Source organism: Zootoca vivipara, chromosome 1, assembly GCF_965207765.1.
Source record: "Zootoca vivipara chromosome 1, rZooViv2.hap1.1, whole genome shotgun sequence".
In the NCBI taxonomy this organism is placed as follows: Eukaryota; Metazoa; Chordata; class Lepidosauria; order Squamata; family Lacertidae; genus Zootoca; species Zootoca vivipara.
Window position 1 is genome coordinate 71,194,573 of NC_142582.1, and position 144,179 is coordinate 71,338,751.

Genomic DNA, 144,179 nt, shown 5'->3' on the forward strand with positions numbered 1-144,179 from the left:
CCTTCCTAAACTCAGTGCCCTTCAGATGTTTTGTACTTTTACTCCATCGCTTCCAGCTGCCCTACATTGCAGAGCACAGAAATAGTCAGGTTCCTTGTTCCTTGTTTGCACTATGATTTTGTAATGCATCTAAACAACAACAACATCCATCTGAATAAGGCTGCTGTTTGACTGGGGTGGTATCTAACATTAGTCATACTCAGAGGAGACTCATTGAAATCAATGGGCAAGATGTGTGGTGATACCCCAAGCCCTCCCGGAATAAATAAAGACACAGGACACATTGCATAAGGTTAATGGGCATAAAAGGCCACAACTTTATTGATTACGGGTGTAGAGAGGTATTGGCTTAGGCATTGGATCTAACCGTCTATATCCGACTCCAGCCCGCTCTGCTGGCAGTCTGTGAAGGGTTAACCACCGTTGGGTGAGCCCTGCGATGCCGATCAACTAGGAACTCACCTGGGGCCACCGCTAGGGGGCGTGCCTTAGGCCCTCACCTACCACGGCTTCGGACATGGCCACGCCCCCGGACTCCTTAAGGGAGTACCCTTCAGCATTTTGGGGGAGGTGATGGCAGCAACCTCCCCCCCACCTGTAACCTTTCAGAGATAATCTAATGCCTACTGCCAAAAACCAAAGTTGTGACGAGTTGCTACGAGGTAGGCGAAAACCACCAGGCCAGAGCCAATTTGCCAAGTGGGAAAATTCCTACCAGGCCCCTCAATGGCGACCAACCGAGGTCCATAGCAATGTCAGAAGGTGAGCCTTGCCTAAAGGGAGGGTGGGTGGGGAAACGAAGCGGCTGGGGGGTCAAGGAAAGAGAGGCAGACTCCCGGCCGCACTCGCTTAGATCAGTGAGCCACACCCCCATGGAAAATCCGGATTGGACGCACCAAGGGAGTGCCCATCCGGGAGCCAGCCAATGGGCTGGTGGGGATGGCAACCATCCCCCTAGCACGTGAGGGCCTCGTGGCGCCCACAACTTCCCCTCCTTCTACGGAGGAAGGGGCTTTATACTCTTGAGTATGACTAGTGTTGCATTTCACCCATTGTAAGGACCATAAATGAAGAAGGATATTTTATGTCTGTGCCATGTTTAATGCTCAAGTGTTTACTATCGCAAACGGAACTCCTTTTTCATGTTATTATGTCCAAATGCCTGTCTGCTTTTGAAAGTTCAAGACAGAAGGTCCTATTTCAAATGAGAGGCAGACCTTTCCTCAGCAGTTTTTCAATGAAAGGTGGTGTTGGTGGAAGGAGCCAGGAACCTGTTCCTTTCCCCTTGTTGTTGCATTTTCAGATGCTAGGGGGGAAATTAGGAGGACATAGTCACAGCTGTATGTAGGGCGGGATTCATTTTACTAGCCCTGTCAGTGGAAACCCTGCATATGACTTCCGCTTGTGCAAAGGGGATTCCTCCCTCTCCTTCCCCAGTGTGTCCCCACCTCCCTAAATAAGCTCTGGCCAGGGACAGTCAAAGAGGGATCATTTTATCTGGCAAGATGCAATCCTTGCACCGATGGAACTACTGGAAGACCACGTAGTTGAATTCTACCCAAAATAATGAAAGAATGGGAAATAAAAACCTTAGGTAATCTGCAAGTGAGTGTGTGTGTATTGGGGGGGGAGAATGAATTGATTGAATGAATTAAGGAGTATATTCAAGGAAGGAGTTGTGAAATCATATCTTGAAACAGCTGCTAAAATGAACCAACAAATCCTGGCACAAATAATGATAAATTGTAATTAGGAAACATCTAGTGTCCCTATATTAGATGAGAGAATCCAGTGTCTTGTGTGACACTGGTCAGTGGGTGAAATTAGTGTGGCAAACCTTTCAATCCTTGTTTAAATTAAAATAGAACTCAAACAAGGTTGTATGATACGGGCTAGAGAGCAGCACATGTTATACTCTGTAGATTTCATCGCATATTATGCACTCTGGTGGAGTAATTACAAATGATGAATCAAATTCATAATTTACATAAGTGGATGCCCATCTGGATTTTAACTCTAGACTTCTCTAATGGGTGGGGGGTGGACACAGGGAAGTGTTGTTATATATGTCCCCTTTATCACCATCCTCTTATGTCCAAAGACAGAGATTATTTTTACAGGGTTGATTATTCATTGGATTAAAATTCCACCTTTCGACATGAACATCCCTCAGTAACACTATCAATGACAAAGCTTGCTGTAAGGCATGTTTCTTACATAATATGACTCACTGAGGTAGCAAATTCCAATGAATCATGCTAAAATACACAGCAGTTAAATTTCCCCTGGTCCTTATAAATTAGCCTCTCCCCCACTCCTCCATCCAGAAGGAGTATGTCTGTTGACAATCCATGTTTTATGTTGTTCTTTTCTCTTGATTAACTGAAAAGTTTCAAACAGGAACTAGAAATACCGTAAATGGCATCCATAAATGGACATGCAACAGAACACCGCCACAATTTGTGGGAGGGGAGCAGCCAGACAAAACTTTGGGTTTTTTTTAAAAAAATGATATTATTCTGATCATGAAGGAGGGGCTAGGAAGCTGGATGGCATGGGAAATGTTCAGATCAATTGTGCAAATGGAGAAGAAGAAGAAAAAAAAAAGACAGATCATGCACTATGCTTCCTCATTGCATAATTTTATGTCTGGATGCTCCCTGACTCAGGAGCATGAAAATAGATCGTCTCTAGCCTTCTTCTTTCCTTTTAAAGTCAATATAAGAGGAATGCTTGATCTATCCTACCAATAATCCTCTGCAAATCCTCTGCAGCGGTTTTGAATTTGTTTCCCCCAGGGAACTATGCAAACTGGTGGAAAACACAGGAAAGCATCCTTGAGGATCATTTTCAGGGGTGACTAGGTGAACAGGGTAGGGGCTAAGCAACCTCCTTTCCACCTACCTATCATCTCTTGCAAATGACTCCCTGCTCGCACAATCTTGTTACCATGACATATGCAAGATTGTGGCCATGTATTTGCTGAGATTATGTCTGTGCCCCCTGGTTTTCTGACCCATTAAATGTTTTTATAGCATCCATGTCTAGCATTTTAGAAGTGATGAAATCCTGCCTTATGCCTCTACTCACTCTTTAAACATTTCATAACCAAAGATGGTTTTGCTGTTCACTTTGCTTCCAAAAGGCATTTCGTGTATTCTTTGCAGACTGGAGTCAGAGAGAGAGAGAGCGCACGTCTGTTAATCTGTCACAGCAGATTTCATTCCAAATGTGCTAGGCACACTTTCACCCTGGTCTCTGCCTGCCTGCCTATTTCTTTATCTACTGTATTTGTCTGTTGCCTCATGAGAAGCCTCTAGGCTATCTATAATAAAACAGATTTAAAATATCAGAGCATAATCAACACAAACTTTCAGTACGTAACTATTAATGAATAAAACAAGTCAAACCACAATTAGAAAACAACTTCAACCCTGACACAATTGTAGAAGACCAAACCAATCAATTCTTAAGGAAATCAGCCCTGAGGACAGGTCGTGAAGCTGAGGCTCCAATACTTTGGCCACCTCATGAGAAGAGAAGACTCCCTGGAAAAGACCCTGATGTTGGGTAAGATTGAGGGCACTAGGAGAAGGAGACAGCAGAGGACGAGATGCTTGGACAGTGTTCTCGAAGCTACAAACATGAGTTTGACCAAACTGCGGGAGGCAGTGGAAGTCAGGAGTGGCTGGCGTGCTCTGGTCCATGGGGTCAAGAAGAGTCAAACATGACTAAACAACTAAACAACAACAACAACAACAACAAACCTAATCACACCAATACAAGCAATAAGCAATTGCTGCCAGAATTATACAGGGACTACAATAAATATTATTCAAAACATTAAAATGTTAAAGGATGTAAATTAATAATTTCTGAGAAATGGGGAGAGAGAAAGGTTGCCTGGCACTGAAATGACTAGAGTAGAGACTATGTAAGCCTCTTTCCACAAATGGAGAGGGGCCACCAAAAAGACTCTAACTTGTTGCCACTGTCTGTAATTTAGGACAAGGACTTTAGAGGAGAGCCTTTGTGGAGAATGAGAAGAGGGATACCATTAGACCCTGGGTCCTTAGCTGTGCAAGGCTCTATAGAATTAGACCTGGAAATGAATTGGAAGAAAGTGTAGATGGGTAGGGACCGGTGTAATAAATTTTAAATGCCTACTCTCCATTGGCAATCTAGCCTCCAGATTCTGCACTGTCTGAAATACCAGTCTGTCTTCACAGACACCCCTAGGTACATTAGATTAATTCAGATGGGATATTACAAGAGCATAGACCAAGGAAGCCAGGTTATCCACACCCAGATAGGGACATCACTGGACTGCCAGCCTAAGCTGGTCAAATGCACTCCTTACCAAGGGCATTTATGCCTCCAGTGACAGTACTGGATTCCTCCGAGTTACAAACTTGATCCTATACAGAACAGGTTGGACACCATGCATCTGGACAGTGCAACCACCTACTAATAGTCTATGTATTGTCAGGATTGAGCATCATTTAGTAGGCTGTCCTCCAGTCTTTACCATATTCAGACGTTGATTCAGGTCACCCACCTGACTGAAATGAAAAGTAGGAAAAGTAATGTAATTAGCATTTTGATAGCACATTACACAGCCAAATTTCTGGAAACGTCCCATGGATTTCAAAAAGGATTTTCTCAAGTAGTGTGTTGGAGGCTACAATCCTAAGTGCACTTACTTAGAAATGAATCCTGCTGAACTTAGTGAAATTTGGGACTGACACATTTAGATTCAGAACAAAACATCAATGTAAGCTTTAAGGGCCGGATTCAGCTACCTTGTTTTGCTAGCGGAAGTCACTGCAAGGACTCCTGCTAGCACAATGGGGCTCTTCCCCCATGCTTTCTCCCCAAGCCTACCCCAAATCTGCTCTGGAGAATCAGGAGAACCCCCAGTACACCATGGGGGGCATAGGGGCCAACTCCTAGGCTGGGCCCCCATAAAGTTGATGGGCATTTCTATTCAAATAGTGTGTGCGCACTGTGTCATGTGATCGATTATGTGGGGCGGAACTGACCTGGGCTCCCACAATATTTTATGCAAGTTGGCACCGGGCGGGGGGAGGAGAGATCATTCTGTCAGGCAAGCAAAAATGCTTGCACTGTTGGAAAATCTTCTTAGCACTACACTGAAATTTGCCTTAGCCTATGTAACTTAAGCCTGCTCTGTACTTCAAATGTATTGGCAGCTAAGCAACAATGTCATGTTCAAAGTGGGTCTTTTAAAAGCCTATGCCTGAAATACTAAACACATTTATTTGTGAGTAAGCCACAAGAGACACGTTTTAAGTCAATTCAGTGCCACAAATTTCGAACCATATGATTGTAGAGTTGGAAGGGACCCTAGGGGTCATCTAGTCCAACCCCCTGCAATGCACTTTAGTGAGGAAGCTCACTTCAAATAGGCAGCAAGTTCCCCACCCCTATTTAAGCTGGTCCTTGTGCTTTTATTTTCCTTTGCAGTTGTGCGTTAACTTGTAAATCAGTAAATATCCTCCTGTTCAAGGCCTTTAAAAAGCGAGAAACCCTGCCTTACATTAAATAGGAACTTGAGAGCTGCCCACTTGGACAGCTTTGAAAGGGAATTAGACAAATTCATAGGGCTCTCAATAACTGCTGGTCATCCATTACCAGAAAGTATATGCTGTGAAACACAGGAGAGTGCTGTTTTGTGCTCAGGCCTTTTTGTGCTCAGGCATAGCTGCCAAGTTTTCCCTTTTCTCGCGAGGAAGCCTATTCAGCATAAAAGAAAATCCCTTAAAAAAAGGGATAACTTGGCAGCTATGGCTCAGGTCCTGTTTGTGGCGTTCCTGCAGGCATCTGATTGGCCACTGTGAGCACAGAATGCTGGACTAGATGGGCCTTTGGCCTGATCCAGCAGGATTCCCCCTTTGTCTCTGTGTTCTGAGCTCCTTTTCTTTTTTGTGTGGTGTCTCTTCTTCAGTAGCCACAGAGATTAGCATTAAGGTGGTTCTCCTCCTGTAGTGAATACCAATGGGAAGAAATCATTTTCTTTCTCTGCAATCTCTTTATCCTCATCGATTGTCCTGTTTACACCCTGCTGCTTTAACTGTCACACTCGCTCTCCCATGGGCTGCCTTCTACATACTAAAAGGGAGCTGGCTTGTTTCTTTCGATTTGGTTATATTCCTTTCACCTCCTTCCTGCACATCCTTCCTGATGCACTTCTTTAACACTGTAATCTTGATTTTTATTTTTTAGAATACCATATCCTGCCATCCCGCCTTCCAATGTAAAAAAAGCTCCATGATCCTTGTCCAAGATACATAGTGGTCCTCCTTAAAGGCTAGAATTATGGACATACAGCTGTAACCATTTGTGGATAAAAGATCCAAAGTTTTTACAGAAGATCTATGAGATTCCCATCTAGCACATAAGCTATTTCCATTTGCTTCTATGTGAACGACTTCCAACAATTCCTTGAATGGCTTATCTTGCTAAGGAACTGTCTGAGACCTCTTTTAAAGCCTATTGGACTTAGGGATGTTGGAGAATTTGATGGAAATGGGAGTGAAAATTCCTGCAATTTGCATGTTCACACAAGCAAATATGCACACTATTTGCCATCATTGTGTTTTTTAGTCTGCAAATGTTACATAATTATGTTATTTCTTTCCATTGAAATGCACTGGAATGAATTACATAATTAGCTGATTATATATGGTTTTAGCCATAGTGGATTGTGAGGTTTTAGTGGTAGCCGAACTGCAGCGGAACAGAAACAGCACTGGTTGTGATGAACCCATGATAGGGTGGAAATCACTGCCTTCTTACATCCCAGGTTTTTTGCCGGGGGGGGGGGGGAAGCGGGACATTTCCCTGCCCTAATTTTTCTAAGTTTTAAAAAACATAAGAAGAGCCTGCTATACTGGGACAATGGCCCATCTAGTCCAGCATCCTGTTCTCACAGTGGCCAACCTGATGCCTGTGGAAAACCAGCAAGCAGGACCTGAGCACAAGAGCTCTATCCCTTCTTGTGGTTTCCAGCAACTGGTATTCAGAAACATTACTGCTGTGGTGGCAGAGCATAACCACTGTGGCTAGTAGCAATCAACAGCCCTCTCCTGCATGAATTTTTACCTAATCCTATTTTAAAACCATCCAAGTTGGTGGCCACCACTGCCGCCTATGGGAGCAAGTTTCAAAGTTTAACTATGTACACTCTTTGAAGAAGTACTTTCTAAGCTAATGGTGCCCAGGGCTGAACCCAGCCTTATCTAATTTATAGATCTATGAAATCAATGTATTTCATAGATCTATGGGTTAGGGCAGGCATCCCCAACCTGGGTCCCTCCAGATCTTTTGGCCTACAACTCCCATGATCCCTAGCTAAGAGGACCAGTGGTCAGGGATGATGGGAATTGTAGTCCAAAACATCTGGAGGGCCGAAGTTTGGGGATGCCTGGGTTAGGGCATTGCGTTTTGGGTAGCTTAAAACAGCAAATGGCTATTGTGGATGTGAGGTGAGACCACTGCCTGTTGCCGAAAAGCACCGGAGAGGCCGGCGGGAAGGGCAGTGGATGCAGCACAGCTGGCCCAGTGAGAAACTATTCGAAGCACTGGGACTATTGGCCAGTGCCCAGTTTGGCCGACTGCGAGCCCCAGAACTACCCCTAGAAAGGCATTACTACTATACTTCTTTATGGGACTGTTGTGACTCATTTCCACTCTGTTTAGTCAATGACAGCTTTGAGCCTGAATTGGTTCGCAGCATGCTAATTCTCCGGAAGTAGTCAGAGCAAGAAGAGGGCTATCCTTGTACTTCCATTGGTGTGTGTGTGTGTAGAGTGGGGAGAAGAACAAGTTAAGAGACATAGAACATGGGACTAGCAGTCTGTACAACCACCCAAAATCCATTAGTTCTCCTATGTTTCTCCACCAAAAAACGCAGAGGACAAAATCTCAGGCTGGAGAATGGCGCTAAAATACACCTCTCCAAGAAGAGCAATGCCTTAGGAATCTTCAGATGCTGTTCAGCAACATGTGCATGCCCCCATCCAACAACTGAAGCACAGTCTTAAGCAACCCCCTGAGTAGCAAACAGCTCAGTCCATAATCCAGCAGAACACAATGTACTTGGATTTAAGCCAATTTCTTTCCTCCAACTCTGATGGGATTCCGATGTACTTCCACCCATCTTCTTCATCTACCTAACTGGATTGCAGCTCAGGCTGCAGAACCTAGCAATAAGCTCAAATGACTTTAATTCCCTTCTTCATTTTCCCTCCTCTTTCTCTGCTTGCTTCATTTCCCCATCTGCTCACTGTTGCTGTTTATAGAGCCCCATTTGGGTAGCGTGTCGTCCGTCCCCCGTCCCCCCCAGCATTACGAAGGCTGAAAAGTGTTCCTTCTCTCAGAGGTTGCAATCCTAAAACGCTCTAATCCATGGGAGTTGTGCCATGTATTTCAACGAGATGTGAGTTGCCCCCTTAGGATGAGTAAGACAATGAGGAATTATTCTCTGGTGCTATATTGAGGGGGGAGGGGAGGGGGGAGGGGAGAAAGCAGCCAAAACCCAGAAGAAAGACCGGCTGCTCCTAGGAGAGGCCTGTTACATGCCTTGTGAGACTCTGATGCACAGCGGAGGCGCGTCTTGCTATTTGTTCTGTCGCCGAAACCACATCCCTTCAAAATGTGGGATCGCTGTTCTCGCCTTGCTTCCTTGCCAGCCCCTCTTGGCTCGCAATGTTTTCTATCTTTTCTATATTTCAAAGCTCTGTGGTGAATAATCAACTCAAACCAGCACTGAGGCTCCCTTTCTGTAATTCTAAAACCCCATTAAATTATATTGTTGGGGGAAAACAATAGTTGTGCTAATCATGCTCTGTGCATGTGCATCTTAATTTCCCCAGAGGCTGGAATATGAATTTTTACTAACATGTTAATTTTGTGTGTTAATCAGTAGCTGTAGGCCGAATGAATGGATTGACTATGTAAAACTGTTTGATATTGAAACAACTCCTTTTGACCCCCTCAAATTGGCTTCATTCCCCTAAAGACGGTTAAAGTTAATTAAGCACTCAATAGGTTTATGGTGTTTAAATTAAAATATATTACTCCTCATTGTGTACTCATCAAGTGAGAAAGGCATTCTCCTCCTGGTTGCTTGGCTGGCTAATGGGCTTATCAAAATTCATGATGTTATAAGGAGGATTTGTTGGGGGGCTGACAATAGCATTTGTGAAGCCCGCTGTCAGAGAAGGAAAGCAACATGCCTCTGTTGCCCACTAGAGGGCATAAGGTAGCCACAAATAATATATTAAAAACCCTATTGTGGTGGCTTTGAGAGGGGGAGGGTGTTGAGAGAGCGAGAGCTTTAAGGAGGATTACTGTATTGTGACCAAATATAGGCTTGATTTGTTAGATCAGGAGCTGAGGTTCATCTTTCCCTTTTCTCAAAAGAATCTCCAATTGAAAAATACCCTTTGTTAAATAATTCAGATGAACTATTGAGATACTGAAATTAGGGGTGCTTTGGCAGAGGGTGTCATGGTGGCTGGGTGTGGGGACTCATTCATGCACTGTGGTTCACTGTCTTTCCAGATTAATTTCAAATTAGGGTGAGCCAGGAGGCGATAAGGGGCAACCTCCTCACATATGGTGGTACTGTATGTTAGAGGGCAAATAGCCTACTGATAGCTTTGTGGACTGGACCCCATCCATGTACAAAATTTATCTGCCCCCCCCCCCCCGGTGTACCTATCAAGCTTTAATCAAGCATTGTGGTTCAATCTTGATTGATCTTGCAATTTTACTTTATGGTTAAATGTAGGGTGCGAGCAGTTTTCAACACTTTTGTTTACATTTGCATATTTGACTTTGGCTGTAACGTTTCGGCATAATTTTTGGGAAGAGGTCCGTCTGTCTGACAATACTGGTCATTCCTATGCTAGAGAACTCACAATAGTAGTTGCCACTTTGAAATATTGTTTGCTGCCTCCACTGTTTGTCTAATTCAGGGTTGGGGGACCTTAGGCCTGGAAGCGAAATGTGGTCCACCAGACCCCTCCATTGGCCCTTGAAACTGTTTCCAGGCCACACCCCACACTGGTCCTGCTTGACTCCTTCCTTGAGTGTTTTTGCCCTGCTGGAATGTACCCTTGGACCCTGATAACACTTGCTTGCCTGGATGGGAGACAGAGAGGGGTAGCATGAGTATGGGTAGAAATTGGCCAACTGTGCAAAAGTTAAATGTCCCTTCATGGTTCCACTCACCACTGTTGTGCTGAAGAAGGCTGCCCAACCCTGTTCCCATTCTGTACTCAACTCTTTCTGTTTATGTACTGAGGTGGTCCTATAAAGCTTTGTGGCTACTTGGCAGAAGCAGTTCGCCGGGTGTGGCATCGGCACTGTGCTAGCTTCCTGGCAGGTGGGTTGCTGTTGCTTACCTGGAAGGAGAAAAGGGAGGGGCACAGTACATTTAAAGCGGCACCATACCTCTTTGAACAGTTGTGGCTTTCTCCAAAGAGTCCTGGTAAGTCTGTTAAGGGTGCTGAGAGTTGTTAAGAGACTCAGATTCTCCTGACAGAGCTACAGTTTTCAGAGTAGTGTGACAGTATCCAATCCTTCTTCCTAGGGAACTCTGGAAACTGTAGTTTTGTCAGGGGAATAGGGGAGTCTCCTAACAAACTATAACTCCCAGAGTTCTTTGGGGGAAGCCATGACTGTTTAAAGTCTAGTAGCAATCGGGACCTGGTTGCTGCTGCTGTGTGTGCTGGCTGCTTTTCCTGGTGGCACTGACAACAGGCCAGCACTTACCCCAAAAATGGCAGCATAACAAGTGAGCAGAGGAGGAAGGGCACTCGTCCCACTATGCAAGGAGGAGAATGAGGAAGAGGGATCTTTCATCATTTACTTTTGCTTCCCCCCCCCCCCCCGCAACAGTGCTTGCATGCACAGCTCATGCGTGCCTGATCATGATGATTTGAGAATCATCTTGTTACAAAAACTTTTCAGGGTGTGCTGCTAACACACAATGAAAGATGAAAATGGGGCCCCTTGCTGAGGGTGGGATGCGGACCCAGGACTTGAGGCCCCCCAAGTCTGTTGCGGTTGGTGGCTCTGATACCCTTCCCCCACTTTTCATGTAATAAAGTTTGAATGGTTTTTGTTTTTGTTTTAAAAAGAAGTTAGTAATTGAATAACAATAAGGAACTTTTTGACTAGTAGAGTTTCATATGGTGGGCTCACGCACAGAATCTAAAAGGGTGCTGGCTCCCCAGAAGATCCTCCCCTTGTTACCCTCCACTCCTGCCAGGGCTTTTAGGGCAAGTAGATGGTGAATAGCTATGAACTCCACTGCCCTTAGCTGATGCTGCGGAAGGGAAGAGCAGCAGCAGTTTAGAGCAGCCTCTTCCACAGCCTGGCTTCCACACAAGTGCCACAGAAATGAACGGGCATGCATTTTCAGAAAAACAGGGAGAAAAAAAGTGTGGCAAGCTCAAATCTGAATTTGCAATAGGGGTGCAGATATTGAGATATAGATGAAACCGCAGGCTAGGGAATGCTCATGTGCTCAGGTCCCGCTGTGAGAGCAGGATTCTAGACTAGATGGGCCATTGGCCTGATCCAGCAGGCTCTTATGTTTTTAACTTAGTTATAACTTCTGTAAAGAAAACGTCTGCAGTCTCCAGTGTATATTTACTGTTAAATAACTGACAATGTGCATGGGGAAAATATAGAAAATAACGCTTAAAGCTTCGTTTATTAAAAAGGTGCACTGAAAGCTACAGTAATTCATGTGCTGACTTTCCCCTGTGGGTCCTTTTAAAGGGCTTCTGGCTGGGGGTAGAGAAAGCTTCTTTTCAGATGCCATGACAGTTAAGATCCATGAAAAGAATGGTATAATGAAATAGGTAGAGTGCAAAAGAGAGAGAGAGAGAATAGTTATTCTCACAGGGAATACACACTTTAAATTAAAAAGCCACAGTGCTGATGATGTGAGCATTATATTAACACTTATGTGACACAACTCGTAAGTGCTTCCTTCATCCTGTATGTTGTAATTTACCCTTGAAAATGAGGAATCTTGAGTGTCCCTGCAAAAGTGGCATACATAAGGGTTAGACTGATTTGCTTAAAAGAATTGTTACTAAAGTTCCCATTGAGCAAAAGGTGCTTTGACTAAGTACAGCAGCTGATGAATTCTATGTTGTATGAGTATCCTATATGCTTCCATAGTGAAGTATAAAACAGTGCTTGAATTATATGCTAGGAAAGGGCCCTAGTCCCATTTTGTGTTGTCCCTGTTTAAAAGGCTCCAGGGGAGCCTTGCTTTGGCTACCATTTGGAAGAGTCAAGTGATGGGACTTTTGGTTTTCAGTAAATGGACCCTTTGCTCCTTACTCCCACCTCCCAATAAATTGAGCACTGGAGTGAAGTCATTGATTGGACCATCCTTAAACAGTTGCTTGTATGCACATGTTGCTTATGTGTACATGTATATTTCTCAGTCCTCTCTGCTAGTCAATTTCTACAGTCCTGATAAGATAGCAGTCCCTGGGTCCACTACTGTAAGAGAGTCTGCATCCTATTGCCATTCACACCACTGTGAATAACAACATGGTTGCAACAACTGCTCTGGTAGAAGCCGAAGGAACTGAAGAGTTCCCCAGCCAATCACAGCATTTCTCCTGGACAGTTCCTCATGACCTGGACAGTGGTGGATCAATCATGCCACGATAACATAGAAAGTACGTGTCCCATTGTATTTCCTCCAACGATTTCAAGGCAAGGCACACGATTCTTGCCCCTCTGTCCATTTTATCCTCACAACAACCTTGTAAAGTAGTTTAGGCTGAGAAAAGTGACTGGTCCCAGGTCAGCCAGAGAACTTGGGACTCAGCCATACAGCTGCTAATATAAAACTTTAAGTGCATTATACAAATGTGACACTAGATGGTAATGGTGAGCTAATGGCAAATTCAATATATATCTATTTTAAAACTTTTTTAAATAAAAAAGCATTTTCACAGCGTTTTTTTATATGAGCGTAGATTCCACCCTAGTCCAGCATTCTAACTACACTGAAACAGCCAGGAAACAGTAGTTATACTTACATAGCTGGCAAAGCTGCAAAAGAAGGAACAGCAGTTTCTGCTCCCCCTCTAATTTACTTGTCCTTGATGCTCTAGTTTGTGAGCACATGTTTACAACAACCCATATTTTCAATATTTTGCACAAATGCACTTTTGCTCCCAGTTCGTAACCCAGAGTGAAGGTAGTCAACATGGTTAGATGGACCATCAGCCCCAGTCAGCCTGGCCAATGGCCAAGGATGATGGGAGTTGTAGTCCACCAACATCTGAAGGGCACCATGTTGGCTACCCTGACCTAGATATACAGTGATCCCCCACCCCTGAGAGTACAAGAATGTAGGACTTACCATCCTTGCTCTATATTAAGGGCAGACTGCACCAGATATGTCTTCATTTCAGTACAGTTTGTGCAGGATTATTTCCCAGTGGAGTCTACCCCAACCCCAGTTCTTTAATATATATATAGAGAGAGAGAGAGAGAGAGAGAGTAGTTGGTTCTTAAATCTGGGTTATACTGATCTTGTTCTTAGGAGCTTTTAGCAATTCTGCCGTGTCAAGCAGTAACTTGGACTAGGCGGAAAGCTGAGCTGAATAATTCCATTAATTCTACAGTGCTCTCTTTCTCTAATTTACATAACTAATTAACGGCTTTTTAACAGTTCATTAGGAACACAGAACCCCATGTGACAAATAACGAGCTAAGTGTAACACAAGGGGTCTTCCTAGCAATTCCAAATAAAAAGAATCAACAGAATATGCCATTAGAGATGAGGAAATTGTCTGTCTGAGAGGGCATTTATTTCTTTTTAGCAGGATATTTATATACAAGGATCAAGTGAGAGATTTAACTTGTGAATGTGGGGGAACATGCATGCATCATCTGGCCCTGGGCATGATTCCTGTTCTTGGGTTGGGGTGCTTGTTTATGATTCTGCCCAGTGTATCTAAGGCCATTGATTTCAGAGAGTGGAAGCATGCCTAATTCTTTGTTGAATTGTAGTCACTGGGGAATAATCTAGCAACAGTTACTCATGACTACATTCCATTGAAATTAAGGGAACTTCCTACGCCATTCTTTTTAATGAGACTCAGTCGTCACTAAGCTGTGGTTGCATTCATTAATTTTAGCTGAATATTTTTCAAAACCTCTTTAAGAAGCCCAAATGAACCACATTTAGATGATCTGATCTCAAACATTATTTAACATGCTCCGCTCCGTGAGATTTGTCTACATCTTTTTTTTTCCTTCCCCATTGAGGGTTTGTGTGTGTTTTCCAAATGCATAGAACATTTGCTGGATTTTTAAAATTTTATTTTAATGGTGCTAAAATGGCACCAAAATGGTTCTGAATTCTTATGCGTCCTATGACCTCATTTATTTCAGCGGACATGAACTCTGACTGCAATTAAAAAGACATTCATACATCTGAATAAGTGTGCATGCACACGAAAGCTCATACCTATGACAAACTTAGTTGGTCTCTAAGGTGCTACTAGGGACCCAGGTGGCACTGTGGTTAAACCACTGAGCCTAGGGCTTGCTGATCAGAAGGTCGGCGGTTCGAAACCCTGTGACGGGGTGAGCTCCCGTTGCTTGGTCCCAGCTCCTGCCAACCTAGCATTTCAAAAGCACGTCAAAATGCAAGTAGATAAATAGGAACCGCTACAGCGGGAAGGTAAACGGCGTTTCCATGTGCTGCTCTGGTTTGCCAGAAGCGGCTTTGTCATGCTGGCCACATGACCTGGAAGCTGTACGCCGGCTCCCTCGGCCAATAATGCGAGATGAGCGCGCAACCCCAGAGTCGGTCACGACTGGACCTAATGGTCAGGGGTCCCTTTACCTTTACCTTTAAGGTGCTACTGGAAGGATTTTTTTTTAATTTTTTTGTTTCGACAATGTCAGACCAACACAGCTACCTACCTGTAACTGTGTGTGTGTGTGTGTGTGTGTGTGTGTGTGTGTGTGTGTGTGTGTGACTGAGGACAGAAAAGTTACTTTGGTAAAGTGCGGGCATCAGTTTGGAATCTAGATGGAAGGGATCAGAGCAAAGATCTGTCCATTGTGTCTTCAGTTCAATGTATGGCCATAATCAAGCACTTTCATGTCTCAGGTTGGCAGTGTACTTTGGCTAGCATTCAGTGGGGACTTGCTTTGGATACTGCTGCCTTTAAAAGTTGAAAAGTTATTGGCAAAACAGCCACAAGCTCCATCAGCTATCACACACAGCAAGGTTCGTCTGCCTGCATCCCTGCGGCACAATGAGGAAAAGCTTCCAGCGGACATTTGCTGCAGGGATTTCCCATAACTCCTGGGTATTCAGAGGCAAAGGATGTTGCCAGAGAGAATTGTGTTCAGCAAGCGCTTACCCAAATATACAGGTCAAAATGATTGCTCTTGATGTTGTGGAAAGTGAAGGGAGCTCGATGGGTGCAGCAGATCTGGAGCATTCATATCGGTTCTCGTTCTTGTCATTTCACTTGTAAGAAATAAGATAGGGACAAACCAAAAGGCAAGCATTTACCAAGGGGAAGTGCAGGAGGTTGAACTCAAGTGCATGCATTTGCAAAGTAAAGTTGAACACAACGTTTTTGTGTACGCCACAGTGCAAAACAGACTCTCAGCCATACCTGCCTCCTCTCCTCTTGAACAACACTTAACTGACATAAAAATAGAAAGATGGAGGGAGAAGAAGGGATAAAGGTGAGGCAAGTAGTGCTTAGTACACAGCCATGGAGAGATTTGTGATTCAAAGAGCTACAGAAATAAGCCCCCTTGAGTATAATAGGGCTCATTCACAGGTATAGGAATATGCAGGCTTAGATAGTTATGTTCAGGTTTCCTCCAACCCCCAACTGCCAACTTAGGTTTGAAGGATGGAGACAAGCATGGAGACATTCAGGATAAATAACAGAAGTAGTTTCAATCCCTTTATAACACTCTTGCCACTCATGTTATAAATCTCAGTGTCCATTGCCAGAAGTTACAGTAACATTTACCCTGATATGAACATTCACAGCAGGGCAAGGCAAACCCTGTCACTGTAGTTATATTTGGCTTATCTCATTAGTTTTTGCTGCCAAAGCATTCAAGTACCAAAAAAGAAACATCAGAGTCATCCTGATTGACAGGTAAATGGTCAAAAACGCATGGAAGAATTCATATTCGTTTGGTTATCACATATGATTAAAAAGCAGTAATACTGAAATTCATTGAACTATTCAAATTTGCTATAATTCATCAGAATATTGTATCCTAAGCATGTCAGTTTCTTTAATTCAGTAGTTTTCTTCCCCCAGAGGAAGGATCGTTAACTGAGATGTTGATTATGTTCAGCACAAAAGTTATACCAAGTGTGATGTATTCATGTACTTAGCATCATACATTTGCCTGCCCACATAGTAAATTATAGCAATGTAAAATTGCACAGAAGGCTAACTTATGGTATGTTGGACTAATATGAAAAGGAGGTGTTAAACATTGCTATATCATAAGTCTATATTTAAAAAGAATGTGAACTTGCAAGAGTATTGGTTGAGTTGTAATATTTGCTAAAATATGTATGTAAAATATGCTAACCGTGTATCACAAGAAAAGTTGGAGTTGAATCTTCATTCGGAATATAAAAGGGCACACATCTCTTCTCGTATCTAGTCTATTCTGACTGGCAGCAGTTCTGCCAGGTCTCAGGCAAGAAGTATTTCCCATCAGCTGTCACCTGGTACTTTTAACTTAGAGACGTTGTAGATAAGCCTAGGACCTTCTGTGCACAAAGGATGTACTCTACCACTGAGTAACCATATTTACTCCCCCCCCCCCAATCCCGCTTATGCTACAAAATGCCTCTTTGCAGATGTGTGGATGTATTTATGAACATTTTTAAAGTGCATATGAGTTGTTTTGTGCAATCAAAATGTCCAATCAGAATTCCTTTCCTGCCATTCTAAGGCCACAACCCATCACTCACTTCTTCTGGATGAATCACGTTGACTTGACCATTACTGTGGAGTTGCAGCTTTGGGTGAGCTCCTGGGTATATAAGATTCACTCCAATCAATAGGGGTCACCTGCGGTTGTGCAAAGGTGGCAAGCTGCTTGCTGCTTCCAAAGCTGCCCACTCTGTTTGGCAGCAGTGCTTTCACTGTTGCACGGACCCCTTTCCTCATCCTGATCATCATTTTTTAAGAAAATGGTGCACTCTATCTGTAGCACTGCAGCACACTTTCCACAGAGTGAGAAGTGGAGAACCTCATTAAAACTCCATCTACATCCTAACCCATTATGAGGGTTGAGGGAAGACCATATATAGGGGGAGAAATAAGCTTAGATGTGCATTGAAGGTTTATGTGACATATGCACACTCTTATGGAGGGGTAAATCTTTTAAGTAAGAATCCTTTCTACAGCTATGCACATAACAGGCTATTTCACTTCTATTTATTGCCCTGCTTCTTTATTCACACACATAGGCAGAGCATATAACATTAATAATTATACTCATTGTCTTTGGTGGAGATTAGACTGGCATAGACTTAGCATTAGATTGACATTAATAGCCTCAAGTATAGATTATAGGAGAGAGCTATCATGTACAGTGTGTTTCTACAGAGGAGAGGAACAAGAGAGAGGCTCTTAGGATCAACAGATCACTAATGCATGGATGGAGAATGATATATTCCATTTTTCTGCTAGATGTGTTCTGATCAGCTGAAGAGCAAGACAAGAAACAAAAGCTTCCTTTTCTGAAGACACAGGAAGTATGTTGTTCTACTCCCAGAGCAGGCATTGTACAGTTTTACCAAATAAAGGCCAGTTGTTACTTTGCATATAGTTTCTTTTTGCAACTTTTGGACAGCTCCAATGAACCACTGGTTCGAATCTGGCATTCCAGGGCCTGGCATGAAGATCCAAGCGTCAAGATATGACAACGCTGCTGGTACAGACTTGAAGAAGCAAGCAAGCAAGCAAAGAAGGGTCAACATCTCTCCTTATATCCTAGTGTGGTGCAAGCCTCTGAGACGATAGTTAATATAATGGGATTAGAACCAAGGTCTTTAGGATCCAATTTCACAGGACAAAACTGGGTACTGTGCCCCACAACCCTCAACAGACTGTTAATTTGTCTCTCCTGAGACAAAGAAGGCTAAGCTAGCCTATGCACCACTTTCCAGATATTATATTTATTGTAGCCAGGCAAACTATATTGCTTGCATCATGACAGCAAAGGCCCATCCATAGGATCAGACTGTGAATCATTTATCCACTTTTACAGTCAGTGAATATTATTGGAAGGGTGAAATGTTCTTGTTTGTTATTTTTCCTCTGAGAAGCAGTAGGATTATTCCACACCACTTGGTCTCTTGCTGTTCTAACCACAGATAATGAGTTAGATGTACTGAAAGGGGAAGCAGTACCTCAGCCTAGATGGTCCAATGGCTGAACACTTCGAGCATTTGTCTTTCTAAGATGTCCTTAGTCCATAAGAAGGGCATATCTAATTACAATTTTTGATGTGGAAATCTATTGCTCTTGTTAACATTTCCGATTATGTTTCAATTCCAAAATCTCTCCGTTGTAAGGTTATCACAATGTTTTCAGTACTCCGCTTAAATTTCCTTATTCAGGAGAGGCATGGCTGATCCTGAGATACTGTTTGTTAACTAGAACTCATAAATGTTCTTAAAATGGAGATCGGGAGCCTCTGGCCCAGGGGTCAAATGTGGCACTCCAGTCTCTCTATCTTGCTCTCAGGAGTCTCCCCATGCCACACATCCTCTCCCCAAGCAATGCCCCTTGCTGGTCCTGCTTCACACCCTCAAGTGGTTTTGCCCGACTGAAATGTGTCCTTGATCTCTGACAATGCTTTTTATCTGCCTGGGAGAAGGACAGAGAGGAATGTATGTAGAAACTAACCAACTATACAAACATAAAACAGGCATTTGTTGCTCTGCCCACCACTGGCAAGTGCCCCGTGGAAGGTGGCTCATAAAGGGATGCTGCTCTTGGGATGAAAAGGTTTCCTCACACCTTCCTTAAAATATCCTTTTTGTATCAACCTAACTTTGTATGCATTTTGAAAGGAATGATACGCAAGTCTTTGCTTTCTGCTAATGTGAATCTGTGCTGAAAGTTGGCAACCGGTACAAATGTTGCACCCAGATTTGTTGGTGTAAAGACGGTCTTTTCAAAATTTTGGCTGAGCATGATGTGAAATCCAGTTCTAACACAAGAAGTCCCTAAAAACTGTTAATGGGTTTCACTGACATTGCAGCAAAGTGCTGTCTTAGCAGCTGTTTCAGCCAAGCTTTTGTGATTTTTTATCCAACAACAAATGATCACACAGTGTTATGTTATTTAGATGTCAGAAATAGCAACCACCACCAAATATCTTCCAAAAATACCCTATATTGAGGGGCTGCAATATTTATTTTAATCAGTTACAAACATACAAACATGAAGGCCCCAGTCCTGCCACTCACCACCTGGCCTGGGCGGGGCCTGAGGCCTATAAGAACTGCTGCTGCTGCTGCTGCCAGCCAGGAGGACTCCCCTGCTCAGCGCCTGAAGGCCCCAGTCCTGCCACTCACCACCTGGCCCAGGGCGGGGCCCATTGATGGGCTTTATAAAGGACTGTTCCCGCCGCTGCTGCTGGGCAGAGAGGGCTCCATTTTTGTTTTTGTTTTTTTTGTTTAAATTCCTGTTATTTTTTACCTATGTTATTTTAAACTGTATTAAGGATGTATTCTTAGTTTTAGATTTTGTTTTATGTCGAAATTGTTTTCTATTCGGTTGTGTATTTTTTGATGTGGTTTATGTATTGTTTGTGACTTTTGTAATTGTGCTATTGCTGTATTGTTTTGATATTCGACTGGAAGCCGCCCAGAGTGGCTGGGGAGACTCAGCCAGATGGGCGGGGTACAAATAAAAAATTATTATTATTATTATTATTATTATGCATGTTTTCTCACAAATAAGTCCCTTTGTGTTCATTGGGACTGAGACAGAGGCAAATGTGCAAAAAAGAGGCTAAAAAGAATTCTAGAAAAGAATTTCAGGGGGAAATGGGCTATTTGGGGATGGTGGTATGGTGGGCATGTACTGTATGGTATCATATGGAAGTGCAAAAATATGGGACATTTTGTGGAAGAACCTGAGAATTGCAATGCTAGATCCCATGCATTGGACAACACAGGACACCATAGAACATAGCCTTTGTTTGTCCCTAGCATCAGCAATGTACAGGCTCTACACTATGTGAAACACAAAAAGGGGACATCGGTTACTTTCTACGGGCTGCAATGTTTTTGAGTCAAGGGGTATCCCATAAAATAACAGGCAGGTGGCAGCCTTAAAGAATAGGCTGTTTAAGAGACTGACAATGAGATAAAATATGAGACCCGCATGCTGTGTTAATAATGGACTGTACAAGATACTGCTGAATTCTGAATGGCATCTTCAATGCAATGCTTTCCTCAGGCCCTGCATGGTTATAAATCAGTAGACAGTACTGTAGCTTTTGGGACTTAAACCTTATTCTGATGTCCATGCTGGCATCTCCCACAGACCATGACAAAGTATAAAGCATTTGCTAGGAAAGGTAATGCTATAAGCATCTCTTTCGTCTCTGCATCCTAATCCTCGAGAGCTTTTAAAAAAAGAACATCAAAAGGGTTGCAGGTCTAATTTTTGTTTGCTCAACATGAAGTTATATAATCCTCCAGCACATTACATTGTTGTCTTATGGCATTATGGCATTAGTGTTAATGATAAGGCATGCTTGTTGCAAGCATCCACATTTCCACAGTGCATATTTCAAGAGCAGTGAGGGATTTTTATTCTTATTAAAATGTGGCGGGGGAGAGAGGGAGAGACAGAGACAAATGGGGAAGGAAGAAGAGTAAGAAAGCTAAAGAAGATATACATGTAACATGAAAACTCTAGAGAATTAATTGCTTTAAAATATCAAAACAAACTGGAAAGGGACGCTCTAGATGTTTACAGGTTAAACATTCCATAAGTATCTTTTTTTTTAAAAAAAAAAAAGGAAAAGAAAGTGGTTGCTGTCTTGAGGTAGCTAATTGCTGAAGCATCACAGTCATTTGTGCTGCCTCATTTTCCCCTGGGATCGACACTCACAACAGGATAATTCTTACCCTAATATAAGTGTCACAGTGGGGACTCGGTGCAATTTGCTGATATGATATCAAAAATAGCATTAAGGTAATTACATTTTGCATTCGTAATATTTCACAGGCAACGATACCGTTGAAATCGGCACTTCTGCTTTCTTTCTTTTTTTTGGTAACCTGGTCATTTCTTTTCACACTCCCTCCTCCTCTTTTCTCTCTTTTGTTTTAATCTGAACAGCTCAAATATGAAAAGTGGATATTTAAAAATGTATTTTATAAAAATGTTTATTCAGTGAAATTTTGATCAGTATTAAATACAAAACAGTTAATGATACAAAACACAAAACACTGATAATGACCTCAAGCCAGGATAATCTTCTCAGGGGCTCTCATGATCAACTTGTGGGAATGTTAGGGATGTGGATTAGGATATATTATTAGATAGATCCTATCCAAGCTTGTGTTATCAAGCTTCCAATATCAGCAGAGTGACATTCCCCTTTTGTGCGCAGCAAAAGTGTGCGTTTAGGTTTGTTAAAACCTCTTCAACATTATACTTCCTGGCAAATCCCCTTTTCCCTCTTAAAAGAAATGCACGACACAATAGTATTAAAATAAGATAGAGTTTACTCACATGACATCCTGAGTTAACAGCGTAATCTCAGAAAGGCAGCTTACGTAGAAAAGTTACAAATATGTACAACTGGAGTCTACTTAGTAGAGTAAGGCTTCATCTGGTCTCTCTCTTGGCAGCAGGCCGAGAGGGAGAACCATCCTAACTGGAGATTCTCTGGAGATGTGTTCCCATTGAAGAAGAGATGGCTAAGAGAGAGAATGGCTGCTGGCTAGGGGCTTTTATCTGCCAGCTAATCCATCTCATCTGTCTGGAGGAACAGGAAACTGAACTTAGTCAGGTGTTCCTCCAGGTGAGTTCCTCTTAGTGGACACTCTAGGAACTGTTGTGACTTGTCTGCCCCAGTATTCCATCCCATACAACTGGACCCTGAGCCACGAAGGGAGGAGCTCCCTGAAGTCTTTCTGAGGAGATAAGTAAAATCAGCAGAGACCCTTGCTTCCTGTTGATGTTTGTGCAAGTGGGAAACATGGATCCCAACATTTATTTGAAGCTGATATGTCTGTTATGAATTCAAATCCCAGGGAAATTAAACCTAATTAATGAATTGTTGATAATTTAGTATAGGGCTAATTATTCTGAGAATGCAAAAGGTGATGTGCAGTATAATATCTTCAGTTTTCCATTTAATTCTATGAGGGACTTCTCTTTATGCAGAGAATGTTTGCAATTATTTGATGCTCAAGGGCAACACTGAAAGTGACCTGGAACAGACAGGAACAGACTTTCCCCCCTTCTAATATGATATGAAAGTTTTATCGTATTAGGAACTTTCTGTCATGGATGATTATGATCAGGTCATATTAACTTTCATTTTTACTAACTTACAATGAAATGTGCTAATGTGACTACACTTGACTATTTTACAGGGTAAAACAAAGACCGATATCCTACAAATATGCTACAACAGAAATATTTCAATAGTTTTATGTTTCAGATGGAAGGAGACATGTTTCAATTGACAAGGAGGAGACACCATTTGGTCACTGAGAATGGCATAATAATAATAATAATAATAATAATAATAATAATAATAATAATAATAATTTATTATTTATACCCCGCCCATCTGGCTGGGTTTCCCCAGCCACTCTGGGCGACTTCCAACTGAATATTAAAAACAATACAGCATCAAACGTTAAAAACTTCCCTAAACAGGGCCGCCTTCAGTTGTCTTTTAAAAGTAAAATAGGTGCTTATTGCCTTGACATCTGTGGGAGGGCGTTCCACAGGGCAAGCGCCACTAACGAGAAGGCCCTCTGCCTGGTTCCCTGTAACCTCACTTCTCGCAGCGAGGGAACCGCCAGAAGGCCCTCGGCACTGGACCTCAGTGTCAGGGCTCGACGATGGGGGTGGAGACGCTCCTTCAGGTATACAGGACTGAGACTGTTTAGGGCTTTAAAGGTCAGCACCAACACTTTGAATTGTGCTCGGAAACGTACTGGGAGCCAATGAAGATCTTTCAGGACCAGTGTTATATGGTCTTGGCAGCCACTCCCAGTCACCAGTCTAGCTGCTGCATTCTGGATTAATTGCAGTTTCTGAGTCACCTTCAAAGGTAGCCCCACGTAGAGTGCATTGCAGTAGTCCAAGCGGGAGATAACTAGAGCATGCACCACTTTGGCAAGACAGTCTGCGGGCAGGTAGGGTCTCAGCCTGCGTACCAGATGGAACTGGTAGACAGCTGCCCTGGACACAGAATTAACCTGCGCCTTCATGGACAGCTGTGAGTCCGAAATGCCTCCCAGGCTGTGCACCTGGTCCTTCAGGGGCACAGTTACCCCATTCAGGATCAGGGAGTCCTCCATACCAGCCCACCCCCTGTCCCCCAAGAACATTACTTCTGTCTTGTCAGGATTCAATCTCAATCCGTTAGACGCCATCTATCCTCCAACCACCTCCATACACTCACACAGGGCCTTCACCGCCTTCACTGGTTCTGGTTCACTGGTTCACCTAGCAGTTCGAAAGCACATCAAAGTGCAAGTAAATAAATAGGGACCGCTCCAGCGGGAAGGTAAACGGCGTTTCCGTGTGCTGCTCTGGTTCGCCAGAAGCAGCTTTGTCATGCTGGCCACATGACCCGGAAGCTGTCTGTGGACAAACGCCGGCTCCCTCGGCCAATGGAGCGAGATGAGCGCCGCAACCCCAGAGTCGGACACGACTGGACCTGATGGTCAGGGGCCCCTTTACCTTTACCTAGAGCTGGGTATCATCCGCATATTGATGGACACCCAGCCCAAACCCCCTGATGATCTCTCCCAGCTGCTTCATGTAGATGTTAAAAAGCATGGGGGAGAGGACGGAACCCTGAGGCACCCCACAAGTGAGAGCCCAGGGGTCTGAACACTCATCCCCCACCACCCCTTTATGGGCACGACCCAGGAGAAAGGAGTGGAACCACTGTATGACAGTGCCCCATCTCCCAGCTACTCAAGATGGTCTAGAAGGATGTTATGGTCAATGGTATCAAAGCCGCTGAGATTCTCTTTCTCCTCTGCATTCAGACAAGAGCCTACTTGGTTGGCTGGTGCAGCTTCAGCTCAAGGACACAGAATTTGTGATGTAGGTTTCTGGACAAAGTTTGCTATCAGCCATACAGACTAACAGAATAACCTATGAGCTGAAGGCATAAGTTAAGAAATTTTACCCTGGATTGTTCCATAGAGTTTCATTTGACCCTAGGTCCTTTTAAAGGGTATATAGCTCCTCTCAACTCAATGATCCCAGTTTTCAAGAAGTACAGAAGTAAAACTAAACTATTCAAATAGATTAGACCTCTCCTTGACAGCAGGAAAAGCCCACTTATTTGTCAAGAAAAATATGGGATCTACCTTTAGTTAATGACTTGATTTGATTAAATTATATAGTTCTGTATTTCCAATACAATCCTATAAGGTTTACAGGTCTCCCATTTCTAGCTTATTGCCCTCCATCATTAATATTATGTTATCTTTCTCCTCAGACTGATTTTTAATTTTTATGTTTGTAATTACGAATGATTTACAGGGACATTCATTGCATGAACTGTCCAGAATCATTAAATTCTCCTAGGTTGAATAACCCGATAGTCACCTGGAATTAACCAAATCGGAGACATTATCTAGCTGAATTTTCTGCTGCCGTATGGGTCCGGACCTCTCATGACTACAGTCTCATTTTTTTTTTCTAATGAGAAAAAAATTAATTGATAAGAGGTAATTAGCCACATCTAAAGGGTGCACACTAATTACAGAAAGCTATACGTCTTCTATAGTTAATGTCAGTAAATGTTTCTTGAATAGTAGCTGCAATTTTTGAAGAGGTATTCACTGATTTTTAAATGCCATTAGAAGATTACCTTTCTAAACTAATACTTAGGGCATGATCCTTCCCAGCACAGCTGCAGACTTTGCATAGGACTCAAAGAATCATAGTGTTGGAAGGGTTCCCAAAGCTCACCTAGTCCTGCATCCACCCGGGCCGACAAAGGAAATCCACTGCCACAGCATCCCTTATCTGGAGGAATCCCCGTTGGGTTTCCTTTTGCACCCATTTCCCATGTTCACAATAAGAATGATGGGCTGTTGAAAGTCTATGTGCTCTATCCCCATATCTAGCCTCCAGCATTCTCCATTCAGGCAAATTATATGAACTCTGGAGCTCAAGTAACTTGACTGAACAGAAGGGGGAGGAAAGGGCAGGAAGAGGGGTATGGGAGATATTCTCTTGACCAGTTTAGCATGCTGCTTTCCCCTGTCCCTGTGGACACATCAAGAGGAAGGTGGGAAGCAGGGCTCTCTTGTGACTCTTGAGGACATCTGCTAAGAATACAGTTGGACCGGTAAGTGTTCCATCAACAAGCTTTTGGGCCTCTGCCATTTCTACAGCAGAAATCAGGTTAGTTCCTTTGCTGGAGAGATTGGGATGATGCTTTCTATACCAGCCCCAGTTCCTGTAACATACGATATTAGCAGCTTCGAAAAACCCATCAAATTCCAACGGAATTCAATTAAGCCAATTAAGAATTGAAGCTAATGGAGGCATGTCGATTTCCATCAGCCTAGGACTGAGTCCCCTGAGTTGCGTTAAGAGCCCTCATCACAGGCAACAAAGTAATGCATATTTTGTTAACTTCATACAGAATTTTCTATATTAACTTCAGTCGCTCCCCGTGGAGATTTCACTATTTGGAGGCCTTTTCTGTATGGCACATCTCAGAGGTGCTTACGTTGCACTATGTGGTAGTGGTGGGAATAACCAGCAACTAAGGTTATCCTAAATGACTTGTTGTACGATTGAGATCTGAAGTGGGGGCGAAGTAAATTGCACTGGAATAGCTTTATTCAATTCCCATTGGAATCTGTAGGGCCATTTTGGTAATACCTTGGAGTTGAGTCTTCGGGGCCAACAGGAAGAGTTTGCAGAAAGTATTGAGGGTGTGTGTGTGTGAGAGAGAGAGAGATAGTGTGTAAAAATGCTAAGTTCTCCTCAAGGGTGTGGCATTTTTCTTTTCTTCAAAAGCTATGCAAATGGCTTGCAGAGAAGAGACTGGCCCCTTGCAGTTCTTGATTTACCCACCCTCCCAAGGCTAATAATAATAGCTTCTGGGGGAGAGAGCTGATATTCCTTAAGAATAGCAAGGGAGGGCGGAAGTAGACCCTTCTCACAGTGTACCATATTCCCAGCTCCATTTGGGACTCTTTTTTGTCTAGTATCTAGCTTCGTGCAGATCAGGCCTGATGCTGGACAGTTCTGGCCATTAACAGTGGCTTGGATCCAGTGGATTGAAGGCGAATTCAGGCCTGGTTCTGCCTTGCCCTTGGGAAGTCCCATTCCAGGATTTCCCACCGGTTTTCTCTAGTGGAGCTACCACTGGTGGGCATTCCATCCGCTCTTTTCAGCAGGCAGAAGAGCATCACTCAGGTGGGAAGCTGGCTGAAGAAGTGAGCAGAGAGATACCAATACTCAGTTCACACACACACACACACACACACACACACACACACAGAACAGCATAACGAGCAGGTGGGTAAGATTGCAGACAAGAACTTGATGTTGCAAACAGATATTACAAGCATGCCATCGACGACAGTGTGTGTGTGTGTGTGTGTGTGTTTCCATGGAAAGCAGAAATCTGGATTAATATGAGGAGGGAAATATAAAATAGAATTTCAATGCTGACAATGACATGTGGGCACTGCAGTTTAGAACTTCAGAATATCTTTCTAGACCAGGTCTTCTCACTTTCCGCCTGCCCTGTGGAACACCCTCCCACAAGCTGTCAAAGATATAAACAACTATCTGGCATTCAGAAGGCCTCTGAAGGCAGCCCTGTTTAGGGAAGTTTTTAATGTCTGATGTTTCTTTTTTTTAATAATAAATTTTTATTGATTTTGCATAATAGAGAAAAACATACACATATATAACATATTGTCCCCCTTCTTCTACCCCCCCTCCACGAGCCCCCTCCTGCCACGAGAGAATCCCATGAAAAGTGGGCAGTCGAAGACGGTTCATTTTGTAATTGGGTTTGTCCCCACCTCTCCCTCCCTCCCCCCAGAACCTCCCCCTGCCACCAAGAGGCTCTAGGATGACAAGGAGGAATACAGGCGAGTGTCCACCCAACTATCTGTCCAAACCTACATTATTAATACACAAAATAATAGACACTACAAACTAACACACAAAAAAGAAAAACAGAAAAACAGGAAAAAAGAATAAAAAATTTATAGCTATTCCTTTTTCATACACATTTTTTTATAGGCTTCCCCTACCTCCCCCTTTTCTGATTTCCATTTTAAAATATCCTTAACAGTTTTCTTATCATTTTCCCCATTCTATTTCCAAACTTCCAATCTTATATTGATATACTATCCATATTTTTATTAATTTCTCTTTTATTATCATTTCTCGCCCCCTCCATCCCCCATCCTCCAGGGCTCCCCCTGCCACAAAGAGTCCCTAGAGGAGAAAAGGGAGAAAGGAGATGATTCTTTTTCCAATTGAATCCTTCCTCCAATTGAATTCATTCCTCCTTCATCCCACCCCCTTCCTAGTATGTTTTGCAACCCAAATGTCTCTGCCCCCCCCCAATACTCCATTCTTTCTTGCACACTGTTCTTCTTGTGGGTCTTCTGTCCCTTCCGCGGCTCTTGCTTCTCCCCCCCCCAAAAAAAGAGGGGTATTCCGAATCCAAAGTTGATCTTTGTCCTCTTGCACTTCCTGTACACCATCCTCATATTCTTCAATTGTATTATAGTTCAAATCATATGTCTTATCGTCTTCTTCCACCGTTTCTTTGCATATGTCCTCTTTCTGCAGATCTTGATTTATTTCTTCCATTTGTTGCTGAGTCTTATACATTCCAATTTTAATTTCCCACAAGAGTCTCATAACTTTCCCCTGAAAACCAGGTGCATAGTCTTTTGTTGACATTTTCCCGATTTTCCAAGGACAGAGCAGAACTTGAAAAACAGGAAGTGGTTACAAGTTGCAACTGCTCCAACTGCTCCAAACTGGTTGCAATATATCCATTCCAAATGCTGTTACTTTGATTTTGTAATTGTTTCAAACAGGCTGCAACAAGACTCTGACTTAGACTGTCCAGTTTTTCAGATTTCCCTCAGCTCAGCCTCCTATTATCACCTAAAAGTCTCTGAGAATTAATTCTTTCCATTCCTTTTTGACTTCACAATCGGCTGTTCTGTCCGGGTTGCCAATTTCAGGATAGGAAAAGGCTCTTCCTACTTCAATTAACTCTAGTTGCAGGGATTTTTTCTGGTCTTAAAACAAATCTCCCCCTTTACCCTGCCTCTGAGGGAGAGTATTTAATCGATCCTTGGAAATGTTCAAATAATAAACTTTCTTTCCCCAGCACCGGGCATTTTTTCCTCTGACTGCTTCCTCCTTCAATCAGTGTGGGGAGATCAGCTTCCGTTCTTTAAATCTCACTCCTGTTCCAATTTTAATTCCAATAGAATTTTGAATCTTTTTACTCACAGTCTCTGACTTTCCCAAATCCTTCTTTGAAAGTATCCAGCGATCTCCGCCTCCGGTACGGAGCTTCCCTCTGCGAGGGCAACGATGGCGCTCAAAGATGGCCCCTGCGACTACAACCCTTCCCGCTCCGGAGCTCTAATTAGAGGCTACCAGAGAGTTGGGGAGTCAAAATTCAGGCACTGCCGAGCTATCTTCGTCCCCAGAACGCTTGATCTGGGGCTCTTTGGGGCGCAGCGTCGCTTTCGCCGCTCTCACCGCTCTCCCCTCTCTCCCCCCCCTCGCAAAGTCGGGTTGCCTCAGAGCTCGAGGCAAACCCCACCAGACAGCACTGGCGCTGGACCGGAAGCCCAATGTCTGATGTTTCAATGTGTTTTTAATCTTTTGTTGGAAGCCGCCCAGAGTGGCTGGGGAAACCCAGCCAGATGGGCGGGGTATAAATAATAAATTATTTTTATTTTTATTTTTATTTTATTACTACTACTACTACTACTACTACTACTTACCTATCCCAAAAGTAATATTATAAGGCTGCACACTAAATGGCAGAAGTTAGCCCCTTTTAATCATTTCAAAAGCAACATGCATGGGAGCAGGATGCCTAAGAATGTGCTGGCTGTTTAAATATTTTATCTGCTGTGCCTGCTTAAAGACTTCTTCCCGCCACCTCTGCAACTTGGTCTCCTAAACTATTTCTTTAAAAATCTTTTCTTCCTCATATGCTTTCTGTTTCCCACAGTGTTTCTGAACTAATGGCAATATAATTGTCTCTTTCTTGTCTGTGGGGATCTTGCTTGAACTATGTGAACTTGTAGGATGTCAATGAAGACTTCTCTACATTTCCATTCCCGCTTTCTTTTTGTGCTCTTGCATAGATGACATCTGGTCTCCAAGCTTCCTTAGGACTCCACCATGGGATGATTTATACTGCCTGCACAGGGAACAAGAGAGGAACTCCCACTCCTCTTTTGCCTCTGCACCAGTTACCTGAATTGAGGGCCACAGTGCAAAGAGAGCAGCAGCTGCTGTGAGGCTGTTACTTTTCTCTTCCATGACAGGGACAGAGAGGAAGGCTACGCTTGAATAGGAGCTGGAGAAATCCATTTTCTCTTTTGCAGCAATAGGAAATCTGCACTGAATTACAGCTCAGTAGCAAATCTATTCTAGACTGTCACAAGCATTTCAAAGACGTAAGTCAGAAGCTTGAATGCAAGTGACTTAAAAGTATATACAAATTATTATAAGCAATAATAGCCTTCTACAATTTCCCCCCTCAAAAATTGCCAATCTTTTCAAATTTCACATTGCCATTTCAATAATTCTAGCAGGGAAAGAGCCATGAACTTTCAGTGAAGTTTACCTTTCTGTGAAGTGATCTTTAATTCATATTTGTCATCTCTGAAATGCGTTGGACCACAAGGCCTAAGCATTGTTTAGGAACGAGAATAATTTCCATCACAGCTGAAAGCTTGGGTAAAATGTAGACTACAATAGCTCTGGTGAAACACACAGCATTTCAGTGTCTCAGCATAATAAAACTTGGGAAGCACAGAGTCCAGTAGTTAACTTTATTTATTTATTGAAACACATATCTACACTGCTTAACATTTAAAAATGTCTATATGGTATACAAAAATATGACATAATATGGCTTCATTCATTCATATACCTACTACTTAGAACTGTAGGATAGCACTACAGGATAATTGCAGGCATCCCCAAACTTCGGCCTTCCAGATGTTTTGGACTACAATTCCCATCTTCCCCAACCACTGGTCCTGTTAGCTAGGGATCATGGGGGTTGTAGGCCAAAACATCTGGAGGGCCGCAGTTTGGGGATGCCTGGGATAATGGTTCCTGTGCTTCGTCATGTGAGAAAGGGAATTCATTTAGGATAGAATAGTCTTCTGCTCATAGTTCCAAGGTCCTATCCTCTGCACATATTCCAGGATCGAGCACTATACTAAAAACAGATCTCTGATTTCCTTCTCTTATTCTAAAAGGACATTCTAATTTTGGCTCTCCCTAACAGCTTCCTTGCAGAATGGAAGATATGGACATCATGGTAGTTGACAAAATACGGATTAATCTGTTGCACTGTTGTGATTTAGCCTCTCTCTCTTTTTTTAAGGTCTATTATGAATATTTTGGTTTAAATGTGTGGTTAATGTACCATTCTGATTTGAGTAGCTAATATATCTTGCAAAAGGGAGCATGTAAAATACAATGCAACCGAGAAGTATATTGCCAATTCTTTCCCAGGAAACAAACACCCAAAATAGCACAATGTCAAATACTGTTTGCATATGCTTGCCTAACATGTCCGATGCATTTGTGTTTATTCAGCCACATTGATATGTGACTTATCTTGCAAAATGTAAAAATACTGTTTTTAAAAATATCCATTTAATCTGCATGCAGCCATTCAGAATTAGTGTCTGAGGGTCATCTTTAGTTGTTGCACTATATTCTGTATCCACTTGACTTCTGTAGCCAGAAAGAATCTGGTAATTCTAATTTGGTTCAGTTTACCTGTCCTACAATCTAATCTTTCTGATGGAATGCTAATTTCCCCTCCTCTCCACTTCCAATTGAGTGGATAAAGACCAACAGATTCTATTTATCTACAAGGAAAAGCAATACAATACAATATACTTTTCTTAACCATACTGCTTTGGGGGAATCTAGCAGCTTCAGGGATAGTTTTCAACAGGAAAATAGTGTGGGAAGGAACCTCACTTCCAACATTGCACTTCTGACCCAGAATAGAGGCCCACATAGCTTTCTTCCCCTGCAAGAGAGATGTGATGAATCCTAAATATACAATTTAAAACACTGTGTTAACATAACACCTAGTTTGACCCTTAGGAGGGCAAGCTTCTGCAGTTTGTCTACAAAGTCACTTCATGCTCTTTGTAATCAGACCATTCATCCTTCCTGTGCAAGATTTGGTGACTCTCTGGGCTGTAACAATCCATTCCACTCATACGGCCAAATCACAAAGGGTGTTAAAGGTAACCTCTAACATGGTTGCATAATTATGACCATTGTCCACATGGGTGAAAGGCACCTCTATCCCATGGTTGACATTCTTTGCAAAGGGGGTGGATAGGGCCTATCGAAAGCTCTGGATAGCAGAAATCATTTTTAAGAGTATAAAAATAAGACAAAGAGTATCACCTCACTGTTGTATAATGCAGGGAACCTTTTAAGTTCCTCTTAGCAGTAGTGCACATACACCATTTGAATGGCAATGACCATCAACTTGGGGGGGGGGACAGCCTCCTCAAATATTTTATTGGAGGGATGAAGCTCCTTTGGCCTCTAGGAGTTGGCTCCTACATCACCAGGTAAGCTTCAGCAATACTGGTGTGGGTGAAGGGGAATTCTGCCCCACCACATTGGCCACTACTGTCTTTTCACCAACCCACTGGGAGCCATATGCCAGTGGCAGGTGTGGCCAAAGTGGTCGGGACCACCACCTCCAGGCATCCACATCAAAATATGCGTCCAGTTAATGGGGTCTACGTGAGCATTGTGATCATATGTATCCAGATACATCGGCATGCATAAGCTTACTACCATGGACAGATCTCCCTTGCTGGACTGGGGTGGTGCACTTGAGGTCAAATGTGTGTGTGTGTGTGTGTGTGTTTGTGCAAAACTAGTTTTTCTTATAGTCAATGATCACTATTAACCAGGAAGAAGGTGTGTTTTCTACCCCTCTCCTCAATTTTATGAGAAACTTACCACTGACTTCAGTGGGAATTAAGATCAGCTTCTGTGTTGCAAAATGTAAAGCATTAAGGCAACCTTTATGTAAAAGTCATTAGATCAGAGTGTGCCGCATTTTCTCTTTCCTGTGGGATATATGCATACCACCTTGATTGGAAATGGATGACACATTTAATCTGATTGAATAGTTAAGAGGGACTTTTAAAACAATGAACATTAGCCACTTAGTCCGTTTGGTAAAGCCTAATAATTAAAACTGCATGTGGAGGAATGATTACGGCTATTCCAGATATCGAAGAGGAAAGGGATGCGCCCGTGATGTGTCGTGGCACTACCTTAATGAAAACATTTAGTTAATGGAGGATCTGTGTCACAACAGTGAGCATACTGAACCTGCAGGTGGGGAGGGGGGAGAGACAAACACATTTCCCAGCAGAATCTCACATCACAATTCATTAGGAAAACTCTGCAACAACTGATGAGATAGGCACAAAATGGATTTCCATATTGCTGGACTGAATCATGGCTCCCAGCAATTAATGCTTTTTGTCATATTAAGCAGATAAATAATGCTATCTGACATTACAGTATTTCACATTACAGTAAAATTTTGTAGCTTTTGCTCGTAATCGGACTTGATATATGTTACCTAGAAAAAAATATGTTATCTCTGGAACAGTCAAACCCCATTAGAACCCTAATGCTTGAAAAATCACAATGTTAACAGCTATGTCCCCTAGCAAAGGTTTGCTTTCCTTAAATAGTGTTAAATTTAAACCCAGGAGCCCTAGTCTCTTTTAGAGTTACTCTTGCTCGGTGCATTGAGCTTGAAAGGAGAATTTAGTAGACTGTACATATTCACTGTTACTGAAGTTGCAGGAAGCATGCAGTAGTAACAGCTGTGTGCATGTTTATTGCTTTGTGGGTCACCAGTGCTAGTTTCCAGTTGAAACAGAATGTGCCTAAGTATGGATTACCGAAATATTTCAAGGTTAGTCCAATTAGGAAATGTGATTTACCCCATAAAAAAAAATTCCCTTACACTATAACCAAGGCTCCAATGTGTAACTGAAGTGATTAAAATCCAAAATTGGATCTTTTTTCCCCACTGCCTTTTCGGCATCTTCTGGTGGAAGCCCTTTACACCAATCTTCAGGGGGACACACATTTGAGAGGGGGTGGCTGAACACATGGGGATTTGGTAGGCCAGGGCAGTGAAAAGCTGCAGCATGCCTAACACCTAGAATGGTCTAGTTCTAGTAAATAAATCCATGAGGCTAATTTATTGTTAAAATTAAGTAAGCATCACCTTACTTAAGGCTCAAACAAGAATCTATCAGTGAGCCCTCTCTAAAAACCCTCTTTCTACTCTATACAGTTGCTCTGCGCATCTCCAAATATATATGGGACCCACATCAGGGAGCTACAGCCAATTGAGGATCCCCAGCAAGATTCCACAAACTGTAGTTGGGCTTGGTAACCATTTATTGGTTTGCATAGCTACTAATCTTCAGCTGTCTGACTTCCAGAGTGCATCCCCTTATTGTACCCATTGCCCAGGAAAGGAGCAGTGGTGTTTGCAGCGATTCCACTTCTCACCTTCATGTCACTAACAATGCATGTCACAAAATGCAGCTTTGTGCCATTTTGAAAGAGGCACTCTTCGTCGAGTTTGCAGATGGGGGTGGGGGGAAATAAATGGGGAAAAGTATTACTCTTACACAGCAGCAGTAAACAGCTATCAGGGATGAGCAAGGGATAAACTCTGCCCCTTGATATACAAATTACATTGCATGTTAACATTCTTATGCTGTAGGTTTCCTGCCAACTTGATATCACAGGCAGGAAAATTTCATCAGGACATGAACAAACTAGCATTTTAAGATTTTGTATGAAACCCTTCTTCATTCCCACTTTAAGACCTTTAAATTATCCAGAAGATGTAATATTTTTTATTGTTCGTATCTTCAAGTCAATACAGACAAAAATGTATCATATGCAACAGCTCATATGCATTCTGAAATACAGCTCCTCTCTAAACCCCTAAATTAAAAGCTTTTATTAGCTGATAGCATAAAACCTCCTTAAAGTGGCAATGCATATCTATGTATATACACACACACAACAAATTCAGAATATTGCGCTGTACAGTCATACCTCGGTTTAAGTATGCTTTGGTCTGAGTACTTTCAGTTTAAGTACTCCGCGGACCTGTCTGGAACGGATTAATTCACTTTCCATTACTTTCAATGGGAAAGTTCGCTTCAGGTTAAGTACGCTTCAGGTTAAGTACGGACTTCCGGAACCAATTGTGTACTTAAACCGAGCTACCACTGTATAGCCTTTGTGGAGATTCAAAACAAAGTTCAAAGGCTCTTGAATGCTCACAAGAGGTCCAGTTTGGAAATGTGGTGTGTCTTCATTTCCACTGTGAAATGACTGCTATCCACCCATAATATTCGGCAAAACCCACTTTATAAATATGAAGTGGATCACTCTACCAAACATAGGGAAAGTGTAGAAAGCAGCAGCTGTGCTGCTTGAACAGAAACATCGCACCATGTCTTTCAAATGCCAATGAGAGATTTATTGGTTCTAATTTAGGACGATGGATTTAAACCAAGGCAGGAGCTTCCAACCATTCATATAGTTCCCTCCACCCAGGGCTTCTCCCCTGCAAGGGAATGTGAAAGCCATCACTGCCATGGAAGTAGATGGGAAGCCCAAACTCTGTACCCATGAAAATCCCAAGGGAGGAAAGTGCTGTTGAGTTTAGGTCCTGCTTCAATGTTTCCCATAGGTTGGCCCCTGCAAGAACAGGATGCTGGAACAGATGGCCTGATTCAATACAGTTCTTCTTCTGAAAAAGTCTCCTCTACTAAAGGAAACCAGCATGTCAGGAAGACCCCTACCTATTGTGCAATCCTCATGTGCCTACTCAGAAGTCCCACTTAGTTTAACAGGAGTTACTCCCAGCTAGATGTGTACAGAATTGCAGCCTGACATTATTGAATGTGTTATAAGGAAGCACTGAACCAATTGCAACCCACCACACACACTTGCAGTGTGATACAGTATAGGTCAACAACATACAAGGGTATTCTATGAGGCTACTCCTCTTATATACTACATTTTACAAGCTAAGTCTCACCAATGTCAGTGAGAATTCCAAGTCTGAGTATTTATGGCTGAGTTGAAAGTGTATCAAAAGCTGTAACTGAAAAGTGCATCCACAAAATTATACTGAAATGTAAAATAAAAATGTGCAATTAAAAAAGTGGTAAACCTATTATATATTCTACAATGCTAAAAAATATCTTTATTAAAAATATAATCTGCTAAAATAGCCACTATTGCTTTGGTTATATACAGGAAAACAAGTCTCTAGTGTATTTGCTTTTCAAAAAACATCATAGCTCATCATGGTTTTTTGTGAGGTCTTCTCCATAATTTGTTGCTTGGCTTCCAACAAACATATTCCAGTTGTCCAGAATCTCTTCTTTGGTTAACTTGTGGTCCTGGAGGGGGTGGAAATGAAAGTCTTTAGTATAATCTAAACTGAGATTCTATAAAAGGGTTTGAGTGCTGTGTCTAAAAACAACAGAACTTTATTCTGCTCTGTGATTCACTAAGAAAAGACCTTCATGGCATGAGGCAATATATAAGCTGTATTTACTCGAAGAGTGGGCAACATAAGCACTCTTTGTGTTTAACCAAATGTCAGTAGAGCTCTGAGGTTTACCAAAGTATAAAGTATATAGTGACCCCCCCACCCAATACCTGCCAAAATTAAATAAATGAATACTATGTGTTCTCAGAATGCTGACAGTTGGCCAAAAAAACGAAGATGGAATAGAGTGTCCTGGAGGGGGACATGGCGGACTGACTGGAACACTAAACAAGAGCACTCTTTTGAAATTTGTAGTGGAGGCTGATCTATTACCCTGGACTATCTTATGTCAATTTTAGGCTGCCCTTGGATTTTATAAACATATTAGTTTTGTATTTGTAGGATTTAACTTTATGAAGTAAATTTATAAAGTTTATAAAGATTTTACTGCTAGAATTTGTTTCTCTTATATGCTGGATAGGCATGGATGTGGGAGAAGGTAGGGGATATAAAAATACCAATCAAATAACACACCCAGACCCAGCCTATACCACTATCTTTCATATTTCTAGTTGCAGAGTGGGGAGTGTCTCTGAAGCAATCAAGTCCAGTCCCCTTCTGTATTATGGAGTTCGACGTGAATATCTGGGCTCCTCTAGCATCAAATGTTCCCCCACTCATTACAATGGCAGGATTAAAACATAGAAAGAGCACTGCTGGATCAGATAAAAGGCCCATGTAGTTCACCAACATTTTTCTGCTGCCGCTCACCAATAACTGGTAATCCAGAGGCATATATGGAGGTAGCATATAGGTATCATGACTTGTGGGCATTGAAAGTTCTGTGGAATTTAGATGCACACTTCCACTGATAGGAAAAACACATAGAATATTGTGCAAATATGACCACACATCGATCTCGGAATTAGAACACAATGTAAACTCTTATCATTTGGGTCTAGCATTTGGATCTCTCCCACTTCCACCGTAGTTTACCTTTTTTGTGTTTCCTGAATAATCAATGGGTGGCATTAACATTACCACATTTATATCATTTTTTTTAGTGATCTCCTTACAGAGTCCTTAAGGTTTGATGCTTGGTAGGCTGACATTGTACAAAAAGGCAGCAAGTAAACCAATAATCTACCATTCATGAACTCTGTGAGAGAACTAAGTACCTTGTCGACATCCGACTCATATACTAAGTGTCTGGCTTCGGCTTGTGCATGATCATAGTCTTGTGGGAGAATCCAGTGTCGTATCTCCTCTTTATCCATCTTCCCATCCTTGTTGAGATCCCGAAAATCTGCAAACTGCTCCCGTTCAGTTATTACCCAGTCAGGTTCTGGACCACCATCTTCATGCGCAAACATATCAGCTGAGAGGAAACAGTGTCATGTTTATTATTTATTGTTATTTATTACACTTTCTTCCATTCTTAACCTCTCCTGGTTATAAATCCTGGGGAGGGGAGGCTTCACTCTAAATACTTTCACAATGATGACCTGCTCTCTATGCCTATTTTGTGTTTGCTTGGTGGTAGGCCCACCTCGTCTTTATCTTCATTCAGCATTTTGCTGTGCCAGCTGCTGTCATGGTAATAATGCCAATCACCACCATAAGGAGGCAACCCCCACAAGCTTAAATATCTTACACAACGTATATACGTTGTTCCCTTTCCTATAAGTTAGATCTGCTACTCTTGATCTGCAATTTCCTCTCCACAACAAAAGCAGTAGGCTACATGAAGAGCAGGAAATGATGTAAGATGATGCAAAGCCAATAAGTACAACTGAGTAGGTAATTTTGAGTGCATCTTTAGAGATACAAGTCATTATATATGGTGTATTAGAAAGAGGTGTCATTTCCCAGCTATCCACCATGCAAATTACCCTCATGAAGACAGGTGGAACACTGCTATGAGTTACCTATTGAATTATGACTTATCAGCCTAGTACCTTCACTGTTATTGCTACACCCATACCATTCAATAACTGTTCTTCTACCTCAAGGGTGGGGAAGCTTTTCCAGCTCACCAGGCCTCCCTCTCCTCCATCTAGACAAGCAAGAGGCATTAGTAAAGTTCAAAGACATATTCCAGCCAGGGAACAACATTCAGGGTGAAAAGCAGGGCTCAGTGAGGGGTGTGGGCTGAAGAAAGTTCCAGGGGCCTAAAGGGCCACATTAGGTACCAGGCCTGGGCTTGCTCACTTCTGCACTACCTTGTCAAGACCTGCCAGAAAAGATGGAGAACAATGTTCCAGTCGAACACCTAAAAAAAAGCTGCATTCCCATCATACCATCTACTTTGGGCACAATTAACTTGGCCTTGAAAATCACCACTCACCTATAAAGAATGAGAACTGCCTCCAGATAAGCAGGCACAAACATCTTCTACATGTGCAGAGTTTGTTTCATGCTGCTTACATACCACAAATGATTTACATCAGGATTTCTGTCGGTGGGCAGTCTAGTAAAAAGTGATGTGGGCTTTTAACTTTTGTCAACATATTTGTAATGCTCAATTAAGCCATACGATGGTGGTAATGAAAACCGACGTGGAGGCTGATGGTATCTGTCAGACTTTGAGATCTACATGGGGATTATCCCCCTGGCCATTGGCAAGCTTATACAGCCTTAGTGCTGTTGAAAGTTAATACAAAAACACACACACAGTATCTAGGCCCAGTCCTGCTGCTGGCCAAAGTGGCAAGAGTCTTTGCATAAAGGAGAAGTATCTTCTCCTCTCCTCTCCTCCACACATGTAAAAGAATGACAGTGGTTCTGTATGCAAGGAAGGTGGAATCTCATAATTTCTCATGAGGAAGGAGAAATGTGAAGTGGGCAACCATTAGTGAGGGCTTCCATTTGTGGAGACTGCATTGCACACAGTGCAGGAAAAGGCATATTCCTGTTTGTCCACTGAATGACTGTTGTCATTCACACAGGTATTGGAAACAAGCCATATTATATCCGTAACTTATATGGAGTCTGACTATACTTCTCAGGTGGAAAAAATAAGATCCTACCTGCTACATACTCTCTTTACCTCTTCCATATGCCATTTATTTATTTATTTATAACCAGATCTACAGAGAAAAAATGATATAGAATGGACCAGTTTCAACTAAGCAATTGCACTAGTGTGAGCTAGCACGACGAATTCTGCTATTGCAACAGGCTTTCCATCCCTCTTCTCTTCCTGTGTGGGCCACACCCTATGGGCTGTTGGGGAGGTTGGAACCCCGAGAAAGACTGTTCTGTTTAGCAAGCAGAAGTGCTTGTGCAGACAAATGATCACAATGTTCCTCCCAATATACAAAAATTAAGAGAATTCATCAAAACCAGTCCAATGAATAGACTAAGCAGACTAATGACTCCATCATAAAACAAGCTAAACTACAATTGGAATTTCCAGTTTAGTCAAATACATGGGCAAAGCAAATAAGGACATATAGATTACTAAAACAACAAAATGGCCTCAGCAACATTTTGCATTCTGTCTCACACCAGGGATTGTCCGCTCACACCTTGTTTCTCATGCTCACAAGCAACCGACCCAGGTTCTTGCCTTCAGTGGCTCAAATAGTTACAAGCACCCTTAGCAAAAGCACCCCGCCCTCTTTTTCTACAAAGACAAAAAACTGCATCTCTATTTTGGTTTTTACTATTAGAGTTGTATTTGTTATGCTATCTATGTGGCATTTTGATAAGGTTCCATGTTGCTTTATCACCTTTTCATCCTGATGGAAACGTATATATTTAAAAATAAAATGTAAAGAAGAACTTTGGCCCTAATGCCTTTCACTCAGTAGGTTTCTTCTAAGGCTGGAGAAGTCACAACTCTTTCAAGATCCCCTCTTACGATGCAATCACAATCTTTTATGCTAGGTTCAGAAGTAGGGGAAGAAAAAGGACCCAGAGCAACATTGCATCTTGTCTCTGCCAGCAAGTGTCTGTGTGAATAACATCAGAATCAAACGAGCAATAGTGGGAAAGGGAATAAAAGGCAGAAGGAAACTTGGGGAAGGAAAAATCATCTACATGAAACTGGATGGCTTTTAGAGAGACTTGGGGGGTGGGAGGGAAGCCTCGGTGCCCCCAATAATTACTTCTCTCATATTAACTCCTTAGTACTGAACAACATTAAGCACTCTGTAGCAAATGCCAATGGTGCTTTGAAAATGCAAGAACATGAGGGGAATCAACAGGGGCCTGCTTCATTGTTATGCACCCAGAACATTCCTTTTTGTAATATATGGGGTTGACACAACCAGCACTCCAAAGGCGCCCACTTCCACTGAGAGAACCACGGAGGGTACCATGTACTTTGGTAATCTGAGGTCCAAACTAGACATGACAAATGTCGCATGTGTCTTTCTCCCCTTGACTTGGGGAGAAGACTGTCCAAACTAGCCACAATAAAACTTTTAAAATGAAATTATAAATATTGGAAATCCCCTTGCTGCGGCTTACCAATGTATTCATCTTGATCCACAAATCCATCCTCATTTTTGTCTATGTCCTCCAGGGTTTCCTGTCAAAATAAGGGAAAAAAGCTGTCATTGCAAAGGTGTGTATTTGTTGCCCAAACTGATTATAAAACCATTTCATTCTGAGCTGTCACTTTACATCAAGGGCAAAGTCTTTAGCGCGGGGGCACACACACACACACACACACACACACACACACACACAAAAGGAAATATCAATAATGATATAATATTGACAAAGAGAAAATATTATCCCTAAGCTTAAAAAAATCCCCCAAAAGTAAACCCCCCAACTCCTAAGTGTATTAATTTAAAAATCCACCAAACAACTAAAATAGAACATATCCTAGATATATAGAGATATAAAGCTTCACAATAAACCTTGATAAGCAATAGGGACTACTATAAATGAATTAATATCTTACAAAATTAAAGATAAGCTTATTCTAAACTTAATGAAAAAATATTTAATCTATTGTTTGTTTGTTTATTTTGTTTACCATCCTATGCCCATAGATCTCAGGGTGGTTCACAACATAAAATTAAAAAACAAAGGTCTAGAATAAAAGAATTCTATTCTGTCATCTAAATCAGGAATGATGTACCCAGTCCCTACAACTAAGGAAGGGCTGTAGCTTAGTAACCGAGAACATGCTCAACATGCATTAAGGTCTTGGGTTAACTCCATGTTACATCCATGCAGGGCTGGGAAAGACTCTTGTCTTGATACCCTTGAGAGCTGCTTCCTGTCAGTGCAGCCCAGGGATGGGGAACCTCTGGTCCTCCAGATGTTGCTTCCATTATCCCTGCCCATTAGCCATATTATGGGGGAGTCCAAGAACATCTGGAGGGTCACAGGTTCCCCATACCTGGTCCAGAAACTTTCTGTGTTCCTAGCAAGTCCCTGAATAAGAGACATCTGAGGAAGAGCAAGGTGGTGATGGGGCAGAGGTGACTCTGTAAACCTCATCTCATAGGCCACTACAATGGACCTGCATTGCCTTGCTGAAGCAGTGGTGTGCCTGTAAAATCCAGGAGGCTGAAAGGGTTTACCAAAGGCAGGTGCAACAGAAATGCACAGTTCTGGCTGCATTGACTTATCACAGGATGCTGCATTAGCTACAATATCAGTTTTTTAAAAAAATTCCACACACTGTTGTTTCAGCCAATGTAGTATGATAAAATCAGGTTGCTTGTCTGACAGAAGTGCTCAGTAGCACACTTAAAGATGACAACATTCCGGGCAAAACTGGTTCAGGTCCAACCTACCACTTTGCTTCCAAGCTTTCTAGCTATTCATGTGATATTGATCAACATATTAGGGAGGTCACCAAGCAGGTCACGTTTAAATAACCAAAGCAGGATTATTTAAACAGCTTTCCTTCCTGTTGAAATAGCTGGCGACTATTGTCTGGGAAACCTTGCCCTGAAAAGATGAGGAAGCCAGCTTTCAAACCTCTTTAATGAATGGAAACTGAAAGAAATGAGATTGGCTTTTCTGCTGCTTACTAGAACAACAATGTCTTTCATATGCTCAAATTCCTCTGGGTGAAGGAAAGCTGTGAACTCCTCACGAGTGACTTCGGAATCACCATCCAGGTCAGCTCTTTTGAATCTTCTTTCATCCCTGGGCATCATTTTTTTGAAATTGTGCTGCTCTGTTGCATCTTCAAACTCAGCTGGGTTTTCTAGAAAACCAGAATAATAAGACAAAATGGAGACAAACAGGACTGGCGAGTATGTAACAAAGGCCTGAATGATGCCTACAGATGACATGTAACTTGAATCTGATCTGAACGCTTCTAGAAGTAAGAAATCAGACCAAAGGTCTATCTCATGCAGCACTGTGCTTCCAAGAAGATGCATCTGGGAAGCCCCAAATCAGGTACTGAGTGCAATACACTGCTCCTGCTGTCGCTCCCTAGCAACTAGTATCCAGAGGCATCTTCCCTTTGAATCTGGAGGTACTATATAGTGATTGTGGCTAGTAGCCACCGATAGCCTTAATCTCCAGGAATTTGTCTAACCCCTTTCAAAGCTAATAAAAACATAGGGAGAGAACACTTGCTATGTCATAATGACTCCAGAAATACGTAATATCAAAACAAGTAAAGTGGTCTCTCTTTTTTTCTAAGCAAAGTGAATTTGGGCCTCTGACATCCACAGCTAGTACTCAGATTACAGGTAAGGAGCATCTGGCCCCACAGGCCTTGTTAAGTGCCTCAGAAACCATTTTCCCCCAGCTTCTGCCAAATAAAAGTCCTGCCAGAACTGGTTCCACTCAGGAGTCCCTAACTGCAGGTGAATCCTGCCACAAGCAGGGCTTACTTTCAGCGCTATATATAAGCTTTGCTTTAGGCATGGAAAGCAGTGCAAGATTCTCCTTTCACATCTGCAGCTGGAAGTGAAGAATCAGGAGCAAACTATGAATTTGCTTCTGATTCTTCCATTGAACTGTGACTTCCTGACTTCCTAGAACAGGTGGGCAAACATGTTGGCTATCACCCTGTGATTCCCAAGTATGCTGGTTCAATTTTGTCTCTCAAATTTACTCACCAAGGTAATAGCCATATGTGGCTTGTTTGTATTCTTCCCAAGAAATTTTGTTGTCTTTGTTGAGGTCATAATCCTTCCAGACTTTTGCCACGTTTTCAAAGATGTAGCGTTTCTGCACTCGCTTAATCCAGTTTTTTAGTTCCTCTGTGGTGACGAAGCCATCTTTGTTATCATCAATTCGATTAACAATTTTCCTGCAGTAATGGAAAAAGTAAACTGGATTATTAGAAACTGAAAGATTTCTGCAGGGTTCTCTTGAACAACTATGTTTGCGAGAGACAGGGCTTCCAAATGGTACCTATGATGACTCATTTCTGAATAAATGACATAGCAACATAGTAGATGCATTGAAATTAATGGACCTAGTTATGTTCATCAGTTTCAGTGGGTTTATTCTGAGTAACACTCAGAGCAACACTGAGTAACACTCAGAGCCAGCCACAGACTAGAAGTTTTGAATTTAAAGACAAATCAGTAGGAGTCAGAAGACATTTCTCCACAGATTTTATCTTACAAGAACACCCTCCCAGGACCTTTCAAGGTGGGCATTTGGAATATTTGTTCTCTACTATCTCTCAGAAAGTGTGTTGGGGAAGAGAAGGAGTTTCATGTAGCCAACAACGTATTCTGAGTCACAGTTGGATTGTTCTTGTCATTCTCTGTCAAAAACTCTTCTAATGGAATATTGTTGATCAAGCATGTGGAACTGCGTTTCCACACTTGCTGGAAAATGTGACATTTCCCCACAGTCAGTAGGAGAAAGAAAACCACAGAAACATTTATCATTAGAGAAGAATGTTCTGCTTAGAAATGCAATATGCATGCAAGCTCCCCTTCTCTGCTTACTGTAGCAAAATGACACTACTGTATTACAAATTGCAGTCAGCACAATGTTTAAATCTTCTCCAGCCTACCGTTGCTCAGCGGCAGACTACAAGTAGGGCTAAAATTCATCCAAAGACCTGGGGAACCACTGACAGTCAGCATAGACAATATTGAACTAGATAAGACCACGGGTCTAAACTTAAGACGCTAAATAAGACAACTTCCTATGTGCTGCTATGATTTTTCCCGCTTCATACCGGTACATCTCTCTGATCTCTTCTCTGTTCCAATGAGATAGAAAAGGGCTGGCAAGTCAGAGTTAGCATACAAAAGTTAAGTTTTCCTAAAAGGCTTAGAATAGAAGGCAAACTTGTATGTGGACTGTCCCACTTCAGACTGTAGTCAGGGGTTCACATGATATCCCGCATTGATAATTTACTTCTTATCATTGATGTGGACTCTGAAGGGCCTGAGACAAATGTGCAAGTCAAATTGGAACATTTTGAATAAATTGCTGGAAATCCTTAATGGTTAAAATTCCCATTTAAATTGGGATCATCACACAAGGGAACAAACATTAAAAATTATGCAATGTATATGATGCCTATGAAACTGTTTCAAATGAAGATATCAAACTTGAGGCTATGTTGGAGAAGATGTAAGGAACCAGGATCATTCCAGCTTATTTGGGGGACTTGTGAAAAGTTGTAGAAATTACTAAAGTGACTGGACAGCAACTATTGAAATCTCTGGAATTGGTCCTGTTGGAACGTTTTTCAAAACATGAAAAGGGACTGTCATTTCAAACTTCTAATTGGTTATTGTCTTGCAGCTGCCCAGCTAGTTGTTGCTCAATATTGGAAGGACCTAAAGGGCACCATGTTACTATTTGTTTGTTTTATTTGTATACCGCCCTTCATCCAAAGATCACAGGATGGGTCACAACATAAAAATACAAATAGACAATTAGTAGAAGGCAGTTTGGAGAGTCATTTTGGTGGAAAATGAACAAATAATCCACATCTGGCTGGAGGAACAAACTATAAAGATTTTTTTGAGGCAGACTAGCACTGTTTTATTGTTTATGCAAGCAAAGATGAAATACATCTCCCAGCAGCGTACAAAACTTTCTGGCTATGAACACTGTGGACCTGTTTAGGGAGACTTTTAATGTTTAATAGATTATTTTATTTCATTTTTCTGATTAACAGATTATTTTATTTCATTTTTCTGTTGGAAGGCGCCCAGAGTGGCTGGGGAAACCCAGCCAGATGGGCGGGATAAATTATTATTATTATTATTATTATTTTGATACTTCCTGATGCTTACTAGATTGTTTGCTAGTTCGGTTTTTTATTTTACCTTAAAGGTAAAAGTAAAGGAACCCTGACAGTTAAGTCCAGTCATGAATGATTCTGGGGTTGTGGCGCTCATCTCACTTTACTGGTCGAGGGAGCCGATGTTTGTCCACAGACAGTTTTTCCAGGTCATGCGGTCAGCATGACTAAGCCGCTTCTGGCAAAACCAGAGCAGTACACGGAAACGCCATTTACCTTCCCGCCGGAGCGGTAACTATTTATCTACTTGCACTTTGACTTGTTTTCAAACTGCTAGGTTGACAGGAGCTGGGACCGAGCAACGGCAGCTCACCCCATCGCGGGGATTCGAACCGCCGACCTTCCGATCTCTAGGAGATGAGGGCAGGATTGTTCTGTACTATTAAAATTATGTTAGTAAAAACTCTAAAACAAACAAACTTCCATGCACAAAATTAGATGTCAGGGAGGGTCATTCTAGCTTAGTTTTCTCCTTGACATCTAGATGTTTATTTGCAGGGATTTCTTTTTTTATTGGAAGAGCATTCAGTTATGTAAGTTCCCACTTGCAGTCTGAAGTGGTACAGTCAACATGGGATCACCATTTGAACTAGGCCGCAAAGATCAGAACAGAAGTAGCAAGCGTTCAGCAAAAAGCTGGAGACACTGGTTTCAAATAAATGATATGAATGTGGAATGAAAGATTGCTGGACTGTTTTGAAGAAATCTTAATTTCCAACTTGCGGTGCTTATGAATAGTCATGTTGTGAGAAACAAGCTACCCAAGCCAATACGATGATAAGTGCTTGCAACAATTTCCCACAAACTTTTTCAGAGGGACTGGAAGTTGAAGCTCTAATGACCAACCTATGCACTATAATATTTACCCCATGAGGCCAATAGAATTGCCTAAATACAAGATGACAAGAATAATGCAGGAGAATTATACACCATAACAAACTCTTCCTTCCATTGTCCTACTCTGTGTTCCAATTTTGCAAACTGGTGCCAAACGAATTAAGGACTTGGTTTTTTTTAAGAAAGGCACAGGTGAGGAACTGGATCTGCAGCCCCAGCCTGACAGGTGGGTAGCACCACCAACCTCTCAATAATAATAATAATAATTTATTATTTATACCCCGCCCATCTGGCCGGGTTCCCCCAGCCACTCTGGGCGGCTTCCAACAAAACAGAAATTCTAAAATACAGAAATCCATCAAACATTAAAATACAGAAATCCATCAAACATTAAAAGCTTCCCTAAACAGGGCTGCCTTGAGATGCCTTCTAAAGGTCTGGTAATTGTTGTTCTCTTTGACCTCTAGTGGGAGGGCATTCCACAGGGTGGGTGCCACTACCGAGAAGGCCCTCTGCCTGGTTCCCTGTAACTTGGCTTCTCGTAGTGAGGGAACCGCCAGAAGGCCCTCGGAGCTGGACCTCAGTGTCCGGGCAGAACGATGGGGGTGGAGACGCTCCTTCAGGTATACCGGACCAAGGCCGTTTAGGGCTTTAAAGGTCAACACCAACACTTTGAATTTTGCTCGGAAACGTACTGGGAGCCAATGTAGGTCTTTCAGGACCGGTGTTATGTGGTCTCGGCGGCCGCTCCCAGTCACCAGTCTAGCGGCCGCATTCTGGATTAGTTGTAGTTTCCGGGTCACCTTCAAAGGTAGCCCCACGTAGAGCGCATTGCAGTAGTCCAAGCGAGAGATAACTAGAGCATGCACCACTCTGGAGAGACAGTCAGTGGGCAGGTAGGGTCTCAGCCTGCGTACCAGATGGAGCTGATAAACAGCTGCCCTGGATACAGAATTAACCTGTGCCTCCATGGACACCTGTGAGTCTAAGATGACTCCCAGGCTGCGCACCTGGTCTTTCAGGGGCACAGTTACCCCATTCAGGACCAGGGAGTCCTCCACACCCGCCTGCCTCCTGTCCCCCACAAACAGTACTTCTGTCTTGTCAGGATTCAATCTCAATCTGTTAGCCGCCATCCATCCTCCAACCGCCTCCAAGCACTCACACAGGACCTTCACCGCCTTCACTGGTTCTGATTTAAAAGAGAGGTAGAGCTGGGTATCATCAGCATACTGATGGACACCCAGCCCAAACCCCCTGATGATCTCTCCCAGCGGCTGCATATAGATGTTAAAAAGCATGGGGGAGAGGACAGAACCCTGAGGCACCCCACAAGTGAGAGCCCAGGGGTCTGAACACTCATCCCCCACCACCACTTTCTGAACACGGCCCAGGAGGAAGGAGCGGAACCACTGCATGACAGTGCCCCCAGCTCCCAAACCCTCTAGACGATCCAGAAGGATGTTATGGTCGATGGTGTCAAAAGCCGCTGAGAGATCCAGCAGAACAAGGAAACAGCTCTTACCTTTGTCCCTAGCCCGCCGGAGATCATCGACCAGTGCGACCAAGGCAGTTTCAGTCCCATGATGAGGCCTGAATCCTGACTGGAAGGGATCCAAATGGTCCGCTTCTTCCAGGCGTGCCTGAAGTTGTTCAGCAACCACTCGCTCAATCACCTTGCCCAAGAATGGAAGATTTGAGACTGGGCGATAGTTGGCCATATTGGCCGGATCTAAAGATGGTTTTTTAAGAAGCGGTTTAATAACCGCCTCTTTCAGCGGGTCTGGGAAGGCTCCTTCATGGAGAGAAGCATTTACCAACCCGCGAAGCCCATCGCCCAGCCCTTCCTGGCTAGCTTTTATAAGCCAGGATGGGCAAAGATCAAGGAGACAGGTGGTTGGTTTCACTCGTCGAAGCAGCCTGTCCACATCCTCGGAGGTAACAGATTGAAATTGATCCTACAAAACTTGACTAGACAGGACTCTAGCACTCCCCCGCCCCGGCCCTGCTCCCACGGTGGAGTCTACCTCTTCCCGAATCTGAGCGACTTTATCTGCAAAAAACTTTGCAAAATCATTGCAGGAGATCATGTGGCCCGTACTGGGCCCGGATGGAGCAGGTGGTTCCGCTAAATTTTTTATTATTATTATTATTATTATTATTTTTCTTGTGTTTATTAAAGGAAGTACATTCTTGATGGGAAAGAGTTCTATAGTCCTAGCTATCTAGTTGGAGGATGCATCCAAGAGGACCTCTCACTTCTTTTTTTTTTTTTTTTTTTGATTAAAAAATAAGCTTTATTTCTTTTCTTAAAAACATAACAAATTCATAAACCGTAAACAATTATAAACAATTATAAAGACAAAAACAAACTAACCAACAAACAAAATTATACAAATCAACAATACTCCACATCAATACATTTACATTAAAAAATCGTTCTTCCCAACCAATTATATATCGCTTTCCTTATAAACTCTCTCTTACTTGCAATATCTTTTCTTATTTTCTTACTAAATCTATTTACCCATTTTTATAGATCCCTTACAAATTTAAGTATAAATTTCCCCCCATGTGAATCTAATCCCAACAGATCGCTAACTCAGTCTTAATATTATTTTTCCTAAAATAAAATTCCACACACTCCCATTCTAGTAATAATTTTTGTTTAGATATGTTCCTAATCGCTGCCGTCATTCTTGCCAGATTAACAAACTCAATTAATTTCACCTGCCAATCCTGGACCGTGGGCACCTCCTCTTTTTTCCATCTTTGGCCAATTAATAATCTAGCCGCTGCGCAGGAGTAGAGGAAAATATTTTTCTTCCCTTCCGGTATATTCTCCGGTAAGATGCTTAACAAAAAATATTCTGGTTTTTTCCTGAAGGTGATCCTTAACATTTTTTTCATCTCTTCATATATTTCATTCCACCACTTATTAATCTTTTTACATCCCCACCAGCAATGAAAATAATCTCCCACCTCATTTTTGCATTTCCAACAATTCTTTGATTCATTTTTATAAAATTTCGCTAATTTCTTTGGCGTTAAATGCCATCTATACATTAATTTCAGCATATTCTCTTTGATGCCCACACTGGCTGTGAATTTCATTGTTTTTCCCCATAATATATCCCATTGCATTTTAAAAATCGGTCTACCCAAATAATGGGCCCATCTAATCATTACACATTTAGTCTCTTCATCCTTTAATTCCCATTCCAATAAATATTTATACATTTTAGATAATGATTTTGTATTGTCGTCAATTATAATTTCCTGTAATTTCGATTTCTCTTTCCCAAATCCAATCTCTTTATGTTTCTTGAATAGACTTTTAAGTTGACAATATTGAAGCCAGCTGGCGCAGGATGTTTTGATTTCTTCATAAGATTTTAATACTAAATCATCACCTTCTTTAACTATTAGTTCTTTATATGTCAACCAACTCTCCTTCTTGCCTTTTCCTCCCATCGCAGTCATCTCTAGTGGGGAGGCCCACCAAGGTGTCCTAGGTTCAATCAAATTTTTAAATTCATTCCAGATACCAAAAATCGATTTTTTTATTACGTGGTCCGAGAAATGTTTAAATTTCCCTTCATTTTCTGCTAAGAGGTAGGCATGCCACCCCATCGTGTTCCTAAACCCTTCTATTCCTAGAAGTTCTTTATCTTCTAAGGAGATCCACTCCCTGAGCCAACAAAGACAGGCTGCCGCATAGTAAATCCTTAAATCTGGGGCTCCCCATCCTCCTCTTTCCTTAGTATCCGTTAATAATTTGTACTGAATTCTCACCTTCTTTCCAAGCCAAATAAAATTGCTCATGTCTCTTTTCCACATGTCAAAGACCTCCTTCTTCCCGATCACTGGCAGCATTTGAAATAAAAATAAAATCTTAGGTAATATTGACATTTTAATTGCGGCTATCCTACCTGTAAAAGACAAATTTAGGCCCTTCCACCTTTCCATATCTCTTTTAGCTTCTTTCCATACCTTTGCGTAATTATTTTCAAACAACTCTATATTATTGGCAGTTATCACCACGCCCAAATATTTGACTTTTTTCACTATTTCCCACTTCACTGTTTCTTTCAATCTTAGCAATTCATTTCCCCTTATATTTTTAATTATTATTTTTGTCTTATTTTCATTAATTTTAAGCCCTGATATCTCTGCAAAAAATTTTAATACTTCTTTTAATTTTATTATTGATTCTGCCGGTTCTTCTAACATTAATACCATGTCATCCGCAAAGGCTTTTATTTTGGAGGTAATACCTTTCACCCTTATGCCTTGTATCTCTTTGTCTTCTTGGATATCCTCTATTAGTAATTCAATTGCCAGTATAAATAATAACGGGGAAAGGGGACATCCCTGTCGGGTCCCTTTCTTAATTTCAAACTTTTCTAATATCTCCCCGTTAAAAATTAATCTAGCATATTGTTTCTTATATATTGCTTTGATTCCCTCCATGAATTTCCCATTAATACCCCTTGCTTTTAATGCTTTTTCCATAAAGTCCCATGACAAATTATCAAATGCTTTCTCTATATCTAGAAATATGAAAGCAGCTTTCTTCCCCGGGGCCCAATCTAAATATTCTATTAAATCCAAAATAATTCTTACATTTTTAACCATTTTTCTGCCTGGTAGGAAGCCTTGTTGGTTCTGTCCAATGATTCTATTTAAAATCCTCTTCAATCGATTAGCTAATATGTCTGTGAAAATTTTATAATCTACATTGAGCAAGGATATTGGCCTGAAATCCCCTACCTGTCTGATCTGATCTTCTCCCTTCGGGATTAGGGTTATATACGCTTCCCGCCACGATTCTGGGAATGTTCCTTTTTCTATAATTTCATTTATTAATTTCTGGTAGGCATCTCCCAATTCTTCCCTAAAGGTTTTGTAATGCTGGCTTGACAGCCCATCCGTTCCAGGTGCTTTCCCTAATTTTAATTTCTGGATGGATTCCAATATCTCCTGCTTAGACACTGGTTTTTCAAGCCATTCTTTTTCTTCTTCTGTAATCTGTTTTCTTTCTTTTTTGAAGAAGAACTCTTCCAATTTCCCCTTATCTATATCCTTTTTTTCATATAATTTTCTATAAAATCGCATTATGCTTTTTTGTATTTCCTCTGATTTATTCAATTTTTTACCACCCTCCATAATTTCCGTGATTAATCTTTCTTTTTGTTTTTTCCTGAGCTGCCAAGCCAACAATTTACCAACCTTCCCTCCCCACTCAAATGTTCTTTGCTTTGCCCATCTTATCTTATTTTCAACTTCATAACCTATCATTGCTGATAGTTCTTTTTGCAAAACTTTTAACCTCAATATCAGCTCTTCTTTCTGGGGATTTGCCACTAATTCTTTCTCTTTTTCTTCTATTTCTTTCTTGATTAGATTCATATTCTTTTCTCTTTCTTTCTTAACCAAACTTTTTTGTTGAATATATAAGCCCCGAATAAAGGCTTTGCCAGCGTCCCATATCGTTGTCAGCTCTGTTTCTTGCACAGTATTATTTTCAAAAAACTCTTTTATCAATTTCTTAACTTTCTTAACAAAATTTTCATCATTTAGGATTCTCTCATCTAATCTCCATCTCAGACATTTATTCTTTCTCTGTTCTTTTATTCTAATCGATATCGGATTGTGATCTGATATTGATTTAGCTAAGATCTCACTTTTTACTAAGTTCGTTAATAGCCCTGAAGTAGCCCAAATCATGTCAATTCTGGAAGCTGACTTCCTTGCTCCCGAAAAGAATGTGAATTTCCTATCCTCTGGGTTGTTTTTCCTCCAAACATCCTCCAAACCGTAATTCTCTGTTATATTGAAAAAAACTTCTGGCAACTTCCCTCTGTCCCTCCTCCTTCCATTTGTTCGATCTAATTCAGATCTTATAACCCCGTTAAAGTCTCCCAATAAAATAATCTCTTCATCCAATATATTTTCTCCCATTTTTGTTTCCAATTTTCTGAAAAATTCTCTTTTACATCCATTTGGTGCGTATATATTTACCAAAATTACATTTCTATTTGGCAATTTTAGCCGTAACCCCACCATTCTTCCTTCATCATCTTGGAACAATTTTTCAGCTCTGATATTTGGCTTGACATAAATAACTACCCCCCTTTTCTTTTTCTTATTTAAAGATAGAAATTCTTCCCCCAATCTTTTATTTATCAATACTCTTTCATGATCTCTGCTTACATGTGTTTCTTGTAAACACATGATATCCCATGCTCCTTTTTTTAATATATGTTCAATCTTATTTCTTTTAAATTTATCATTTAATCCATTAACATTCCACGAAATAACATTCAAATTAGAATTCATTCTTTATTATATATTTAAAATTTCCCAATTAAAATTAAACAAATTTTATTTTATTTTATTTTTCCGAAAGAAAATGGGGGTTGTTAAGAAAATCCAATATTCCGGGGATACTCTGTAAAAATTAGGACAAAGGGGGAGGGGGATAAGAAAGGTGGAAAAACAGCAACGCACAAAAAAAAAAACAAAAAAACAAAAAAAAAAAGGGGGAGGGGAGAATTTAAAAAATTTTTGGGAAGGGGAAAACGAAGGGAAATGGGAAAGTAGGTTATATATGTTGGGGAAGAAAAGGAGAAGAAAGGAAAGAAGGAGAGAGAAAGAGGGAGGAAAAAGGAGAAAAGGAGAAAAAAAAAAAGAGGGGGGGGAGGGAGGGGAGGGGAAAAAAAGAAAAGAGGGGAAGAAAGAAAAGAAAAAAAAAGAAAAAAAGAAAAAAGGAGAAGAACAAACAAAACAAAACAATCAGGGTAAGCAAATCAGCCTCTTATACTTCCATACTTGCTATATTTACTACACTGAGCAGTGACAAGTTGGTCTACCACTGGGATAAAAACACACTATCGAACTTTGAATTTGAGATTTGGTATTTGAAATTTAACCAGTCACTTGGGTCTCGTCGTCCTGTTCTTCTTCCCCCTCTTTAAGCACTTCTTTCTTATGTCTGGCCCAAAATCTTTCCGCTTCTTCCGCAGATCTTAAAGTCTTTTTCTTCCTTCTAAATTCAAAGGTGATTCCATTGGGGTACTCCCAAGTGTACCACACTCCTTGTCTTCTTAGGGCGTCTGTCAATACGCTATACGCTTGCCTCTTAAGTCGGAATCTCTTGGGAATTTCTTTATATATAGCCACTGTTCTCCCCTCGATGGTTAGGCTCTCTTGTTTTTTCTTCTGTAGAATTTTATCTTTTAAGAGCATGGAATTCAAAAAAATCAAACAATCTCCTGGTCCCTTGATGTTACGCGCCTTGTCTATCCTCACTCTGTAGATTTTATCTATATCCATCAATAATTGTTCTTCTTTTACTTGCAGCCATTCAGACAGTCCCTGGATTATTTTCTCCTCAATTTGTTCACCTGCTGTTTCTGGGACGCCCCTTATTCTGAGAATCAGCTCCTTCTGTTTCATCTCAATCAGCGCCATCTGATCGGCTAGATCTTCCTGCATCTTCCTCAATTTCCGGGTTTCTTCTCCCTCTTTTTCCTTTGATGTCTTAATTTCTTTAAATTCTGTAGTTATTTTCTTAATTGCATCATCATGTTTGGTGACCTTCCCATTTAAATCTTTGACTGCTTTGTCTAATTCTTTATTCTTTCCATGTAATTCTTTTATTTGACTTGATAATTCTGAGATCATTTTTGTATTCCCTTCGACTTTCGATTCCACAGAGTCCATCTTATCATTAAGGTGTACCAGTTTTTCATTCAAAGTTCTACTCATTTCCATAATCAGTTCTTTGATATCTCCCATTGTCTCACTCTCGCCTGCCATTGGGTTGGATTGTCTTCTTGTTGAGCTTCCTGTCGAGGTTCCTTGTTGTTCTTTATACTTCCTTATAGGCATATTATACAGTTCTTATTCCTTTTTTTTATAGGAAATAAAGAATAGAAAGTCTTTCTTTATTGTCTCTTCTTTCAAAATTCAAACTTCTTCTTTATTAGTCTTATTATACAGAGACCCAAAATCTCTCTTTCCCTTTGGGAGCCCCTCATTCACCTTTAGCAAGCCATTCTGATCTTTTGCAGCTTTATCTCAAAAATAAGGATCGTTTTGTACTTCTTAATCTCCCTTTCAAGAAGTCAGGGCATCCAAGTGCTGTTCTCGGACGGCATTCCTAAGCAACACGTTGCCTTTCTCTCCTGCCAGAGGCTCCTGCTCCGCTAGTTGTCGCCGTAGGATTCCGTCTCCAATCCTCCTTTGCCCCCTCCTTCCTCCTCCTCCTCCTCTCCCTTGCGTTGGAACCGGAAAAGAAGCTTGTGGAATGACTTGTCTAAAGTAACATCTCCATTTTGAAACAGTTTTGAACAAACCAATTCCAATAGTTACTTTGTTATCCCCGCGTTTCTTTCCTTTCAGTCTTTTAATGAGATCGGCATTAAACGCGGCGCGCGATCTGACAGCTTAAAAGTTCTAAGTTCTTGTTTCACAGGGCTCTTGTTTGCAAGTTTAGAGCGATATATTACAGGTTTCTTCGACTTGCTCTTCCGCCCGTGGTCTCACACAATAGATCTTAAATATCAACAAACACACTCACGGTTCGGTGGCTCTGTATATTCTCAAGCCGAAGAGCTCTGGTGCTTTCTGGGCGAGCGATTTGGGCGCCGCAGCAGCGGATACTTTGTATCTTGGCGTCAGGCTCCTCTCCGCAGCTCTCACCACTCTGGGTGCCGCTACCGAGTTCTGCCGTTCCGACGCCGCTTTTCTTGCTTTCGACGAGTGACCCGTACTCTCGTCTTAATTTGAAGGGGTTTTTTGGCGCAAACACCCCCCCGGTTCACTTTTATCCGCTGTTTTATCGCTCCGATGTCCACGGAGCTTCTCCTTAATCACCCGATCGCCAGCGCACCGTCACCGCTAAATTGTGAACCACCTGGAAGAGTCTCCTGCTGCTGTTTTCTGCAGATGCGATGGAGACGGCGAAGAAGGTCCTCTTCGCCGTCGCCATTGCCACTTGGTAGGCTCGAAGTTGAGCTCTAGCCCGTGTCCGGTCTGATTCAAAATGAGTTTTCCGCCACCGGCGCTCTAGCCGTCTCAACGACTGTTTCATCAATCACAATGGCATCAGTTGACCAGATTTTGCCCTGGTTGTTTGTACTGGGGACACCCTAAGGCACGGGTGTCAAACACAAGGCCCGGGGGCCAAATCCGGCCCGCCAGACCTCGTCATGTGGCCCGCCGAGCGCCCCAACCAGCGGGACCCAGCAGCGGGACCTTGCTGCTGAAGTGCCGCGCCGACAAAGCACCGACAAATAGCTGGGGCGGGGGGTTAGAAAGGCGGCCAGAGCAGCGCTGCGTGGAGCGCCCCGAGCCACAGCAGGAGAAGGAGGAGGCAGCTTGCCGCGTCAGCGCCCGGCAGCGCCGCACGGAGAGTCCCGAGCCTCTGCGACGCAGCAGTGCTCTGTAGCACTTTGAATCCTCCTCCTCCTGCCACGGCTCGGCGCCTGGAAACGGCGGCTGCTGCTGCTGCTGCTGAAGCACAGACAAAGCACCCAGCAGCGCCGTGTGGAGGAGGAGGAGGATTCAAAGTGCTACAGAGCACTGCTGCGTCCCAGAGGCTCGGGACTCTCCGCACGGCGCTGCCGGGCACCGACCCGGCAAGCCTCCGCCTCCTCTTGCCTCACCTCCTCCTCCTCCTACCGCGGCTCAGCCTCATGAACGTGAGCTCAGCAGCGGCTCAGCCTCACGAATGTGCAACTCTGAGGCTTTACGCACTTCTCCTAAAACAGACACCCGCTGCCTCACGCTGCACGGGAAATGCTTTTTGCCCCTGGGTCCCTTCGCACTCTTTTCTGGCGCTGAATGAAGGCAGCGACCCCCCCTTCCCTTTCTTTCTTCCTCTCTCTCGTTCTTATTCTTTCTTTCCCACTCCTTCCTTCCTTCTTTATCTCTGTCTTCTCTCCCTCTTTCTTTTTATTTCCTTCTTTATTCCTTCTTTCCTACTCTTCTTTCTCTCACCTCTTTCCTTCCTCTCTCCCTCCTGCTCCCTCTTTTCTTCCTTCCTTCCTTCCTTCCTTCCTTCCTTCCCATCTTTCTTCCTCTCCCTCATTCTTATTCTTTCTTTCCCTCTACTTCCTTCCTTCTTTCTCCCTTTCCGTCTTCTCTCCCTCTTTCTTTTTCTTTCCTTCTTTATTCTCTTCCTTATTTCCTACTCTTCTTTCTCTCCCCTCTTTCTTTCCTTCCTTCCTCTCTCCCTCCCACTCCCTATTTCCTTCCTTCCTTCCTTCCTTCCTCCCTCCCTCCCTCCCTCCCTCCCTCCCTCCCTCCTTCCCTCCCTCTCCCTCTCCCTCTCCTCAGAAACATAGGATGCTGCTTTATACTTCTGGCCCTTAAACCCTGGAGCCAGGAGAGCAGCTTCAGTGAGTCAACCTCAGCCAGTCCCTTTGGTGAAGGGTGGTGGCTCACTGGCAGAACATCTGTCCTGCATGCAGAAGGACCCCAGCATCTCCAGGTACCAGTAGCTCTGCAAAGGTCCTGCATGAAACCCTAGCGAGCCTCCACCACCCAGTGCAGTTACCAAAAATCATTTTTCAATAAATTGTACAATAATTGTACATTTGAATATCTACTTGCCATTATTCTGACTATGTTTCTGCTTTCAGAGCTAGTTATTACTTACATTATTACAAAAAACAGTAATAATTGAATGCAGTGACAATAATTTATGATAATAAAGAGTGGACACATAGTCCACAACCGGCCCTTTGAGGATGTCCAAACTGCTGATGCGGCCCCCGATGAATTTGAGTTTGACACCCCTGCCCTAAGGGCTTCCCTGCCCCTGTTTTAAGGGATATAGCAGTGAAGAATGAATAGCGTTTTATTGTGCCTCTGCTGTTCACACCAATTTTTACCACTTTACTGCAGATCTCATTCCCCTTTATTTCCCCAAATGCAGCATTAGGTCAGGAGGGAACTCTGTTCCTCTTTCTACCCCTAAATCCGGAGTTGGGAAGGGGAAACAGAAGAAACCGCCCACCCTACCCCCCCCCAACAACTCAGCGGTGGACAGAAGCAGAGCCTCACTTTGCACCTGTGTGCCAACTGCATTCTGCACTTGGAGCACTCACTCATCATTGAGGGGAAACCCATACTCCTCTACCTTCCATCCCAGCTCTGAGCTAGTGTGGTGTAATGGTTAGAGTGATGGACTAGGCCTGGGAAGACCAAGGTTCAAATCTCCACTTTGCTGCGAACCATGTTATATGATCTTGGGCGTCACCTTATCTCAAAGGATTGTTTTGCAGATAAAAATGATGCAGGCTTGAGCTCATTGGAGGAAAAAGCAGGAGTATAATAATACAATAAATCAATAGGATTGCAGAGGGGATTGTTCTAGTCAATATGGGTGTGACACACAACCAAACCGATACTGGATTGGCAAAGTAGAGCAATTAAATGAACCTTTAAAATGGTTAAATGGTTAAAAATGGTTAAAAACCTTTTAGATGTAGTGATCTAAGCACTCTCAGACTCTGTTCACCCAAGTCCAACAGTGCCCAACTCACCTATAAACCCCAACTCATCAGTCCTCCTTTAAAACTTTTTGGCTTTAATATGACAACTTTCAAGCCAGTTACTAAACTTCAAGAGGGACTGAAAAGCTTCCCTACTGATTTCTAACAGATAGTTTGGGGTTTTTTAAATGAAATTCTGCCCATTCATTATCAGTACATTACAACTGAGTTGGGAATGGGGCACACCTGCTTGGATTAGGGTTTCTTTTATCCTTGTCACCAGACCTTGTTTGAATCCGATTCTTTATCGTAATAATCCCACCCCCCCACACAATTTCTGTCTGTAACTTTACACTCCATGCATAGGATGAAGTGGGTTCTGGTCCACGAAAGCCTAATAACATTCTTACTTAGTCTTTTAAGATGCAATAACATCATTGGTCTCTTAAGATGACCAAGGACCCTTTGGCTTGTTTGTTTGTTTGTTTTTCTGCAACAAGTGCCACCGTTCCTGATCACCATTTTTCCCATAGGGGCTATGGCCAAGTGCTCTCTCACACAAAAGAGCCGCCACCGGCTTTTAATCGACTGCACAAAGTGGGCAACGATCAGAATCTGAAAGCGCCTTTCCTTTCCCGCACAAGTGCACTTTCCCAGAATGGAACCATCTCTCTCCCCCCCCCTCCCTTCCGCGCTCCCTTCATTCTAAGCAACTACCAGGGGGCGGGTTCCCCTCTGCCACGTTATCAGCAAATCCTGGGAGCTCTCCCGTCTCTGCCCAACCTAGCACCCTCTGTCGAACTCGCAATACACGCCCTGGGGCTAAAAGTTACAACCTGACATAGCGAAAACTTTTTTCCCCCGTAGAGCGTGGTTTTGCTTTTGGTTTTAAACTCAAGAGGCGCGCCTTTTTAATTTTATTTTTTCAACTCTGGGAAGATGAAGATGGGTGGAAGAGGAATAAAGCGAAGGAACTTTCACCGAGTCGAGTAACTTTGGGGGGGGGGGGTGGCGGCTAGGAAGAGGTTGGTCTTACCCCAGCCTTTCTTTGCTCTCCTCTGGGGTGAGCTGGTCGAAAGTTTTGGCTTCTTCTTTGCCCAGGAAGGCCTCGTGGTCATACTGGAAGCTCTGGTTGTCTTCGTGCTGCCGATCGCTGAGCTCGGGCTCCGGATGAACTCCCCTCTCCTTCCTGAAAGTGGGGACGCCCAAGGACCCCCGGGTGCAAAGCGTCAGCAGCAGCCCCGCCGCGAGGTAGCGGAGAGGGGCTTTCGATCCCATTGTGTGCAACGGGTAAAGGGCGATCTGTCCCGGAGGAGGGTGGGCGGAGCGCGGCAACGTCGGGGCACTGCAAAGAACCGAAGAAGCAGAAACTTAAACTTTCTAGCAGGCGCTGCAGGGTCAAGTCGACTCTTTACGGGCTCCTCTCTGCAAAAGCCTGCCACGTGCTTAAGCGGAGTTCCCAACCCAGCAGCACCAGCAAATGTGCCCCCTCGCCTTCTCTCTCTCCCCCTCTCCTCATGCACTTAAGAAAGATTCAACGTGGGATCGCACTCCTGCCCCCGATCCCACCCCCACCCCCACAATTGCAAAAGGCCGGCTGGAAAAGTGTTGCTTTTAGGAATGCACACGGGTGACCTAATTTGGGCCGGGCGATGGAATCCCCCCTTCCCAGCCAGTCAGGAGTGCGGTCGCAAACGATTGATCTCCTGCGCCCTTCCAAGATACTACGCTTCTTGCCATTGGACAGGAGCGTCTCTGTGGGCGGTGTCGAGAAGAGGCCGCTGGGCCGCCACGTTTGCAAGGCGGATCGGGTTTCTCCGGAGGGAGCCAGCAGCGAAAGAGAGCGGGAGCCGGGAAGGGACGGGCTGCAACGTGGAAAAGGTCCCGGAGGGAGTTCCCGACTCCGACGTGGTGTGGGTTTGCTGGTGGCTTTGCGCGAAATGGATATCCTAGACCTATGTATGTTTGCATAGGAGTTCAAGAGGACTGGTTAACCAGCAAACGTACAGGATTGGTAGTTCAGCAACATTTGGAGAGCCAGAGCCCCCCATACCTGCTCTAGAGAACCACTGACAGTGCTGGGTTAGAAAGACAATTTGCCTGACCTGGTATAAAGCCATGTTAAGACCATGACCTTCCACTGCCTAATCTGCGTTGCTGCAATCCTCTTCCCAGTTGCTATGGAATAAGCCCCACGGAGCTCAATGGGACTTTCTTCTGAGTAGACTTTAATGGCGTTTTACTGTTAATTAACAAAATTGGAGGAAAAGATTGCTGTCCTTCAGTATCCACCCCCAACCCATGAGCACTGGTTTGCCAGTTGCAAACAGAATGCAAATTGCAGAAAAACTTCCTTGTTCAAAAATTTGCCTGAGTTTACATGCACTCAAAGACTGGCTAGAGAATTAAGCAATGACAGAAAAGAGTTTTCACAGACACTTAGGCAGCAATGAAGTCACTGTTACTGTTTTGTAGATAGTCCCCTTTTGTTCTTTTCTCCTTTGAAACACAGTAAATCACTGGTTTCTAGAGCAAAGACAAAATCTGGGCTCTGAAGAAAGGAAATGTACAGTGTGTATTAGTATAAAGGGACCCCTGACCATTAGATCCAGTTGTGACTGATTCTGGGGTTGTGGAGCTCATCTCGCTTTATTGGCCGAGGGAGCCGGCGTTTGTCCGCAGACAAGTTCCAGGTCATGTAGCCAGCATGACAAAGCCGCTTCTGTCGAACCAGAGCAGCACATGGAAACGCTGTTTACCTTCCCGCTGTATTTATCTACTTGCACTTTGACGTGCTTTCGAACTGCTAGGTTGGCAGGAGCAGGGACCCAGCAACAGGAGCTCACCCCGTCGCGGGGATTCGAACCGCCGGCCTTCTGATCAGCAAGCCCTAGGCTCTGGTTTAACCCACAGCGCCAGAGTTGAGAGCTACCTTAGAAGTCATCTACTCCACCCTCACCCCATCCCCAAGTTGGTGTCTTGCAACTATAGAATTCGTGGCAGATGGCTATGTGCTTAAATACTTCCAAGGCAAGGAGAGCCAGCCACTTCCTCAGGGAGTGTTTCACTGCTGGGCAGCTCTCCCCATTCTTCCTGTTATTTAGGAGTTAGGAAGTTTCTCCTTCAGTAGCACCTTAAAGACCAACTAAGTTTATATTTTGGTATGAGCTTTCGTGTGCATGCACACTTCTTCAGATACACTAGAAACAGAAGTGTCAGACCCTATATATATACAGAGGGTATATATATCTGTATATATATAGGGTCTGACACTTCTGTTTCTAGTGTATCTGAAGAAGTGTGCATGCACACGAAAGCTCATACCAAAATATAAACTTAGTTGGTCTTTAAGGTGCTACTGAAGGAATTTTTTTATTTTGCTTCGACTCAGACCAACACGGCTACCTACCTGTAACTAGAAGTTTCTCCTAATATACTGTATTGTGGAATATTCACTTGGTTCACACTGAAAACTAAAAAGAAAGATCTGCAGCAGCTAAGGATGGTTTAAATGTGTTTCTCTGTTGCATGCGAACCAGATGCAGAAAGTTCATGCAGGCCAACCCTCTTTCAATGCAAAAAAAATTACAGTATCCTGGTAGATCGGACTTCCAGCAGCCACAGCTTAAATTGGTTATGGGGGAACTCTTGGCCCTTCAGATGTTGCTGAACTACAGCTCCCATCATCCCTGGCATTGGCCATGCTTGTCAGTGCTGATGGGAGTTGGAGTTCAGCAGCATCTGGAAGGCAAAATATTGATCACACCCGGCTTAAAACTTCTTAAGCAGTCTGTTCCACTGTCAAGTAGTTTGTGCCATCTGGAATGTCTTCCTTATGTTTGGTCTCAATCATTGGATATAAAAGGTCTACCCTCTGGAGCGACAGAAAACAAGTTTGCTCCATCATCTATGTGACAGTGGTTCACATATTTGAAGATGGCTGTCACATTGCCTCTTCACTGTCCTCTCCAGCGTTCCCAGGTGGAATTTTAATTCCACTTCCATCTAATTGTAGAAGAGCAATGTTTCGGTAGGGCAATCTAGCGCTGAAGCAACCATAGTAATTGGTGCTTTTTCAAATACTTTAATGAATATGCTTACGCACAATGTTGGCAGCAAGATATTCATAGTAGTTAAATTGTAAATATTGTTCACCCATGTTCAGTGAAAAAAAATCCTTTTCCTAATCTACAGTTCTGCTAAATGACTCATCTGAGTTGCATGCACACGCAAGTGTTGCGTAAAACATTTCAAAAAATTGGTCTGCAACATAGGTTGCAATTTTTGTGGTGATAGGCTGAAGCAGTCGTCAGAAAATGGAGAAGTATATAAACTTTTAATGGGAAACTGATGAATATTAAGAGTTTATGGGGTGGAAAACAGTGCTGATAAGAAAGTATTGCTTACTTTTTGCAACCTTTCTCCTTCTGCTTCTAACTATAATTATTTCCCATCCTTACTTTTAATATCCCCACTTCTTCTTTACTGATGGGTTTAGTCAGAACAAGGCATTTTATGGTTGGCGCTGAATAGCGTTTTGTGCTTTCTGTACCCAGAACTGTTTTCTTAGAGGATGGAGATCAGGAAATTATAACCAAGAGTTCAAAAATCTGCTTACAAAAATGTGCAGGTGGAGCAGATTCCATAAGATCGTAGAAGCAGATGCATGCAAGCATCAGTAATCTAAAACAGAATTACTCTGCATAATGGTGGGGCTTGCTTTACCGAGTAACATATTTGCATAACTGCAGAATAGATCTTCTGATCACATAGGTTGCAATCAATGATGGAAGAAGCAGCCTGCTTTCTATTACAATACCTCTAACTGATCTACTTCCATGGTATCAGGAACCACATTCTTCTCTGTTTCCTCCTCTCATTTCCCTAATTAAGGCCACTGGTTAGAAAGGAAGCGGGCTATGCAGTGCTGGCTGGTCCATTAGAGCAAATGGAGCACTGCCCCAGCCGTCTCATTCTGCCCTCAGTCAGCCCTCGCCTGCCTCCTTTCTCACTTGCAACTGGTCCAGGGAGCAGCACAGCCTGTCCCCTTCCTCCTCCTCTTCATTCTCAGTGTTGCCCTTGTAGAACCGCAGCATGGAGGAGGATGGCAGTTACCTTTCCACAAGCGCCAACATTGATGCCGAAATCCTGAGCTCTGCAAGTGCGGCTTTCTCCCGACTGAAGTGCAGGGAAACAAAAGTGCTTGTTTACAAAGCTATTGTACTACCAACCTTACTATATGCTTGTGAAACATGGACCACTTATAAATGCCATCTCCAACTCCTCGAAAGATTCCATCAACGGTGTCTCCAAAAAATTTTACACATCACTTGGGAAGACAGGCAAACTAATATCAGTGTACTGGAAGAAGCAAAGATCACCAGTGTTGAAGCAATGATTCTTCAACATCAATTTCGTTGGACTGGTCATCAACAAAAGAGGTTCAAAGCAAGGTTTTCAAGGCAAATCTTAAAAAATGTAGTATAAACACTGATAACTGGGAAACACTGGCCTGTGAGCACTCCAGTTGGAGAACATCCTTTACCAAAGGTGTCATGGGCTTTGAAGACACTCGATCTCAGGACGCAAGGGAGAAATGTGCTAAGAGGAAGGCATGCTTGGCAAATCCACACTGTGATCAACTCCCGCCTGGCAACCAATGTCCCCACTGTGGAAGGACGTGTGGATCCAGAATTGGCCTCCACAGTCACTTACGGACCCATTGTTAAAATTGTGTTTATGGAAGACAATCTTACTCGGCTACGAGTGATCGCCAAAGAAGAAAGAAGAAGAAGACTTGGGCCTTCCACCCCACCAGTCTCAATGGGCACCAGTCACCACTGGGAAAGGTGTGAGCCATGAGCAAGCACATGTTGTGTGTTCTCTTTAACAAAAGCTGAGCATTCACAATTCTGTTCAATTTTGAGACTGGACTGGAAGGAACATCTCAACCCTTCTAGCCAAACCAGCAGTTGACAATGAGAGGTCACTATTGCTGCACTTTCACATGCTGCCAGGAGTCGCCTGCCTTTCCTTAGTCCACAGATTCTACCGTAACAGTTAAGAGTGGCAGTCCAAAAGGAACTGCTCAGAAGCAACTTTGGGCCCAGAGCCAGCAGCAGCATCTCTGCCATCGCTGCCTCACCAACTCCATCTTTCAAGAGCACAGCCAGAGGCAGGTTGCTGCTGCTTCCCTGTGAGAATCCAAGCTGACTCCCAAAAATGCTGCATGTTAACAGCAGAACGATGCATTGAGGGTATAGCAAGATGTACGAAAATTGGCTTGCAAAGCTTGGTATATTTGGACCTGGAAATGTCACGGGAACCTGAGAGCCAGGGTGCTATAGTGGTTAGCTTTACTGGAACTTCCTCCCAACTGAGATAGTGTAATCCTTCACAAAGGCTATATTTAGGTGACAGGTGAGAGTCTATTTATTTGTCCAAGCTACTGAAAGCTACTGTTGTTGATGCTGGTTGTAGCTGAGGCATAATGTTGCAGTTGTGTTTTATTATATATACAACATATATTTACATACTGTTTATAATGTATGTTGTGTTGTAAGCCACCCTTTGCTCTCATCTGAGGAATGAAGAGTATAAAAACTCATAAAAAATAAATAAACTATGAAGAGTGTGTGACAATGGTACAGTCGCTATCTAACTTAACTCACTTGTGAGAATAAAATGAGAAGTGGGGGAAGAAAGAATGGACAGTGCCTTCAGCTCCTTAGAGTAAAGATGCGATATACAGTTAATGAATTGAATAATCAGTGAATTTTTATGAAAATCTGTACAGTGGAACCTCTACTTACGGGCGTAATCAGTTCCAGAGGTCTGTCCGTAAGTTGATCCAGGTCACTGGTAGAAGCGCCGTTGTGCGCAGGCGCATTCGGGGGCAGCGTGCTTCTGCATGTGTGCGAATCGCGGCAAACCCAGTATTTACTTCTGGGTGTGCCGCAGTTGCAACTTGGATCGGGCCCAAGTAGAGGCAGCCATGTATTTGGTTCTCAGATTGAATCCTTGGAGAAATTATGGGATAGAAATAACGACAACAGTGATGGTGATAATTGATAGAGCTTCTATCCCACCCTTTGCCCAGGGTGCCAAAACAGCAAAACAAAACATAAAACAGTGGCTTTCAATCAGTGTGCCGTGGGACCCTGGGGTGCCTCGAATGATAGTCAGGGTTTGTTTGTTGCAGCGGCCTTGGCTATAAGCTCCCAAGGCAAATGGTGCCTCTAGGGCTGGCCAGGGGATGCTTTCCAGGCTCCTGTGGGGCAGTGTGAGGAGGCACCTCTCTTTGGGGCAGCAGGGGCAGCTCAGAGAGAGGAGGCTGAGGGAGGGTGTTTGAGAAAGGGTAAGAGGCTGCCAGCTCTGCAGGCAAGGCGTGACATAACTGGGCTCCTGAGTCCCACGGGGGTGCTGCAGAAAGAATGTCATTGGTCAAGGGAACCACGGACTCAAAAAAGTTGAGAACCTCTGACCTAAAACATTAAGCACCTCTAAAAACAGCTACATACCATCACAGCTAATAATTTCAAGGTTGCCAGGACCAGTATCTTTTAGCCAACAAACGCCTGCATGAACCAGAATGTTTCTAAATTCTACTCAGTTGTTGATTTTCTGAGGGACATACACACATCTCACCACCAAGAAGGCCCTGTCACATATCAGCACCAATCAGGAAGTATCCAGCGTCAGCAGCACCAACATCGCCTCCCCTGCTGATCACAAAGTCAAAATGGTTGATATGGGAGAAGCCCTCTTTTAAGTACGGTACTTTAGTCTCAAGCTGTTTAGAGCTTTTGTATCCCAAGATGTGCAATGGTCCACTGCGCCCCTTTGCTGACATCTTTTTGCCGCCTCATAGAGACTTGCCTTTCCCCCGCAGGCCTTTGATGGACTAAACAGAATCTGTTGTTTTGTTAATATGCTGCCAAAGCCTCCTATGACTGTTTCGGGAGTGAGGGCTGTCTTCTGAATGTTGCATGTTAAATGTTTTCTATGAAATTTTCTCCACACTCCATGGTTTTAAATACAAGTCACTTGGAGATCTTTTAAGTAACAAGCGAATAATAAGTGTGACAAATAATAATAGTATTAACCCCAGTGGATTCGGCAGCTCACAAGTGCAGCATTTTATAATAAAATACAGGCCTGGACCAGAATGTAAGTTAGGAGCTCAGGTTTCAGAACCAAGGCCGAAGCTTCTGGAAGGATAAGGACCTGATGACATATATGGGTGTGTAGTTCATTTAGTTTCCACATGACATTGATTGAAACAGAACTGAAGGCAAGTCTTTGTACTAGGTGCTATGTGAGGTTGCCTAGTCTCTACACGACTTTTTGTGTCATTTTCATTGACAAGACGAACAGGGAGGAGCTTGCCAGCCCATCACTAAACCTCCCAAAAGTTTAATTGCATGCAACATTTAGCAAAAGAGACATACTTTACCGGAGATCTTTAAAATTACCTCCAGTTGAAGCGTGTCAAAAAGCTGCTAAGTTTGATAAATAAAGATGGATGTAAATGAGTTTTGCTACTTTGCCTCCTTCTTGCCGTTTCTGCCTGGGTGGTTGCTTCCCTCTGCTAGTTTATTTTATGCCATAATGTTCAAGGAAACGTTGCATTTATCACAGACAGCAGACACCTGCAGAGAGAAATGGTTCTGTCATTAATAATAATTGTAAAACCAATCGTATGACAAAATCTTTTCCTTGGTCGCAGCCTTTCCCTCATGAAAGCAGACATTAAACCCTCTCCAGGCCCCTCCAACCTACTCAAATGTTCAGACCAAGGGTGAAATTCACAGCACCCAACAAGGAAGGGGGCTTTCAAGACGGGGAGTCATAAAACGCAGGAGGGAATTGTCTTTGGGACCCATCGAGACCTTGGCTGCACTCATCAGCTATTTGTGCTTGCAAACTAGAAAACTGAGGAAAGAAGCATAAATCTCTGATTTTGCTTTAAATTTGATCCGCTGATGACCTAGGCTCCAATCGTAACTCAGCCATTGATTGGGCAAGTCATTTTCTGTCAGCCTCTGTTCCCCATTTCTAAACTAGAAATAATAATGAACTATCTTACAGAGTTCTTGCAGGGGCTTTTTTGTCTCCCAATTGTTATTCTAACTAAGGCTCAATTGTCTGCTTCAGTATAATAATTCCTGCACAGATTCTCGGCCTAGCAACCCTGGATTGGCAGTTTGGGACTGGAAGCCAAGAATACACTAAAGTGTAAATTCCGCACATGAATTCAATGACTCCCTTATTTTGGGTTTCTACATTTTATTTGAGTGGACATTGCAAACAAATAATAAACAAGGGGGCGGGGAAGCCCTCTAAAAAAACAGCCATAATGTCTATTTTAATGGAGAAACAGTGCTTCTCCTAAGAGACAAGCGCAATTGAAGTAGGCAGCTCAACTGAATTGTGTCTAATGCCACATTCAGAATCTTTGTCCTTCAACTTTCTAAAATTCTAGCTTGACTGTTAGAGATGCAAAACTTTAATTAGACCCCCAAAAAGGGCATGCTCATGAGATGAGGCAAATCATCAAAAGGGCTTCCGACAGCAGCATATGAAAAGCCAGAGATTTGTTTCAAGAGTGTTCATACAATGCCTTGTACATTTAACTCTTGTTAGCACACATTCAAGTTTGCTAAGTTTTGTATAAGATTGGCATTTAATTCAGTTAAGCAGACTGAATTCAGTGCCTCCATTTCTGTATCTGCGTACGCACACACAACCTGATGTTGAATCTGTAAAATATCAGTCAGCAATTTCTAGTTATTGTTGTGTTGTATCAGCCAACCAGACTTGATTAAATCCCACGTAGAGTGAACCAAGACCACAAAAGCTAAACTTAAAACATATTAGCAAACAACAGAGCTGTGAAGTGAGACGAAGATTATGATGATATACTGAGTAATTGGATATCTATAGTACACTTTTGTAAATGTCAGTGAACTAGACCGTCTAATGCCTTACTACTGAGGTAGTGTTAGTGGTCACATTAAGCACAGGTTTTCTGAAAATATAAGTGCCAAATTACTTTTTAGTTTGCAAAATGGAATTGTATATGAAATAAACATTACACTGAGGCCGATTTGTGACAGAAAACTCTTTATGTCAAACACAGTTTGACTCTTTATGACAAACACAGTTAGCTTAGCAGTGTTGATGGGCCTTCTTTAAGGTCCTAAGATTTCATGCGCCAACCATAAATAATTATTTAACAACTAATAGGGCAAGGCCAGGAATATAATAGCTTTTATGTTGAAATTAACATCAAGTGATCTGTAGACATCTGCTCGGCAAGCCAAATGTAGTCTTCATGTTGCATGTTTTGCCTCACTGCCTCAAAATAACAAGCAGGCTTTCTATTTGGAGGGGCAGTTTTCCTTGTTAAAAATAAAGTGGGGGTCCGGGGAGGAAGCCTACTGAAAGAAAATTGCTTACACTTTAAGGATTGAGAGTGTGGTGAGCATTAAACAGCCCTGCAAATTTAAATAATGTGAAATGTAAAAGGTTCAGCTTTGCAGATGCTTTTCTTTCCTGATGTATGTACAGAGCTATTTCAAGAGCAATAAGGAGATTTTGCTTGTCATTTTTCTCGTGCAGGTGAGGATGTTCAACAATGCAGTCGAAGGGTAGTGCAGTGTAAATCTACCTCAGTGAATTTAGGTCTCCCCCTCCTTCAAGAAGGTCAAAGATGTTGGTAAGTAAGAGAAAAGCCTGGAATCCGAAATATGAAATGGTTATCTTTTTTCAGAGGACCCGTTCCCCCTTAAACTGGAAAGTAATATTTGTGAGCAGTAAGACATGTTTTGCTTTATTTAAAAGTAGCTACCTTTGCAGGGATGAGAGAGCAGTTTTGATTGGGGCAGTGGCACTGGGGAAAGGATTGTTTCACCTTTTCCCTTTGTGATTTCTCTGGTCTAACTAATCACTGAAGGTGTCCACAGCAATAATAATAATAAATAAATAAAATCAGGCACAGAAGCTGATAGCAGCCTCAGGAGGAGGAGGGATTTAGACCAGAGAAGCAACATCCCCCCTCTCATTCTTGTTGCTTTATTAAAATGGAGCACTGTCCTGCTCATCTCAGTCTGCCTTCAGCCAGCCCCCACCTGCCTCCTTTCTCACTTGCAACTGGTCCAGGGAGCAGCAAAGCCTGTCCTCTTCCCCCTCTTTCCCTCCTCAGTCTCAGTGTTACACCCTGCCTTCCATTTTAATTCTCCTTCAATTTGATTTCATGTAGTCCTGCATTTTGGAGTTGAAGGTTTGAAAGGTATATTATCAGAAGCATCCATCACCCACCACTTAGGAACCTTCTGCCAGGTAAAACCAACAATATACGTGCTTTGTCTCACAGGGCTCATCCAGACCTCTGTTTGCCCTGCCACTTTCCCCCAGGGAAACCCACAGTTTGCCGCTGAAATTGGACCAAACAGCAGTCAGGTTTTCTGCAGGTTGCCATTTGCTCTGATTCAGGAGGAAATAGCACGTTTGCCAGGGAAAAGCTGTGGGGCAAACGCAAAACCACTCAAACCCATGCCTAGAAAGGACAGGACAAGGCAACAGTGGCAGGTATGGCAGCAGTGGCAGTGGCAGGGCAAGGCAGCACTTCCCATTTGCACCTTGAGCGATGAAACAGGACACACTGCCCCTGCTGATGCACAAACTGATCTAAACTCCACCCTACCTAGCAGTTTGAAAGCACGTCAAAGTCAAGTAGATAAATAGGAACCGCTACAGCGGGAAGGTAAACGGCGTTTCCATGTGCTGCTCTGGTTCGCCAGAAGTGGCTTTGTCATGCTGGCCACATGACCTGGAAGCTGTACGCCTGCTCCCTCGGCCAATAACGCGAGATGAGCACCGCAACTCCAGAGTCGGTCATGACTGGACCTAATGGTCAGGGGTCCCTTTACCTTTACCTTTTACTTTGCTGCACCATCAAGAATATGTGATATATTTTAAAGTCTGCAAGCTGTGCATATTCCATCATCTTAGGTTGCCATTCTTCTTTAGTTGGAACTTAACATATAGAATAGGGGACCCAGGTGGCGCTGTGGTTAAACCACTGAGCCTAGGGCTTGCTGATCAGAAGGTCGGCGGTTCGTATCCCTGTGACGGGGTGAGCTCCCGTTGCTTGGTCCCAGCTCCTGCCAACCTAGCAGTTCGAAAGCACGTCAAAATGCAAGTAGATAAATAGGAACCGCTACAGCGGGAAGGTAAACGGCGTTTCCATGTGCTGCTCTGGTTTGCCAGAAGCGGCTTTGTCATGCTGGCCACATGACCTGGAAGCTATACGCCGGCTCCCTCGGCCAATAATGCGAGATGAGCGCGCAACCCCAGAGTCGGTCACGACTGGACCTAATGGTCAGGGGTCCCTTTACCTTTACCTAACATATAGAATAAGAGAACAAAAAGAGCATACATTTAAAGAAGATTGGAAAGTGTTTATTGACTGTATGGGTGAAAATTGTGTACATTTGAAAACGTTGGCAGCACTAAGATAAATTCAACGGTGTAAATAAGTTTTGATGGATGTAATAATGGAATACTGAATGGTTTTAGTTTATGTAAAATATGCAGGAATTTATGTTATGTAAGATTGAGGGCACTAGGAGAAGGGGACGACAGAGGACGAGATGGTTGGACAGTGTTCTCGAAGCTACGAACATGAGTTTGACCAAACTGCGGGAGGCAGTGCAAGACAGAAGTGCCTGGCGTGCTATGGTCCATGGGGTCACGAAGAGTCGGACACGACTAAAAGAATAAACAACAACAAAATGAACCATGGAAAGAGAAGAAGGGAAGTCATTGATATTTTAAGGTTGATTAAAATAATATTCTAAAATAGAAAATAGAAAAACTAGAAGATTCTCCTCTTGGCCTCGCTGATGTGGTCCAAAGGAAAGCAGAGCAATACATTTGGCACTAGTTTGGCTGCAGGAGTTGCTGGAAGGAGGTGTAGAAAGCACCATCTTAGGGACTCCACTCTGGATTTGATTACTCCAGGCATCCCCAAACTTTGGCCCTCCAGATGTTTTGGACTACAATTCCCACTGGTCCTGTTAGCTAGGGATCATGGTAGTTGTAGGCCAAAACATCTGGAGAGCCGCAGTTTGGGGATGCCTGGTTTACTCCTTAGCCTTTTCTTCTCCTGAAGATGTCCCACAAGACTGTATGTGCAAAGTATGTGCACATAGATACTTTGTTAAATGTGCAAAACTAAAACAGGGCCCTACCACAGATAATACTGGTGATCATAAATTCATGGCAGAAGTCAGAGCGAGCAAATCGCGGGAAGGGAAAATATGTTTAAGCAACATGACAGATAAGAGATTGAAAGAGAGAGACATGTACTGTTTCAATGTCCAAAAAATGAGGAAGTGCAAGAAAAAAACAGTAGATCATAAGAGATTTATCATCAAAAGCAGCAAGACAAAATCATACTTGACATTGGAGAGCCCTGACAGGCATCAGAAAAAGTGCTACTGGAAAATCCACCAATGGGCCAGGATTGGAATTTTTTTAAAAAACGACAAGAGACAAAGTGGGATAGGATGGATTGAAGCTGGAGGAGTAATAACAGTATGAGGACATTTCCAGACAGAGTGAGTGAGTATTATACAAGAAAAATGAAACACTCCTTTGGATCGGTACCTTTCCCTTTACTGTACTTTTGTAATCCTTACTTCATAAAGTAATCACTGGCTGAGACTCAAGGCTCACCTCATTCAGCATTTCTGTTTTGCAACAGACACAGGGCAGATGCTCTGGAGCTGCCTTCACCAACCTAGTGTTCTCAAGATGTTTTGGACTACAGCCCCCATCAGACACAGCCAGCAGGGCCATCTGTAAGTCATAGGTTAGCAAAGGCTGGAGTCTCACAAACAGGGCAACATGCAGATAGCTTACCACTGATTGCCCTTCCTTCTGTTTTCCTTGAACTTGCATAATGGACTTTCTCCCCTCTCTCCCTCCTTAGGACACCTCTTCCCTCTTTCCTTGCTGTTCTGTCCTCCAACAACTGCACTGCCTTCCACTTTCTACCTTTCAAGAATCATGTTTTTCATCAGCTTGTGAACAGACTGACCTTGGATTGGTGTGGGTTTGTATTTGCCATGATCGGCTAATTCCCCCCCCCTTAAAACCTGATTTCTTAGATTTAATTTTATTTGCCATGCCCTGATCTTACGAACCATGATCTGTTTTTGCTGAAAGCGCACCTTGAAGTATTTAACACAAAGTTCTTAGCGCTGCTGCAAAGGCGCAAGCCAGACCTGTGAGAGGAGGGCAAAGAGCAACCCATGAAGATCTTTCAGAACCATACACTATGCTGAGTACCGATAGGAAGGCAGGCTCATTGGAGAGATGGATTGAGAAGCAAGGACTGTGTGCATTGGGAATCTTTAAAAAGTAGCAGCAGGGATGAAGGCAGTAGGGAGATAGCTGGAAAGTATGAAGGAATGGAGAATTTGAAGAAGGAGGGAGAATAGCAGTCATAAATAAATAAATAAATAAATAAATAAATTATTGTTGTTGTTATTATTATTATTATTATTATTATTATTATTATTATTATTTATACCCCGCATATCTGACTGGGTTTCCCCAGCCACTCTGGGTGGCTTCCAACAGAAATATTAAAATACAATAATTTATTAAACATTAAAAGCTTCCCTAAACAGGGCTGCCTTCAGGTGTCCTCTAAAAGTCTGGTAGTTGTTTTTCTCTTTGACATCTGGTGGCAGGGCATTCCACAGGGCGGGTGCCACTACCGAGAAGGCCCTCTGCCTGGTTCCCTGTAACTTGGCTTCTTGCAGCGAGGGAACCGCCAGAAGGCCCTCGGCACTGGACCTCAGTGTCTGGGCAGAACGATGGAAGTGGAGACGCTCCTTCAGGTATACTGGACCGAGGCCGTTTAGGGCTTTAAAGGTCAGTACCAACACTTTGAATTGTGCTCGGAAATGTACTGGGAGCCAATGCAGGTCTTTCAAGACCGGTGTTATGTTGTCTCGGTGGCTGCTCCCAGTCACCAGTCTAGCTGCCGCATTCTGGATTAATTGTAGTTTCTGGGTCACCTTCAAAGGTAGCCCCACAGAGCGCATTGCAGTAGTCCAAGTGAGAGATAACTAGAGCATGCACCACTCTGGCAAGACAGTCCGTGGGCAGGTAGGGTCTCAGCCTGCGTACCAGATGGAGCTGATAAACAGCTGCCCTGGATACAGAATTAACCTGCACCTCCATGGACAGCTGTGAGTCCAAAATGACTCCCAGGCTGTGCCCCTGGTCCTTCAGGGGCACAGTTACCGCATTCGGGATCAGGGAGTCCTTCACACCTGCCTGCCTCCTGTCCCCCACAAACAGTACTTCTGTCTTGTCAGGATTCAACGTCAATCTGTTAGCCGACATCCAACCGCCTCCAGACACTCACACAGGACCTTCACTGCCTTCACTGGTTCTGATTTGAAAGAGAGGTAGAGCTGCGTATCATCCGCATATTGATGAACACCCAACTCAAACCCCCTGATGACCTCTCCCAGAGGCTTCATGTAGATGTTAAAAAGCATGGGGGAGAGGACAGAACCCTGAGGCACCCCGCAAGTGAGAGCCCAGGGGTCTAAGCACTCATCCCCCACCACCACTTTCTGAACACGGCCCAGGAGGAAGGAGCGAAAGCACTGTATGACAGTGGCCCCAGCTCCCAACCCCTCTAGGCGGTCCACCTTAGGTATTAAAGGACTGAATGGGAGGGGTTGGTAGCAGCAGAGGTCTGCTAGCCAATAGATGGCTATATACCGCATCCAGAAACTGCATCTCTGAATACCAATCACTGAGGAACAGCAGTGGGAGAGGACTATTGCACTCATGCCCTATTTGCATCCTCCCCATAGGCATATGGTTGGCCACTGTGAGAAATGTTTCTGGGCTAGATAGGCCTTTGGTGTTAACCAGCATGGCTGCATCTTCATAAGTAAGAATGTATCTATGTGATTTCTTGGGCTCACAATCCTGTAGCACAGTGGTGGCCAAACCTGGCGCTCCAGCTGTTTTGGGATTACAATTCCCATCATCCCTGGCCACTAGTCCTGTTAGCTAGGGATGATGGGAGTTGTAGTCCAAAAACAGCTGGGCCAAGTTTGGCCACCACTGCTCTAGCATGTAGGCTACCAACCACACTGCATATTGAAAGCAAATTGCAGCGTTGTTGTTTTTTTAAAAAATTGTAATATTCTCATTTTTCTGTTTTTTTTTTCCAGAAAAAGGGGGAGACGCCATAATAAGCAGAAGCACTAGATCACTCTGCCTCATTTCCGTATTTGAGCTTGCCAATGCTTTTAGGTCTCTTTGACTGACATTCTCCTAAATCCATGTAAAAGTAACTAAAGAGATGCCAAACACCTAAATATCAGGCTGAATCGATAAGGCACAGATGGGTCTTCTTTGAAAATATGCAGCGCAATTCTATGTAGAGCTACGCAGCTGTAATGTGGCTAACTTCCAGATAAGTGTGCATAGGGTTCTAGCCTAAACCATTCTTATTTAAATATATGCTATACTCTGACCTTTAAGAGATTTTTGCCTTAATTTTAGCATTTTGGACCTGTATCCTCTTTTTAAAAAGAAAATTTTACCTGGAGGCTAAAATTACTATACATAAATACAAATTGCAAAGGCCAGTTATTCTCAGCTATTGACAACTGCTGCAGCTCCACCTGCTGGGTGAAATTTAAAAGAACAACTTCTACTGTTCGTTTTGGATGTTTTAGGGACAAAAAGATACAGTGGTACCTCGGTTTATGAACACAATTGGTTCCGGAAGTCTGTTCATAAACTGAAGCGTTCATAAACTGAAGCAAACTTTCCCATTGAAAGTAATGGAAAGTGGATTAATCCGTTCCAGACGGTCCGCGGAGTAACTGTTCATAAACTGAAGCGAACTTTCCCATTGAAAGTAATGGAAAGTGGATTAATCCGTTCCAGACGGGTCCGCGGAGTACTTAAACTGAAGCGTTCATAAACTGAAACATGGGTGTAATTGGTTCCGGAAGTCTGTTCATAAACTGAAGCGTTCATAAACTGAAGCGAACTTTCCCATTGAAAGTAATGGAAAGTGAATTAATCCGTTCCAGATAGGTCCGCGGCGTTCATAAACCGAAAATTCATAAACCGAGGTGTTCATAAACCGAGGTTCCACTGTACTATCAAGCAATCACATTTTATGAAGTTATTCCATCAAGATTTTTCAATCTCTCCCTTCTGCATGAACACGGCAAGTCAATACCTTCCCTTGACTATATTTAATATAAAAAATTAATTATTTGGAGGTGGAAACCTATCTGATATATATGTTATTGTTGTTTAGTCGTTTAGTCGTGTCCGACTCCTTGTGACCCCATGGACCATAGCACGCCATATATATATATACACACTGATATATATACACATGGCTATAACATCTTAAAGTGTGTAGTTAACAAGCTATATTTGCAATTGTGTCAATTCACTTGAATGCGCTGTGCAAATCTGAACAAATTTGTGTCTGGAGAGAGTGCTTCTAACTAAGCGTTTCTCAAGGGCCCAACTCTACTCTTCATGCGAATGTGTGGAACCAAACACCACCCCTTTGTAGAAAACCCCCCAAACAGTTTCCTCAACTGCATTATAACTCTAGTTACCCTAGTTACATCCAGCTTGTGTCCCCAGAAAGCAGTGTAAAATCCCATTTACATGAAAGGGAGCATCCAGCCTGTTCAATGGGTTCAGATGAGTGCCACAGATCTGTACCCACATTAGCTACACACCTAGAATCCATATTGTAAGGGGGACCTCTGACACATATGTACATCTGTACTCCTATTAGCTGAACATATAAATGCCTCTTTCTGTGTACAAGTCAGGTTATCAGGTTAATCTGCAATGAGAAAAAAAATATTTCAAAAATGCCTGTGTGCATGATCTTTCACTGCATGGTTAGCTATGAAGCTGAGACATTAGTTTCTAAGCCAGCTGAGCCCAGAGCATGCTGGTGACCTCGATGCCTAATACGTAAGAGAGCAAGAATATTTATTAACTTTGTAGGGTTTTCTGATGACAATAGCAATGAATAAAGATTATGAAGTCATTTCAGCATATGCAGTTCGAGCTACATGCTATTCAAGAAAACATGTATTGATCTGAAACCAATAACAGGAACAAAAGCCCATTGATTACAACTCCATACATACATACATACATACATACATACATACATACATGTGTTATTAGGTCATGTGATCAGGATTTTGCTGCCAGATACTTTAAATCAGGCCTGATTAGAGCATATGCATACCCTTACACTAGATTTGGGGCTGGACGGACTACAGAGCAACAGCAGACTTTAGCATGATTATTGTCTCTGCTTTGTCTCTGCTAGGAACAAGAGAGAGCTGATGTTTGTGAGGGCCATTAAGTAGTGCAGGAGGAAAATCGTTGGGCAGCTCTGTATAATCTGCCAAGCAGAAGTACCACGTTAGCTGTGGCAATGCAGGCATTTGTTTAAAGCACATCATTTGGCTCAGGCTACCAAGGCATTAAATACAAGCACTTGCAATGTTAACAGGCTTGTACACCATAAAAGAACATTATGTATAAGGGTTAATTGGAACACCTTTTGGTTGGGTAAAAGATTCCAGCACGGCAGGGGATTGGCCAAGGTGATCCTTCTGGTCCTTTCCAACTCTACAATTCTGTGATTCTGCAGTGGTAACATACACACCAGCCGTCAGCTGCATATGGTGCAGTTTCTTGAAATGTGTGGATCCTTTCCACGTGTGGATCCTTATACAGCAAAAAATATCGCCATCTGTGCACAAGAGAACTTTTGAGGAAACACCAAGGTTTGCAGAATTATAAACATGGGTAGGAAAAAAGCCAGGGGGATGCCAAGATTAGCCTAAGTAGGGCAGAGTAATGGCACGCAGCCAGCAGCACACAGTGACGGGACAGAGAGGCCAGGCACCTGCAGCAAAAATTTTGTTGGGAGGGAAGCAGGTGGTGGTGGCAGCGGTCGGTTGGTCGGTGGTGGCTGCGCACAACGGCAGGAGGTGGAGGATGGGCACCTACAGCAAAGAAGTTGTGGGTGCCCAGGTTCCCAGGGTCCCCTGGAGTTGGCACCCTTGTTGGCAGGTACGATGTCCTCGTGGAGTGCTTAACAAAATCCTGAAAATTTATTCCCATTCAGATTTAAAATTTAATAGGCGACAAAAGACATGGTGAGTCTCTCGCCGAAAATAATGTTTTCCAAAAAACAAATCCAAAAAGTGAATAAACTAATTCTGAATTAACTAAACACCGATTACAGCTTTATGAAAGAAACTATAAAAATAAACAGGGAGGTGAGAGCGTCACCCCACCCTGGGGCACATTCATAGCCTAACTTAACAAAAAAGAAAGAAGAAGGGAAACAGAATAATCCAGGATTTCTAATATACCATACAGTCAATAATCCAAGAAGCACAGGGTATAGAAACATATGGTATAGAAACAAAATGATATATATGTAATTTACATAATAGAAAATTAATTTATCCTGAAGATTATAGCATCAAGAAGTCCCAGTTAGCCCTGTTAACTGCCCAGTATTTCACTGCTATAACCCTTATTTTTGTGCAAAATGTTTGACTGGTTCCCCAACCAGGGAACTGCTTACTGTGAATTGGTATGTTTAGTGCATGAACACCTCCTAAAGAGAATAAATGAGCCCTGACAGTGGTGTCTGGAGCAAGTTCCACTTGCCAGCACTCCAACTGCTCTTCTCTGCTCAAAACAACAGCAACAAAAAGGCATCAACAACATTGTAATCGTCCTGCTTTAAGAGCCTCTCATCAAGCCTTGCCTCAAGATTTCTTACACTATTTACATTATTCATGAAGGCCTCCATTTAATCAGAATGCTTCAAACTTTTTAAAGTTTCTATATTTGAATATCTGTCTCTTGGCGTATGCGCTCATTCAACAATGGAACTTTTGCTTGCTTGAGCTTTTCCGTGATCTAAATCACCCTTTATTCACACGCAGACATGCTATTCTTTTTAGCATTTAGAATATGTATGATGACTCCAAACAAATGCAAGCTGCAGAAGTCATTGGGTGTGTGTGTGTGTGTGTTAAAGCAATAAGTAAAAGCTCCCCCAACACTCCCTCATTCAAAACACGGACTTTGTATAAAAGAGTCTTGAACAGAAGCTAGAATAGTAAGCTAAGAATCGTTTGCTCTCTGGGAGTACTTTTTCATCCCATGCACAATTAATGCATGGGCAGCATCGCATAGCTTAATGATAATAATAATAATAATAATAATAATAATAATAATAATAATAATAATTTATTATTTATACCCCGTTTTCCCCAGCCACTCTGGGCGGCTTCCAACAGAAAAATGAAATAAAATAATCTATCAAACATTAAAAGCCTCCCTAAACAGGGCTGCCTTCAGATGTCTTCTAAAAATCTGGTAGCTTTTTTTCTCTTTGACATCTGATGGGAGGGTGTTCCACAGGGCGGGTGCCACCACCGAGAAGGCCCTCTGCCTGGTTCCCTGCAACTTGGCTTCTCACAACGAGGGAACCGCCAGAAGGCCCTCGGTACTGGACCTCAGTGTCCGGGCAGAACGATATCAATATCAAATATCAAAAAGCATGGGAATAGCCTTCCTAGGGAGAGGGAGGGATAGATTCTGGGGAAAATTCTAGTCCTCAACAGAAAAGGGGGAGGCAACACTTTCCTCATTGTTATTTTCAGCAGGTTGACTCTTAATTGCTGGGTATTTCTGAGATTGGAGGGGAATTCTCCAAATAAGTCCAATATTCGTCTGTGAATTCTCCGCCTGAAAAGAGTGAGTCCAATCTAAATCAAGATATGTAGGGTTCAGCAATGACCCCATACCCTCCAAGTGTCCTGATTTTCTAGGGACAGTCCCCGAATTATGAAAGCCATCCTGGCCTCTGATTTGATCCCGGAATGTCCCTATTTGCCCTGCTAGTGCTGCTGCCACTGAGCTCAGGGAGGAGGATGAGCTGGCAGCGGCAAGGAAGCATCCTGTTGTGTCTCCAAGGCTTTTTGAGGGCCACTGCTGCTACCCTTCTCTCTCAGGCAGTTCATAGTGGCTGATGGAGAGCAGGCAAGGAAGAGGGGAAGCTGCCACTGCTGAGGACCAGCCTCGTGTGGTGCACCAACTCTGAGGGGCAGGGACACCCTGGGCGGGAAGAAAGGGGAAGCGGAGCAGAGCACAAGGAGTCCTTATTTTAAAAAAATCTTTCCCCTTTCTAAAATTTGTTTATTGGTGTGTGTTTATCTTTTTGTAAATCTAGCAAAGAATAAAAGCCAGGGTTGATTTCTGTGATCGTGGGGTGTCCCACTTGAAACGGGACAGTTGGGGGGTATGATCTTAGTGTGGCAAAAGGGCTTTAAAAAGGGTGTTCCACAGGCAGGGAGGGGGGCTTGATGGTTAAGCTGTCAAAAAGGATGGTGTGAATGAAACACTATTTTAAAAGCTTGTTTTCCTTCTGCCAGACTTAGGCCGACTCAGCCAGTGGTAGCCACACTGCTGAATGGAGTTTGGATCTAGTGTAACTTTATACTTGCTTAACAAACACCTTGTTTTACACCAGCTTCTTGTGTATAGGGTTGGTCCCTTAAATATTAGGTAAAGGTAAAGGGGCCCCTGACCATCAGGTCCAGTCGTGTCCGACTCTGGGGTTGCAGCGCTCATCTCGCTCTATAGGCCGAGGGAGCTGGCATTTGTCCGCAGACAGCTTCTGGGTCATGTGGCCAGCATGACAAAGCTGCTTCTGGTGAACCAGAGCAGCACACGGAAACGCCGATTACCATCCCGCCGGAGCGGTTCCTATTTATCTACTTGCACTTTGATGTGCTTTCGAACTGCTAGGTGGGCAGGAGCTGGGACCGAGCAACGGGAGTTCACCCCGTTGCAGGGATTCGAACCGCCAACCTTCTGATCAGCAAGCCCTAGGCTCTGTAGTTTAACCCACAGCGCCACCTGCAATATTAGATGTATGCTAATAATCTTCAGCATTATTGTCCTGAACTAACAACAAGGAAGCACCACATCAACCTTCCATCCAGAAATGTTCATATGTATTTCTGTTTTCTTTTTAAATACTGAACACAAACAGTAAAGAGGAAAAAAAGAAAGAAAAAAGAAAACTCTGCCTGGAGGAAATGTCCTTGGCGTTTGGAATATGACTTGGTAATTTATTCAAATAAAGGCGTGTAGTCATTTTGAATTAGCACATTGTAGAACCTCCTGATAAAATAAAGTCAGTTTAAATTTTAAACAACCTTTAATATTTGTAGAAGTAAATATCCTTTAATTTATCAGCAATTTAGAAGTAATGGGAATTGTCAGAAATTTTAATTCCTCACAATTTAGTTCACTCACAGTGCTTGTCAAACAGTCAAGTGATAGGACATAAAAGTACTGCTAATTGTTTCAGCACAAGACAGTCCTTCAAAGGTATGGAAGGGAATGTGCAGACGCTAATGAAATTTTATTATCAGAACGTAGAATTAGAAATGTGGGAAGAGACAATGGTGTCAGGGACTTGCCGTTAGAATGTTAAGTTCTTGAAGTCTCCAAAACCGCTTCTGGAAGACATTAAATAACTGGGACCACAGACTTCAGAATAATCTCGCATGACAATTGACTTGTCACAGTTTATCAAAAGAACAAAGCAGAACAAGGCTTGCTATATTTTTCAGGCTATTAACCTGAATGTCGTACAATGTGGTCAGCAACCCATGAGTTACTCATGTGATAGGCATGTATTTTTGTACATTATGCACATGGAAAAGCTCAGGAGTGCAACACAGTCTGCCAATCTGTAAACACACATTCCTGTATCACATTACCAAACCTCAGCTGTCTATTCAAATTGGATTCGTTTGTGAAAAGCAGGCACATTTCTTTCTTTATAGCTCTCTCTCTCTCTCTCTCTCTCTCTCTCTCTTTTGATGGAGCCTTTGAAATTCTTACCTGGATCCTAAGTAGCCATCTGCAAATGGAAAGACTTCTGTTGTCCATGGAGATGACCAAGACCCATGAAAGGATCTCAGCAGAAGTGGGAAGGCCCTTTTAGTTTATTCCTCCTTACCCCCGCACCCCCCTGTGCTACCCATTGTGCTGCTCCAAAGGGCCACCCCAAAGAGGCAAAAGGGGGACTGCAGAGGGAAAAGGGGATCAGTGAAAATCACCTCTCCCTTCTGCTGATGGGAGCATGAGCTGAGTGAAACTTCCAGAAGCCTAGCTAAGATCCCAGTCATTTCTTTCTTTCCATTCTTCAGTTTTTGCTTTGAAAATAATGACATAGGCCATGTTCGTATTCTCTGCAGTGAAATTGGAAAGGTTTATTGCCATGCATCCATTCCATCCATTCAGTCACAGAAGACAAGGTATTATTTTATCGATCGATCGATCTAAACAGCTTTCCACACATGTCACAAGGCAATGTGCAAAATATAGAGAAGCCTTTTTAAAAGCTACATTCATTCATGATCAACTTATGGAGGATGTGTGCCAGTGGTTGAGCAGGATCAGAGGAATAAGTAGGTGGGGCCAGGTGGAAAAAAGGACAGAGTAACTCATGTGACTAACCTTTGTACAGTAGGCTACATCCCAACTACTAAAAATTCAAAGGACTCTTACACACACACACACATCTCTGTATCCTCCGTCCAGGCAAACAATAGGTGTTATCGTAGTTCAAGAACACATTTTAGCTTGGGGAAAGGGTGTGGCACAGGGAGGGGTGACATCAGAGTCCTGGGGCTAGCTAGACAAAATGAGGTTTGATATCATTGGTTTATGGGCCTGAAGTTTGTAATCTCTGCTATAAGATTAGGTTAAGGGAAACTCTTGCCATACATTTACAAGTTCTGAAAGTCATGTGCGTTCTCCAAGTGATACTGGAAGAGATACATTTTTTATTCTCTTCGGCTTGAATCATTTCCCCCTCCTCTTCCCTCTTTTAAAAATGAGTTTGGATCTTAGGAATGGAAGGAGCTTTCAATTAAGGAAGAAGAGTTATACCCACCGGATGGGTCCTTCCGTGAATAGAAGTTTCTTCCATTCACAAAGCAAAAGGTTAGGCTCCAATCCATGGTTTTAATGGGGTTTTACTTTATTTACTGTATCATTTTGGATTGTCGGGATTGGGGCTTGTTATTTTGTAGTTTCAAAGCACAAAGTTCCACACTTGAATTCCATCTTGGATGGCCTCTCTTTCCTGACTCCTAAAGGCTGCAACTATGAATTATCCTCCCCAACTGATCTTCATTTCAGAGATACGCTCTCTGCTCTGAGCATGAGCACTCCTGGGAAGAAATAACCAAAGCCCTCTCAACTCCTGGAGTGGAATTAAGCACATCTCTATACCATTGAAATTCAAGGCCTTCTCAAACGGTTCTGTGACAACTATACTTACCTGAATCAATCAACACATGACGCTCATGACCAGATGCAGATGAAGACCAGAACAAAGAAGGCTTTGTTCTCTGCACACAGTTGTATGTAACTATATTGAAACTGCATTGTGCAAAACTATATTAAAATTGTGCCTGAGAAATTGTTCGCTTCTTTCTGTTCCACAAAGGCTGAGCACTTGGGCAATCCCTGGGTCTGCAAGATATTCTGTGGAGGTGATCTCTGTCAGATGAGATTCCAGCTGGGGGTTCTAGGCAAAAGTTCGGATTCTGGCCAGGCAAGCAAAGCGTGTCAATGTTCAGTTTCCAGCAAGTCACAAAAAGACAGAGTTCATGGTAGCACCATGGCTAGCTCCAAGAGGTGCTCGAGCTGGAAATTCATACAAGCAGCCTAAATGTTGCTTAAGACACTGATAACCCAGACGGAGACCTAAACTGGGGTGCAACCCAGTCTGACTGGTTAACCATGCTTCTCCTGGGATCAACTTATTCCACTTAAAGAGGTCTCACCTGCTACAGCAGCCATTGGCTCCAAGGGTGCAGGGGAAATGTGGCTTCAGTGAGGGTTCTGCATAGTAGTCTTCAGATGCGGATCTCAGAAGCATGACCTTTTGATACTGTTGAACAGAATATCCTTCCAGAACAGCTCAGGGAGGTGGGAGTTAGAGGTATTGTACCTTGGTGCTTTTGCTCCTACATCCAGAGTCATTTCCAGGAATTCATTTTGGGAGGCCATTGTTCAGTGCTACGAGAATTGCCATGTGGTGTTCCACAGGGTTCCATCTTGTCCTCCAAGGCATTTAACACTTATATGAAGCAATTGGAAGATGTCACTGGGAGATTTGAAGTGATGTTTAATCAAGAATGCAGGTGGTACCCAGCTCTGTTTCTGAATCAGGAGCGGGGTGTGTTAATTGCTAGAACAATGATAGGATGGATGTGAGTTAATAAATTGAAGCTGAATCCTGAAAAGACAGAGGTGGTATACTAGCCCGTGAGGTATGGTGACAGCCTCTTTTGTATGGGTTTTCACTCCTCCTGAAAGGAACAAGACTGTAGCTTAAGGTTGCTCTTGAATCCCTCACTGTCACTGGAAGCTCAGATAGCCTCAGCTGCTAGGAGTGCCTCACTGGGTGACCTTGGGCCAGTCACATTGTCTGCCCAACCTACCAAACAGGGTAGCTGTGAGAATAAAAATGGAGAGCAGGAGAACTATGTAAGGTGGATGAAAGGGTGGGATATAAATGTACCAATAAAATAATAAGTAGCTGAGTTCAAGTCCTCATTCAGCCATGAGACCCACTAGGTTCTTTTAGCCTGTTAGTTTCTCTCAGCACAGTCTTCCTGAAAAGGGTTGTTGGGAGGATGAGAACCATATATATGGCCCTGAGCTCCTTGGAGGAAGAGCATGATAAAAATGGGTTTCAAAATCCACCTGCAACATTACTTTAGCTTTTATACCCCCGTTTCTAATAGTCTGTAGCTCAGTATAGCTGCACTCCAAATTTCTTTACTCACGGAGAATCCTTTGCAAGATGAACTGCTGCTCAAGAAACAACAATGACTTTTTTTTCAAAATAAAAGAAGAATGAAAAAGAGCATTGATGCAAAATAGAAATAGAATTTGATTTGTAATTTTAAAATTGTTCCATTCTCTCTTATTGACTTATAGTTACATTGTGGCTCAAGTTACAACTTGAGATCATTTTATTAATTTTTCATGGATAAGGTGGCCTGTTTTAGGTAATTAAATGCTGCTAAAATTTCACTTTTTAATCAATTTTTAATTTCAAGTAACAAAACAAAGAAGGGGTGAATTTCCCCCCCTCCCAACTTGATATTTCTTTTGTGAAATGGTCAATTTGTCCATAAGTATGTTGTCCCATACGTGTGAAATACTTAAAATGTTCTGATTTTTTGCAATCCTAATCTACCTGCAGTTAATAAATGGAGGATAAGGTCTTTATTGGTTATGTTCTTAATCTGAGGAGTAAAATAAGATTGTTGTTGTTTAGCCGTTTAGTCATGTCCGACTCTTCATGACCCCATGGACCAGAGCATGCCAGACACTCCTGTCTTCCACTGCTTAAAATAAGATAGTAGGGCTAATTAGGGGTTTGGTTGTAGTGATTTTCCCATCATTTGATTAATTGCTTTAAAAAACTTTTTCCCAAAAGGGAATAAAAAATCATTTTTGAAGAATATTTTTTTAAAACTTGTGCATCGTAATTATTGGGGCACAGAAAGTCTTGATGGAACATGAGAGCTATAGAGAATCCTTATTTCTTCCTTTTAAACTTCACTTTTTCTCCAGTAGATCTATAGCATGGCTTAGGTACTCTCCGTGTAATGTATATTGAATTGATATCCGTCAATAATTATGAAACCATCCATTCCACTGAAAGAGTTGCTAATACAAGCTCCATATTCTGGCAATGGGGGATAAAACCCTGAACTTGTCATAAACCTCTTCCCTTCACCTCTAATACAGCCTCTTGGTTTCTAATTACTCCTGCAAACTGAGAGCAATCAGAGGATCCTCTGGTGACATTTTCAAGTTTTCTGTCTGCTCCACTTACGAGAAACAAATGGGTCTACTCAGCTCCATCTAGATTGAGTTTTTCATGAAGTCATTACTTCTGTCACAGGGACTATTTTCAAATTGAAAAATCTGAAACAATAAATGATGGTGAAGCAGTTAATAACTGTTAAGAAATCACATTTGGAAAATTGCATTTAAGCAATAACCTTTCTCCCTGTAATTAAATGACAGAAAGGTCCTGGTTTTAATTAAGTCAGCAATTTATAGTTATGAAGCTATACTTCACTATGCAGATTAGAAGATGATAGGTCACAGAACACCCTGAGTGCATTTTTAGCGGAGCTGATCTGGTAATTACTCCACTGTTCAGTGGTGACCACATTGAACCGTATCTCTAGATTAAACAATTTTCTTTTCCCTGCTCCATGATGTATAACTAGGATGAGTAAATGTACCACTAGGACGGCACCGAGCATCTTTAAATTAAAATGGATTTTAAATGAGGGGGCATGAGCGAAAGAAGTAATGTTTGAAGAACAGCGGTAGAAATGAATGGGCCACTAGTCAAGGCTTGCGAGCCGAGAATATATCATTGTTTTACAGGGCTTTCGATCTTGTGCCTGAATGTTTAGTGTAGATTTATGAGGAAGTAAAATGCTAATGTTAGTGTATTTATAAACATATGATGGGGGTTTCATTTATAATTTATTCCCAGGCTCTGCATTATGCAGCCTGTGAAAGAAAATGAAATGCTGTGTTGGACACCAAAAAGCTTCATTAATACAGCCTTCACATTTTATTTAACTAACCCCCCAGCTTGGATTACACATTGATTATTACATTGTGATGCATTTGTGTGTGTGTGTGTTGTTATTGTGTCTAGTTGTTCAGCCCTTTGGCTACATCCTTCAGCTGAACTTTAGCAGCATACTATTGTATTATTTATAGTCTCTTGGGATCTAGGTTCAGGAACAGTACTCAATAATCAAAGGGATACATAGACATGTTCTGCAGATTAATCTGATTTATTTTTATTTTGCCTGAGTTACCTTTGTAGAAGGAAACCCAAATTTACTCTTCAAATTCCTCTTTAAAATCAAAATGCAGTTTGGTAATTACATGGTAAAGTTTTTCAATGAGGAAGTGAGGGGAAATGACCTTTGAAAAGCTCTCACACACATTACACAAGTGGTGTGTAATGGGGTGTGCATCAGATTTGAGCAAATCCCAAAATGAAGTGGACCACATTGGGCAGGTTTAGGGCTTATCTGAGCTGACATGAAATCTCTGTGATGCATCTCAGTCTGAAGCAGGAACCTCCAAAGTTTATCAACTTTTTTAATTTGCCAAGTTTTATCCATTCAGGAGGGACTACTATGCCTGTAAATTTTATCCAATTTTTTAAAAATAAAATAAAAAGATCTCCATAATGGTTGAGAATCAGACTCCAAATTGAGTCTCATGGGTGGTGCACACCTGTAGTGCATAGCACAGTGACTATGGGTGTGACTAGGGAGCAAGGAAGTATCTGGTTCAAATGTAACCTCATCTATGAAGTCACTAGGGACGCAGGTGGCGCTGTGGATTAAACCACTGAGCCTAGGGCTTGCCGATCAGAAGGTCAACGGTTCGAATCCCTGCGATGGAGTGAGCTCCCGTTGCTCAGTCCCAGCTCCTGCCAACCTAGCAGTTCGAAAGCACATAAAAGTGCAAGTAGATAAATAGGTACCGCTACAGCGGGAAGGTAAACGGCGTTTCCGTGTGCTGCTCTGGCTCGCCAGAAGTGGCTTTGTCGTGCTGGCCACATGACCTGGAAGCTGTACGCTGGCTCCCTTGGCCAATAATGCGAGATGAGCACTGCAACCCCAGAGTCGGTCACGACTGGACCTAATGGTCCCTTTACCGTGTATGAAGTCACTAGGTGATGTCAACCACAATCCTCAGCCCATTCTTCTGCATTATGGAAACAAAAAATATACACTGTAATTACAAATCACTAATATTTATTGCTTTGCCATTATCAATCATACAATAATCCCAAAAATGGCACTCAACTCAAAATATTATCAGAATCAACTAATAACATAATGCATATCCAATTTCTTTTACCATAGTAAAAAAAGCCATAGGTAAAGGTAAAGGGACCCCTGACCATTAGGTCCAGTCGTGACCGACTCTGGGGTTGCGCGCTCATCTCACATTATTGGCCGAGGGAGCCGGCATATAGCTTCCAGGTCATGTGGCCAGCATGACAAAGCCACTTCTGGCAAACCAGAGCAGCACATGGAAACGCCGTTTACCTTCCCGCTGTAGTGGTTCCTATTTATCTACTTGCATTTTGACGTGCTTTCGAACTGCTAGGTTGGCAGGAGCTGGGACCAAGCAACGGGAGCTCACTCCGTCGCGGGGATTCGAACCGCCGACCTTCTGATCAGCAAGCCCTAGGCTCAGTGGTTTAACCACAGCGCCACCTGGGTCCCTAGAAAAAGCCATATTTATTCCAAAAAAAATACCCCAGGATCCTACTCATTTACAATTTAGCTCAACACTTTAACAATAGGGTTGACAGTCCCCTGCATTCTTCATTCCCCTTCATTATTCTAAATCATGCTGGCAATCAATCATATGAGATTTGGCCCATTCCTTTTTAATAGACAAAACCATAACTAGAAAGCTAGCTAAGTCAAATCTGATCCTAGGTCTGGTTTGTCAGCCAAAGGACCAATGCATCCTTTTCTGCTCAATCTCTTTTGACTCCCAACCACTTTGCTATAAAATTCTGTCTTGGGTAATTATATAGACTGAACTACATCACTATATGCTCCAAGGTTTCCGCTTTTGGTTGTCTACACTGGCATCAGCATGCCTCTGAGAAATTCCCTTGAAACTGTCCTAACATAACAGCAGAAGGTAAACTATTCAATCTTGTCAGGATGATGACTCCTTCACTTAGGAAACAAGTTTTGTTCTGGATGGTGGAAGGAAAGTCCTGACATCCATTCTTGGGGAGAAGAAAAACGTTCGTTGGGTATTAATCTTTGCCAACAATTCATGAAAATCTAAACTCAATATATGCCGATTCACCAAGTTCAAAGCTTTATTTGTTGCCTGTACAGTGGTACCTCGGGTTACAGACTCTTCAGGTTACAGGCACTTCAGGTTACAGATTCTGCTAACCCAGAAATAGTACCTCGGGTTAAGAACTTTGCATCAGGATGAGAACAGAAATCACGCTGTGGCGGCAGCGGGAGGCCCCATTAGCTAAAGTAGTACCTCAGGTTAAGAACAGTTTCAGGTTAAGAACGGACCTCTGGAACGAATTAAGTTCTTAACCCGAGGTACCACTGTATTAATAAACAATCAGATGAAAATCCTGTCTTGGTTATCAGTTTAGTAGTTGTTTTCACCCAGTCACTGTCCAGAATAGTAGTCGGTGCTAACTTCGAAGGTTTCTGACCATTTTCACCGGGGGGGGGGGTATCCACTTCATGAAACACTCCAAACTTGAGGAAGTCAGCATCATTTACCAAGAGTACATTTTGTTGGTGTAAGTTACCCTATTTTAAACTCCATTCAAAAGTGAGGCTACTGCCAGCTGAATTAGCTCAAACCTGGCACGGGGCCGGGGGACCTTTAAAAGTTTGAATGCTTTTGCCAGTGTGACTTCTGCTGGGTTGCTAGGTCAAATGGCCAAGTTGAATGGAGTTTGGAAAAGTAACAAGTTTTCCTTTGTCCTGTCCCACCCCTGCCATATCCCCACAATGCCCCCTTTGGGCTATGGTATATGTTATATACCAAATGGATATATAAAATTTTAGAACACGGGTGTAGAACCTCAGGTACAGGGGCTGAATATGATCCTCCAGACTTCTCTGTCTAACCTTTGGGGTTCTCCCCAGGCTACAACCTATGGTCCCCAGAAGGGAATGCGGCCCTTGGCTGGTTTCCCACCCAGACGTTAGAAGGATATTTATGTTAGAAATGCACCCATGAAATCATCTGGCAAGCACTCTCTTCATGCAGGGGACTGGCCTGTTCAAAAATCACTAAGGGACAGTAAAACTCTTTTCAGGCCCAAAACCTGCACAGGGTTAACTGTATAAAACTGCTCTCAAAGTAGGACCTTCAGAGACAAGATAAGAGATACATGATATAAAGCTCTAGGGATTTCCCATGGGAATGCAAATATATATGATGGATGGATTAACTGTTTCAGGAATCCAAGTGCATGCAAACCAAAAGAGTCCTGCCAAAGGGAAATGAGTTAGTGTCTGGAATGTCATCCAGGTACAACGGGAGTCAACCTAGTATGATTTGATAGAAATCATCTCCAGAACAATGACTCATGATTGGACTGCATGGCTTTTCAGGGTGTGGCACATCTGCTAATACAGCATTTATCAACTGCATCTGAAGATGATGATGATAATTTTTAAATTCATATCCCACCCATCTGGCTGGGATTCCCCAGCCACCCTGTGTGGCTTACAACATATATAAAAACACAACAAAACAAGCAACAAACAAACCAATAAATCAATAGAAAACAGCAACAACAACAACCAGTTTACAGATACCCAAATTAAAATAATCACCAACCTCAACTAAACATTTAACCAACCCCAACCCAACAAAAACAAAACAGAGGAATCAAAATTAGGACCATTAAAAAAAATTCAAACATTTTAGCCAGTTACCCCAACCCAAGAGTTGTTCTTCATCCCTATTCAGTATTAACCTTCCACATTTCAGATCCTGGCTCCAATGTTTAATTTGTAGACTGAATGAAATATTTGGATAATAATAGGGTTTGAGGCCGAAATCATCTTTGCTACCATGGTTGATTATTTTCATCTGTTTGGGGGGGGGAGGGTGACTCTGCTCATTCTCCTTGATCTCTCCATGGATGTGATCCATTCAACAAGGGTGGGGAAGCTATAGCCCTCCATATGTTTTTGGACTACCACAATCCCTGAACTGCAGCTGCTGGAAACTGGAGTCTTAACAACATCTGGGGAGACACACACATTTCCCACTCTCGTTATACAGTAGAAAACCTTTCTAGACCTCTAGAGATTATTGGGCTTTGGAGGGTCACTGCTTTGCAGGGACTCCACCCTCATCTAGTAAGTCAGCAATATCAGATGATTGCTGCTGTGTCCCATGAGCTTGATTTGTGGAATGCTACAAAGCCCCATCTTGACCTAGCACTATATGTAACCACTGTGATTTGGCATGATGACATTCAGCTGTATTTTTCATTTTCAGCAACTCTGTTACAGTTCAGCTCCTAGTTACAGGTAGGTAGCCGTGTTGGTCTGCCATAGTCAAATCAAAATTTAAAAATTCCTTCCAGTAGCACCTTTGAGACCAACTAAGTTTGTCATTGGTTTGAGCTTTCGTGTGCATGAACACTGGTATCTGAAGAAGTGTCCATGCACATGAAAGCTCATACCAATGACAAACTTAGTTGGTCTCTAAGGTGCTACTTTGTCAGTCCGTATAGTTAAAGCTATGGTTTTCCCAGTAGTGATGTATGGAAGTGAGAGCTGGACCATAAAGAAGGCTGATCACCGAAGAATTGATGTTTTTGAATTATGGTGCTGGAGGAGACTCTTGAGAGTCCCATGGACTGCCAGAAGATCAAACCTATCCATTCTGAAGGAAATCAGCCCTGAGTGCTCACTGGAAGGACAGATCCTGAAGCTGAGGCTCCAATACTTTGGCCACCTCATGAGAAGAGAAGACTCCCTGGAAAAGACCCTGATGCTGGGAAAGATTGAGGGCACTAGGAGAAGGGGATGACAGAGGATGAGATGGTTGGACAGTGTTCTCGAAGCTATGAACATGAGTTTGACCAAACTGCGGGAGTCAGTGGAAGACAGGAGTGCCTGGCATGCTATGGTCCATGGGGTCACGAAGAGTCGGACACGACTAAACAACAAAAAGGTGCTACTGGAAGGATTTTTTTTATTTTGTTTCAAGTTCAGCTCCTAAATACCAATAGTAAATGCTTTACTTACAATCCAGGAAAGGGGAGAAGGTGGTGGGCCTTTACCACCTCTGAAGGAGCCCTCTTCCACCTGCTCCCTTGACCCCTCTCCTGGAGAGAGTTAGGGTTGTGGCCAGGATCAAGGTGGGGGGGGGGGTAAGACTGTTTGTAGGAGGTTGTGCTCACCTTGATTCTGCTCACAGCTGTTCAAGCAGGTTTGCTCCTATAGGCCATTTCAAAGAATATTTAGGTCATGTAGCAATTTCACCACAGATGGAAGAAGAATCAGTTTTCCCAAAGTTGTTCTGTCATAGGGGTCTCTAAGTCCTGTTATTCTGATGAATCTTCATGGAGGTGGAATGGGCACCACCAATGATGTTTCTTTTAGATTTGCACACAGACAGACAGATGAGCGAATTCCAGATCACAGTTTATACACAATCCTAGATGTTATCTCAGATCCGCCTCCCTGCCATCAACATAAATAGGTTTTGCCTACAATGGAGCAAGTTTATATATAGCATAGAAAGCCTTTGGAGAACAGAGATAGAGTGTATGTAACTGGATGTTTTTAATTGCTGCTGTTTTATTCTGGTTATGAATTTTTATATCTGGCTGTGCTTTCCAAGTTTCACTGGCTGTTTTATTGATCATGATGGATGTTTTATTATTTTTATAGATGACTGTAGTTTTAGATTATTTTGTGTCTCTTGGCAGAAATGCTGCCTATAAATGGAATTTAATGCACTGGCCTGTGTCCAAGTGTCAGGGATGAGCCACAGGCAGATGATCTTATCATGTACTTATTTAGTGCCATTAGTGTGCATGGTGCTTTGCTGAAAAGAAGAGAACTGGATCCTGGCCCTGAGAAGCTTACAATCTAAAACAGTGGGAGGGGGTTCTGTGAATAGGACCAGTGGCCTTGCTAATGTCCTAGTCAGTCTCTGCAATCATGACTAGAAACAATTGTTTCTGACGCTCTCCCCTAAGCAAAGCCTGCTTGGCTCCTTGATTTACTGAGGATCTGAAGATTCTGAAACAGTTGAGCCAATGACCCAAATGAAGGTCGAAGAAGACTTGTGATGTATCTGACTGAATATAGAACTGCTGTTAGATACTACTGCATGGTAGCGATTGCGGCAAAGGGGTTCTATTTCTGTGTCTTCATTGCATTTCCTTTGTCATCTGGAAAAGCTGTTTCCTTCTGGCCTGTTTGGGGAGATAATGGAAACCTCAGTAACACGCCAAGATCAGTCTGCTGCACACTTGGCAAATAAAGTTGGTTGTATCCATTCTGACTTCAGCTCCACAATGAAAAAGATAACATTGAATGTTCCTAGGCAAGGGTTCCATCTTGTCATCTTATGGATACTTTTCAGTATGTGCAACTGGAGGATGTAGATGGGACTCTTGATGGAGTGAAATTAAGTAATTATGTTCTTGATTCTTGCCTTTCCTAGCTGGTTAAAGCTGCCAGTGGAAATGACATCTTGAGAGGGAGAGCTTGGGATGCCTTCCTTGAGGAAGTGGTCATTGTTGCCCCTTTGAAGGACATTGTATGATCTTGCTTGAAAAAGCTTTCAATGCATCCTGGAGGACTAACTGTTGGGCATTTTCCAATTTACCATTCTTGAGCATGATGATGGAGATCATAGTGGGATCTTATCTCCAGGTCTTCTATCATTATCACTCACATTCCTGGCCCATAACTGAAGCTACCTCGTGTAGACAAAATACACTGGGAGATGGAAAGAGGGAGTGCCACTCTATTAATTCTCTGAACTTTCAGTATCATAGACCTGTGGTATCAGAAGCTGTGGCCCTCCAGATACTGGATGCCAACTCCTATCAGGCCCAACCAATTTGGCCAATGCTCAGTTATTATGGAACCTATAGAGCAGCAAAATGTGGAAGGTTGAAAGTTTACTGTCCCTGCCATAGACCATCGTATCCTTCTGGACAATCTTTCAGGGATGGGGCTGGAAAACATGGTGATCCAATGGCTTCAGACAGGGAACCTGGCCCAGGTGGTGGTGCTGCAGAACTAATGCTCCACCTCCTGGCCACTGAAGCAATTTGATGAGAGGATCCAATTCTGTTCTCTGCTTCTGCTTCTCTGCGATTGAGGCTCTTTGTCAGGTTTGCAACTGCTGAGAAAAAAATGGAGATTTATGTTATTCCTTAGATTAAAAATAATTTACCCTGAATGACAGTCAACAAAATACAGTACTCTCAGAGGACAACTGAGTGTCTAATGTGCTTTCAGGGTGCAATAGCAGGACATCTGCTTTGCCTCTTCTGTACCTATTTTGTATTGCAAGATATTCATCTACAGCTTTCTGCACATTCTAGCACATATGGTAAATAGAGCTCCAGTGCACTGGAACCTCCTACTTAAGCTGATACGTTAGGAAGCTGCTGACCCATTGCATCCCATTCATGAATTTTCAGCTGTGACAGAATGCATGCCCACAGTGGTCATTGATTAGACTGCCACTCCTAATATAGTCTCATTCCTACGGTTATGAAGCAGAGAAACCATGACAAATCTCAATGGTATGGGGAATGCAGCAGGTAGCATAGTGTGGCATTTACTGGGAGTGTAGAATATTGGAAGCAATTGTTTTATTCAGGAAAGAAAGTTCAGATCCTTGAGGAGACAATTCAGATTTCATATCACGTCTGCAGTTTGCACACTCATACAGGAATGAATGTGTGAGATCCAAGTTGTTGGATTTAACAAGGATCAGAACTTTTTACTATTAATAAAGGTCTGATCCTTGTTGAATCCAACAGCTTGGATCTCACACATTCATTCCTGTGTAAGTGTGCAAACTGCAGATGGGATATGAAATCTGAATTATCTCCTCAAGGATCTGAACCATCCCGAGACCTGCAGGTATAGGGTGGTATATAAACTTAATAAATAATAATAATCATTTGTGTCTGCAATAAGTTGAAACTTGTATGTTATTTATATTTATCTCCTAGCCCAGTGTCTGGAATAGAAAATGTTTTTGCCATGTGATTGCTTAATCCTGGGGTTGTTTGGGTATTTATTAATTAACACTGAAATAGTGTGAGCAGACCTTGTTGCATGTTGCATGGGTTTAGGGGGTCTGAACCTCCCCACTGTGCTTTTTCGAGAAGTGAACTGGTTAATTTGAGCTGCAACAAAACACTAAGAGTTTGGCATAGTATTTTGAGAGAATAGTTGCTCTCAACCACTCCAGCCATGATGCCAGGGTCAATGCAAGTCTGAAGGAGGTGTTTAGAGCACCATTTGGTCCAAGTATATGGAATCAGTTTCAGGTGTTGCAACCTGGGGGTGTGAACAGGGCACTCACAGGAGTGAGGCCAACCATGTAGCGCCTCACCCCCTGCCCAGCCTTTCTTTTGAAACAAGCAGAGAGGAATTGACTGGGTGGATCCTGGGTGTGGTTGATGACTTACTAAGGAAAGGTATGGTGTCCACTGCATTAAAAGAATTGGTGGTATTACCCCTCCAGAAGATGCCCTCCTTTGACCCAGAAATGTTGGACAACTGCAGCAACCAGGTACTAAATATACCTTTAGGGGGCACAGTAATTACAGCCAGCCAACTGCAGCTGTACATGAAGGAAGCAACTTATCTAGATCCAGTCCAGTCTGGTTTCAGGCCCAGTTTTGGCATCAAAAGTTGGGTCACTCACCAAAAGATACATCATGTGGCCACAACATTCACAAGTAGCACTGACTATAGTAAGGTAAAGGTAAAGGGACCCCTGACCATTAGGTCCAGTCGTGACCGACTCTGGGGTTGCGGTGCTCATCTTGGGTTATTGGCCGAGGGAGCCAGGATACAGCTTCCAGGTCATGTGGCCAGCATGCCAGAGCTGCTTCTGGCGAACCAGAGCAGCACACGGAAACGCCGTTTACCTTCCTACTTGCACTTTGACGTGCTTTCGAACTGCTAGGTTGGCAGGAGCTGGGACCGAGCAACGGGAGCTCACCCCATCATGGGGATTCGAACCGCTGACCTTCTGATCGGCAAGCCCTATGCTCTGTGGTTTAACCCACAGCACCGCCCGTGTCCCTACTGACTATAGTAGGGAGGGGCAATAAATGCTTCATGCCTTTCTAGGACTTTCAGCCTGGAGCAGCCAATATTGCACCTTCCAGGTGTTGATAGACTCCAATTTCCATCAGTCCCAGCCAGCGTGGTCAGTGTTCAGGAATGTTGGGAGCTGGAGTCCCTCAACATGTGGAGGGCATGGCGTTGGCTACCCCTCACCTGACTGGACATTAGATTAGCGTGAATAGATGGGATTGAGGCATGGATGTATTGTTAATGCCGTGCTCCTTTACAAATATATTAGAGGCATTCTGGACACAGTTTGAAAGGAGCCCGACAGTCCATTTGGTAAAAACTACAATAACATTATCATTTTAGAAGTCAGAAGTAATGCTGTGGGTGAAAACCTTTGTGGCTCACATTTTGTCTTTTATGTTGCTGTTTCATTGAGCATTTTAAGGGAGTGTTTTGCTTGCATTCTTTGCCAAATGTGATAGGGACAAGGAATTTGCTTGTACCCAGGTGCCTGGAGTCTGTCACAAAATCTTTTTAATGCATCAAGTACATTTTAGGTCACTCTTGCATGCCTGAATGCATTTTTAATTCTTTTTTCAAAACACCAATAATTTAACGTATAATGCATAGAGTTCATGGGAAAAAAACACATCTGGATTTGAGCTGTTGATCTGAAATATTCACAGTCCAATATGGTGAAAGCAGATGTTGGATTGACAATCAGAGTAGATGTGAATGATCACATCAGAAGTCCCATATGTAGCTTAGCTGGGAGCAACAAAGCATATCAGACTCTCTTCATTCATGTTCTGGATTTATAAATATTGTGTATCCACCAAACATTATTTACTAGCATTTGACTGTAATGGGAGATTATTAAGAAATAGGGAAATAACTGCCAGATCTTCATTTTTTTCAGCAGAAGGGAGCAGAAATATGTTTTTCCTTATTTTCCAAACATGAAAACTCATTGCTGCTGCAATATTTTTCTGTGATTCTAATACATCTTATGTAATTTTGTACCAGTGCAAAATATAGAATGCTGTTAGTTTTTAAGTCTTCCCAATACCTCCTGGCACTGCTTTTCTCATATCCAAACTTTTTAAATTTAGTGTGAGCAATTTTAGGGGTAGCCAACTAGCCATATCTGTCAAATGAGCAGTTCTGGATAATGGAGGTAAGCATTTATACTCACTAAATAATATTCCCTAGGGTTATTCCCTCCCTTAAAATGGAAGGGAAGGAGACTGCCAGATGAAAGGGGTTGCACCAAAGCAGTCCAAAACAAACTCTCTCTTTTTAGTTATGTTGGAAGGAGAGTCTAAAGCACTTGAAACGTCTCAGAATTGTACTGTGTGTCTGGGCAGTGAATTTCCGTGTGTAGAGTACTTTTATTTGCCCTGATAGAAACACTAGTTTCACTGGCTACTCAGTAATGGTAATACTGCCATTAAAAGAAGTAGGAGGGAGGAATCCAGTAGGCCTGGGCTGGAGATTAAGTCCAAATCAGCTCAAATCCGTCAATGTCAGTGTGATCAGAGAGTGGTGTGCTTAGCACAGCTTTGCACAGGGTCAGTACAATTCATTGTTCTACCTGAGGCAGATCAGTCTTCTTCTTCTCCTCTCTGTCTGCCCCCTATGCACTGACCTCCTCCTTCTACAGTCCCCAGGCTGCTGCTTCTGTTTTAAAAGTACTTGCTTGTAGTGGCAAGGTTAGCACTACTAGGCTGTCCTGGGCCATCTCGCCCATATTGCCTCACTCTGAGAAAGGACCCTACTTTGTGACATTGAGACACCGTGGGCAGAGTGGCCCTGGAGAGTATTTGCACTATTGCTGATTTGCTGCAGCAGCAATTTCTGTTTAAAGCATAGCAGTTGGCTATAGTTAAACTTTAAAAGGCCATCGCCACCATTGCAGCAATGGGGTGGCAGCACATGTGAGACTGCTGCACACACAGTGCCTTCCTCTGAGGAAATGCTATTCCCACATAGTGAAGTCAAATGGTGCTGGATGGGAACAGATTTTGCTACAACTGCAAATACCCTGTGTAACCTGAAATCAGCAGACACCTTCTGTTTCAACTTTTAAATGCCTTCTAAAAATTGTTATGCAGCCAATTAAGAATACGTCTTTCCACAATAGTTAACTGATTTCTTATTTTAATTCTTTAATATGGTTTTTTGGTATAATTTTACTTATAATTGTTGTAAACTCTCTCTCTCTCTCTCTCTCTCTCTGTGTGTGTGTGTGTGTGTGTGTGTGTGTGTGTTTATAAATAACTAAATAAAAAATTTAGCCAAAGTCCTTAAGCCTAAAAGTATCCATCTGCACGGCAGTGGCTTGTGAGTGGCAGCTGCAGCAACCAAGTTTTAGGGACTTGAACAGTCCTGTTTAAGCTTAAATTAGTGCATACATTGCAGTATCTTCCTGAATGAGACTCAAAATAAGTGGAAATATATGTTACTCAGCCATATATTATCTTGCTAGGCATGACCTGACAAAAGAATGTTAGTGGCAAATAAAAATTAGCAGTGTTATTGTAGTATTTCCCTTTAGTGGAGAAGGGATCCAATGGAACAAAAATGTCATTTTCAATATTTATCGGGCTTTCCTAATCCTTGACAAATATAAGGTGACAGAACTTCACTTCTGAGATCTGGAAAGATGCTGATGCTTCCTGCAGAGCCCTTGTAGCAAGACAGTGAGCGTCGAAGATACTTAAGAGCCACCTCTTCATCTCATGATGTATTTTGTTGAGAAAAGAAGAAAGAAGAAAGAAAATATTAAGAAGGACATTCCAACAGGAAAGATGTATCACTTGGAGGTGGGATTTTTAAAAAGAGAGTGGACCAGGGTTATTGGGGCTGGGGAATGCCATGAGGAAGTGAATGACAGTGTGCAGGGGAGAGTCTCCAACCCTGGAAGGAGTATCCTTGTGAAATACAATGTAGGACATCGTTTACTATCAGACTGTCTTGCAGATGGTGACGGTGCGTTTCTGGCAACTGTATGTTCCAATGGAAAATACCAGTTTCTCAAATTATGCACTGACACTGTTAAGGGTCACTGAGTATTTCTGAGTGTTGGGTGTTGTGTGGGTTGTCAAAGGCAAACATATTTCCTTCTGCGATCTGCCCTTTTGTTACAGCTGCCCATGGAACGCCGAGCACTGTTTTACTGTGAAACAGAATATGCATCTGTGCTGTCAAAAGCCAAAGTGTTCAGGGGAAGGGAACAAAATGATCAACAAAAGTGATGTAATATCTTCCTAATCTGAGTTGACCTGTAGTTGCCAGGGTTAAACCTGAACACCATCGGGATAACAGTGCAATCCTAAACATATCAATTTAGAAGTAAGCCCAGTTGAATTAAGTGGCTTACCCTCCTGTTTGTATATGTAGGATTGCAACATGATAGATATGTACAGGATTGCCGGTACAGGTATTATGAGAATTTTAGTGTTCAATACATGAATCTGATATGCCAAGTTTTGATACATCATTCACTTTTACTCTGCTTGCACAAAGGAAATATAGGCAGCTTCATAATGCCTAGTCACACTATTGGCCCACCTATCTCCATATTCTCTACACTTATTGGCTATCCAAGGATTCAGGCCCATTCTCAGCCCTCCTTGGAGATGCCAGAGATTAAACCTAGAATCTTTTGCATGTACTCTGCCACTGAGCTATGGCCTTTTCCCTGCTGCATTGTGCCCAGATACATTACAGCAATGCTCTTGGACTGTTCTCATTTATGTCCATGGTGTGTATGGACCAGTGCCCTCTCTATACATTGCTTTTTGTGAGCTCCTCTAAGAAGGACTGGATGGCCCTTGTGGTCTCTTCCAACTCTATGATTCTATGATAATCTTTTGGGGTTGAAGATTAAAAATGTTCTAAGCAAACATGTATGGTTCTCTTCATCAAGATTTAGTATTCCACTGCCAGGGGAGATGTTTGTAGACAATAGATGTTGAGTTTCATAGAATCAAAGAATTGTAGAGTTGGAAGGGACACCGAGACCCATCCAGTCCAACCCCCTGCAATGCAGGAATCTCAACTAAAGCATCCATGCTAGATAGATAGCCAACCAACCTGTTTAAGCACCTCCAAGGAAGGTGAGTCCACCACCTTCCAAGGGTGGCAGTTCAACTGTTTAACAGCTCTTGCCATCAGAAAATTCTTCCTGATGTTTAGTTGCAATCACCTTTCTTGTAACTTGAATCCATTGGTTAGGGTCCTACCTTCTGGAGCTTAATTGCATACCTAATAACCTAGCATGGTTTGGTTCCTAAAGTAATATTTATTTATTTTATTTTTACAAATCTGCTTTTTTAAAAAAAAAGCTCATGTGTTTAAGTCTGGTCAAGGTCATAGTTAATGCATTCTCTGGCCATGCATGTAGCTTTTACACAACTGCTTGGTGGTATTGAATAAAACATTCATCTTGTACTTACTGTGGAAAAGAACATCTCTATGCAGCCCAAGCCTAGGTTTGCCGGATTAAAATTTCAAAAACAAGAGAGATTTTGCAGGCTTTGCTCTCTGGAGCTCAGGAAATTAATACAGAAAAAGAGATGATCCAAGTGAAGCAAGAGATATAACCTAAAATAAAAAGGGCAGCTTTTAATTCTACCTTGAATGCCCCACATGTTATCTCTTGATGCCTTTTTCCCTATGTGTTTTTTTTAAAATATAAAATTTAGCAGCAATCTTCTGTGAAACAAATTTTATTGGAAAATAGTTCATTGCAGCATATCTTTTCAGTACATGTTCCCTATTTGCCTTTTTTTTCTTTTTTAAAAGGCAGGTTCCACCCCCGCCGTGCAAATATTCACCAGATAATTAAAATACAGTTGCTTTACTATCTATTTGGAATATGGGTCTATTTTGCATGGAAATGTGGAAATGTGACAATTTTGTTGAGTACACATCTGTGGGACATCTTATTGATGAGAACAACCTTTTACATAGTTTGATGTCTACAAACCTCTGCTATTCCTTGAATATTCAAATGAATGACTAGCTAACAAAAATCATAGACATTTTGTAGTGTTTCAATTTCAGTTTTTAAAAAGAAGTTTTGTGTGGCTTTTTAAATGAAAGTGACATTTTTTATTTGAATCATACAAAATAAATTTACAAAGATAAAATGCTGCTGAATATTCCACAATAATCTTTATTCCCTATATCAAACATAACATTTTTTTTCTTCCAAAAAGATAACATGTTAGTACTGTTGCATGCTATTTACTTGATAAGTGCCGAGTTCTGCAATCAAGATTATTGGAAAATATTTGACATAAGTAACATATAACCTTACTGTACTTTGCTTTTCTTACACTCTTTATTGTGAATCTTTACACCTCCTTGTCAAGCTAAGAATTTTGCAATTTTGAAAGATTATTTGCCAATAAGCATATCTACATACAATGCTCACTAGATTAAGTTTTTCATCTGTATTGTGCTTACTAAATAGCATGAGCTTACACTGCATATCCAAAAGCATGATAACTCACACAGTATTAAATCTTAGCCTTTTATTCTCCCTGATTCTTACTTACATGGCAATGAAAGTCATGTAAAGTTTAGTGAATTTGCAAAGCTTTTCCAACAGATGGCAGTGCACTTCTCTCATAGATAAGCAAACAATTTTAAAGCATTTTCTTAAAAATAAATCTCCACATTTTTAATTGGCTATTTTTTTCCCCAATTTACTTTTAGGCACAAATCACATGCAGTTTAGCTTTTAGGTAAACTTGCTTCACAGCAGATAAAAACACGATTACAAATCATATTTTCATAATTTGGGTCAACAAACATTTGTAGTATTAAAAAAGGCTGGATAAGTGGCATTTAGAGACAGACTTCTGTATTGATTCAGATTGAGAAGCAGTTTTTTTGCACAAGAAAACAATTTTTACAGTCAAAGCTGCTATTTATTTGCCTAGGTCTAAGTAAAGTGCCTTTAAATATATTTGGCCCTATTTCATTTAACAATGTTAGTACCGCTAAATACCAGGAACGGGATCAATGAGAATCAGGAATAATTTCTGAAGATAATTAATTGATGTTTCATTCTGTGTTCTCCATTCCTCTCTTTCAATCACATCATGAGGCAGAGTTTACAAGATAATGTCAAAAGCAGTAGTGTGCTGTGGGGCAACTCAATTCCTGAGGTATGCAGATTCCTGGATCCCCAATGCAAACATTTGCAAACTAGATCTGTTTATTTGAAAACCAAGTATGATGTATACCTCATGAGATATTGCGAGTCAAGATGCTGAAGTGTTAACATGGTCCTCATGCCCCCATGTTTCTTTAAATTACCAATCACATTTTTTATTTTCATTGAAGCATGAAACACAAATTATATTGTGGGACAGGATATAGTTTTTTAAAAATTTCTCCTCTCTTTCCCTGAGTTAGCCTATTCTAAATGCTCCCAATACCAAGCATAAAGACCTGTACACAATTTAAGAAAATTAGCAAGGAACTGAAGTAGGATGGAGAAATAAAAGAAAGTCAAGATAACAGAGAGGGAACAGAGAGAAGCTTTTGGATTTTGAGTGTGAAAAAATACTTCTCTGTATGTGAGGTGGGACCCCTGATTTGTGTGATACATTTTAGAGATGTAGAGCAGGGAAGGGGCTGCAGTGGATAGGAGAAAAGATAGGGGGAAAGAGTGTGTGTGACTTAAAGAGCATTGTGCACAAACCTATTGGATATAAGCCAATGAAAATGCTTGAGACATAATACTCCAAATCCTCTCTGTCTCCTTCTTTTCCCTTCACCCCCTACACCTTAAGATGTTGAATTCTTCATGGCACTCAAGGAAATCAAAGCTTGTGCATTATTGGCGGGTTAGTGTTTTACACTCATTCCAGAGCCTAAGTTCTGTGGTAATGGTTTTAGATAGGATGCTGGACTTGCTTCTGGGTATACCCACCTCACTGGTTGGGCTCGAGCAAGTCACTCTGTCTCTAGTAGTCAGGACGTGGCTACCTAACAATCTATGTGAACACATAAGTGCAGGAGGCTCTGCTGAGGCCAGGAATGAACATCAGTGAGAAGAGACCCTGAAACACAAGGACAAATATAATGTCATTGTTTGCGGGGAGCATCAAAATTGCTACTGATTGTGGCTTCCTTTTCTGCTAAAAGAGCACCATGTATTAAGCAGGGTGAGTCTGAAAGAGTAAAGTACATGTGTGTTCCATGTCCATTGCCAACTGTGCATATTTTTTCCTACCTTAGCCATTAGTTTCAGAAAAGCATAGAGCCATAGCATTGAATAATCTATTGATCTAGTTCCTGCTCTCCATTGCTTGCCATTAAAACACCCTGAGGCCAACTTAGTTTAGCAATGAATAGATGCATTATATTACTGTTATTGGTTCAATCAAAAGTAGCAGATATGTGCCTGCCACTGTGGAGAGGATTTCTAAAATTCTGGTCTGTTTCCGAGTCACTCTATGTTCTTTCCATTTTGATCTACACCAGTGATGGCGAACCTATGACACGCGTGTCAGACATGACACGCAGAGCCCTCACTGCTAGCACGCGCCCCATCGGGCAATTTGCGCTGTTGTTTCTTCCCCCCCCCCATTTGTTCTCCTGCTCCTCCTACAGCTTGTCTCTGCTAGAGCTTGTCTCCGCTGTTAAAGCCCGGATCCTTTTTTGTTGTTGTTGTTGCTGGTAGCCAGAGATTGGTTTTTTAAAACTTTCTGTGCTGTTTTTTTCTGGCGCTTTGGCAGACTATGTCGGTGCTGCGTGTTAGTTCCAGCGAAGGTATTATTCGTCATTTATTTCTGTTCTCTTTCCCCCCAAAAAAGCGCAGCAGCTTTGGGGCACCCCCCCAAAAAAAGCAAAGCAACTTTTGCACCCCCAAAAAAACCTCCAAAACTTTGGTCAGCAGCTCCCCTCAAAAAGCTCAACAACTCTGGGCACTTTGTGATAAATAAGGGGTTTTTGGTTTGGTTTGGTTAAATAATTAGTTTTTGGTTTATTAAATACAGTTATATATTACAATTATACATTTTTGTTATTTAAACTATAAATATCACAAAATTATGGTTTTTTTCTCGAAGTGACACACCACCCGAGTTATGCTCAGTTTTTTTGGTGAATTTTGACACACCAAGCTCAAAAGGTTGCCCATCACTGATCTACACCATATTCTGAGCCACTCTGAGTAACATGAAGGTCTACAGATCCCTATAAATTATAATGGGGAAATCTAGAAATGACTATAGCCATTTTTCCCACCCTTGACCAAAGCGGATGAAATTTTCAGATACAGAAGCCCCTCCACAGTGGACTTGTCAGATAAGTACTGGAGCTTTTCGTGGCATAAGTAAAAATAATTTACTTTCGTCCATAATCAACATTAATTTCATATTGATGAGGAAAGCAGCAGGGATTTATCTCTTGCCTTAAAACAGGCATCCCCAAACTGCGGCCCTCCAGATGTTTTGGCCTACAACTCCCATGATCCCTAGCTAGCAGGACCAGTGGTCGGGGAAGATGGGAATTGTAGTCCAAAACATCTGGAGGGCCGAAGTTTGGGGATGCCTGCCTTAAAACAATTAAGAGGTAGCCAAGTAGTCTGTATTCTTCTTTTTCTTTTTTTTTACAACTTGAGGCTATTTAGAATACTGCCCTGCAGAGTTCTGAAGAGCTCTGGGGTTGTTGGTGTTATTAAAGCAAAGCAATGTAGGGTGTCTCCCTAAAACTTAAATGTTTGTTTGTTTGTTTGTTTAAAAAGTCATTCTATGCTTTAACAAAGTGATCCTGAGTTCTTCAGTGCTCTGCAGGCGATATTTTGTACAGTCTCACATTCTGCAAAGCCCAGAGTAATATAGTGATATAGGAAAAGTGAAAAATAAGGTACAGACACAACAGAGCAACAGTGTGACACTATCACACAAAGTTTTGTGGGGGCCCTGATCCAGCTATATGGGGGGGGGTGTTATTGACATCATGCTTTGACTTGGAAAGAGAGAAACATCCATCTCATATTTTTATTTTATTTTTTTGTTCCGTGCATGGAGGCAATAGCTCTGACACTTCAAAAGATCAAGTACTACTCTTAAGGATCATTACATAAGGAAACATTGCCAGCCTACCTTCCTCCTTTCTCACCACAGCTGTGCTATGCTGCATGGAGGCAAAGTGAAAGTGGGTCAGTACAGCCAGGTCTGGAATTCTTAGTTAGCAATTGATCAGACAGGCAGGGAATCCACGGTGGCAGGCACATATCTGCTATCTTTGACTGAACCAATAGCAGTAATATCCAGTTTAAGTGGAAACAAAAACCGCTGCACATTTATACACACATGCACTCGATTTTATTAGTCAGAAGAGTGCTTTTGAATCCAGGATATGTGAATAGGTGGGCAGCCGTTGCCCATCCTTACATCTTGATGTAATAATAGCCCAACCTTTGGACAAAGGTGAATACATTGTTGTTTGAAAAATACTTTAAGAGGTCAGCTAAATTCAAGTATTTACTGGAAATGTGGAAGGATAAAAGGTGATTTCCTTCTCTGATGGTGGTTTTGTGCCAGGGTAGGGAATATTTACTCAAAGTTATTAGCGGTTCCTTAGGAGACAGGTTAATGATGAATCCTGATGTGTTTATATTGACCTTCCTAAAAGGTAAAGTTTATAGAGAAAAAGAAGTCTTATTTCCATCCAACTGTGGTTGCCAGAATTATGTGCAGTAGATATTGGAAAATCCCTCAAATTCTGAGGCTGAGAGTATGGCATCTTAAAGTGTGGGATCTAGTAGCATTGATAAACCCACAAGAACTACCGTAAGCAGGCATGACAAGGCATGCACAGTGTTAGTAATATTGAGAGAAATTGGAAATGTTTTAACTGTATTGGAATGGCAGGCAGACTAGAATAATGGTTATAAATAAGTTTGGCCATTTCTGTTGTGTAGAAACAGGAGAATTTTTGTTTTTGCTTTTCTTCTCCTTTGCTGTTGCTTCATATATCTATCATCTATCAATCTATATATCTATCTATCTCAATAAAAGAGAAGTGGTGCTTTGAGTTATTTTTAAAAATCACCATTATATCTTGAACCCCCATGAGGGATAAAATAGGGCGCAACCATTTCCTTTTGAGTACCTTATTATGCATATACATGCAATTAAAAAGCAAAAAAAAAGCAAAAACACAAATGTATATTTCTCTGTTGCATTTTATAAGAAATATTCATCTTGTTATTTATGATCCCGGATTTAGTAATTTAACTATTCTGTTGTCCATCAGTGTAATAATAGGACTACTAGTAATATAAATGGGTGTTCTGTACAGAAAGAACTATTTCTCTGAAGCCTTCTAACCATTTAAGTGGGTTGTCGTATAATTGTAATAGCAATGGACCTTCCACACACATCTTTCATTCTAAATTAGCCCTTTATATTACCACACTGAATTTCATTTTGGGAAGCCTTTTATGATAATAGATCGGATACTGATCAGAGGCCGCACGTGGCATTCATTAACTGTTAAAAGCTCCAAAGCTTAGCTTACGGTTTGCCCGCGTATCAATTTTTCCTATACATATGAAGAATGAAATCCTGAATAATGAACATGTTATTTACCTTGGGCAGCCTATGACACTGTTACTTAATGCTGAAAAGCCATTTTCTACCATTCACTATTCTCATAGCCAGTGGTGCTTGACCTGATTACCAATTCCTCACAGTGAGAGAAGATGTGGACAGTGTTTTGCATCGTTAGAAATTAGCTAGGCAGAATAGTTATTAGTATTGCTACTTGCCAAGGTACTGTATAGGCTTAAGAAGGCAGACAGTTTTCACTGGGCTGCCATCTGAGGAGGGCAGGGGACAGACTCTTCCCTACCATATGCCCCCCCCCCACTCTGGTTTAACATGGAATATACCCAAGACTGCACTGAATTTTTATGCACAAAAACACTGTATGTGAAACTTTCAGAGAGATTAATATTTCCCTTTTGTTTCATGTGTGGTTCACCAATTGTTCACAGTTGCTTCTTTGCCAGTTCTTTAACTTAAAAAAGCAAACCCGGCAATCCTAGCTGTGAAGGCTCACATAGTAATAATTACATATAATTCATCAGATCTGTGCAACAATGCCATGAATCCAAATCAGAGCAAGGGTAGGAAGGATTGCCATCATTCTCTGCATAACCAATCAGGTTTGGTTTGTGGTGATGTCATGAAGCCATAACATAGTGATGGCACTGCTTCCTGCCCTCATTCTGATATGAAAAGGTAAACAACTGTGAAGTGCAAATATTTAAATGTATATGCACCAACAACCTTCACATATACAAAGAGATTCAAAAATGTGTACAAAATCTCATGCTCGAAGTCTTAAAAGTCCAGTATAAAGTGCAATAATAAAGTCCGATAAAAAAGTCTGATAATAAAGTGCTACGATGTATTATGCGTTCTTATCTCTTCCTGACGGGCGGCTAGCTTCTTCCCCGTTTCACAGGAATGGTGATTATTGCACTTTATACTGGACTTTTAAGACTTCGAGCATGAGATTTTGTACACATTTTTGAATCTCTTTGTATATGTGAAGGTTGTTGGTGCATATACATTTAAATATTTGCACTTCACGGTTGTTTACCTTTTCATTGTTTTCCTAACATTACCGTGTTGTCTGTTTGTTGCTGCTACTCATTCTGATATAGGCAAACATTTTCTTCCACGTCAGCCGTCTCCCTCTCCCAAATTGCCATGGAATTATTATTTTTTCAAAGGAGGGTCAAATACATTTTGTGAAACTCAACCACTGTTTCAACTTCTCCCTAGAATATATCCATAGGGCTATATTCTATATACCCTGAACCCGGGGCCTTCTGCATGTACAGCAGAAGCTTTACCATGAAGCAAAGGTCATGAGGTATGGGCATGGCAAAGGGCAGTTCTGTCATCATCTTATTAAGGGCACTACTCCAATAGCTGCCCATGATATTCATCCAATCATAATCCAAACAGCACCCACATTTCAACGGACCAACCAGCTGCTTTGCAAAAGAAGAATGTTTCCCCTTCAACCGCACACTGAAGTTTTAAGCACAATTCTCCTGGAACAGAAACATTTGCATTTAGATGCTTGGCAATAAATGAACCAGCCCAGGGTTTTCATTCTGTTTGGTGGTGGATGGCACAAAACTAGAGTGATAAATGACTATCCTCAAAAGGCACACGAGTTAGGAAATTACGTACCTAATCTGCATTAAACCACGTTTCTCTGACAGAAATTGCTGTACTGAAAAAATAATTGAAGCTGCTGATCTGAAATCTAGAAAATGAGGGACACAATCAAGTTTAAGTGCTGGACTTGCAGGCTGTGTACACATTTTTTAATCTATGTACACACAACGTTACCCATGATGCAGAGCTTTCCTATAGTTTCTTGAGAAATATTGTTGGTATCCCTTAAACTGGCTACAGTCCAAAAGGAAAACTTAAGCCACATTCATTTTGCAGTTAAGCAGAGTTGTGTACATTTGAGACAGCCATTGCGCATGCTCAGAAACCAGCACATGTGCAGTAGACAGCTTCATAAATAAGAGTTTAGGTTGGAGGTTGCAGGAGCAAGGAAAGTAAAGAGGTATAGACATCCTTGCATTAGGTAACGACATTCTTGCCCATCCCTGCTCTGGTGTGTGCAAGTGTGACTTGAAACACAGCACGGGGGAAAGACCTCACTGCATTTTAACAGTGGGACTTAAAACAGATTAACTTGGGCCAAGTCACAATCAGCTCTCTTGCTTCCTTTTTACTTTAAAGCCCTGCATGGAGCTTTGATTCTGATCATAGCAATGGCACTGGACCGGAGGGGGGGGTGGATGCTTAGCCATTAGCCCCTGTTACACAATTTCTCTGATCAAAACCAGAAAAAAATATCTTCCCTCATCCCTGATGCTATGAGTTCTGTAGCAGGAGAGGAAATACAGATATCACATAGCTACCATAGGTTTTTGGGTGGTAGTTATCTGGACTTTTAATCTATCTTTTTATATTGTTTTATTCTATTAGTGATTCATTACTATCTTTTTCTATGTGAACTGCTAGTTGCCTTGAGCCCTAGTCTGGGGGAAAGGAGTGATATAAATAAATACAATAATAATCCCATCACACACACTGTGGGGCTAATAGCAGTTTGGAGGAGGGAAGCTCAAGAAAACGGTGCAAGAAAATGATTAAACATCAAAATGCAGTGCCTCGCCATTTTTTAAGAGTTATGGTCAGGACATCCCCCACCCCCACCCTCCCAAAAATCTGTAATTTTGGGCCCTGGTCTGTATAATGCCTAAAGTATTTAACCAGCCAATGAATTTGCTATAAAACTCCAACAGTACAACCCTAGCCAATCTACTCAGAATAAGTCCCACTGAATCCAATAAACTTCTAAAATGCATAAACAATGTTGGTATTATTCATTGTTAGTGTGCATCATCAACTTTTTTTGAGAGGGGAACAATCTGGCATTCATTATTATTTAATGGCAAGCCTGTCTCGTTGTCTGTTCAACTTTCATAATATGTCGATGCTGCACAAGATTTCAGAATGGTGGTGTTCTCTGCTAAAGGGTTAAAAAAAACCTAGTTATTATCTCTCCCACCCATCTTCAAACTAAGCAGCATTTGAAAGTCTGGAGCTCTTTAAAGCAATTTATGATCCCATAACTTTTTTTTTTCATTTGTCTCGATTCATGTGAAAGTAATTTTGAATCCATAATAGTAAGTATTCTGCGAAATGATCATTAACACTTTGCAATCGATTTAGTAAACATATGCTGTTCCCAAAATAAATAGAAACAAAGAAGGAGGACAGTTACTACAGCTTACGCATGAGAATATGTGCACATTAGTATGCGAGGCAAAGTGCCAGCAGTAAAATACGGAGGCATTGTGATGATATTTTTAGCACCATCTCGCAATTTCATATCTCCACACCAAAACCCATAGCACTGGCTAATAATTTTAATATAAACCTGTTATTGATACTACTTTGCACTTCAATAGAACCTTCTGTTCCATTTTGAAATTTTCAAAATGAACTATCACACCTTGTTAAGGAACCTTCATAGCAACTCGGAGAAAATGGTGTGTATAATTATAACCAACATGGTAGTGAAAGTCCTCTTTATTCCCATTCCATTTATGCTTAGGAGGTTTGACATTCGCCTCAAAGTAAAAAAAAAAAAAACTGAGTGGAAAAGAGAGAGAAGCCTCTGGCTCAATCAATACACGTAATGCTCAAAACCACCAAGAAAACAGAAGTCATGCCAGATTTTACAAAGGGTTAAGAAAACCTCAGGTCTCCTGGCCTCCCTGTCTGGATCTTGGTATTTTCCCTGAGCTACACACCCTTCTGAGTGACACCCCTCACTACCAACACCCTGCACCCTTTTTTAAATGTTTTTGGGCGGCTGGGATGTATCCTTGAACTCTGATCCTGCTTCTTGCTTGCCTGGATGGAGAATTAGGAGATATGGGAATGATCGCCCTGGACATTTTAGTGCCTGACATGAAGCCCAAATGGTATCCCCCTGTCACGGTCTGGTTGGCGGGAAGTAGCAGTCCCAACTCAGGATGTCAGGACCAGAGGCAAGATGGCAGGGTGGAAGCAGGAACGGGAGTCCTGGTGGTGCAGGGCTGAGGGTCCCGCAGCAGGCAGTCGCAGGGTCAATGAACCAAAGGTTGGGAAGCAGGGCATCTCGGAGGCGAAGGCCCGAGGTTCAAGGAGCAAGGCGGAGGCGAAGGTCTGGGAGTTGAGGGGCAAGGTGTCGGCAAGGCGAAGGTCCAAGGGTCGAGGAGCAAGGCGTCGGCAAGGCAAGGGTCCAAGGAGCAAGGCGTCGGCAAGGCAAGGGTCCAAGGAGCAAGGCGTCGGCAAGGCAAGGGTCCAAGGAGCAAGCAGCAAGAGGCCAGATGCAACAGAGCAGGGTTTGTGTTGCTGTGGCAAAGAGCTGAAGGGAAATGCTGAGCTTTTATCCCTCCCAGCTCTTGCCACCAGGTGCAGTGAGTTATCAAGTGGCCTCACCTGAGTGGCCACTCCTAGCTTCTCCAGCACAAGCTGAGGCAGGCCCCAGTCCTGCAGAGCACTACAGGCCCCAGAGCCTGACTCCTGCCCATACTCCTGACACCCCCACAGACACACTCTTGTGCCAGCACTTCTAAAAGTCTTGCTGCACTATTCAGAAACACATCTCTTGCTGCACTGTTCAGAAACACTTGTTCCCCCACTCCCATTATAGTTGCTTCATCATGCTGCATGGAAGGGCCAGCCTACGCTAAGGCTACTGGAGCTTCTGGTAACAGCGATGGATCCAGGAGAACCTTGAAGCTGCAAAGAAACTTACAGGGGCAGTGCAACCCTGTTCAAATGGCTGAATACAATCTCCCTGAATCACAGAACCATCTATCCAGGGCACCTCTATTTTATTGGGATTGAATCTGTTTACTGGCCCTCATCTACTGATCCTAGCATCAATCCGGCGTTTCTGCAGCTTCACGTGATTCAGCTGACACAGAGAAATAGACCTGATTGTTCTTGCATGCTTACTTGGGAGTTAAGCGCCATTTAACACAATGGGGCTTACTCTTGAATAAGCATGCATAGGACTGTGTTACAAGAGGTAATACAGAGGTACACACCCCATCATTTATCCATCAGTTTGTTGTGTGAGAAGTTAAGCATCTTGTCTACAGTCCAGCACACAGAGTGAGGTGTGTCTGACATTTTGCAAGATTGTGGCTCTTGTTAAATAATAGATCCAAGGCCAGCACACAGCAATCTCAGATATATGGATACAACAGAGAAGTGCAAGATTCAGAGAACATCCTACATTGACTACTTAATCACTTTAGTTGATTATTTGCTGGGCTTGTTTATGCTGCATTAGCCGAGGAAAAAGCCAAAAGCTAGCCAGTCAAATGTAAGCAGTTAGGCAAATAATTAAGGCTGCAATCGCTAAACCAACTTTCCCCAACCTGGTGCCCTCCATATATTTTGGACTACAACTCCCATCATTCCCAGCAAGCCTGGCATGCAGGCTGGGGCTGATGGGAGTGATAGTCCAAAACATCGGGAAGGCTCATGATTGGGGGAGGTTGCCCTGAACATTTTTACTAGGGTGAATGCAGTCAGTTGTCATGATTATGTTCTCTCATATTCAGCCAGCTTTGCAGCATGTCTTTCACCACTGGTGCCCTAGCAATCATCCAGCCTGTTTCATCACCCTTGGGTCCCTGGTGTACCAAGGTTGCATGGAGCACTGTCCTATATCCTTAATGTTCAAATGAGTCATGGAGTCACCAACCAAATCCTAAAGGAACAAGTCTGGGAAACTTACCAGCATGACCAGAAGTACATGTACAGTTGCAAGCAAATTCCTGGGTCTACGGAAGCTGCACGGCCTACAAATAAACCTGTGTATTGGGGAATTCCCCACAAGCCTAAACAAAAAGTCCTAGCTCACTGAAAAATGACAAAATGACAAAAAATGACAAGTTGATTGGAAATGGACTACAACCCCCATCACCCTCAGCCAGTATGGCCAATGATGAAGGATTATGGGAGTTGTACTCCAAAAAAATATGGGGACTCAAGGTTGGGGAAGGCTGCTCTAAGAAGCATAGAGCCCTGAGTGTTTATCTATAGATTGGTTAGAAAGAGTAATGGGAAACATTTCCTCAGTAAAAACAGTCATGGAGCACTTAGGCTCCGTAGCCCTCATCACCACTATTCTAATATTGAACATTTTTGGAGAGCCATTTGCTTGTTCATTCTTCATTTGATGTGCCTCTTTACTGTGCAAAGTGCTCTATTATGCATGTAGAAGATATCAATAATGGTAACATGAGGAGCATAGCTGCCAAGTTTTCGCTTTTCTCGCGAGGAAGCCTATTCAGCATAAGGGAAAATCCCTGTAAAAAAGGGATAACTTGGCAGCTATGATGAGGAGTGGTTGTGGTAGTGGTGTGATGACTCTGCATAGAAATTGTTGGTCCATGGGGTGAGCTGGTTCAACTGGTCTGCATGTTACTAATGTAACATGTAAAACAGACCTAAATCCCATTTAGGAAAGCACAGTTAAGCACTTATTTCCCACTGATTTCAATGGGATTTAAGTATGTTTAATGTTCTCTGGATTGTAATATTGGATTATGCCACCTTGTATTAAACTCTGATTATAGATGCTCTGAAATACCAGTAACAGCCTACAAAAAGGACATTTCTCTGGACCACAGCTAGACCTACTTTCAGCCAAGAACGTATGAAAAGAACAGTCATGACATTCAGAGGACAGTTAGTTTAATCCTGGAAACTGTATGTAGCCTCAGCAAATATCCTGGGGCTATATCCCTCACCTACGTTTTCAACTTTAGTCTGTTCCTATTAAATCAGCTATGGACAGCCTGCTAAATTCTTCTAATTTTTTTAATCTTAGCAAACTGACCTTGTAAAGTTGAGCATTTCACCTCCAATGGAAAAATATATATATCAATGTACAAGGTAAACCCTTTTTTTTAAAATGAGGCGCGTTATTTCTCTATCGTTTCCTGCTAAATTAAATTGAAAACTAAAAGCACTTTACTTCCTGGCAGATTAATGTGTCTAGTTTATTTTACTTTTAAGTATTCCCACCATGGTATCCTGCTCTCTATGTGGCTTCTTAGCTAACCTGTCTTCATAACCTAGTACTCTCTGTTCCTCCCCCACCACCCCCAGCTTGGCTGGTGGAGGTTTGCTGGACAGGTGCACTTTATGTGCAAGCTTTCCTTATGAAAAGATGAAAAGGCTCCAAATGGTACAGAAGAATCCATGGGCTGGCATCTATTTTATTGACAAATTTGAAGGAGATGCATTACCAGTGTTACTCTGTTAAGCACAGCTCCACAATCGGAATTTAATTGAAGCATGGTGCCCATAATAGGCTGGGATATTTGTGTTCTTCAGCATTTTGCGAATTTGAAACAGATGGACTATGACCAGGAAACAGAGGAGAACAGACTGGTGTAAAGCAAGTTGGCTCTCTGACAAGGCCAGGTACAGCTGTGGTGTGTATTTTATTCAGCAAGGCCTCCTACTGTATCTGCAGCCTGCTCGACTCGTGATTCAGCTATGACTGGCAGAGTGGAGAGCAGAAGCAAGCATGAATCCAGATTTTTTTCCCATAGACCATAATATTTTTCCCATAGACCATAATATTTGAGAACCCAGAAGAATCACCATGATGAAAATCATGCCAAGTACATTTTTTTATTTTTTATTGTGTGTGTGTTCTGCAAAGTATAACAAAAACGTTGGCATTTTGAGAACATTCCCATAGTGCTGCTATCTGACGATATCTTCTCTCTTAACTTGGGGAAAGAAAGTGAGATGGGTAATTGACTAAATGAGCGTGTAAGTGTCAAAGAATAAGCTAAAACAGTGGTATAAAGCAGTTTAATAGGGTTACCTATGGGAAAACCATAGCTTTAACTATACGGACCTTTGTCGGCAGAGACATCACCTTGCCGACAAAGGTCCGTATAGTTAAAGCTATGGTTTTCCCAGTAGTGATGTATGGAAGTGAGAGCTGGACCATAAAGAAGGCTGATCGCCGAAGAATTGATGCTTTTGAATTATGGTGCTGGAGGAGACTCTTGAGAGTCCCATGGACTGCTAGAAGATCAAACCTATCAATTCTTAAGGAAATCAGCCCTGAGTGCTCCCTGGAAGGACAGATCGTGAAGCTGAGGCTCCAATACTTTGGCCACCTCATGAGAAGAGAAGAATCCTTGGAAAAGACCCTGATGTTGGGAAAGATTGAGGGCACTAGGAGAAGGGGACGACAGAGGACAAGATGGTTGGACAGTGTTCTCGAAGCTACGAACATGAGTTTGACCAAACTACGGGAGGCAGTGCAAGACAGGAGTGCCTGGCGTGCTATGGTCCATGGGGTCACGAAGAGTCAGACACGACTAAACGACTAAACAACAACAACAACAATAGGGTTACCCACTTAGGGAATCTGGCTTTGTTTAAATCCCCCCATTTTGGGTTTTGCTTTTCACCATTTCACAGCATTCTCCGCCAAGCACCTTTTGGGAAGGGTGCAAGGCTCCTATACTTCTGCTAAAAGTCCTAGACCAAGAATCCCTGCATTAAAAATGTAGGTTTGATTCAAACCAACACAGAGCCCGAATATCATGAATACCATTTAATTTAATGGGATCAAATGATGAGTAGTCAGTGTAAGGACTGCAGAAAATACTTTAGGTGATCCCATTTTGTGATAAAAGAAAGCTTTGGAAATGATTCTGTGGATCGCCTAGATCAGTCACATACTGCACACATGGCGTATATGTAAACATTATGTTTTTTAAAATCAGCACCACCAAAATGGCCAAAGAAAAATAGTCTTCAACTTTCACAAGTAGTTTATTTCATCCTGAACTACATATTATGGCAATTGCATGGCTAGTAGCCACATTAGCCGATTCTAAGAAGAAATCAGATTCATAGGAATTCCAGTGCATGAGGAGCGGAGGTTTAACTTTTCCATCTTCAAGTGCAATCCAGAGCAAAGAGTCTGCACAGTGGTTAGCCTTAGCAGGGGGGAGTTTCCATTTGCACCAGTGGGAACTGTTTTTCTAAGGCTTACTGTGGTCTTGGAGCAGGGATCTTTAATTGGCTTCACATCTAGGGAGGGAGAGTTAAATCTTCTCTCCTCACATGGTATGATCCTGATGACAACGAGGTGGGCACATCTAGGATTATTTTTTAAAACCTGGCATTGGTACTCCCCACCCCCAGTGTTTTAAAACCATTGCCTCTTGTCCTAGTTATGGCAGAAAGGAGGGACAATTGCTTAGCATTCTCCTTCTCAGGCAGAGGCGAACCTAGGCTCCCTTGCACCCTTGGCAAGGAGCTATATCAGAGACCATGGACCAGAAACTCAAAGTTTGCTTTTTGTTACCTTTCCCACTCTGCCAGTGACTTCCTCTGTGGCCATCAGGGTCTGCTTTGCTGTGCTCTTGGCACTGTTACTCATTGTGTATCTAAACCAACCATAGCCATGCTGATTGTTGATTGCCTTCTGCGTTCTTCCATTCATCTAGGCCTGTCAGAGCTGATACTCATTGCCCTTTGTCCAAGTAAGAATGTTTACATCTCCTCGCTCCTTCATCACTCAGATTATGGCTTGTATTGTCCTATCATTACTGTTTATGATGCTACTGCATGCTTTTATCCCTAGTATCAGTGGCACAGTGCATTATGGTTTCCAGACTACAGCAGAAGAGTACAGCAGAAGTCTTTGAATCCCTAGAAAGCAACAGAGACAGGACTGGGGTGGTTGGAGCAATGACAAAGGGCAGCTCCTTATGTTCAGATGCACTACTTATGTACTTGCAAACACAAAGATCAATAACTCAAGGTATCATCATTCTAAATGAATAGTGAGTGCGTGATTCAACTGAGTAACTTTATACGTTTGTCTTATATGGGAACATCAGAAAATCATTTAAGTTATATTTCCATTTTCTATTGTTAGATGAAATGTACCTGATAACCTGTCCTACTTCAGTCTGGCTTACAGCACCATTCTGTACATGTCAACCCAGACATAAAAAGCATAAAAAGCCAACTTAAAAAACATATGAGCAACAGAAGATCCCTGCTGGTTCAGGCTAATAATAATAATAATAATAATAATAATAATAATAATAATGTATTATTTATACGATGCCCATCTGGCTGGGTTTCCCCAGCCACTCTGGGTGGCTCCCAACAGAATTAAAAGCACCAAAAAATGGCCCATCTAGTCTAGCATTCTATTCTCTCTGTCAGCCAGTGGTTTGGAAGATGTCCAAAATCAAGAGAAACAACTGAGGACCTTGCGGTATTAATGAGTAATTTCAAACTAAAGGTAAAGGGGCCCCTGACCATCAGGTTCAGTCGTGTCCGACTCTGGGGTTGCGGCGCTCATTTCGCTCTATAGGCCGAGGGAGCCGGCGTTTGTCCGCAGACAGCTTCCGGGTCATGTGGCCAGCATGACTAAGCCGCTTCTGCCGAACCAGAGCTACGCACAGAAACGCCGTTTACCTTCCCACCAGAGCGGTACCCTATTTATCTACTTGCACTTTGACATGCTTTCGAACTGCTAGGTGGGCAGGAGCTGGGACCGAGCAACGGGAGCTCACCCTGTTGCAGGGATTCGAACCGTCAACCTTCTGATCAGCAAGCCCTAGACTCTGTGGTTTAACTCGCAGCGCCACCTGGCTCCCAGTTTCAAACTAGTCATCCCTAATATTCCACTGATTAAGTTCTGAAATGTCCCTTCCATCTGCATGCATAATATTCTTGATTTTAGGAACTAACCTGCTCCTATGTGAATTTCTTGCAGAAAGGAATTCTAAATTAAACAAAAGAACTGACCAAAATTAGATTTCATTATTGCATTCATGCTCTGCAGTGGCTGAAAACATTCATAATCTCGAATTGCATTGGTCCATGGGACCTTTAGAGATGCTGACAATGAAGACATCAAAGGCTAATTGGGGGGGGGGGTTGCCAGTGTGGTTTAAAATTGCAGCTTCTTTAATTACACCTTCATTGTATACTTTACATTGTGAGACTCACAGTGGACACTGTAAACATATTTATTTCTTGCTTACGCTTTCCCTCTAGCCTCTCAGGCCATTCCCTGTGTATCTATTCATAATTTGCAGTCCAGTAGCACTAACCCCAGGCAGGTCTTTAGTAGGTTTGACTCCCTTCTCAAACTCTTCCTCCTCCGGGTTCTGCTGGTCATTCTCATTTCTCTCCTGATGATTTTGTCACTTCATTTTAATGTAAAACTCAGTGGGATCTATGAGACTGCACACTACTACGGCGCATCTGAAGTTGGAGTCACAGCTTGCTGTGGCTGCATTGTGCTTCATTTATCTTTCTCATTCCATTCATATCTCCCAGTAGGGCAGATTGCACCCTCTCCCCTTCTGATGACCACTGGGCTGACATCCCATCCATCAGGCTCTGTCCCCTCCAGCCCACTCCAAAATATGTTACCTTTCATTCTGGAGACTTCCTCAAACACCACTAAATCTTCTGTGTCTTCTCTAATTTTTTTTTTCTGAGTGCTACATGACCTCTAGTTGTTTGGAAGGCTAAAAATAACACCTCTGGACACACACACACAAACCCTTGGCAACTTTAAAAACTGTTTTCTGGTATCTCTTCTGTCAGCAGTTTCGCAGCATTTCAAGACCAGTTGGTGTCACAAAAGGGAAAAGGATTTCACAGTAAGGGTGAAATCCTACAGTCAGTTTCATAAACTCATTCCTTGAAAAGTCACTAAAGTGAAGTGTGATGTTGAATGAAGTGCTCAAGTGATGCTCTTTCAGATTTCTCCAGACTGAAATGGTCATAGGCCTTGACCGCTTTGTCATATGATGGCAGAGCCTCACACAGAGGTTCATGTTGGCCAAGAGGGAATCTGCATAATACCCAAACCAAGAACACCATTTTATTTATTGATTTTGGTTCTTGAAAATGGAGTACCATTTGGGCTTCATTCACCAGTGAGGTACTGTGGCTAATGTTCATCCTTATTTGCAGCATCCAGGTCCAAGGTCATCATATTCAGATGACTCACAGGCCACAGGAGGGTCCTCAGCACTTCCTTCTACCCCATTCTGGCCTGAGGACCTGGTTCTATTATCACCCTCTGGGATGCCCCCCCCAATAGCTTCTCTTCCTCTACAGGCGAATGCTCAGCTATGGAATCTTCAAGAATTGCAGGCAGCTATTTCAGTGGGGTAGAACTGCTGGAAGGGTAGGCTTGAGCTACCTTCTTAAACCTTCAGAAAAATTTGACCATTTTCTGATAATACGTCTTCCAAAGCTCAGTCATTAGGACTCATTGGGAGCTGCCCAGGGTCCTGAACTGCCTAACCTGGCTCTGACTGGAATATGCTTTGGCAATTCCTGTTGGGGCCCGAGGAGAGGTCCAAGGACCTGATAGAGAGGCCTGGAGGACCACATTTGGCCTCCCAGCCTGAAGTTCATCACCCCTGCAGTAAGCCAGTGGAGAGGAGTTGAAAATAAAAAGGAGCTTTTCACCTGACAGTAGAAGAAATCTTCAGACCCCCATAGTCAAGATGTTCTACAAAGCAGGTACTGTACTACGATACAGAAAGCCTCAGTAGTCGTTTCTGTTAGGTGGTAACATTTCAGTAAATGGGGAACCCAGAGCAAGTCTACATGACCAGCTCTCAGTAGAAGAGGGGGAAAAGAGAGAGGCATTCCCTATTTATCAATGGTGACTTTAGAGCTTCCTCTTTCACTCATAACTCCGAAAGAATAGTCTTTGGCCAAGAGAGACATTATCAACCAGTGCCCTGTTGAGGAGCTACAAAGCACAGAACCATGCCTGCCCATCCAGCCCAGATCATAGTCATCCCTGCTGAAAAGAAAGTTCCAGAAACATCTTTCTGAGAGTGACAGATTCAGAATTGAAATGGCAAATGATAGCTTTGACTCAATCACAGTGTCTATAGTTCCGAGAGATTAATACCAGGAGACATGGATGATTCTCTTTCTCTCTGTTGATACATCTGCAGAATACCGTACATGCCAGTTATGTGACTAGGAAAGAAGGCATGTCAGAGAGAGACAGATAAAATCTCTAGCATGAATAAAAAGGCATCCTTCACACATTTCTTTTCCCAGCTCAGCAGTGGAGTGCATGTTTTCTATGTATGGCAGCAATGATGAACCTGTGTCCCTCTGCATATGGTTGTACTCCAACTTCTCTCAGTCCAAACCAGTCAGGAATGATGGGAGCTGTTAGTCCACCAACATCTGAAAAGCCCCAGATTGGGTGAAGCTGCTTTATGGCGTAGATGAGGACAGGTGCCTGTCAATGGGCTTGCCAATTGGAATTAAACACAAGGGAGGCAACAGAGGAGGGGGGGAGTTGGATCAGGGATAAAAGAGAGGAAATAATATTTGTGTGAGGATGTTAAGTAATACATTCCTATCTTAGATATGTGATATTCTTGGCTACATGTATTTACCAGGCTCCTGAAGAAAATGTTGCCCTTATTGTTAACATTTCCCAGTCACTTTGTACAAAACAAATGTGACTTGACAAGATAGAAAGCAACAAATAAAAGCAATTGAAAACCAGATTTTTCCTTTTTAAACAGAACAATACAAAATACATAAAATGTTCATCTAGTAACCAATTAATAAACACAAGCCCTACCCACCACCCCACTAAAAACTGAGCCCCACTGTAATTCTAGACATGCAGATAGCTTTAAATTACAGTACTTCTTGTTTGCATGTGGCTGGTTTCAGCCCAGCTTTATTCCACCAGCATACCAGAAAGTTCTTCCCATGCTGCCCCCCACTTTTCCAGGGTAGAGAAGAATTTGACTTCTGATGTGCATCACAACAGTAATAACCTTTTGCTTTACCATTGATCCATAATCTTGAACCTTCAAAAAGACAGACAGCAGTACCAGTGTGAGTGATAGGCCATTTTCAATATGAGCGACATGAATTGTCAGTTTTGGGCAGACTGTACAATACATTCTTTTTTCTTTTGCTCTCTTTTCAAGGCTAGTTACCAGGTTTGCCTGTACATGGTTCACTACAGCAGGAATTCAAGTAGATATTTGCCCAACCGTCCCCTCTGCTTCCCCTCCCCCTTTTGTAGCTGGTCACACACATTACTTAAGCTCCATTCCATCACACACTTCCTTTGAAAAATGACACTCTATTGCTCCACTGTAGCAGTGATAGAAATTTAATCAACACAAAATGACTTGAGTGAGCAAACAAGTGAGTGGAGCATGGAGTACTTAAAATAGTGCCATGAGGGTATTGTGGTCGAAAGCCTGTCTTTGTGGAGAGCAAGTTATTGATTTCTTTAAAGGATTATGCTCCTAGCTTTTGTTTTCTCTCTTATCCCTATTGTTTACTTTTCAAGACTGCAATGATATTCAACCGTAAATCACTATGCTTTTTGAGTTATTTTTAGCTACTGTGGCCGGTACACCTGCGTTAGAAAGACAAAATGGCACAGAAAGAGATGGGCAACCCTGTTTATGCTACAGAGGAATACAAAGAGCACATGTAAGAAGGGCAGGATGGAGCCCACCAACCATGCCTCTGCTCTCTGCACTTTCTGTGAAAAGTCTGAACGGAACCTAGACATATGCAGTTCTAAGCATATTGACTCTCTCCATGTAACCAGGAACCTTGTGTGGCTCAGTCACATGTACAGACCCTATACACATTCAGCTCTGCGTGTGTAGGCTTCTACATACCTTTAACTACATACATGGACCTTTAACTACATACATGGAAGTTAGGAGTAGGGCCAACAGGTATGATCCTCATCTCCTCTACACACACACACACAGAGAGAGGGGGGGCGTTTCCTGTACATGCTATGTCTTATGAATGTGGCTCTTGATTCTTGGTCAAGCTTCTCTAACCTAGTGCCCTCCTACTGTTTTGAACTGCAACTGCCATCATCTCAGAATGTTGGCCATGCAGGCTGAGATTGATGGAATTTATAGTCCAAAACATTGGCAGGGCCTCAGGTTGAATTATGGTGCTGGAGGAGACTCTTGAGAGTCCCATGGACTGCAAGAAGATCAAACCTATCCATTCTTAAGGAAATCAGCCCTGAGTGCTCCCTGGAAGGACAGATCGTGAAGCTAAGGCTCCAATACTTTGGCCACCTCATGAGAAGAGAAGAATCCTTGGAAAAGACCCTGATGTTGGGAAAGATTGAGGGCACTAGGAGAAGGGGACGTCAGAAGACAAGATGGTTGGACAGTGTTCTCGAAGCTACGAACATGAGTTTGACCAAACTGCGGGAGGCAGTGCAAGACAGGAGTGCCTGGTGTGCTATGGTCCATGGGGTCACGAAGAGTCGGACACAACTAAACGACCAAACAACAACAACAGGTTGAAAAAGCCTTCGCTAAGCTAAAATGAATAAATCAGAATCGGATTTGTGTTGGAAAGGTAAAGAAATGGAAGGAACCTTTTTTCATATGTGGTGGGCATGAAAAATAGTTAAAGAATATCAAGAAATGATATATCATGAAATGGAAAAAAAATATTTAAAACAACATATCATACACACACACACCCCAAAAAACCCAGAGGCACTCTTGTTAGGAATGGGGCAGGCAGAGGTACCCAGGTCTCAGAAAAATCTATCTATGTATGCAACAATGGTGGCTCGGATCTTGTTAGCCCAAAAATGGAAGGTGAGGGAGGTTCCTAGTTGGGAGGACTGACAACTTAAGACGATAGAATGTGCAGAGTTTGCAGGTCTAACAAGTAAAATAAGAGAGCAAGAAGAACAAGTATTGAAAGAGGAGTAGGGATTTTTTGCTGAGTATGTATAAAATAATTGTACACAGTTGAAAATATTTGCAGTATTAAGGTAAATTCAACAGTGTAATATATTGCAAAGGGATGTAAGGTTGGAGAACTGAATTAGATGGATATACAATATATGCAGGAATAGTGGGTAAATTAAAAGAACATTGGAAGGGGAGGGAGGGAAGTCTTTGAATGTATGGTTATAATGAAAGATGTCTATTTTGAAATGTATAATCTGAAAATGTAATAAAAATTATTTTAAAATAAAAAAGAGAAAACCTTCTCTAGGTCATTCTGAACATCACAGGCCACTATACCCAGCAATACAACCAAGAAGAAGTGTGGTATCTGAAGAAATGTGCATGCACACAAAAGCTTATACAGTAACAAGAATAAACTTACCAGTAGTTGGTCTCTAAGGTGCTACTGGACAAAATATAATTATTTATTTATTTATTTATTTATTTATTTTGACTGCCTCAGACCAACACAGCTATCTGCCTGAATACAACCAAGTGTACATCTGACAGCTGCAGGCAGCCCACCAGGCCTTAATGTACAATGCATCCGTTTGTCTCATTCATACATTACATTTTTAAGTGTACACTTTTAAACCATAGGTGTTTGCTTTTTAAAAAAAGGATTGTATGACACTTCTATAGACATATGTCTTGCCTCTGCTAAGAACCTTTCTGCTGGTTAAGGACATCTTTGCGTCCTTGGTCTGAAATGAACTCTTTATAGGAGTTAAAGAATCCATAAAAGGGTAACATGTCTGTAGGTTTATTTGTCTTGCTAGCCTGCCAGTCACCTTTGAGTTCTGATTGCAGAAATCCATTCACCTAACATGCAAAAGAGAAAGTTCTAATGTGCCCAATTTCTGTAGCCACAGGAACACACCCACCCAGTGAAACCATCTATTTAATGTAAAACTGCATACAATCAGTTTATAGTACAAACCTATGCATATTCACAAGTTCAATGGGACTGCAGCCTTATTATGAAATAAAATCCAGCAGCTGGCACTGAAAGCGGCAAATGTTGGTTTCTCTACAAATTCACTAGAAAACTTTAAGCTTCAGGCATGTGGGGGTGTCATATATCTGTATCCTGGCACCCCTTTAAACACTCAGTGCACATTAAAAATTAGCATACCATGGACAAAAGGTCTAATCTACCTCTTTCTTTGAAGTGATGCTTTCTATGATTAATAAATATTATTTATTTGTGGATGTGATCAAATAAAAAACCTGTCATTGAAACTAAAGAGTCCTGCAAGGACTTTGCTCTGTGATATTGTTGAACATATACCTTGGCTGTTCAATGAGCATGTGCTCAAAGAAAGTCTCTTCCCCACCTCAGGGGGAGGAGATATTGTGGGCGCCACGAGGCCTTCACGTGGGGGGGGGGATGGTTAGCATTCCCCCCCAGCCCATTGGCCAGTTCCCCGCCGCGGCGCGCCCCCAGCGCAGCCAATAGGGACGTTCTGGAGGGGCGTGGCTCGCCCATTTAAGCGAGAGCGCGGCGGGGACTCAGCCTCGCTTCCTGGATCCAACAGCTGCGTTTCTCCCTCCCACCTCCCCCACGTAGGCAGGGATCCTTCGTGACAGTGCTATGGACTACGGTTGGTCGCCTATTGGGGCCTGGTAGGAGTTTTTCCCACTAGGCAAATTGGCTCTGGCCTAGTGGTTTTTCGCCTACCTCGTAGCTACTCGTCACAACTTGGGTTTTGGCGGTAGGCATTGGATTATCTCGTGAAGGTACAGGCGTGGGGGGAGGTTGCGGCCATCACCTCCCCAAAGTGCGGAAAGGTACTCCCTTAAGGAGTCTGGGGGCATTGCCAAGTCCGAAGCCGTGGTAGGTGAGGGCCAGAGGGCACGCCCCTAACGGTGGCCCCAGGATGAGCTCCTAGTTGATGTGCATCGCAGGACTCATCCAACGGTGGTTAACCTTTCACAGACTGCCAGCAGAGCGGGCTGGAGTCGGATATAGTCGGTTAGATCCAATGCCTAGGCCAATACCCCTCTTCATCCGTAATCAATAAAGTTGTGGCCTTTCATGCCCATTAACCTTATGCAATGTGTCTGGTGTTTTTATTTCTCGGGGAGGCATCGAGGTATCGCCACACAAATCCACTTTGCATATATTTCAGAATTGACCATAGACTATATAAGTGAAAACAAAAACAAAAAATACTACATGTGCCAATTCATAGAGAAAGTGAAACCAACTGTTCATCATGCTAAAATATTATATGTTATTCTGAGAGAAGCTAAAGCAGATTCAGAAAGAAAAATCCATTTTAAAAGGCCAAGTAATAATTATCATGTACAGTAGACTAGCACATGAAAAAATAGGCCATGTCTGGAATAATTTCTGTCAAATGCAGCTAAAGACTGTCCTCTTTAATATACGTGAAGCACCGAGCAGGTATTAAAACCTATAGCATATAAATCTGTTGTGAAAGTTTACAATTCACTGAGTCTCAAGTGTCGCAAAGTTGGTATGTGCAAAGGGAATCCTGGATTGTCAGCTTTAAAAATAGCTTCATAGAGCATCAGGTTCCTGGTGTGAAAACAGACATGGAGCATAACTACGTAGAGACCCTTGATTGTTACTAAATGTCTGGGGAAAATGATAGCTTCCTTCACAATCTAGAGCTCTTAAAGGTGTGCACAGATTCTTTTTCAGAATAGAGTGGAAAGTTAGATAAGCATCTGCCTCAATTCACTACAAAGCCCTTGGGTTTGAGTGTAGGAAAACATATGGTGCCTGGCAGGTGAGCCTCTGTTTCACCTGCATAGTGCTTTCCTCTACAACACATGCTACTGGCAAGCAATATGCACAAAGATAGCCAAAGATTGTAGTTTAGCATTTTTGATCCCCAGGTGAGTTAGTTAAAGAAGCATCTATATTTTCATCACCCTGGATCACTGGCATGCTAAGCTGTCATGGCGTCATACAAACTAAAATGGATTTAAAGTAATTGGTTTCAATAGGTTTGCTTAATAAACCCATTGAAGTCAGACTCTGTGTTGGGCTGTGCTCAGTCTTTAGCCTGCATGACACAAGCCTACAAAGTCTCAGCTAAGAGATGCTAGATGGCATCACTTAAATAACTCTTGAGAGAGGAATAATTTGGCATCCTTGGGTGGGGGGTGGGGATAGGGGCTCCCTAGTAACTTATAGCAGGGGCAGCCAATATACTGCAGATACTATTGGATTAAAACTCACATAATCATTGACCTCTTTTGCGCTCTCCTCTTTCACCCTCATTAAAAGGTTCTTTAATTCCTCCTCACTTTCTGCCATCAAGGTTGTGTCATCTGCATATCTGAGGTTGTTGATATTTCTTCCGGCAATCTTAATTCCTGCTTGGGATTCATCTAGTCCAGCCTTTCGCATGATGAATTCTGCATATAAGTTAAATAAGCAGGGAGACAATATACAACCTTGTCGTACTCCTTTCCCAATTTTGAACCAATCAGTTGTTCCATATCCAGTTCTAACTGTAGCTTCTTGTCCCACATAGAGATTTCTCAGGAGACAGATGAGGTGATCAGGCACTCCCATTTCTTTAAGAACTTGCCATAGTTTGCTGTGGTCGACACAGTCAAAGGCTTTTGCATAGTCAATGAAGCAGAAGTAGACGTTTTTCTGGAACTCTCTAGCTTTCTCCATAATCCAGCGCATGTTTGCTATTTGGTCTCTGGTTCCTCTGCCCTTTCGAAATCCAGCTTGCACTTCTGGGAGTTCTCGGTCCACATACTGCCTAAGCCTGCCTTGTAGAATTTTAAGCATAACCTTGCTAGCGTGTGAAATGAGCGCAATTTTGCGGTAGTTGGAGCATTCTTTGGCACTGCCCTTCTTTGGAATTGGGATGTAGACTGATCTTCTCCAATCCTCTGGCCATTGCTGAGTTTTCCAAACTTGCTGGCATATTGGGTGTAGCACCTTAACAGCATCATCTTTTAAAATTTTAAATAGTTCAGCTGGAATATCATCACTTCCACTGGCCTTGTTATTAGCAATGCTTTCTAAGGCCCATTTGACTTCACTCTCCAAGATGTCTGGCTCAAGGTCAGCAACCACACTACCTGGGGTGTACGAGACCTCCATATCTTTCTGGTATAATTCCCCTGTGTATTCTTGCCACCTCTTCTTGATGTCTTCTGCTTCTGTTAGGTCCTTACCACTTTTGTCCTTGATTATGGTAATCTTTGTACGAAATGTTCCTTTCATATCTCCAATTTTCTTGAACAGATCTCTGGTTTTCCCCATTCTATTGTTTTCCTCTATTTCTTTGCATTGCTCATTTAAGAAGACCCTCTTGTCTCTCCTTGCTGTTTTTTGGAAATCTGCATTCAGTTTCCTGTATCTTTCCCTATCTCCCTTGCATTTTGCTTGCCTCCTCTCCTCCGCTATTTGTAAGGCCTCGTTGGACAGCCATTTTGCTTTCTTGCATTTCCTTTTCCTTGGGATGGTTTTCGTTGCTGCCTCCTGTATAATGTTACGAGCCTCCATCCATAGTTCTTCAGGCACTCTGTCCACCAAATCTAAATCCTTAAACCTGTTCCTCACTTCCACTGTGTATTCATAAGGGATTTGATTCAGATTGTATCTTACTGGCCCAGTGGTTTTTCCTACTTTCTTCAGTTTAAGCTGGAATTTTGCTATAAGAAGCTGATGATCTGAGTTACAGTCAGCTCCAGGTCTTGTTTTTGCTGACTGTATAGAGCTTCTCCATCTTTGGCTGCAGAGAATATAATCAATCTGATTTCGATGCTGCCCATTTGGTGATATCCATGTGTAGAGTCGTCTCTTGTGTTGTTGGAAGAGAGTGTTTGTGATGACCAGCTTGTTCTCTTGACAGAACTCTATTAGCCTTTGCCCTGCTTCATTTTGAACTCCAAGGCCAAACTTGCCAGTTGTTCCTTTTATCTGTTGATTCCCTACTTTAGCATTCCAATCCCCTGTAATGAGAAGAACATCCTTCTTTGGTGTCATTTCTAGAAGGTGTTGTAGGTCTTCATAGAATTGGTCAATTTCACTTTCTTCAGCACCGGTAGTTGGTGCATAAACTTGGATTACTGTGATGTTAAAAGGTCTGCCTTGGATTCGTATCGAGATCATTCTGTCATTTTTGAGATTGCATCCCATTACAGCTTTTGCCACTCTTTTGTTGACTATGAGGGCCACTCCATTTCTTCTACAGGATTCTTGCCCACAGTAGTAGATATGATAGTCACCCGAACTGAATTCACCCATTCCCTTCCATTTTAGTTCACTGATGCCCAGGATGTCGATATTTATTCTTGTCATCTCATTTTTGACCACATCCAGCTTACCATTATCCATGGTTCTTACATTCCAGGTTCCTATGCAATATTTTTCTTTACAGCATCGGACTTTCCTTTCACTTCCAGGCATATCCGCAACTGAGCGTCCTTTCGGCTTTGGCCCAGCCGCTTCATCAGCTCTGAATCTACTTGTACTTGTCCTCCGCTCTTCCTCAGTAGCATGTTGGACGCCTTCCGACCTGAGGGGCTCATCTTCCAGCGTCATAACTTTTATATGCCTGTTGTCTTTGTCCATGGAGTTTTCTTGGCAGGGATACTGGAGTGGCTTGCCAGTTCCTTCTCCAGGTGGATCACGTTTAGTCAAAACTCTCCACTATGACCTGTCCATCTTGGGTGGCCCTGCATGGCATAGCTCATAGCTTCTCTGAGTTATTCAAGCCCCTTCGCCACGACAAGGCATTGATCCATGAAGGAGAGCGCAAAATATGGTCTGAAGCTCAACATCAAAAAAACCAAGATCATGGCCACTGGTCCCATCACCTCCTGGCAAATAGAAGGGGAAGAAATGGAGGCAGTGAGAGATTTTACTTTCTTGGGCTCCTTGATCACTGCAGATGGTGACAGCAGTCACGAAATTAAAAGACGCCTGCTTCTTGGGAGAAAAGCAATGACAAACCTAGACAGCATCTTAAAAAGCAGAGACATCACCTTGCCGACAAAGGTCCGTATAGTTAAAGCTATGGTTTTCCCAGTAGTGATGTATGGAAGTGAGAGCTGGACCATAAAGAAGGCTGATCGCCGAAGAATTGATGCTTTTGAATTATGGTGCTGGAGGAGACTCTTGAGAGTCCCATGGACTGCTAGAAGATCAAACCTATCCATTCTTAAGGAAATCAGCCCTGAGTGCTCCCTGGAAGGACAGATCGTGAAGCTGAGGCTCCAATACTTTGGCCACCTCATGAGAAGAGAAGAATCCTTGGAAAAGACTCTGATGTTGGGAAAGATTGAGGGCACTAGGAGAAGGGGACGACAGAGGACGAGATGGTTGGACAGTGTTCTCGAAGCTACGAACATGAGTTTGACCAAACTACGGGAGGCAGTGCAAGACCGGAGTGCCTGGCGTGCTCTGGTCCATGGGGTCACGAAGAGTCGGACACGACTAAACGACTAAACAACAACAACAATCATTGACCATTGTCCATGCTGATGGAGGTTGGAGCCCACCAACATCTGGGCATCTTCTACCCCTGACCTATGGGCTACAATATATTCAGTTCTTTCAAAGACTCTGATTAACCTAGCTTGTAGACAGTAGGCACTAAGAAATCTGACTTTTTGAAAACCAGCTGTTCTATTTTGCTCTAGCATAGTCCCAAGTGAGCACAAGATTTTGCACCTGCTGGAGAAGCACATCATAGTCATATTTATGTGCTACTTATGCCCAAGGGATAACATGGATGCAAAGGGAATGAGGGGGCAACACATTTAGCCCTGCCCCGTGGTTGCATGGCTCCTTTCAGCATCTCACATGTCAAGGAATAACGTCTAGAGGAGGGATCCTTTTTTTATCCATGTAGGCAACTAAGACTCTTAGGAACATGAGATTAGAGTTAATATTACAAAGGGGAAGCCCCTTTCGGTACAAAGTAGAAGCAGGGATCCCTTTAATAATCCAACCCACTGCCCATATGTGTTCTCGGTAAATGAAAACGCTGCTCCCTGAAATACATTATTAAGTTGCTTAGGAACTGGAAATAATTCTTTACTTTTACATTGTTTTTAGCACTTGGCTCAACTAGATTCTAACGATGATGCTAGAGCTCCGTCATCATTGCTCACCTTCCTCTGATGCCTTTCATAAATAAATTTAAAAATACAGATTTTGTAGCTTTGATAGTGCAATTCTATGGTGAATCTAGGCAGGCTGGAGAGCTTCAGGACACTGACTAAAGACCTCTGCAAATGTTTTCCTTATTTTGTTTTTGTTTTTTCCTACGGGAGGGGAGAGATACGTTGCAATTTAATTTCAGAATGTTGCATTTCATTTTATTACCGTGAGCCACCCAAAGAACTCATCTTATACAGAAATAAGAGAGCATTGTCTGAAAGTGCTGGCTATCCCTGCCCACAATGCTACACACATGTGTTGAGTAGCATCCACATCTATCATGCAAATGTCTGAAGGGAGGGAACTTCCATGCATATAGCTGTATCCAGCTTCCTATGTTCCTGTTTTTCTGTCAAAAGTTAAACTTCCCCTTCCACCTCCACAGTCCTGAGGCTGCTCAGCTTTGGCAGCCCAATTTCCTGCTTCATTTTATGACTGCATAGATAAGCTAAGCAACTGAGAGCAAAGGATGGAGCATCCAGAAAGATGTTGTGGATTGACTGCTTGTGTTTCCCATTAACATATCCTCTGGAACATATATCTTCAATCAGTCCATGGCTTTTTCTGCTGTTCCTCCTCCCTCACCCACTTCTCAGAAAGCCTTCCCTGTTTTAGCCTCAGCTCCTTGCAGGCACAAAGCATCACCTAATTTGGGCAAAAGGTTCATCAGACCATCATACAAAACCAATTAGCTTTTTTTTAAAAAAAATGGATTTAAAACATGGTTGCTTGGGATTTTGTGCAAAACAAGAAGTAATGCTCTGTTCTTCAAGTTGGATCTGAAGCATTTGCAGCCTTGCCGCTGCACACCAGGTGCATATTAATACCAGACATCAATGCTTCAGAATCCAGCATCCTTGCTACACCTTCTTCTAAAGGCCACCATTTCATTTTTCCATCAGCTTTGCTGGCTGCCTTTGATGCTCTTAGAGTGTATTGAACCCTCTTTTGTTGCCCTGGCTCTCTTTTTTTTATCAAAACAGTCAGGCTAGTCCTCACAGTTGCTGTTTTTCTCACACGTCCACAGCATCATGAGCTATGATTTAATTTTCATATCCATTTTCTTGTTTTCATCTACCTTGTGCATGATTCCAGCTGAATACATTGCTCTTCAATCGGTGTCTGTTTTTGTCTCACTTTTAACATCTTATTAACTTGACGGTTGTTGTTTTTTTGCTTGCATTCCTAGGTAGCACCTTGCACGTATCGTCGTACTTCGCCATCATTCTGAATCTAACAGCCCAATTCTATGCTGCTGCTTTTAGGCTGTAGTAGCAGTATCTGGTGTGTGAGTCACTTCCTTCCAAAATGGAATCTGTACAAACCTAGTGTGTTTCTGCTGGAACCACATTGCATCACTAGCATAGCTGCCAAGTTATCCCCTTTTTTAAGGGATTTTTCCTTATGCTGAATAGGCTTCCTCGCGAGAAAAGGGAAAACTTGGCAGCTATGATCACTAGAGGCAAAGGGAGGCCCAGGCCCATCAGAATAAATGGCCTCCTGGCCCCCTTGTGCCTGAGCCAGATCCTATTAGACTCTATTTTTTAAATATATTTTATTCAAAGATGGGTTATTTTAAAAAAAAACCTTATGCAAGGCATGCAAAGTGTCAGCAGCCATTTTACGTCATCCAAATAGGAAGATAATCAATTTTTGGAGCAACTGAATTATATTTAAATCTTTGCTCACTCATAATACTGTTGTTGGAATCAAAGGCTCCACTCTCACCACTGCAATCACACAAATGGCCTGTGTCTGGTGCACAATCTCAGTGATTAAGTTCCACATGATTCAGTTAGGTGCAAAGTGAAAAAGTGCTAACCCTAGATGGGTCATGTCCTCTGGGTTATGTTCAGCTCAAATGTACTGGTCTTGTTATCAGAAACTGGCGATAAAAGAGATTTGTAAATTATGTTCCCTAGAGTTAGCCCAAACTACCTCACACAGGGATGTTCAGAATGTGCTGGTCTCTGGCATGGAGTGAGTTCTAATTCCACCAATCACTTGTAACTAGTCAAATTGCCCCAACTCTAAATGCATTGCATTTTAAATTCAGCAAACCACAGTCTTGAAATGAAGGCTGACTAGGTTCTGTTTTGTCCTTCGCTTGCTGCTGGTGGTGGTGGTGGTTGTTTTAAAGAAACCTTCAATTTTAAAATCACAAGAAAACATATTTCACACAAGTCTGCTTGCCCTCTGGTGGAATTGTTGTGAGATATATGTGTTTGCAAGTACTGTATGTCCTCCACTCGGGTCCAAGTAGATTCCAGAGTTGAAAAAGTAGTTTGGGGAGATTGTGTGACAGTTTTATAAAGGGGAAAAATATTTATTCCCCCTCTCCAGTCTCCTCTTTTCAATATTCCTCAGCCGTAGCCACAACTGATGCATTGCTATTTTTAACTGGAGGAGGAAAGAGTCCTGGGAGGGACCATACCTCAAAAAAGGCAGATACTGTACATGCATGCTTCTTTCAGTGGAAATTGTTACCGGCTGTTAGTCAGCCAGTAAATTGAAGGGAAATCCAGGCTTCCTAGATTTGTTAGAAATATTTGCTCAACATACCTTGAACCCAACATTATCTACGGTAGTACACTCCAGCCTCTATCACTAGCCAGGAGTCAAAGTGCACTAGGAAGCTGCACCTCCTGCCTCCCAGGACAAATGTCAGAGCAAGAGTGGAGGCCAACTTGGCCTCATTCAGTGTCAAGAAAAAGATCAGATGTAGGGAGATTGCACGCACACAGAGACACGCTTTGTAGCTACCGTAAGAACTAGGGCCCGAGTTTGCTTGTTCTCCGCCTCCTCCCTAACAATCCATTTTCCTTTTGCATCATGCCTTTTATATTGTAGGCTTATGGACACTAGTGACCATCTTATTAGTGGTCATTGTCAGACACTCTAGGAGCCTTTGTGGGGAGGCTGGAGAGCAAAGTCAATGTAGCCTAAATAAATACATAAATGGACCATATGATTGCTCTCTGCGCATGTTTTCATCCAAACTGCTCAGTTGAGGATCTGCTGCTCCTGATCCTTTGCCTAGCTGATCTCTGGTGCTAAGAACTGGAAAGTTCTAAAAGTGATCATATATTTAAATTGATTCTCATATATTCAAACAAACAAGGGGCTGTCCTTATTTTTACTAGATGTGGCATGGATGTCATAATGAGCCAAGAGGAATCTAGCAACAAGGCTACACTTTGACACCATTTGGTATGTGGTTTCCCCACCCCCTTCTTTTCCTCTTCTGTCTTTTATCTCTGCGCTATTTGCTTAAAAATTGCTTCAGATTTAATGTGAGAAGGAAATAGCAGGCAACTCCTCCTGGAAAAGAACTAAGCCCTCAAATTCCTTTTAGGCACTGTGTATATCAAAGAGCAGAAAAACTAACCTAAGGCTGCCCAAGTGTGTTTTGGAAATGCAATAATGACTAATTGACCTCTTTTAATGAGCTTAAATGCTATCAAGTAGATAATTACAATGGATATGACATTTTTTATCTAGAGTTCCAGAAACGCTCTGATAAAAATCTCCATGACAGGCTGTTCTAAAGATGAATCAAAAGCAATTGGGGAAAGAGGATGATTTTGATATGCAAACAAAAAACAAAAAACTATGCCTCTTCTTAAATTAATCCTTCATGGCCTGGAAGGAAAGAAATCAGAAATGTTTCACAAGGTTCATGTTATTCCTACCTTTTATTCCTACCTAAATGCAAAGAGCAACTGCATCCGTTGCTAGATTTGCTGATGATACCAAATTGTGAAGCACAGAATGAGTGGCAAGAAATATTCATCACAACTTAGGTCAGCTTCATAATTGAGCTGACACATGGCAAATTACATTTATTACACAGAAATGTGAAATAATGCACATTGTGTTCGGTATGGCAAGTATGAAATTACTGCAATAGAATATGACCCAAGAAAGCTTTGACAAAGGAGCTCTGTGTGTGGAATAGATCTCAGTCCTAAAGGGCCGGGCAATGAACAGGCAGTTATAAAACTGATTCTGGGGCTTCCAAACCACAACTGCACAGTGGAGACTGCTCTTCTAGGACTAATGGGGCACAGCCCTCCCAAAAATGTGAAGCATTTAAAAAAAACCCAAAAACAACATTGCCTCCAAAATCTGAAAACCACACACATACCCATCCCACATACATTTTATCTTCTGTTTGAACTCAGAGGAGCTAAGCAAACATGTCTGTCAATCTACTTTTCTCTGGCCAGTCAGGTCTCTACCATTCAGCCAACCCTATGGCAGAGGTCCCCACTCCATGTGTCTCTGGGCAGAAAAACCATGTGGCTGACATTTAAATTATAGGGAGACTGCCTCTTCTCCAACCCCTGCTCTGGAGGCTCCTTTACCAGGACGGCTGACCTTGAAGGGGAGTCTGAGCATACACAGAGCTGTTTTCTTGAAAGCCACACCTACAAAGAACATTCTCTGTAACTAACAAGGAGAATGGCGTGGCTAGTTTGAGCACTATTCCTTATTTATCAGTGTTACGTTTATATTCACTCCACCTTTCCTCCAAGATGTCACTCTCTATGTTATCCTCTCCACAACCCTGTGAGGTAGGCTAAGCTGAGAGAGAATGACTGGCCCTAGGATAGAGTGAACATCCCAAGCAGTCTGAGAAAATAAAATAGTAACCAGATTTCTGCCACCCCCACACCCCCGTTTTGTTATTCATTGTTTTTATGACCTAATTGGTTTAACTGAAATCACACTTATTTCTTTATGCATTTGTTATACAGTATCACCTTTTTCCCATTAATTTTTGCTTCCATCCATTCTCCCCTTCTTTTCTTTTAACTTTTGCTTTTGCCACTCTTATAATTCTGATCTTCAAAAGATCTGTCCATGACAAACTTCTTCATCTTTAAGGTTTTCCAGAACACTTTCGAATAGCATGTCTTCAATTTCACTAGCTAATTTTACGTATGTCTGAGGATGTTTGGGAAGGGGTAACACCTCTGGTGGGGGACATGTTGTGCTTTGGTCCCCACCTTGCGCCAAATTCTTATCAGTGGCTCCTAGAAGCTAGAAGCTGTCAGCCACAGCAGGTGCTGTGATTCTCCAGTGGTTTGACTTCACCCCGAGAGGTGCACTCCATTGTCTCTTGAGACAGATGGGTGCCAACAACAACAAGGTTTTAAGAAGTACTCATATGTGTAAATCTGGGGTTAGGAACTTGTGATTGAACTACAACTCCCATCAGCCCCAGCCAGTATATCCAATGGGAGTTATAGTCTAACACAGGGGTCAGCAACCTTTTTCAGCTGTGGGCCAGTCCACCGTCCCTCAGACCATGTGGTGGGCCCGGCTAAATTTTGAAGAAAAAAATGAACCAATTCCTATGCCCCACAAATAACCCAGAGGTGCATTTTAAATAAAGAGACCCATTCTACTCATGTAAAAACATGGTGATTCCCGGACCATCCGTGGGCCGGATTTAGAAGGCGATTGGGCCGCATCCGGCCCCCGGGCTGGAAAGCCTACAGGTTCACTGATATAAATAATGACTGTTTCTAGTTTATCAGCAGACAATATTTCTGTCCCATTATGAGTGACAGTGCTGTCAGTGAGGATAATGTCATTCCAATGCATTTTGTATTTTACATTCTGCAATGCTATTTCTGGCTTGTGTTTCCAATAAGATAAATTTCCTTGCGATTGACTTTGCTTTATATGCTATTTGTTGATGCATTATTTCCGCAGCTATATTATGTCTGCCAGTTAAAGTAAGGCACCCTGCTGGTAGATGTTTTATGGTCTCTCCTGGATTCGTACATAGTCTACACTTATCTGTGATATTTTCCCTCATTATAGGCTTCCGATAGATATTCGTCCTTATTACTTGATCCTGTATAGATACAGGGAAGCCCTCAGTTTCACTCCAGAGAGAGCCAGAAATCAGCCACTGAACACATATTACATCCAAATGCTTCCATGAAGTGCTTTGCCATCCCAAACATTTAACCTCTCCTATATATTTTTTCCCCCACTGGGTGATGCATTTTGTTTCTCTACATAATTGTTACAATTTGTCATCACTTACATCTGACATGGATAAAATGGATTGTTTTCTCTTATGAAATACTCCTGTACGTTGCCCCCCTCCAGCGATGATATCTCTTTGTTTGTTTGTTTGTTAAAAAATTAAACATACAACAGCAAAAATAGAATAAGAGAAACAATCAAAACTCTCTCCATTCAATTGCTCATTTAAGCTCAATTATCTCAGTGTAGTTTTTATAGGGTTTTCTATGAATTTCTGAAGTTGTCAACAGAAGGTGAAAATCAGCAAACTAGTAAGCCAACCTTAGGTAAGTGGAGAAAGAAAAGTCAGGATTGGGGCAAAAACAATGGACAAAAGGAGTTATAAAATTACTTAGAAGGGCAGGCTATGTACATACAACAGGAATACTTAGAATGGGATTTCAAATGTTGTACAGTACAGATGATGCTAAGAGAAGCTTTACAACTTTAGAGCTCTATGTGCAGAAGTGAAAAGTCCACTGGAACAGTCAGGGCCTCTTTATTTGGCAGCCCCTCATACTTCCTCCTTTAGAAAAGCGTTTTTTGAATTTATCACTGCCTGAGAGCCAGTATATTTTAGATCATAGACCAGGAATGGAGAGACTGGTTTTCATTAGTCATTAAACTTTTTTGCCACACCAACTTAAGGCAACTTGTAATATTTCAAGCAAACAAACAAACACATACATTAAAACCAGCATGGGAGGAAAAACTAAAAGACTATTATATGTTTTTAAAACTAGATTAAAACATCCCACCAAAGTCAAATGTCCATAAACAATTAAAACCCAATTTATCTCATTCCTGGTATTAATTGGTCAATCTCTGATCTCTCACACTGCCTTGCTGTCTTTTCTAGACTGAAAGCTCTCAGGGCACCAACTGCACACAACTAGGAAGTTGTACATTTAAATGGTAATAAAAGTAGTCACTATAAGAGCCCTAATAATAATGTATTTACCAAAATATTAATCTTTTGTTGTTATTAATTGTAGCCAGTGCTTTTTTCTTTAAGAATGTTTAGGGGTACTCTCATTTTGACTCAAGAAACTCACCATTTTATAGTTCAAATTGGGGGGAAAATAAATATAGTAAATGGACAAAAGTACAAAGATTCACAAAATGTTATGGGGTATGCGTACCCCTGCGTACCCCCTAGGAAAAAAGCACTGCTTGTAGCTATCCTCCAAGGGAGTGAGGGTGTGGTTTACAGGATCTTCCTTTGTAGTCCCACAGCAGCTGTGTGAGATCAGTTGCAGCAGTCAGCAGGACAACGCAGTGATGGCCTCCTGCCAACATCATTGCTGACCAAGCTTACCAAGACAGAGAGGGGCAAGGCAGTATTGAGGTCAGCATGGTGCAATCACACTGGCAGAGCTTATCCAGTGTTCCTACTGGTGCATCTGCACCATGTTGACCTCACCACTGCCTCTCCTTTCCCCTCACCCTCTTGGAAAACTGAAGTGACACCATTGCTAGAAGGTTAGGTAAGCACTGCTGCCCCACCCAACTCCTACTGGAGATGAGTTATGTTGAAAGGTAATGATTGGCCCATAGCCAGCCAGTGAATTTCATAGTTAACCTGGCAGAAGCTGAGGCAAAGCATCTGTTTGGCATGCAGAAGGTCCCAAGTCCAATCCTCTGCATTTCTCTCTATTCTGGAGAGCTATAACCAGTCAGTACCCAGCAAACCACACAGTCTTCCCCCCCCCCTTTTGGGGGGATGTGTACTTTTTCTGATACACAGACTAGCCCAAAGCTAGCAAAACAAAGTAATTCCTAAACATTTCTAATAGTTCACAAGAAAGTCCTTTGGGAGAAAGGATGAGAGATGCATGAAATTAATAAACAAAACAAAAAAAATCATATCCCAGACAAATACATACCCGGTAGCTCCCTTCGGGATCTGCTTCCCCTCAGGATTCTGAGCCCTTCTTTGCAGGCATCCCGGCCTTCCGCTAGAACTGCGTTCTTCCATTTACAAATGGCTTGTTTACACAGGCACTGAGGTGAACTTAAATGTCACCTGAGAAACATCGCAAAAGGTAGGAGGCCTGTTTGAAAAGACACAGCCTCTTTTGCTTCATGTCAACACCACTAAATACACTGCTACAACCATGACTAAAACTGTCCAATAGTATCATCGGTGCCGACTGGTCAGTTAAAATGTTTGTGTTTTGTGTGTGTGTGTGTGTTTAATTGTGACTTGAATGTGCTTATCAGCTTCGCTTTGTGACATCGAAAAGACAGCGAGGGAAACACATGAAGACACTGTCCTTGAGGGAGAGGATTAATCATCAGTGAGTGAGCAGACCTAAGCAGATGGTCAGCCCTGCTTTCCTGAAGTCATTTCTTCTACCCACCATTCAGTGTCACTGCCAGATAGAAGAAGTGTTATCTTGACATTCAACATCTTTATAATAAAATCCCTAATTGGTGACTAATACCAAAAGTCTCCCCAGCTGTAAAATCTCAGCAGTGAGCTTTCGTTTAATAAATCCTACTTCCAAATTCTGCCCTTCCTCCTCGAGCCCTTAGGAATGTTATCATTTAATTATCATTTAGGGGATGTATTTTGCAGAACTTCAAGCTTTACACACACACACACACAAAAATGAAAGAAATTAACAGAGGAGGGACAGTTCTTAAAAGCATATTTTTAATTAAACTATTTGACTAGAGATTCCATTGGAGTTTTCGTCTCAGTTATTTGGCAACTCCGAAACATTTGTCAAAACAAATTAGCACTTTGGGCGGTGGAAATATATGTTTTATGAAAGCTGCAAATGTGTCAGCATTGGACGTTTGTGAACTTCCCCCTTCTTTATAGAGGGTTCTTTCTTTCCTCTTCTCATTTTGTTATTTCTAGCCAGGAGCATGCCATTACCATCAGCAGCTCCTGCGTTTTTTAAAAAGATAAATTCAGGATCTGCCTTGAAAAGAGTGACTAATTATGGCAGTGATCTGAACGTGTTTAATCACATAAATATAATTTCTTTCTTAATTATATTCATGCCATTCCCTCTGAGCCCTGCTACGACATATTTTCAGGCAGTATACCAAGGCGGCCAAATCCTGATTCCCATTTACACTGGGGTAACACTGAAATTGCTCAAGGATAAGAACACAAGAGGAATGGTCATCAGTGGTGTGATACTTCAAATGGTTACTACCAAGACATCCATTGGGCTATCAGCATTTAGTCCAACAGTGCTGAACTTTCTCCAAGCTCTATGTCAAGCTCCACGGAAGACAGGAGAGCATCTTCCATTCATTTTTAACATGCATTAGTGCACCCAATGGCTTCCAGATTCTCTTTTCCTCATGAGGCTTTTTATTTTTACCCCTTTCTCTTAATGTGTGGGGAAATTATATGAATATATTATGTCATAATATTATACATCCCAAAATGTTGGTAAATGGTTTTTTCCCAGAGATTAGAGCATTACTGGAAAAAATAATGATTAACCTTTAAAATCAGATTGGCATTTCTTTTTTTCTCCAAATGTAAAATTAATACGCATTTTTTAATCATTAGTGTAATTTTCAGGATGATACTTTTGTTCTTTTGGCTGTTGAACTGTTACGGCTGCTAGTAACCCTTCAAATTGTTTGCTTCATTCAAGCATTCTTTTCTGAATAATTCATTAGGCATTATTATCCAAGCGTGGAACACCTCATTTAGCACTGGTGATCTTTTCCTTATGTGTAGCTGACAGGCAATCAAAGTTTTTATCAGTGCAGAAAATTTGCAATTCAGAAATGTAGTTGCTGCAATTAGTAGCTATCAGGTAGCATAGGAAGGACAGCTTCATAAAAAAGAGAGAGTTGAATGAGCTCAACTGATGTTCCGCACAAAAGTAATGGGTAAAACTAACCAGCTGTTTCTAAATTTACCAAATGGAACATTCCTGTCCCCCCCCCTCGGTATAGAAGCTTTAATTAACTTTCTGCTATGAGGTGCTGCACAAAAGAAGTTACTAGGTGACAAGATGTTTGGTTTTCATTACCTTTCACTTAATAGTCTGATTTATTTGTGCGTGTTTTTAACAGAAGGGCACCAGACACACTGTGATATATCACAAGGATTCCAGAGTTTAAGCCTCGTGGTTTTTGGCCTGACCTCATTTGAGTGGTACCTTAGACTATGTTCTCAAGCCTCAGGACTCTTCCTCAGGTACAGAATGGAACAGACTTGGGCAACACTGGCCAGATAAGATCGGCTGGAAACATGAGGCCTTGTGGTTAGCCAGGCCTTAAGAAATATGTCTGGCTTTGCCTGGTCAGGAGAGCTTATTGCCACCTGGTTGTTGAACTTTAAGCTACACCTCAAGCCACTGAGCTCAGGGCCGCTGGCTTAGAAGGTCTAGGTTTTAGCACAGCCTTGCACTGGCTTTGATAGCTGGATTTTGTACAGGCCAAAGTGAAGGCATCAAGTACCAAAAGCATACAGATGAGGATTTGTTTGGTTTTCACAAGAGCTAGAAGAAGCCTAACCCCTTTCCTTACCTCTCTTCTCCTAAGACAGTTTTAGAAGCAGACAATACTCCTACTTATCTGTTAAAATTGCCAATTCTTTCCTAGATGGGACAGAGCTTCCAAAAAGTGCAAGTCTCCACTAAAGTCGTGCATAAAGTTTTCAAGATTACTAACAAAATATCACAGAATTTGGTATTTCATTCCCCTTTTGAAGCAAGTGCACAAGCATTCATGGGATTACAAGCATTCATGGGATTACAGTGTCCTGTCCTGAAACGCAGGTAAGTACTTAGCTTCATTTTAAGCAAGCAATGTCCTTTCCAAAGTCAGATAGCTCTAATGAACTAAGGTGTCTACACTACCTCCAACAGGTATAGCAAGTGCTGCCTTGAACCCAAAGCAGAAGACATAGAGAGTCACACACACATGTCCCCTTTGCCCAAAATTACCCTTGATAAGTAATTTGTTTGGGTGTGGGTGTGATACACACAAATACACATGTGCACTGCAGGTTGGGGGTGGGGGGAGAAAGGACAAATCCTGAAAGAAGCATTCTGCCTATTCACACTATTACACATACATACACATCTGATGTGAGTCACGTAAGTAAGGTTATACAACCCAATCAATTTTGTAAGTGGGCACCTTGTTGCATAAATTGGCTCAAACATTTCAAAATGTATTATGAACGCTACTGCTGACAAAGAATGGCAAACCGAACAAAAAAATGAAAACCAAAACTGTAGCAAACTGGGAGGGACTTGAGATTGCATGAAAGCCGAATGATCAAGCATGCAATATCAAATTATATCCCTTGCCGCCACCAATATACATAATACCTCCACTGTAGGAACCAGAATGCCTCTGAATACCAGTTGCTGGGAATATTAGGTGGCAAGAGTGCTGGACTGAGGTTCTACTTGAGGGCTTTCCCAAGGCACCTAGTCTAGTTGGGTGTTTATCTAGTTGGGCCTTTGGCCTGATCTGGCAGACCCTTCTTCTTGTTGTTGTTGTTTAGTCGTTCAGTTGTGTCCGACTCTTCGTGACCCCATGGACCATAGCACGCCAGGCACTCCTGTCTTCCACTGCCTCCCACAGTTTGGTCAGACTCATGTTCGTAGCTTCGGAAACACTGTCCAACCATCTCGTCCTCTGTCGTCCCCTTCTCCTAGTGCCCTCAATCTTTCCCAGCATCAGGGTCTTTTCCAGGGAGTCTTCTCTTCTCATGAGGTGGCCAAAGTATTGGAGCCTCAGCTTCAGGATCTGTCCTTCCAGTGAGCACTCAGGGCTGATAAACTGGAAGGACAGATCCTGAAGCTGAGGCTCCAATACTTTGGACCCTTCTTAGGTTAACCAAATTGGGGTATTGTGAATACAGTCATACCTTGGTTCTCGAACAGAATCTGTTCTGGAAGTCCGTTCAACATCCGAAAATGTTCAAAGACCAAGGTGCTACTTCCGATTGGCTACAGGAGCTTCCTGCACTCAATCGGAAGCCATGGAAGCCACGTCGGACATTCAGCTTCCAAAAAAAGTTCACATACTGGAACATTCACTTACGGATTTGCGGCGTTCGGGAGCCAAAACATTCAACTCACAAGGTGTTCAAAAACCAAGGTACGACTGTATAGGTATATGCTGATGTGGTTCATGATTGCTATGGGGTGTACCCAGGTTTCAGCTAAGCACACATCCACCTGAGTACCTTTATTCTTGTTTGTTTTAAAAGGTATTCCACACAACATACAATGGCAAGTTCAACAGTTAACAGAATATTCTTTACTTAGAAGTTAGTGCTGCTCCAAATGTTCTACCACAGTTCCACTTCAATGTTTGGGTCAAAATTACAGCTTTTTGAATGGACAGAATTCCATGGGTCGTCTGACACTGTAAGATGTCAACCATATTGTATAGATTACATTAGAAAGAGATTTCCAAATATGAATCGTGTGGAAGCTTTCTGGGTGGATAGGAGTTTCTGCCTATGTATCACATCTTTCTGCAAACACCTTTAGGTGGCTTAGGGGGAAAGAACCACATAAAAAACTTAACAACCAATATGTCAAATAAAAGAGCACTTATGAAAATAAAACAGCTAGGAAGCCATGGAATAAAAACAACAGTTAAAACCAAACAACAAACTTCATTGTATTACTAAATGGAACAGAATGGCATCCGGGGGCATGGTGACAATTGGCATAAACAGCTTCACTTCCAAGTCAGAAGTGTTCACATCAAAGGCGTGTATGTATGGAAAGAAACCCTACAAAATAGCTAATTATTTGCCCTCCTTCAAAATAGTCTGTGGCAGACAATTTCAATGCATTCTTCCCCTTCCTTGCTCAGATGACACAGTTTTCACTCTGTTGCTTCTTTGGGGGCAGGAGAAGCACTTCAATACAAAACATCCCCCCTTTTGAATTGAATTTAGTTTCTTTCATTCCACATGAGTGTTAAGGTGCAATTGAGATTCCTGGTCTTCTGAAATATACCCAAATATCCCCTCCAAACACACACACACACAGAGAGAGAGAGAGAGAGACTATAATTACTATAATACAAATTATAGCTGGGTTGAGGAAGGAGAGGGGATTTTCTAAAAAGGTGGAAACTTTTTAACACCCACACTACATCAGAAAAAAGTTGTCACTTGAATAAACATTGCTGCTATATCATTAGAGATATGGCTGAATGAAGCAAAGCAATATTAGTAGGTGAGAAACTGCTTAGGCAAGCAGGTGAGACATCAAAATAATCCCTGAGCAATTTCCCCTAGTTTGTTGTTTAGTGGCATTTCCCACACCCAATAAATACTTTCGTATCTAGACTGGCAGATTCTTTTTTTAAAGGGTGGTTTCCTTGAGCTTTTCTTTTCTTTTCTTTTTTAAAGCAAACAAAGTAAAATCATACGACTTAGTCAGATGGTATTAGCTAGCTTACATAACAGGTTAATGAGAGCACATATAAAATTCACTTGGGAGGGGATATATTATGAGTGCTCTTGATATATAGAAAACATATGTCCTAAAAGAACACATTCTCCCATACAAGCATGCTCAGGTTTTAAGATCTTTCTGTATATTTGGAGGGAACTCAAGGTAAGAGAGGGCCTTATTGGTGGCAGCTCCCAGGCTTTGGAGCGCCTTACCAAGGGAGACCCATCTATAATGACATTCCACCAGCAGGTTTTTATCTAGAAAAGTCCTTAGACCATATGCTCATGTAGTGTGGCTTTTATAAATGTGGTGCAACTTATTTAATTTGTTTAAAAAAATTAATAGGAAATGTGTTTTACCTGCCTTGCTTTTATATTATGTTTAATGTTATTTTTATGAAGATTGTGATTATTTATTACCTGCCCTTCACCCTAAGGTTCCAGCGTTGCTTTAGTGATGTTTTATTGTAGTTTACCATTTTATTATTTTACCCTTGGGTCAACATCCAGGGTTCTAGGACAGCATCCATGGATTATTTTCCTTTTGTATATGGTTCTAGTTCAATTCCCCACTCCCAGAAAACCAGGTACAACCAATTTTGATGTCGTAGCAGTTTTGACCTGCCCCCCTTTCACATCTGTAAGGTAAAGGTAAAGGGACCCCATCTCGCATTATTGGCCGAGGGAGCCGGCGTATGGCTTCCAGGTCATGTGGCCAGCATGACAAAGCCGCTTCTGGCAAACCAGAGCAGCACATGGAAACGCCGTTTACCTTCCCGCTGTAGCGGTCCCTATTTATCTACTTGCACTTTGATGTGCTTTCGAACTGCTAGGTTGGCAGGAGCTGGGACCAAGCAACGGGAGCTCACCCTGTCACAGGGATTCGAACCACCGACCTTCTGATCAGCAAGCCCTAGGCTCAGTGGTTTAGCCCACAGCGCCACCTGGGTCCTCTTTCACATCTGAGATAGGGTTAAAAAACAGCACTCATTAAAGTTATCAAACAGTAGCACTGCCAACAAGAGAATTGTAACAAGGATGTAATCACAAGTTATCCCCACATCCAAAACTGCTCCTGGCTTCCCAAGGTCTAGAGCAGCATCCCCAAACTTTGGCCCTCTAGATGTTTTGGACTACAATTCCCATCATCCTTGACCACTGGTCCTGTTAGCTAGGGATCATGGGAGTTGTAGGCCAAAACATCTGGAGGGCCAAAGTTTGGGGATGCCTGGTCCACCCCCACCATGTGTGTTGACTGGACCAGAAAGAAGTGTGTCTGTCTTGCGCTATGCATAAACAACTAAAATACACCGAACTGCCAGATTCCTCAATTACGCTAGTGGAAAGTATGTTTACTGATTTCCCCTTCTCTCCTAGTTTTCATTCATTCCTTGTGCTGCTGAAATCATATCATGATGCTCCCTTTAATTTTTGTCTGCCTGCTCCCGAGCTCAGAACAAGATGTGCATGGATGCATTTGAGCTAAAGGCTGTTTGACACATTTGACAAGGCACGCACCATCACATGTGATGCTCAGGCAAGTGTCTGGTTTACCAAGTGTACACTAATTGGAAGGCTGTAATTGGCAGTGGGGTTCCCACAAATTACAAAACAGACAATTCTGTGGTCTTCACACATGGCAGTGTACACCAGCATACATACAGAGGCTTTTCTACCAGTGTACAAGCTAGGGGAAATTGTCACATGGGGAGCTGCCCTATATGAGGTGTTGTGAAAAGCAGACACAAACATCTGCAATGAATGCTTGCACTGTGTGCTGTGGTCTCCTAGATGGTATCCAACAGAAGCAACGGCCAAATTGTCATCCAAAGTAGTCTTTCAAACATCATGTATGGGGTTACAAAACACCTGGGCAGATATGGTACTGTTCTGTTTCTTAGGTGGATTGAAGAATACCCCAACACTGAGCTGGAATTAATGGTATCTAATTTGCTGGTTTGTCTTTTTAAATTATGCATTTAGAAGGTACAGCTTTTGAGATGTCACCAGGTTGCATTTCCAAGCATATACTTGTACTCACAAGGATTACACACATGCGTTTTACCATGAAAACTGTGGTCTTCAGAAAGCTAAAGCCTGCATCCAAGATCACATTTTGTACTGCTTCTTTTTATTCACTTGCAAGGAGTTACAGAATTCACCCAGCCCTGAATTTAGTCATCAGTTTCCATGTTAATACTCATTCTGCCAGAATGGTATCATGCCCACTGAAACCATCTTCATGGTCTACCCTTATCCTTCGAATTTCAAGCTGCCACTGTGAATTTT

At 42.3% G+C, this 144,179-nt stretch overlaps 2 protein-coding genes across 2 annotated transcripts; one reads left to right on the forward strand and one right to left on the reverse strand.

Moving 5' to 3' along the window:
* Positions 1 to 34,484: 34,484 nt before the first annotated feature.
* RCN1 (reticulocalbin 1) lies at positions 34,485 to 59,389 on the reverse strand. The gene is made up of 6 exons (XM_035118110.3): positions 58,757 to 59,389; positions 43,215 to 43,408; positions 42,168 to 42,346; positions 40,642 to 40,702; positions 37,344 to 37,543; positions 34,485 to 36,073 (listed from the first exon to the last, which is right to left on the reverse strand). The coding sequence occupies exons 1-6, from the start codon at positions 58,996 to 58,998 to the stop codon at positions 35,966 to 35,968; spliced, it is 984 nt and encodes a 327-aa protein (XP_034974001.3). The 5' UTR covers positions 58,999 to 59,389; the 3' UTR covers positions 34,485 to 35,965.
* Positions 59,373 to 74,740, forward strand: LOC148687622 (uncharacterized). Its single transcript, XM_088667887.1, has 4 exons — positions 59,373 to 59,679; positions 68,344 to 68,440; positions 71,720 to 71,842; positions 73,995 to 74,740. Exons 1-4 carry the CDS (start codon positions 59,373 to 59,375, stop codon positions 74,029 to 74,031), a joined length of 564 nt encoding a protein of 187 aa, XP_088524013.1. The 3' UTR covers positions 74,032 to 74,740.
* Positions 74,741 to 144,179: the final 69,439 nt, after the last annotated feature.

Bases quoted from the DNA above. Each gene is read 5' to 3' on its own strand.
- RCN1 (XM_035118110.3), bottom strand. From the start codon at position 58,998: ATGGGATCGAAAGCCCCTCTCCGCTACCTCGCGGCGGGGCTGCTGCTG. The intron at 42,347-43,214 runs GTGAGTAAATTT...CTGGTTTTCTAG, and splicing joins CACATATGGCTATTACCTTG to AAAACCCAGCTGAGTTTGAA. The intron at 37,544-40,641 runs GTAAGCCGCAGC...GTTTCCTCTCAG, and splicing joins GGATCAAGATGAATACATTG to CTGATATGTTTGCGCATGAA.
- LOC148687622 (XM_088667887.1), top strand. From the start codon at position 59,373: ATGGAATCCCCCCTTCCCAGCCAGTCAGGAGTGCGGTCGCAAACGATT. The intron at 68,441-71,719 runs GTAAGTAAGAGA...CTCCCTCCTTAG, and splicing joins CAAGAAGGTCAAAGATGTTG to GACACCTCTTCCCTCTTTCC. The intron at 71,843-73,994 runs GTTTGTATTTGC...TTTTTTTTCCAG, and splicing joins CTGACCTTGGATTGGTGTGG to AAAAAGGGGGAGACGCCATA.